The sequence below is a fragment of the Tamandua tetradactyla genome, chromosome 3 (assembly GCF_023851605.1).
Source record: "Tamandua tetradactyla isolate mTamTet1 chromosome 3, mTamTet1.pri, whole genome shotgun sequence".
Classification (NCBI taxonomy): Eukaryota; Metazoa; Chordata; class Mammalia; order Pilosa; family Myrmecophagidae; genus Tamandua; species Tamandua tetradactyla.
Window position 1 is genome coordinate 166834092 of NC_135329.1, and position 143477 is coordinate 166977568.

Sequence of the window (143477 nt, forward strand, 5' to 3'; positions counted from 1 at the left end):
TAATTGGCTGGTGCTTAAATGAGAGAGCTCAACGTAGCACAGCCCAAGCAGCTCGGCACACCTCATCTCAGCACTTGCAGCTCAGCCCAGGCCTCTGGAGATGCAAAAAGGAATCACCCCAGGAAAAGTTGTTGGAACCCAGAGGCCTGTAGAGAAGACCAGCAGAGATTACCCTGAGCCTTCCTACATAAGAAAGAACCTCAGATGAAAGTTAGCTGCCTTTCCCTGAAGAACTAACAAAATAAATCCCCTTTTATCAAAAGCCAATCCATCTCTGGTGTGTTGCATTCTGGAAGCTGGCAAACTAGAACAGAAAGTTGAATATTTCTGATAATTTGGGGAAGTTTAATGTTTGGGTTCATTAGAAAGTCTAGCATGACTGATATTTGTTACTGTTGGAGCAATGATTATACTGAAAGCTTCTATGCAGTATTTTCGTTTGTTTTTGCTGTGTCAGAATTTAGGAAGGCACCTCTTGGGCAGATTAAAGAATGACAATAATTCATTGATGTAATCCAATGCTTGATTTGCTGTGATGCATATTTTAATCTTCCTAATAATGCCAGTAGATAAGCAAAACTATTGCCCCTAATTAACAGCAAATATTTAGGTCAATTATAATCCATTTCCAAGATTAATTTTGAATTACAAATCTTTTTTAAAGATCTGGCAAAATTGACACATATATATATAAAAGCATATAAATCAATAAGCTTTTAGGTACAATTGCAAGCATAATTTTAGCTAAAATTAGAAATTCTACTACTCAAATGAAGAAAAAGTAAGCTACACTATTTTCTTATTAAATGCTTGAACAGATTGTCACCATAGTAGCTAATAGGCACATCAGCAGAAATCATGCAAGTATATATATCCTTGCAGGTGGCTCCCGCTCTCACAGTCTGTCTTTCAGCTGCCTCCAAACTCATTATTAGAATCAAAACAAATATTAATGGAGGAAAAAGTAGTTTATTTTTAAAGCATTTTTTCTAAGGTAGAATTTACCTACTTAATTTTATATAGCCCAAGTGGTAAATATGTATTTAAACTTTAGTCTGTAACATCAGCCCCTTCTTAGTTAAATGGAATGGAACAAAATTCCCTGCTTATCACATTCTTTCTAATATGAGAAGCAGTTCTGGTCTTTCAGAGGTTAACATTAAAACATAGAGGTTTGTCTGAAGGGTTATGTATGGAAGTTCTAAGAGAAATAAATCTAGAAGCTAAGCACTGATTGAGACATCACTTAAACTAATGGACAAAGAATGAAGTATTTTAATGAGGAACAATTTACACTTGCCTCTTGTACCAGTTTGAAAGGATTTACGTATTCTAGAAAAACCATGTTTTTGTCTTAATCAATCTTGTGGGAACAAGGGTTTCTTCTAATCCCTATTCAGTACTATAGGTTGGAAATTTATTTAGGTTTTCTCTACGGAGATGTGACTCAATAAATTGTGGGTATTAAACTTGATTAGGTGGAGACATGTCTGCACCCATTCTACCTGGATATTGATTAGTTTACTGGAATCCTTTAAAAGAGGAAGCATTTTGGAGAAAGCTTGAGAATAACGGGAAAACAACAAAACAGAATGATGAGAACAGCAGAGACACGAGAGCCACAGTGTCCACCAGGCAACGACCTTCGGAGAGAACACCCCTGGGGCAAGAGGCCCGGAGAGGAAGTAAGAAGATGCTGCCATGTTTGCGATGTGCCTTTCCAATTGAGAATGCAACCCTGAACTTCACTGGCCTTTCTTGATTGAAGGTAGCCTCTTGTTGGTGCCTTAATTTGGACATTTTTATGGACTTGTTTTAATTGGGACATCTTCTAAACCTTAGAACTGTAAACTAGCAGCTTATTAAATTCCCCTTTTAAAAAGCCATTCCATTTCTGCTACATTGCATTCTAGCAGCTAGCAAACTAGAACACCTCTTTCATAGTATTGTTTGCTATCATTTATTTTGTCTTTTAATATCTTATATTTCAAAATCATACTAAGCGAACAAAACTCTGAGGTAGATATTTTCATCTACATCCCCTGGATGAGAATGTAACAGCTAAGAAACATTGCTACTTGACAGCTATCTACAGATAGTAATCAGTGAGTCTGGAATTCCAAAGCATGCCTGTGTATTTATGTAGCTAAAGACCATTCACTGCAATGTGTTGCTTTCTTATTGAAAGCAGAAGCCAGATGACAAATTAGAAATACATAGAGCAGAGACGCTAAGGCAGAGATGGCAAATTTATTTCAATGGTTGTTCCCTTCTCCCATATAGAAATGTAATTATTTCCCCACCCAATTTTAGGTAGACGTATGACTGGCTTCTACCATTTACCAGCCTCTCTTGGAGATATGAGTTGGCATGTGGCTAAGATCAGGGCAACGAAAATAAGCAGAAATGATGTGTGCAATTTTTGAGACTTCTCTGTGTAAAGGAAAATACTTTGCCAAGACTTCAAATTTTCCTTCTTTATGTGGGCTCTCAGGCTGAAACCAATTTCAACCATGAAGGATCACAACCAAAGAAATAGTTATTCCATAAGTTGTCAGGAATCTGACTGCCTGAATGGCCATATGGTATAAAGCAAAGAATTGGGGTTTTTTGGATTGTTCAGACTTGGATTTCCTGGAGATAGAAGAATGGATTTCTTTCTCATTTTAGTCAATATATTTCAAGGTCTATTTGTTAAACTAACTTGGATTATACCAGAACTAAAATATATGCTCATTAAAAGCCTGTTCCAGTGTTTCTTAATTGTCTGAAAGCTAGAAAAATTTTCACTTGATATTATATACTGATTAATAAGAGGAAGAAAAAATGTACTAAAGATAAGAATATTATCATGATTTTCAAAATATAAAGGATAAAAGAGGCAACTGTATGTGAAAACAAATTCAGAGCTCCATGAAAGCAAAGCTAAAATTCAACAATATGAATTCCTTATTTCTCACTGCCCAATGAAACTAAGCATAGCCGTATATCAGAAATGACAAACTTTTCCTTAGCTGTTAATTCTGAGAGAATTTTATTACACTGGATTTTATGCCAGAGACACTTAACAGTATAATTGATGATTCCCAATATGGCAAAATGTGGGGGCTTTGAATCTATGACCATTTCTTATTTTGACTTTGAAGGACAAAGTTAAAATGTTAAAATGCACATGAGGAAAGCCAGTTCTACAGTAGTCTACAAAGGTATACATCATATAGCAAATAAATCTATTTGCATGCTTCCATTAAAATCAAATTAATTTGCATTCTTGCAATAATGTATCATTTTTCTTACATGCATAAAAGAAAATGCTTTTATATTTGCAACTTATTCTCAGTAATCACTTGAAAAAGATTAATCTCTGTTAATTCAAAAGATATAGAAAAGCAGATGACATTATTTTAGAATTTAAATACAGCACATGCACTAGAGAAATTAAGAAGTGAAGAGAAAAGCCTACTATAGATGATCTGGTCTTAAAATACAAATTTTAACAAATGCCTCATGCAGATTTTATGTGGGCAGTAAGGTAAAAACTGTGGTAATTAGAATTAAATATAAAGTTCATTATTTTCAGTCAAGAAAAATTCAAATCTAACTTTGAGAAATTCAGCCATATAACTCTTTTTATTACTTTCAGACTCTTTGGTGTAGAGTATTTTTGTTTCACAGTAGAGTTTGACAATAACAAAGGAAGAATGGCAGCTTAGAGTTCCAGTAACCTGCCATCTTTGTGAACTAATTTTTAAAATGTCCATAAATTTCTAACTATGGTCATATTCTTAAGGCTTATGGTGTTTAAATCTCTTTCATATAAGAATTACTAAATTCATTAAGGCCCATTTTCCATCCAATGGAGCTTCATAGCATAGTACTTACGTGGCTCCAAGTAAATGCTTTGTCCTGAGATTCATCAGTTATTCCCCAAATGAGCCATGAAAATACTATTTATTTTTAAATTCGTAAATGCATTTTCACCCCAGTACATATATAATATATATTAAAATAGTCTTTTTCCTTTTTTTTCTAGCTTCAGTAGGATCTTGTTCTATCATTACATGAACAAATATCTCTGTTTCTACCTGATTTTCTATCATGGCTTTCATGATTTTACAGATTTCAAGTGTACTTCATCTTATTCTAGGTCTTTCCACGTTGTTGATATGAATTGTAGTATTGTGTTCACTCCATTTTATTTTTATTTCTTTAGCTCTGATCTGTCTAGTTCTACCTCTATTTTTTTTCTTTTTTATCTTATCTTCTGCTTTTATTTTCTTTAGAGAATTTGGAGTGGATCATAACACTCCTCAAAAGTAAGCCAATATTTCACTTCAGGGTCTTGATGCTTTTCACTAAATATTCTAGTGACTTTTTCATCATAACAACACATTGAGTCAATGTCCAATTCAAATGTCCATAATGCCTTTCAAATCTCTATTACATGTCATAGTAGAGTAGAGTAGATTGTCCCATACATAAATTTAGATTACTTTTTATCTAAATACTTTCCCTGATCCTCACCTTTGTTTAGCTCATTTGTCAATGCATATTATTTCTTTTCTTCCAGTCCTCTTGAGGAACTTACCCCTTATAAGTTTTGAGGACTAAATGAGCAAGTTTTTATTCTCCGCTCCAAAATTCATTCCCTGGAGAACTGTTGTCATTGTCATTAGAAATCAGCAGTTGTCTGAGTCTATTCGTGAGTAAATCTTCCATGAGTAAAACTGAATTGCTGAGCCTGCCTCCCAAATTATGTGAATGAAAGTGGGTTCAAGCACTTGCTGGAACTTTTAATTGAAATATAGTCTATTCTATTATTCAGTTGGTATCCAAATTCTGTCCCATATCCTAGATGTTTGCAATATCTGTTTTAAAGTTTAAGTGATTGCGGCAAATAGGGAGAATACACAGAAATTTGTATTACAGGTTTGCTCAAATTAGTCACTTTTGTCAAACTGTTACACATACATTTTATTGGGAGTTTATTATGTCTTCCATGTAGCTCTCAATTTTCACTATGTATTATTTTCATGGTGTATATTTGACCTTTTAATATTCAAAGCACGTAAGTGTTCACTCTGCAGCTATTAAGAACCGGTATGATATGGTGGAAAGTGCAAGGAATTTGAGGCCATAACACCAAATTAACTTCCTGATGCTAAAAGCTATTAGTTCTTGTTAATTTTAACAAGTTACTAACATCACTGGAGCTTCAATTTCTTCATTTATAAAGTATGGCATTCTTTTTCCACTAGGTTATTTCGAGTATTACAGATTAGGGAAGCATCTGCTCACTGATGACAGTCAATAAATTCTAGATACTATTATTATGATTGCCCCAGTGAAAGTATAGTCAAACAGCTAATAATCCATCTCATAGTCTCTTGATAACATTAATTAGGACTTGCCCTTTAATAATTTTTAAATGACAATGCTTACATTAAAATAATGGGTGTGGATATGTTGACAAGGATACGTCTATCATTTTTAAAAATAAGGAATAAAACATGTTCTTAGCACATGAAACATACAGATGAAAAATGAAAAATAGAACTATCCTGGTATTTTGGTCTGTGTCAATGAGATATGCTCCATGGAGCACTCACAATTAAGTTGTTAATTGCTTTCGTCTTAAAAAAGAATAGAAAGACTCATATTCAAATAATTTGGGGAAATATTTTATGCACCTTTATCCCTCTTGGAGACAGAGATGATTTATTAATACATAAAGATTCTTTTCAGTCTGAAACAGACTCTCAAAAACTTTAGTCTTTAAAAAATATATTATGAAAACCTGTTCTCCACGTGGCACATAATTATTCATCATAGCATTATTATTTTCAATAATAATTGCCCGTCTAAGTCCAATAACTTTCGTAATGGTCATGGGTAAATGGTAAGCTCACAAAATAATTTTGAGTGAATAAATGAATGATATGCATTTTATATATCTGTATCTCTTCATCTTTTTATCTATCTTTTTTAGAGTCCATTACTCAAACCAAACCATGGACCACACACAAAATGAAAAACTGTATTAATTATTTTCATGATTCAACTATTTAATAAAATATCAGAGGAATTTCAGAAAATCGCAACCTATGACTTCCCTTACTTTGCATAATTTAGACATTTTTCTTAATTCACTATTTTGCCTTGGACCTATGGACTTTGTTTAAGTACATATTATGTTGTTGCATGTATTCTGCATTAAGATGGTTATAAAAATACTCTAAGCCCTACTGTTCCATAGAAATATAATTATATTTGAAACCATAAAGATCGCTTGACCTAGCTTGTTGAATTTCTTCATGTTTTAGTAAGTACGTCTGCCTCAATTTGCATTCTAGTTATGGCGACGAAGAGGGAAAAAATTGAGATTTACAGAACATTTAGCAAAACTATGTATCATTACAGAAGCAGTGGAACTGACCTCTGATGTTAGGTTCTCTGTGGAATACTAAGAGTAAGAGAAGCACATTAATATTAAAGACATTTATAGAATTTTCAGGCAGCTGCAAAAGTTCTAAATATCTTTTTCTTTCTTTGTTGAAGGAACAGGATAGTAGATTTGTGACCATTTACAAAAAAAAAAAATCTGTCCTCTACAGCCTACTGAATTTACCATAGGGTTAATAATGAATACTAACCAAGTTTTTATAAGTAAATTATTCACAATTTGATAGATATCAAAGCTAAAATGAATATTTTAGTTAGAAGAAATAAACTGCAATATATAAGGCACATTTAAAGATAGAATTAATAAAAAAGAATGCCTTTCAGAACTCTTTTTTTTCTTTCTTTACCTTATAAACTGCATATTTACTAGAGATTATGATCTCTATTGGTGTGTCAGGTTATAATTTAGAAGCATTTTGGGCAATAGGATGAACAATTTTGGCACAAGAAATATTCCTACTGATTTTAAAGTTTATTTTTCTCCATCAATAGTAAAAAAAATCATAAAAATATTTTGATCTTTCTCATATTGCAGCACAATGCTTTTGAGACACTCATGCCATTTAATTTGCTTTTGGAGTTAGCGTTTTTGACTTTTACATAGCCAAGGCACTATCCATAGAACGATGTAATTGTCTGGAAGTATTCCTTTAATAAAAAATTTAGGCTCTGGCAGAACATACTAATAAGATATAGTTAGGCATGATTGATTCATTCACTGATTATGCTTCCCCTAGGAATTCTCTGTATACACATGTACATATACACATGCTAAATATTCTGTATGCTATTTCTCTTAAATGTTTGTGCTAGTTTTAGACTTTCTAAAATATCTGCATTTCTCCTTGCAATATTCAATACCATAGACTGAACAAATATGCTCATCTATTTTTATATACAACATAAACCCAAAGGGTTATTTTCAGTTTAGCATTCCCAAAATATTAAGCATAAAATCACTGTTTTCTTTAAATGTATATACCTGTAATTTTATCCATTGCTTTTCTAAAGAATAAGTGTGCGAATGGAAACATAGTATAAAATATCTACTCAATTTTTCAAAAAATATAAAAATCAAATTTCCTAGAAAATGACCAAAAAAAGAGATGTAACTGCTTTTTACATAGTAACAAAATTGCATCTTAATGATTTATAAACCAAAAGAGACAATTTTGTTGATATTAACAGAACTTAAAATTGAGCAGGGGACTTATTACAAATGGTGCTTTTGTCACTATAAGAAAATACCAAAATTATTAGCATTTTCAGTAAAATATGCAGAGCTTTTTGGGAGAGAGATCATCAGTTTGTATCAAGATGACCCACAAAATATCCCTAAGGAAGCTGTCCCAAGTGAGAAGGTCCCCAAAAAGAATATTCCAAAGAAAGATGACTCTGGTTTATATAATCAAAATAGAAGTGCTAAGCAAGATTGCGGTTCTAAAGAAAAAGAAAAAAAGAAAAAAAGAAAAAAAAGAAAGCTGGTATGTATTCTAAATGTTTTGTGAGCAAAAGTAGCAGCCTGACTCAAGCAGTTCACGCCTGAGTGAAGAACAAAGAAGTCAGACATTTTCACAGACCGTATTTTATAGAAAGGTAGGCCAACTAAGTTAAGTGACTAAATATCATGCATTTCTAATCATAAGCTTCTTTTTTCTTTTTTAAAGCTGTGTTGCCTCTCTCAGTGCCGCTTTCCCTTGGGATCTTGAGGCATAGTCTCATCAGTTCTTGCCAATACAAGGATCACCTAGAACTATTTTATTTAGAAATATACAATTAGGAAAACTTTCCTACTTCCACCCACCTCTGCCCATCAAGAGAACATAACTTTTATTGTTCAGTTATCTATGTCCTCCAAGCCACACTAATAGCTCACTTTGTTGAGTTTTTTTTTAGCATAATTATATTAAACAAACAAAAACTTATGGAAATTAAGTACTTTAAATAATAGTAAACAAGACAAATATTGTGGAAGTTTTGGCGATTTGAGCATTGATGGGAATAAAAAGATCTTTTGAAGTCCTTCCTAGGTTCCAAATCTACCCTCAAATACTCAGGCTAATGAGATCACTTGTGATTTTTAGCACTATAACCTAACTCATCAACTGTTAAGAGAACATTCTTTCCGTCAGAACACACTTCTAAATGTTTTAGTGGATATTCTTTTCTATTTTTATTCTTTTTTTTATTATTTAGAAAAACAAAGACATTTAGACAATAAAATTAAAACCTAGCTTAAGAAATAAAGCATTATAAAATAATTGATGATCCCTCTTATACATCCTTCATCTTATCCTCTTACCCTGATTCTTACCACCTTCAAGACTTAATCTGTTTGGTAATTTGTAATTTTACTCTATGTACCCAATCAACCAACCAATCAATCAATCAATCAATAGAATCAAACACATGCACATGATTTTTTTACATGATTGTTTTTTATTGGGTGGTATGATGAAATCATAACTCAAAGAATGTCAAACTCTGCAAATGGTGAATAAATATCAAATTGTTTATTGATGATGCTACTACATTATTAAGGGCATCTTAGTAATTAAAAAATCTCTCATTATTAGTGCTTACTTCTGAATTTAGGTGATTGGGTTGATTATTTTTTTCTCTCCTAACGCTGGAGTTGTTTGGCCAGATCTCTAATAGTCATTTATTTCCCAGAAAAAATAAATAAACATGAGATTATAGTAACCATATTTCGGCAGCCCATTTAGGAAATAATAAAAATATGATTTAATTTCAAAGAAATTTATTTTTTGTTTATAACTGAGGGAATCAAAAGAATCGTCCCTTTATGATAGCCACTGGGGACAAAGTAAATGTTCTTAGTTTATCCTAATTATTCTGCAGGAAATGTAGCTTTCTCTTAAGAAGGCGGCTGAGAAGAGGCACTTAGCTCAAAGTGACTGAAGTCATACTTCCCAGGAGGCTTTCCCAGAGGGTGTGAAAAAACAGATGTTTTCCATCTTCATCCATTCCTGAAGTGCTATCATTATCACCCTTAACAATCATGTGCTATAAATTGCAAGCGTACTCCAAATTGCAAAATGCTCCATTTAGCTCATTTTTTTGATAGATATTTCGATTTGAAAACTGATATTCCACATATTTTTAAATTTTATTTCAGCTTTCTGGGAACACTTCCTTTTGTATGTGTATGACCATTTCCCACAAAAATGAATGTAATATAGATATGAATAATCAATGAAAAAATTCAATATAGTGAAATGATTGATAATATATATAGATAGACAATGATAGATTACAGACAGATAATAGATATATATATATATATACAAATTATTTGATAAAATATTGAAAATAATGTATCAGAAAGAAATAAATTCATCAACCACAGTTATTTTTTCCCTTAGTTAGCTAGGCACAACTGAAATCATTACTGTAATATTTCTTAGAATTCAGTTTTTCTTATGATGAAACTTGGCATTCTCACCGAGTACAAAGCTCCAACCATTTGAAAGAAAGATACCTTGGCTTATTACCTTCACTTAATAAATTGTGTAGTATTCCCATGATTCTTAATACAGTAAGGAATAGTCTAGGTATAGTCTAGGTATAGCATAGGTAAGTATAGGTAACTAACCTGCCTATGTTCCTTTGATATGGTGTGTTTTTGAGGCTGTTCTAATAAAACGTGTCTATATAAACATTAATTCCTCAAGATTCTGCTTTAGGGCAGAGAACTTAAAACTAAATTTATTCTACTTAAAAAGAAGAAAAAACGGATAATTAACTCAGGCTGCAAACTAATTGGATGTCCCAAGTGCCAGTGCAGCACAAGTCTTTATGTTTATTTTCTGGGAAGTTACAATGATCAAATAGGCATAATAGTTATAATTTGGGGGAAAATTTTGGAAAATAAGGGATATTTTTGCATTTATATTTTTATTTCCATAAAATTTGACTTTGTTTTGGAGTAATGAATGAAGAAAGGTCAAACTGAGTCATATAAGTTAGGACATAAAACTTTCAAATGTTCAACAACAATTGTGTAAGATTTACATGTCATAGAGTTTCAGAAGAACTGGTATTGATAACCAAATAAGAATGACTTAAAATTGCCCTTTGCAGTCATGAATGAAGTTCTGGATAAAAGAATTTTCTTTATCGTAATATTAATATTTTCTTTAAAAATCCTTATAATTTAACATCACTTGGATGAATCTCTAAGACACCAAAGTATAGTAGGTAGACAAAAACAACATCTTTTAATCTCAATATTTTCCAAGATCTCCTACTATGCAGCTTAATTTCTATATGTGGGAAGAATTTTGTAATAGTACTGATCTGAGCTTCTGGCTTAGCTTCTGAGCCTTTGACATATCTCAGCAACTTGTTTGTCCTAATTTAAATAAGGTATTAGTAATAATTGTCTCTGCCTAATTTGACTATTGATTTCAAATTAATGATCTTAAATGTTTATACTTACAAGTTCGAAATGTGATTGCTGGCTTAAAATATTTCAGGTGTTGGGCACTCTTAAAACACTTCATGCATAATCTAGATGTATTTAGACTACATTTATGCACTGTCATTTTCACATGTTTTTCACTATCTGTTCATTCTTTTAATTATCATCTAAAATTATTCATCTAGGATAACAGGGGTAATTGTGTGACTGGGAACCTAGGATTAATGAACAGTAAGAATGATGTTAAAACAGAAGTTGATTCCGATTCTACATTGCAAAAGCAAATATATATTTTTTTAGTTCAAAATGATTCTTAATAAATGAGTTAATTGTAATGCATTTCTGCTACTTCATCTTTCTCCATTACTGAAATAACTGAAGAATACATATGAAAATTATGGGACTATAAGTTGCTTCCATTACATACTGTAATGTGGTTGGACATTTTCTTCCAGGCTTTAAATTTATTTTTGTTTTAAATATTTCTTGTATAATTTCCTTACCTACTTTTATTAGGTAAGATTAGACAAAAAATTCAGGAGCTTGCTGTTGATCTTTTGTTCTTTTATGTTTGTATACAAAATGATAACTTCTGTGGAAAATAATTTATGCACCTATATGTTCCCAGTGGCTATACTGGGCGGTCACATAAATATATGATGCATTCACAAAAAAATACATAAGTAAGGAATGGACATGAAAGCTTATCCTATAATCAGTTATGCAAATTAATTGTATATCCATATCTTGCTTATGTAGACAACTAAAAGTGTTATGTTAATATCAGGATTAACAATAGACCTCTGGTGTGAGAGGAGTATTTTTAAAAACCACTCTTCTGAGTATACAAAAAGACTTACAAATCTGTATACTTAAATTACTGATGTCTGTCAGCAAGGACTGAGAGTTTCAATTCTGCCCTTCGAATTGATTATTCTGCATCAGCCCTCCTCTTTGGAGGTATATAAGGTGGTAAGTAGAATGCTGAAAAATTGGTGAGTAGAAAACTGAAAAGAACTGTTTAAATCACAAAACAGTGAGTGAGACTCAAGTTATCTGATTCTTAGCCAGGCTTTTTGAATTTAGCTGGGATTAGATAAAAAAAAAAACATGTAAAGCAATGCACAATGCAAAAAGAACAATTTAGAAGAGCATAGAATAAAGGTTAGCAATCAACATGAAAAATGTAATTTAGGTTATTTGTAGAAAAAAAATTACCAGGACCTAATGCCTCTTGAGTACTTGAAAGATTAATGTATGATTTCCTCAGATAAAGCATTAATTGGAACTTCCAAAATGAGATTTTCATTTTATAATAGTAACTTATTAATATAAAAGTGGTTGAGAATTAATAATTTCTTAAAAGTCTGCATTCCACATTGCTGTCCAAGCCTCATGAATGAAGTCTTCTACTTTATGGTGGCTGTTTACTTTTCTTGCCTTCTTCAAATAGTACTTTGGACAAATATTTTTATTTAAACATTCAATTGTAAGTGATAGTGGGAAATGTCATCCCTTCCCTGGCCACATGAACAAGTAATAGAGATGCCAATCATAGTGTTATATTCCTTTACTGCAGTCATTGTTCCAGGGTTATGTTCCAGCCAATCAAAGGGATTTCTTTCTGGTTACATACATTTCATGATATGAGACTGGAAATGTCTAGAGCCTTGGGCTCTATTCTTTGAAAGAGCTAGTCAAAGAGTGTGATGCTGCCAAATTTGAGAGTCTCTGAGATGAAAGCAAAAGAGTGATAGCATTTGGGTCATAGTTTGATTCATCTTTAAGGCTCATAAGATGATTTCCTAAAATCATTTTTCCGTTTAACAACTTCTAGTTAGCTTTCTTTTACTAAGTACAGAGAGTTCTGATTAAAAACATGCATCTCTTATTTGTAGGAAAAACAACAGGAAGGTTTGTTTTTAAGGATTCCTTTCTGCCCTTCAATTGTCCTTCATGCTCTCTCCATGGACCTCAGTCTGATGCTTGGCCTGCTTGGAGACCTCATATATTATGAGATATTTTAAGATTTTGGAATATGACATCACTACATTCCCTACAAGTATAGAATTGATCTTTTAAGGGCTTCAAGCAATTGTTTACTGATTTTAAGGAGATTAGAATAGAATTTAAGCATTGATTCATATAAAATAGTCTTAACTACTATTAGGAGTGATGTGTTACCTGCTTTCTTCAACATTCCTATCAAAACCTCTCTCTCTGTATCTCCCCCTCTCTGTTTTGTTTCTCTATGACCACCCCCATTATATCTCTCTTATTGTTAAAGTCTATATAAATAATAGTCCCTGAATTTTGAGCATCCAATTTGAGGGAATCTTGAAATCAGTTTGACTTAAAATAAGAAAGTAATAGATTGCAACACAAAGTGTGTCTCTCTCAGTGAAATTTGAATTTTTAAATAGCGGACTGAGAACCTAAACTTTAAATACTATATTCTCAAGACAAAATTTCACACTGTGGGTGAGTTGTTTTGAACACTAGAAACACAAAGGCAACTACTTTGTTCCCTTACACCAGGAAAAACAGACTTGAACTTTTGTACACATTTTCAGATAATATCCAAGTAGATCCAAAGAGTGTAAGAGCTAAAAAGAACTCTAGAGTTGATGTGCCCTACACCTCCACCACAGAGATGAACTAATCTGAACAGCACAGAAGATATTTAACAAAGTGATGCAAGAATCCTGAATTCTGGTTCAAAACTTTCCCTGTTACGTGCTGTTGCCTTTGGAAAACTGGCAATAAACCTGGGCTTGCATTTGCCAGCCAAGGAATCTATGGTACATGGATGAGGACTTGCCCCTCATGACCTTTATACACACCTGTGTTTGTGAAATTACTATCCATCTGTGCTACCTCAACTGGTAATAAGTAGCTTAAGTATACATTTTTAATAATTGTATTGGTATTATCATTATTTATATTTCTGATCGAGTTGCAATGTCATTTTTAATTTTCAGTTATCCAAGTCAGCAATTCACATTTTAATATCTTCCAATAGGTGAATTTTATCTGGCAATACTGACACACATTCTTGCTTTCCTATTACCTCTATGCTTGTATTTCACTTTGAGGTCTAAATTGTACCTCAATCAATTAGTGTAAAGAACATTGTTTGCACTTCTAAAATCTCTAACACAATATAAAGAGGTAAGTGCTAGAAAGACATTGATCAGATGATTGAGAAAAGAAATAAAGGACAGAAATAACTTGAGCAACAAATGCCATCACTGAGCAGAAAATAAATTGATGTTACCATTTCAAATGTTAAGCATAGATAAGTGTAATTTTTCTCATTTTAATTTTATAAGAATACATGGAAGCTACAAACCAGAATGTGTTAAAAGAGTCAAATTATGAGGAAATTTTTCCATTATAGTATGAAATAAAAGTAAGATATGATATAAAATAATTCAAAAGAATTATTCTATCCAACTTATTGCTTTTTAAACCCAGAAGTTTAAAATGAGAAAAAAAAAATTACTCATGGAGTTCTGCATCTCCTTAACAGGTATTTTTAGTAGCGTTGTGCTATTAAACTTTATCTTCTAATGTAGGAACAGGAGGAAAAAAATACAACTCACTTCAAGTGATGAGTGATTTAAGATATATTTAGTGACAAAAGAAGATGAAATATACCATAATATTCTAGAAACCAGTGTTTGGGCAATGGGTGCTGCCGTTGCCCTGGCAAGTGCTTGCTGAAAATGAGCAGATGTGCTCAGTGCATGCCATCCGTGATGTGAGAAGCACACCGCTCTAATCATCAGTTTCAAACCTGGGGGAGGAGCAAAAGCACTTGGAGAAATGTTTAGTTTCCTTGACAGGAACTGCTATTTTCATCCACCTATGCTTTTAAGCTACAGGATTGGAAGGCTGGAAAAGCCTCCACACTGTTTATAGGAGAAAGTGACCAGAAGAGAAAGAAAACGCATTGTAAATGCAGACTTAAATCTCAACCTAAGAATAGAAAGTGATCCCAAGTAACTGGTGCTTATTCTGAATATAAATGGGGAAAAATAGTGAATGCTGCTGAAAGCTATTTTATGGTCATACAGTGGACCAGTCTTAGCATGAAGCAGCTATGGTCAATAGAAGGTAGAGATAGAAGGAAGCTGAGTTCCTGAGAACATGTTTGAGCTGTTAAATAAAAAAAATTTGAGGCCTGCATTAATTATGAATTCTCTCCATGAGGTAATAAGTACTTTTACTATTTAAAGTGGTTTGATTTGGATTTCTATATAATATAGTTACTACCATATTTAATGAATAAGTACCATAATTATACCTGTGTGTATTATGATATCTCAGACTGGAGCCTCTTTACTGCTTGCCCTGCCACCTGAGTTTTGCTGGTTTTTCAAGATCCTGCTGGAGTACTCCTTTGGATCTCCTGCATTCCTTGAATCCTCGAACAGACGTGATGGCTCTGGCTGATGTGTTATTAACTCTCCAGTAGACTCCCCTATTTAGACCCTATTCCTGTGTATTGTGATTGTGTATTAGACCTGCCATTCCATGTTACACTGTAAGCACCTAGTGGAAGGGGTCACTTCTTATTCATCAGCATATAAATTTTCAGGAGACTACTTGACTTGAGATGTGAGCTCAGTAAATGAGTAAGCATATGAATTTTGCAATCATAATTAAGTTTGAAATCATCACCTGCAATTCATATTGTTCTTTCTTATGCCAGCATAGAGGCTGAGGCTATGAAAAAATATTTGTCCAACATTTTATGTGAAATAGAATCATGTGAGTGTGCACACCAGTGTTAGCTAACATAATCATGAGAGACTTTATAAAAACCACAAAAGAGCTCAAGGATAAAATATTCCCTAAGATCTACATTTATCATATTCATGGAGCATCAAGTAGCCTTAAAGTCTATCAGGATCTCAATGGCCTCCACTTTCACTTCACTGCTATCCACAAGGCAGAGTGAAGGTAATGCCAGTGAAAGGAATCGTATATGCTTTATAAATATGTCCAGTAACTTATTGCCATACTCAATTCGATTTAAAAATTATTTCTCTCTAGATTTTAAAGTCCTTTCCAGACAATATATAGCCTAATATAACAAGAAAATGTTAAACTTTACTCTAAAAATGATTAACATTCATGAGTGGAATTGGTACAAGTAAACTAATCAATATAAAATAAAAATAAGTGGTATACTAAGGCAAGATTTACAATTAATTTGGAGTGGGGAAGAGATGAACTTATATCTATTTTTTTTTTTGCCATAAGCCAAGTGATATTTCACAAATATTTATTGAATATAGCAGAGCTTACAGCTGATGGGGGAGGTATTGTAGGTTGAATAACGTACTCCGATTTAGTCATGTCATGATACTCATCCATGTTCATTGTGGGTTTAAACTCATTGTACGTTTGAACTTTTGAAGATGTTATTTTTAGTTAAGGTGTGACCCAGCTGAATGGGATTAATCAATATTAAGAGAAAGTCAAGAGGTGAAGCCAGAAGCCAGATATCAGGAGGAAGGCCGAAGAGTAAGGAGAGAACATCACCATGTGATTGGAAATCCAAAGAACCCAAAGATTGCCAGCCAGCAAGAATGCTATTGAAACGGAGAGCAAGTAAGCCTTCTAGCCAACTCTTTGATTTAGACTTCTGGCCTCTGAAATCATGAACCAATAAATTCTTATTACTTATGCCAACCCATTGGGTGGTAGTTGTCATAACCTGGAAAACTGAGACAAGAGGATACCAGAAAAAAAGTTTGTAGAGATAGAGGAGACATTTGAGAAGGCAGAGATAGGCATGAACAGGATAATGGATGCAATACCATCTGTGGCTTGCTCAGGAAATGGTAATTTATTTAGTGTGAGCGAAGTGTTCATATAAAGCCAAAGTGCCAGGTAAAGTTAGACAGATAAATTAAAGTTTTACTGAGGTGTGTGAGAATCAGTGAAGAATTGTAACAGTTTGAAATGGGAGCCATTACAAGTTTTTGAGCATTTAAAAGGTGTAATATGAAAATTCTCTGCAGAATAGATTTTGTCAGGGAAGGAATAGAGTAGGAGAAATTCCATAAAGTATTTATAGCCATAATCTAAGGAAGATGTAGCTGAAGCAATAGAAAAGAAAAGGAAAAACAGAGAACATAGATTCATAAAGCCTTTAACGTCCTGTTTTGGATTTTGTCTGAAAGTATACGTATGTGTTTCTGTCCTTTATATACAAAAATGATGGCTGATTATTTCTTTTTGGTTCTGGTGGGACAATGAAAATGGATATACTAGCAGCTGCCCTTTGTATATTGAACACACATGTTGCCTGCTCTCTGGCAATCTTCCAAATAGTCCTATGTCAGGAAGAAATAAATTATATGTCAAAAATGAGTTTCAGGTTGTACTATAGAAATTATCACATGGCCTTTCCCATCACTGTATAAGACTTCTTTTTTCCCAGTGGAAAAATTTAAATCCATCCTAGTACTGAACAATTTATTGAGAAAGGAGTGATTGCCTCATGATCCATGATAGTGTATTCCACCTGGGACTGGCCAGCTTTTAAAGCACAGCTGCATAAGCATCTGCCTCAACAATGCTGGTATTTACTGTCCCTTGTGCTTCTTATCTTCAAAAAGGAACTCAATATGCAATCAAGGGTCTGTCCAGCGTTCCTAGTTTAGATACACTAGGAACGTAGATTTCCACTTCAGTGCCAAAATTCTTTTAGATTGTTCTGATGTAAAACTTTTATTTCAGGAGCCATTCTTTTGCTTGGACTACTCATGTTAATGCAAGTAATTGATGGGTTAGTAATATTTTAAGGATTTATTAACATTTTTAATACTTTTGGTTCCTAATAACATTTCATAGTAAGAGGAATTTGTCCTAGTCCCATGGATTTCTCTTTCTGAATACTTGGTTGATGAAATCTATTCTTTTTTATGTGCTTTCAAATATCCAGATTTGTCTCATCACTGCTGGGTAGTCCAGTTCAGCTCTTTCCTACCTCTTCTTACCTTTTGGCCTGATATTTCATAGTGTCCTTTCTGTATAATTTCTTTCCAGCTTCCCAATCCCTATGACTAAATGGCTATTCTTATCATTCCAAGGGTATCATTAATTGTTCAAAAGATATAAACCTAATTAATTAATCCAGAATTTGGTGTACACATTCTCAAACCAAAGAAGATGACCAGTTGATTGAAATGCAGTTTTGGTAATGTTTAAAATGGTGGCTATCTTATGGAGCCAAAGAGCAATAAATATTTGATTGCAAACACGTTCTTAATGGCTGACAATTCTCCAAGACTGTCAATCTGAGAAAATAAAAAAAGCAATATTCTACAAAGGAATTGGTCATCGTTGAAACTTGGCTTTTCTGAAAAATTTATTTTTCATTATGGTTCCAATAAGGAAAAAATTTTATACATTTTTTACCTAACCAAACTCCATAGAGTTTTTTTTTTTTTTTGCATGGGCAGGTACCAGGAATCGAACCTGGGTCTCCGGCATGGCAGGTGAGAACTGCTGAGCCACCGTGGCCCGCCCTGTACATAGTTTTAATGCCACAGATATACTGTATATGTATATACATACATATATAATATATGTACAGATATATATTATATGTATATCAGTGCTTTATACAAAAAGGCGTAACAAAATTTCACCCCCCCAAAACACAATTTTTTCCGCATAAGGATGAGATTTCCTCCATGAGAATGCATTATCTATCATACCTTAGGATATGCTATGCCATAAATCTTATCTCCAAATCTAGATATGAGATAGAGTCAGAGAACTGTGTTAGAATGTGCATAATTAGGCTTTGTGAAATTTAGTGAAAGAGGAGATAGTACTGCAAGAACTATCAGGCCGTGGCAATGACACTGTAAAGGATAGAAAAACAACCACAGATCAACAAAATAAACCCGAATATAAATCCTTTTGGACAAGATGAATGAGTAGTTTTATGTCAAAATAGCCCTGTTCATCTTTGTTTTAGTAAAAGAAAGCCATCGGTGAAGGATCTCTGATTCTATTCTATTTATTTAAGCAATGAACAATAATATATGGAAATGAGATCCATAATCTATAAACATGTAAATTATATTCATTATTGCTTTGAACTTTAACGTGCAGAGGGTAAGTGGAGAGTGGATCCTGGCAGAGTGTAATTTTGGTGACCTGTATAAGGACTGGGAATATTGACTGACACACGGGCTGGAAAGTTAACTTGGCCTGAATCTGCTAATATTCATCAGTTCATCTTCACAGTTTTTTTCAGCAGGAACTTTTTCTTTTTCTTTTTTACTTTTGTATGCTGTAAGGCGGGGGTCACATTTCATTCTTTCTCCATGTGAGTATCCCGTAATTGCAGCGTCATTTGTTGACTTTTTGCTGTTGTTTTTTGGTTGGGTTTTGTTTCATTGTTTGTTTTGGGAAGTGCATGGGCCAGGAATAGAACCTGGGTCTCCCACATGGCAGGCTAGAATTCTACCACTGAACTACCCTTACACCTCCAGGAACTTATTTTTGGAAATGTTTAGAGTGAGCTAGATAGTCTAACAACATCTAGGGAGCTACTCTCAGAAATCTAGAGATTTACAGTGAGAGAGCCAAGGAAAGTGATTCCATTTCCAGACAAAAGCCACACTGACTGGAAAGAACATCATGTAGAAAAACTCAGACAAAAAACCTTTCCATGGTGGAATGGAAGTTAAAGGAAATTTCTCAGAAATTTGAAGTCTATTTCAATCATTTCATTACTGCTCATTTAGTATGATAACAGTAATACATTCTTGCTAATGAGAAGTCATTGAATACTTAGTTGATTCCTCTATTTTTTTAAAGAATTAAAATGTTAGATCAGATGCTGTTCAGATGTAGCCACCTGGGAATTAAAGTATTTAGTATATAATTAAAAGGTTTGTGTGTTCTTCCATTAAAAAAGAAAGCATAAGCCTACTTGCCAGTCATTCTTGAATTAGAAAGGAAATGGACCAAAGAAAATAATGCTGCATTTTTCTCATTATGAGAAAGAAAAGTTATTAATATTATATATGTATTAAACACATGTACTAACTAATCTCCTATTTCTTTGAGTGTTTGGGTAAAAAAAGAATCAAGTGAAAGAACCTCACTCATTTGTCAAGATCTTTGAGGTTTTTTTTTTTTCATTGCACGTGTAATCATTGATGTAACCCACATTTTAATGATAATTATTTGTAGTTTGCTCTTTCATTCAGTACAGGAATATCCAAAACAGTAAGGATGTCATAATAAATATAAATGAAGATTGGGTTAACAGAAAAGCTTTATGCTTTTCAAATTAGAAAACTCTGCACATAAAAAGATACAAAATTAAACGATGGAGCGCAACTTGTACTTTCTTTTTTAAAGTTAAAACACACCTCAATTTCTTTATGATCTAAAATATATCTTATTATGTACCACAACATTTTGAAGAATTATCTAGGTTTTCTTTAACACAGAAAAGAAAAAGATAAGTAATGAAAAATTTAAGAGCAATTTACATATACAGAATATTTTGTGACAGAAACCCTTACATCACTTTCTCTGTTTTGTATATGTGTGATTGTGTGTATTCATACAGATATGTATATATTCATATATATGTGAGTACATACATATGGTAGGTTGAACTACATAACCCAAGAAGCATACATTCTTAATCATCAATGTCCCTGTAAGTGTGAACCCATTGTAAATAGGACCTCTTGAAGACATTATTTTCAATGAAGGTGTGGCCCAACTGAACATGGGTCTTAATCTGGATTGTTGGAGGCTTTATGGAGAGAAAGCCAGAGAGGAGGCAGAAACTGGAAATCAATGAACCCTGAAGAGAAAGGAGAGGACATCACCATGTGACATGACAGTCTTGGAACCCAGTGATTGCCAGTCAGCCAAATGCTAGCAACCCTGGGTGGAGGGAAACCTTCCAACCTCTGAAACATGAGCCAATAAACTCCTGTTATTAAGCCAACCCATTATGTGGTATTTGTCTTAAAATCCTGGCAAACTGAGACAAATATACTTACAATATCTAAATATGAGTAGATGAAGGAGTAGAGAAATAGAAGTATAACTCTGTTTGTATCCACAGAGGTAAAGAAATTAAGTTACTATTAATGGCAGTTTAATCATAGAATCCCTTGCCAATCCTTAAACTTTTTATTGATTAAGGCTCTCGTGACTTTGGAAAATTCTGGTGACAAGTTTCAAAAATCAATATATATATATATGTATGTATGTATATATGTATATGCATAGTCTATGTATGGATACTTATGATACAGATAGATTATACATAGTCATATATATAAATACATATGTTACATTTTATATACATTTTACATATGTTATAAAATATAATATTTCATATATCATATTGTGTATATGTGCTATATAATGTATATACATTATATGTACATATATACATAGAGAGAGAGAGAGAGAGAATGTAAGATTTATAAGGCAAACAAAAGCAATTGGCCAATAAAGTAGAAAATTAGTGTTCTAGAAACAGTTTTTAACAAATTCACCAGTTTTAGATATGCTTTCCTCTTCTAAAGATGGTACTTTATACGTCGTCAACCTCCTGGCCATTTTTGGCAGTCTAATCCAATCCTTGATTCTGGATTCTCAGCCTGCTTTCTCCCACTAATGAGAAATATTTTCATTTAATAAGAGTATTAAAGGATATTTCTGATTGTGGTATTAGCTTTTAACTACATGCAGATTGCTTTTAAATTCAGTCAGTGACTTGTACTAGGGACAAAGAGGTGTGGGTTCAGAAAGCGAATGTTTTTGTTGTGGGGTTCTACTGACAGGCGTAAGGTTGCTGAAGCTGCAGGAAAGCAGATATCACTGTTTTGCTTCAGTGAGAACAGGGAACCTCAGGTTTTGAGAAGAACTTTTATTGCAAAATTATAAGTTTTATATATATGTGTCAAATATACTGGATCTAGTTTAAGTTCTTTTAACTACATGCAGATTGCTTTTAAATTCAGTATTCAAATGTGTAATTGTGGTTCTGAATGAAGGGAAATTAACATTTAAAAATACCATTTGAAATGTGACTTAGGCATGCAATTTGCGATGTAGAGGCCTAAAAACAAAACATAAAATAGAGGTAAAAGATAAAAGATTTGGTAAAATATAAATGGTACAGGATAAAAGAGGTGATCTTTGAGGTAACAAATAGTATTTTATAAAATTAAAACTATCATACTGAAATTACCAAATAATTTTAAAAGCATCATTTTCACATTGGAATTGCCTTTTAGACAAGCAAACAAAGCTCCACAATAAGAAATTCATTAGAAATTATCTGATCTCAAGCTTTAATATTCCAATTTTCCTTTTTGTCATTTAAATTATACCCTGGTGTTAAGTGGGATTGCACATAAAATGTGCACAGGAACTTTCAGACCATCTGTTATTGGTATCTGTTTTGTTTCTTTTTTTTGAAAGCATAATAACTGTCATGAATTCTGAAATGGAATAGTCTTCTGAGCCTTCTGGTTAAGATCATTGCTACATCTGCTCCCAGCAAAACTGAAGTGAATGTGGCATAGAATGAGCTCTGTGATCTACTATGGCTCATTTATTTCTAACTGTTATGACTAGAGGTGTGCCTGAAATCTTGGTGACATAAAAATGCTCTAAAGATAGTCCTTCATTTGAATTGCAGTATTAATAACACTCCTCTTTACACATGACTGACCAAGAAAAATTGATTCTCTTCTTTTTTTTTTCTTTCAATGGTCTTAAATCTATGATACCTGTGGTTCATCAATAATAAGTACTAGTAAAAAAAAGTACCCCAACACTCTCTATTCTTTAAAGTCTAGGTTTTTTTGTAATCAGTTACCTCTTTTGGGGCTTACAAGAATATTTCTCTTTTGTCTTTGAGGAGAGAATCAACTGTAAAGGACAAGGATTTGGGTATGTTATGTTCCTTACTATGAACATATATAAGTAAACTAAGAAAATTGTCATAATTCTGATCAATATATCCTATCAGGTGCATGTTTTTTAAGGACTAAGGCACAGGGTTGTGCAGACAGCTTAATCTGGTATAGTGCAAAGTGTCTGGATTTGGAAGTGAATGACACCTGACAAAATGGTTTGACTTGGTCAGTGCTCCAATGCCATAGAACAGAAATAAATTGTAGTATGATTGTAAAAGTGTAGGTTAGGAACTGGGTAGAAAGAACATTGATTCTTCTCAATTCTTTTATTTTTACCTGTAAGACATGTTCTTTGAGCTGGAACACTGGGGCTTGATGACCCTTGTTAATTAAATCAGGATAATACATTCCCCCATTGTTAAGTAGTACAGCACAGTTTCACAACACAGTAATGTGGAAAACATATTAATACAATATAACCTCAATATTGAAAAATATGATCTAGTGCCTCATACACTGAATCAGATCAAGTCAACAGTTGAGATTCCTTGAGGTGTTTTTCTACCAAACACACTTCACTTTCAAGCTTCAATGGATTTGTCTGCCCCTTTTATACTCAAATTTCTTTCCCACACCCAGTAATATACTTATATTCTCAAATTGTTGTTTGGTCATCACTAATTTTGAAAACAGTAGTTAGCATAAAATAACTACATAAACCAATAGGTAATGATCAATCCTCAGCTGATCACAAAACACAAAAATATTTTGTGATCATTCCAATCAGTTCGTATACTGTGCAGCTTACACAATGCAAGCGTATTTTCCAGTCAGCCCCTCTTTATGGACAATAACATTTGAGATACTATAGTATGAGGTGAAGGTCTTGAAACAAATTAACATTTTTTTGGATTACAGATTACAATGTAATCATCTGTAATATCAAAGGAAGTGCTAGTAGGGTTGCTAGGGAATATTAATTGATGTTTAATAAGCGAGTATAAAGTACTATACCATATGAGTCTCATATCTGCTCTCAAGTCATTCCTATTTTTTTTTTTTTTTTTTTAAAGAGAGAGGGAGGAAGGGAAGGAAAGACAGAGAAGGAAGGAAGGATGGAAGAAAGGGAAACATCTTGTTTTATTATATTTTGTTTGTTTGTTTTTTTTTTTTACATGGGCTGGGGCCGGGAATCGAACCGGGGTCCTCCGGCATAGCAGGCAAGCACTCTTGCCCGCTGAGCCACCGCGGCCCGCCACAAGTCATTCCTATTTTTTGATACGTGTTGGGGGTAAGATTTACATACAATTTAATTCATATGATAACTGTGTATGGCTCAAGTTTTGACAAATGTAATGAGCTCCATATCAAGCTATACAACACTTTCTTCACCCCTGGATGTTCACTTGTTTCCCTTTGCAGTCTAACTTTCCCTTTAAGCACACCCTGGTGAAGCATTAATCTGATAATCAGTCTTATAGATGAGTTTTTGCAGCTTCTAGAATATTATAAGCATTGTATTGTACAGTATGTATGTTTTCTTTCCAGCGTGGATATTTCTTTAGCTTCGCATAATATTTTTAAGAGAGTTCCATGTTGTCCTCTGTATCGGTAGCTTGTTTTTTATTGCTGAATAGTATTCCATTTTTTTAGTTTCTATTTCTTTGATGACTAATGATGCTCATATTTTTCTTCTGAAATATCTGTTCTATAGTTTGGCCGGTTTTAATTGGGGTTGTCTGTCTTATTACTGAGTTTTGAGTTCTTTATATATTCTGGCGACAAGTTCCTTGATTGATACTTGCATGGCAAATGTTTTCTCTCAGCTTTATCCTTTTTCATCTTCTTCATGTTATATATAGATTTTTTTGGCATGGGCAGGCTCCGGGAATTGAACCGGGGTCTCCAGCATGGCAGGAGAGAATTCTGCCACTGAGCCACCGTTGCACTGCCCTCATGTTATATTTTGACTTTTAATTTTGATGAAATCCAGTTTATCAATATTATCTTTTATAGATTAGTGTTTTCATGGGTATGTTTGCTTCCTGTGTGAGAAATTATTTGCTTTCTTCTGACGAAATTCTATGTGTTTTTTAGAAATTTTATAACTTTAGATTTTACATTGATATCTGTGAAAAAATTTTGGTGTATGCTGTGATATAGACATAAAGATATATTGTTTTTCTGGATGGGTATTCAGTTTTCTGAAAAAATGATAATTTCTCTAGTGAATTACCTGGGTAATTTTGTAGAAAATTAAATAGTGTATGTGTTTGTGTTTTTTATTTATAGATTTCTATAATTGTCCACTGATTTATATGTCATTTTTTTACCCAAATTACACTTTCTTCATTAATAGCAGTCTTGAAGCCAGATAGTTTATATTCTTTGAATCTATTTCTCTTATCACTTTCTCTCATTTTAGTGCTTCTCTATATATTTGCCTTACAATAAAAAAAAATAGAATCATCTTTTCACTTTATTCCAAAAAGTTTTCAGTGATTTTGTTTTTGGTGATCATAACTCTACAGATAAATTTTGGGAACAATTTAACAATATTTCTTTTTCTGATCAATTAGTACAATACATGCCTATATTTGTTAAAATTATTTATTTTTTTCAGCATATTTACTAATTTTCTATTAGTGGTCTTAGAAATAATTTCTTAAATGTATTTACATATATTTGTGTTTTTATGCTTTTTGATGCTATACTAAATGCTATTTTTAAATACTTTACCTATTTTGGGTTACCACTTTATTAAAAAAGTTAAGTTCTCACTATACTCACTTGATAATTTTAGTAGTTTTCTTTATTTTTGGAAATCCCATTTGATTTTCTAGGCAAAAATATTTGTCCTCTGCAAATAGTGACATTTTTACTTTGCACTCGATAACCTTTTTGCCGGTTTTTGCACTTATATTTTTAATGCAATTTTATTGATATATATTCACATACCATACAATTCACGCATCTGCTCTAACTTTTATGCATTGTTTTTATTGTCATATTACATTGGCTAGAAATCTAGTTCAATATTGGATAAAAGTATTGAAATCAATCATTTGAATCATTGCTATTTTTAGAAGAAAGCATGTAATCTTTGTCATTAGCATTAACTGTGATAGGCACTGTGGTTTTCAGTAGATGTCATGTATAAGTTTTAGCAAGTGTAACACTTCCCCTAGTTGGCTGAGGTTTTTTGCTTTTACAATCATGAATGCATGGTACATTTACCCAAGTGCCCTTTCTGATCATTCTATTGAGATGTTAGAGAGATCAATAACCTGCTATCTCCATAAAGTATGGATTTTGCTATAGTGAATAGTTAAATTACTGGTGGATCATCTTGAAGTTCTGCAGACTTGATTTTACACTTTATATTAGGGCATATCCAAGATGTTTCCCAAACCCCTCAAACTCCATACTCTAAACTCTGCCTCTTATATACATCTTCTCAAGAACTGGTTTTAACTTTCTTTTTGAATGAGTAGGATTTACTTGACAATAGTCTTAATTCCAAGATGAGACATTTCTGGTATCTCAGATGGATCCTCAGGATGTTAAATTTGTCCAAAAATGAAGTAAAACATTTGGAATCAGAGTATTCATAATGTAATCTTCTAATAAATTGTGAAATAATATTTACTCTGATTTAGTTGCCTAAATGGAATAAAAAGATCACAAATTGGTTAACATGTAAAAGGTATATGAGATATTAATTAATTAATTTGACATTATTAGAAGAAATTTAAATTAAAGCAAATTTGTTGGAAAATTGAGAAAAATTGAACACAATTTTAATGTGGCTGAAATTAAAGAGTCACTACTACATTTTAGATGTGAAATGTTTTAAAAGATGTTTTTAGCTTTAAAGATGCATACAAAATATTAGACTTTAAATGACATTAGTTTGGGAGTTTGCTTCCATATAAGTTGTAGGGGCAAAAAGTGAATGAGGGTATAAATCTGGGTGATGGATCCATTGCTGCTTATTACACTATTTTTTTCTTCTGTTATTGCTTTTGATATCTCTAATAAAACAGTCATAAAATTGTATTTGATAGTTAGTTCTGTATCCCATTCAATAGTTTCTTATGTTAAAACTCAGTAGATAAGGCTTTATCATAGCAAGAATACGAAGTGCTAAGTGAAATACAGCCAAAGATCAGGACAGATAGTGATGTGAAGTTAATCAAAGCCAAGCACACATAGGGTAAAAATAGTCATAGAAGTAAGACAAAACTGAGAAACAAAAATAGATCATATAAAATGAAAATTTAAAAAAAATGAATGAAAGGAGAAAATGAAAATAAAATGGTAGAATAGGAATAAGCAAGCATGCTAATGATTTGGAGTAGAACACAAAAAGAATATCATTCTAAAATCCTGCTGAGATCATTTGGTTGCATCTCAAAATCATGAAATCCAGACTGATGGGATTATTTCCTCTTTGAGGCAGGTTGCAGGTGGCGGGGCAGCAAAGTGAGTTTGCCATAACAGATTCATATTTGGACCAAGTAGGGGGTAAAAATAAAGCTCTCTGTTGGAGTGGGCTTTTATCCATTTTATGATAATCTCTGTCACAGTGCATCTCATTCTCTCATTTAATCTCCTGTGTGCCATCATTGCATGCATCTTTGGCATCCAAGACATCCAGATATCTTCTCCCCATTGAATATTCATATTTTGATAATTTCCTGCTTCTGTGCCTTTTTACAAACATTAATTTTTATTAACTCTGTTGAATCTGGTTTTCTTAAACTTTTTATATTTAACTACATGATATGGCTAGGGATTATTCATTGGTCTTTGCTATAATATTCATATCTACTCACCATTTTCTATATTCATATTTTTATATGATATAACTTTGCCCTTCAGAAAGTCAAATGTATTTGGTAATGTCTTTTCTCTCATGAACTGTGGCCAAATCCCAAGGGTTTGAGAGTCACTTGTTCAAGAGAGTAAGTAATAATGTGGAAAATGATTCCACTGTGGCAGAAAAATAGTGCTTTATCAATCAATTCCTCAAAATATGTTTAAAATTAAAATCTGACAGTTATGGTTCTGTAATTAATTTAGTTAACTTTCGTGGCTGAATTACGCAATGTAAACAAGTACTGTCCGTTGCTGTATTTGTTTTCTGTAGTTACTTTTATTTTAAAGTCAAGCAGAAGCTAGGAACTCTTTTTTGAAAGACTGTAGTTTCAGGTATTTTCATAATGATATATTCTAGTGTATAGTTTTAGCTTGCACTTACAAGTTTTTAATATTTTCTCCAAACTGCATTAAAGTGTTAAAATCGCAGACTGTTCATATTCATTCTTTTTTGGTTATTTGATGGGATTTTAGAATCCCTGAACCCTACCTGTTGGGTCGGAAAGAATATATGTGCCTCAACAATTAAGCAAAACCATTTTAGGAATTATATGAACTATAACATTTTTTAAATGTCAGTGCATTTAATAGAATCTATTTTTCCTTTTATTCACTTAAAATTTTATGTCAGGTATAGCGTAAAATACACAGTTCAACAAAAATCTGTTGGAGTCAGAAAAGAACAAGTCTCCAAAACATGACTCCAGCCTATATATTTTTCAATTTCTACATTTCATTAATATTTTAATTTTAGGATTATTTTTGAATAAAGCTTTTATTGGTAGATCATTTTTAAGAGATCAGGTTTTAGAGAAAACCATGAATTTGTATCTTATTTGTTCCATTTAGTATTTTATGACTTTGTATTATTTCTTTACCTTCTCTGAAATCCCATATTCTCATCTGTAATATATAAATAATAGTAATTAATAATAGTAATATCTAACAGATACAAGTTTTGAGGAAAATATACATGAAAATTGATCGAAGCAGTGTTCATACAATCTGGGCACATAACACTTGTTAGCAGTTATTATAATTTTCATGCATACTGATATCCTAAAGAACTTTAAGATAATACTCAAAATCCTAGGTATAGATGTATTCATTTCTGCAGGCATTATTTCCATAAGAAAACACTGCAGTGATTTTGCAGTGGGAACAAATCATAGCAGTTCCCTAGTAATATTTTCAAAGAATTATGTAATAATAGAGTTTTAAAAGCTATTCAACTTTATTTCTGTATCCTCACTTGTGAAGATTTCCTTTGCTTCCCATAGTGGAAAACTCTTGGAGAGGTGACAGCACAGGAAAATGTATCTTTTCCACCGCACTTAAAATATAATTCTCTGAGAGGTGCAAAAATACATAGAAATAAAAGCTTCATAAGACTTTGGAAGCTTTAAATAGCTCTTGATATTAGAAATAATATATTATTAATTGAGTGAAAGATATATATATTGACCATAGGGATGAAATACAGACATACATTATTTTATTATGCTTTGTTTTATTGAATTTCACTAATATTGTGGTGTTTACAAACACAAATTGAAGGTTTTATGGCATCTCTACATCAAAAGAGTCTACTTGTGCCATTTTTTCAGTAACGTGCTCACCTTGTGTCTCCATGTCACATCTTGGTAATTCTCACATTATTTCAAACTTTTTTATTATCATTACTCCTGTTAGGTTGATCTGTGATCTGTGATGTTATTATTGTTAATTTTTGTGGGGGGAGGTGCCACAAATCAACCCACATAAATGGTGAGCTTAATTGATAAATGTTGTATGTTGTGATGGTTCAGCTAATTGGACCAGGCATTTCCGTCTCTCTCCCTCCCTTAGGCCCTCTTATCCCCTGAAACACAACAATATCGAAAGTAGGCCAATTAATGACTGTAAAATGGTCTCTAAGAGCTCAAGTGAAAGGAAGAGTCACATACCCCTCAATTTAAATCAAAAGCTAGCGATGATTATGCTTAATGTGGAAGGAATATCAAAAGCTGAGACAAGTCAAAAGCTAGGCCTCTTGCACCAAAGTTAGCCAAGTTGTGAATTCAGAGGAAAAGTTCTTGAAGGAAATTAAAACTGCTAATTTGGTGAACACATGAATGATGAGAAAGTGAAAGAGCCTTATTGTTAATGGGAGAAAGTCTTAGTGGTCTGGATAGAAGATTAAACAAGCCACAACATTCCCTCAAATCAAAGCCTCATCCAGAGCAAGGGCCTAACTCTCTTCAAGTAGGTCTATGAAGGGTGAGAGAGGTTAAAGAGCTGAAGAAGAAATGTGGAAAGTTAGAAGAGATTGGTTCATGAGTTTAAAGGAAAGGAGTGATATCAGTAACATAAAAGTGCATGATGAAGCCGCAAGTGCTGATGTGAAGTTCCAGCAAGTTATCCAGAAGACACAGTTAAGATCATTGATGAAGATGGCTACAGTAAACAGCATTTTCAATGTAGACAAAAACAGCCTAATATTGAAAGAAGATGCCAAGTAGGACTTTCATGGTGAGGAAGGAAAAGTCAATCCAAGCTGACTTTTCAATTCAATTGAAAGCTTAAAAGTTTCAAAGGAAGGCTGACTCTCTTGTAAGGGCCTAATGCAGCTGGAGACTCTTGCTAGTGGCTAATACAGCTGGTGACTTCATAAGTTGAAGCCAAGTAAGATAAAATCTTACTTACCATTATAAAATCCTAGGGTCCTTAAGAATTATTCTATATTTACTTTGCCTGTGCTGTATAAATGGAAAAAGAATGACTAAATTACAGCAAATCAGTTTACAACATGGTTTACTGAATATTTCAAGACCACTATTGAGGGCTATTGCTCAGAAAAATAAAAGGCTCTTTTCAAAATGTTACTGCTCATTGACAATGTATCTGGTCACTCAAGAGTTCTGATGGAGGTGTATGGTGAGATTAATGTTGTTTTCATGCCTACTAACATAACATCCATTCTATAGCCCATGGATCAAAGAATAATTTTGACTTTCATGAAATACATTGAATAAGGCTATAACTAGCACAGTGCTTCTTCTGATGAAGATCTTTGGGAATAATTCACCATTCTGGATGAATTATTAAGATCATTGGTGATTCATGGGAGGAAGTCAAATATCAATATTAATAGGAGTTTGAAAGAAGTTTATTACAACCCTTGTATAAATTTGAGAGGCTTGAGATGTCAGTGGAGCAGGTGAGTGCAGACGTGGTGGAAATAGCTAGAGAACTAGAATTAGAAGGAGAGCCTGAGGATGTGACTGAATTGCTGCAATCTCATAAAAAAAATTGAATGGGGTAGGAGTTGCTTCTTATGGCTGAGCAAAGAAAGTGGTTTCTTGAGATGGAAACTTTTCCTGGTGAAGATACAGTGAACACTGTTGAAATGACAACAAAGGATTTAGAATGTTTTATAGATTTAGTTACTAAATTAGCAGCAGATTTTGAGAGGGTTGATTCCAATTTTGAAAGAAGTTCTGCTGTAGTAAAATGCTATCAAATAATATCACATGCTATAGAGATTTCTTTCATGAAAGGAACAATCAATTGACAGGATAAATTACTATTATTACCTAATTTTAAGTAATTGTCACAGTCACTCCAATCTTCCAAAACCACGATCCTTATCAGTCAGCAACCATAAGCATTGAAGCAAACCCCCCACCAGTAAAAAGATTAGGATTTGTTGAAAGTTCTAGATGACGGCATGCATTTTTTAGCTAAAAAGTATTTTATAATGAAGGTACGCATTCATTACATGCCTTTTATTTACATCAAAAGCGTAAACTACTTTTATGTGCGCTGGGAAGCCAAAATAATTGTGCAACTCACTTTATTGCAATATTGCAATATTCTGTATTGGAACCTGCAATATTTCTAAAGTATGCAAGTGTGGATAACATATCTTCATTCAAATTCTAAGATTCATTTCCATTAGAATCTTAAGATGAAGAAAGGCACAAAATCCCTCTGATATTATTAAAAATGCAACTTTAAAGGCTAAACTTGTAATAGCAACATTATTTCTTTATTACATCTCTTTTTTGCTCCAAACTTTACCTGTATGTATTCAAATCTGGGTTGCTTTAATACCTCTTTGGATAACATTCTTATTTATCATTATTGAACATAGCATGGAATCAGAAATCAATCTTTTTTATTTTTGGTGAAGAATAAATGGAAAAGAAAATAAAAAGTATGAAAGGAATCTTCTGTTAGTGGATTTTAAGACTAGGGAACTTGAATTTTAGTTGGAAATTTAAAAATAGTTTTATATATTAAAACAAAAATACGTTATAAAATATCAAGCATATTAGGCTTATCAAGCATTTGAGCAGGATACCCTATACTTTGTGTGCTTTTCCTCCTTGTCAGGTAAAGCAAGAATATTCAGGAAATAAAGCAAACAAAACAAAACGGAAGAAAAAATATTGGGAATTTTAATTTCAGTCTTTATAGTTTATTTCTCAGCCTTCTATTTAGAGATTATACAACTGTGAACAAGAAGTAAGTATGAATAGGTACCTAAAGGTAGTTATTTACGAGTGTTGAAATGAGTGATTTGGAGTTTTTAGTATAGGGAGATTTCTATCATGATATGAAAATAAATGAGAGCAAAAGAACTCCTAATGGAGATGCTCTGTGCTTGGTAATGTGAAAGGGACTAGATAAAAAGTGGTCTGATATGAGTATGTGCCTATTTTATGCTGTGTCAGAAGTATGGAGACATAAAGACAGAGAAAATTATTAAGGAAACATTTACTATATATCTACCTATTATCTCAGTCTAAAAGAGAAATATCCTAAGCATTGAAAAAAATGGAAAAATAACCTGGTGAATCAGTACATTACATAAGCACTTGGTATTTTTGAGTTTTATATGCATGATTCTTGGTTTTGTGTCCTTTCATACACTAAAGATAAAGAGAATAAACTCAGGAATAACTCTTGATATTTCAGCTTCAACAGATAGAAAGTGTACAAACAGCCATTGAGAAAATTCTTGGATAGAAGTGACGTATCCTGTAATTTCCTTTCATAAGGACATTCATAAGCATATTTGACCAGAAACCTCCACACATTAGAATTTGCAGATCATTTAAATTAATTTCTCTTTTAAATGGAAAGTTTTCACCAATATAGTACACCTATGAAACTGATCTTTAAAAAACAAATTAATATCCTCCCTTAGTCATCAAAGACTTTATAAATTATTATCTTGCTTTTGTGTTGCATCCTGTTGAGAACCAGATGATAAATAGTCATACATAATCATTTCACTATCAGAACAAAACATCATCTATTAAAAACCTTAACAAGTAACTCATTAGTCTTAACAGCAGATCTCATTTGAAGTGATCAATTACAAATGATTTCAAAATTCAGAAACTCTGGGCTTCCTCTAATTATTAAGGAAATGATTGCATCCTGTTGAAACATCATGCATACATATAAACTTAGTACATCATATCAATTGAATAATGTTTCTAAGTAACTTGCTATTTGAATAATAATAACATGATAGTAGGAAACATTTAAATATTGTCATAGAGATGTTCCTAATATTTTTGTACAAACATTTACTGACAAATATTTTAAAGAAGTTTTAACTTGGGAACTCTGTATCAAGTTAGAACTATAAAGACTTCAAAACAAAATACAAATTTGCCTAAAATTAGTGTGTTTTAGTTTTCCAGAGAAGCAGAACCAACAACAGTTTGTGTATATATACACATATATACATGTATATATGCACATATCTATGTGTCTGCATATATACTTATATATGTATATCAAGAGATTTATTCTTAAGAAATTGATGCACGTGATTGTGGGTGCTGGCAAGTCTGAAATTCATCGGGCAGACTGACAGGCTAGAAATTCCAGTAAGAGTGAAGTTGCAGTCTGGAGTCTGAAATTTGTAGGGAGAGGCAGGCACACTGACAACTCAGAATGTGTGGAGAGCTTATCTTGACGCAGAATTTCTTCTTTTTGGAAACTTCATCTCTTTGCTTCTAAGGCCTCTGACTGATTGGATGAGACCCACCACATTATCAAGGGTTATCTCCTTTAGGCAAACTCAGTTTATTGTGAATGCTCATCACATCTAGAAAATATCTCTGCAGCAACATCTAGTCCAGTGTTTGGCCTAACAACAAGATATTATAGCCTAGTTAAGTTGACACATTAAATTAACCATTATAGCATATTTTTTACCTTTGTAAGAAATAAAAATAGAATTTGCAATTTTTTCACTTCACAAAAAAAAAACACCTTTTGAAAAAAAATTTTTTAATTAAAACGTATTACAGTAGGGGAAAAAATGTTTATTTTACATGATCCTTCTGTCACATACCCAAATTCGTTAGAACAGAATATATTTTGTTAATTTTTGTCACTTCCAGAGTACCAAACATGAGATTACACAGAAAAATATTTACATGATTCCTGCATAATTGAACAAATTTTCATTCTGTAAACCTTTATTTTGGTAACTATGCACAGGAGACACTGAAGATACTGCAAGGAAAGTCATAGCCCCAGCTCCTTAGAGTCCCCATATAAGCAACACTTGGGAGTTCAGATACTCATTTTGACACAATATAATTTTATGTAACACAAGTTTTGGGATCACATCATTTCTTAGTTCAGATTTACATTCTCAATATTCCCTTTCATATCTTCTGCTCTTTTTCCCATTCTAAATTCTTAGTCAATTTATTTGAAATCCTGGTTTTAGTTCCTGTTGATTTTAAGATTACTCTCCACTCTTCCAATTTTACTTTCTCTAAAATTAGACAATACACATGATGAAAAAGCACAGTGCCTGTAACCAAGTTTGTTAGTTCCCTTCGCCCTATTCTCTCCACCAAAGGGGTTATGCACTGCACATTCCACTTTGTCTAATTCCTCAATAATAAAAGTTCTAAATTTTATCTCCCTAATATTGTTCTTCATTTTAACAATAATTAAAATGCCCATAGTCTTATCTTCTCCCCAGAGGATCGTAGATATAAACTTCTGTAAGCTATATATTTGTACAATGCCTGCTAATTAGGGGTGAGATGAAACAATTCCCTTATCTTTGAAGATTACTTTTTAATAATATTATTGCTGCAATCTAAGGAAAAGAAAATCCTATGCAGAGGAGTTAATGCATCCTTAGGAAGAACTAGCCAGTTATCAGAGATTCAATGAAGTTTTAAAATGGTATATATGAGTATTCTCGACAACATCTTAATGTGTCATTACTAAATATCAAGCTAGGTATTAATCTCAATGAATACTTGTTACACCGTGTTGAACATGGTGCTTTTCTAATGATATGATAAAAAGGTTTTGGAGTATAGAAACTTATTTAAGTAATTCTTCTTATAAGGTAATCAGGCATGTGAAAATTCAACTTAATTTAAGCTTGAAGCATAAATAATAACATATCAGGCACAGAAAATGGGCAAAAGATACATATTCTTAATTTGTTCTTTATGCATGCTATATTGATGCTTCTCATGAGAATTTTCTGAGCTACAAACTATTTTCCAGGCTTTACAGATGAGGAAACCAAAATTTCACAGGAGTAATGATCATAACTTGAATGGAAACCAAGGTCAGCTTGAATCTTTGCAAGAAAGAAATGCTAAGAATGCAGATATGAAAGTATAGACATTCTGTCTGCTTGTAAAACTTTGAAAGATTTTATTATGGAGTAATGTGTTACCAAGATCATGATAAGCACCAGAGTCTCATGGCACTTATTCATGGGGCTGACTAACAATAGGTTCATAGATTTAGAAAGCAGACATACTATAACCACAACAGGCCCTCCTGCTCCAAAGTTATCACTAGTTATCACTGAGGTGTTCCTCTTATCAAAATAGATTAAACAATAGTTTCTGAGACTTTGCATGGAGATGTTCTCTTCTCACCCTGGCCAGCTAGATGGCAGAATTTACTACTGTTTGATGTCTTATTTGAGGAGGTGTACCTATTGGAAGCTATTATCTTTTCCAGAAAAGCCTGATCTAGTCTTGTAGGGAAAGTCATGTTTCTTTTAACCCTTTGGATTGTTTCTATGGAGATGTAGCACATCCAATCATGGATGACGGTCTAATGGTCATTTAATGACATTTTGATTAGATGGAAATGTGACTCCATCCATTCAAAGTCAATCTCGATTATTTACTGGAGTTTTTTAAAAGGGAAAACATTTGGAGACACCTCAGAGCTGACAAAGACAGAAACAATTGGAGATGCACGAGGAAAATGTCCCTGGGCAAGCTGCTTGAAACCAGAAACCAGAGGGCCAGCAGATGACATCCCTATGCCTTCCAGCTGACAGAGGTGTTCCACACCCTTCATCCTTTCTTGAGTCAAGGTATCTTTTCTTGGATGCCATAGTTTGGACATTTTATGGCCTTAAAGCTATAAACTTGTAATTTAATAAATTACCTTTCTAAAAGCCAACCCACCTCAGTGGCAGAATTCTAGCCTGCCATGCTGGGTACCCAGGTTTGATTCCCAGGGCCTACCCATGCCGAAAAAAGTCAACCCATTTCTGGTATATTGCATTTCTGGCAGCATTAATAAACAAAAATAGGAGATTAATTAGGAAATAGTTTACACTGGGTGGGGAGGCCACCTTTTTTTCAGAGTTAAGGAGATTATAATGTTAAATGCATCCTGAAATTATCAAATAAAAATCAAGTGGAATATTTTTCCTTTGCATTTTTTGAAATTAGGACAATTCTTCAGGGCATTACAACATTCTTACATTTTTGTTTGTCTGCTGGCTTTTAATTTTCTGGATTTTTAAAATTAATATCACACTGCACAAAATTTGTTTCAAAGCAATTCCTTACTGGCCAAGAAGGACTCTAGTTATTTGGTGCATTATATTATTGAGCTAAAGCTGAAAGTTTGCCGCCCACATGAACTAGTTACCATTAGAGAGAGCATTTCTTTGGTGAGAGGCAGCTTCCCCAATCCTTCTTACCAGTTAGCCTCAAGGAGGACTAGATAGAAACTGGATTGATGAAGCTCCATTTACTGTGGGAAAGATCAGTGAAATGCAAGTTACACTAATGGTGATTAAGTAGCAAAATATTCATAAAGAGAGACTTATTTTACTGTTACACAAAATGGAATTTGCAATAATGACTGCAATCAAATACATTATTTGGCTGCGCCACAGTGAATGCTGAGCAAGAGTGGAAAGAATGTTTAAGGCATTCTATGAGATGGGTATTTAATTCTGTAAATCCAGAAACATAAGGCATAATCTTTTCTTTCACCTGTCAATTTGAATATAAGTGAAAGATTCAGCCAGGCCATTCCTTCCTACTAAAATTTCCAAGTTCCTCTAACTTTAAAAGGGAGAATACAGGAACTGGGAAATTTAAACATGAGAAACAGTAGATATTTGAAATTTATGGGAAATAATAAAAGTGTCATTTTTGCACTCAACATGGTCCTAAACAAGTAAAATTCTTAGTAGAAAAGAATATTTCATGAAAATGCTTATCTGAAAAGTTTGAGAGCATAAGCCACTACTTTTCCATACATCACTAGTTAGCTATTTATAACAACAAAATGATTATTTATTGGGTCCCCTTCTTTTACCCTTGAGTCAACTAATTTTGGAACACTGGATAAGTCATAATTTATTCTTTACAACTTTGCATCTACATATTATATTTTATTATGATATAAGACTCATTATTATTTATGTATAGCAATACTTTACACACTTTTTGTAAGAAACTAAAGGCAAATTAATTTCTTTAAAATAATTAATCTGAGTAGATAGTATAGGAAATACCTCTGCAATATAAACCTGGAATTCATATGAAATCCAAGTATTAGACCCAGGTGCTGAATATATTTGTGGATGATGTGCTAGTTGTAATTATATTATATATTTCCATAACCTTTCCCCATATTATAGTAATTAAAGCATTTAAAGTTATTAGTGCAAAATTTTTTAATCCTATTTCAGTTCCTTGAATAGAGAGACAATATCTATTTTTTCTTATTATTCTCTGTACCTGCCTCGTATTCTGCACACAGTGAACACTTAATAAATGTTAAATGAATAAGTGACTTGAATGAATAAATTAGAGCTTTGCTGACGGTGTTATATATTACTACTTCAGATGCTACAAAGATGATTTTGAAAAAAAGAAAAGAAAACCTCTCCCAAGTATCGTGGAGTTCTTCCTGCTGACTCAGCATGGTATTTCTGTTACAGGTTTGTTGCCCTGACTACAGATAACTATTCTGTGAACTCCCTTCAAATCCACATGTGTACATATATTTAAGTAGGAAGATTGTTTTAATGCACATATATATTATATATATATATATTTAAGTAGGGAGATGTTTTAGAGAAATTATCTACACAGGAAGACTCCTTAAATTAAAACATTTCATGTGCATATATCTATGCCTGACAGCAATCTCAATAGCTTTAATAACGATTGTTCTGTTTTTCAGAGCCACACGTGACAAGTATTTAGTGTATAGGAAGAATCTACTCCCTAGAAAATGACAAGCCTTGCAGAACAGCCAAATAATGCAAGATATATGTATAGCTGAAAAGCATGTAGACTAGTAGAGTGGAAACCTGTCTTTGTGGATTAATTTTAACACTTAAATACCTCAGTCATATTCACCAGCATAGAAATCGATTTAAAATAAAGGGGTTGGCATTTCACAGGATGATTGCAAAATCACACAGGTAGGTACCAAAAAACAGTCACAAAGGTATTGATGGAGAAAAAAGACAAAGAATTCCTCATGAAAGAAGGATTTGAAAATTTTAATAAGCCCATTATAAAGAACTGATGAGCATGCCCCTAAAATTAATGCAATTGGAAGCATAGATATAAATATGAAATACAGTGGTGTAGATTTTGTCTCAGCCTAAGACAGGATACACAGTGTTTCATTATTTTATATATGGTTTATTTCAGTTACTAAATAATTATCATATTTTAGTTACTCAAAGCAATATGATTTTATGTTTTATTCTAAGACCTTTCATTATTTCTATTTTCTGTTAAATGATTTAGTAGGTTTTTTTTTCTTTTGCAGAAATGGTCCCCTATACATTAGTCAGCAACAAAATCCTCTCTCATCCTAGATATCAAAATTGTTATATGTATATGGTGAATTTATCACAGTGCAATTTCAAGAATGCTTGTCTGATCACTCTTCATCAAACAAGAATTGGTGTTTCTCCAATATCTTGTTGGCTTTCTGAAACAAAATATTTGAGAATTATGTTTAATTTGATTTAGTCTTAAGCTTTCAAATATAATTCTCACTCTAGAACTTGAATATAATCATTTAGTGGAATGATTATAGATTTGGAAACATTTAACTGGCATCTGAAAAGCTTTTGAACATTTTATCACTTTACATATTGGAAAAATTCTAATCAGCAGAAGAGATCATTGAAGAATATTATTTTGTACAGCTGTTTTGAATGAATGAATAATTTGAAAATTTCACAAACTTTTTGCATTTGATTTGATTGCAAATAAATATCTTCTTCATGAAAACTTTTTAACTTCACAATTTTATAAACTTTGCAAAGTTGACAAAGCAGCTATACCTTATAAGTGTGTATACATATATATATCCTAGGTGCTAGTTTTAAACTTCGTCTTCAGACTATGGTAAAAAAATATCAGGGGGAAATCAAGAAACAAATTCCATTTACAATTGCAACTAAAAGAACAAAATACTGAGGAATAAATTTAACTAAAGAGACAAAAGACCTATACAAAGAAAACTACAAAAAACTGTTAAAAGAAATCACAGAAGACCTAAATAGATGGAAGGGCATACCATGTTCATGGATTGGAAGACTAAATATAGTTAAGATGTCAATCCTACCTAAATTGATTTACAGATTCAACGCAATACCAATCAAAATCCCAACAACTTATTTTTCAGAAATAGAAAAACCAATAAGCAAATTTATCTGGAAGGGCAGGGTGCCCCGAATTGCTAAAAGTATCTTGAGGAAAAAAAAACGAAGCTGGAGGTCTCACGCTGCCAGACTTTAAGTCATATTATGAAGCCACAGTGGTCAAAACAGCATGGTATTGGCATAAAGATAGATATATCGACTAATGGAATCAAATAGAGTGCTCAGATATAGACCCTCTCATCTATGGACATTTGATCTTTGATAAGGCAGTCAAGCTAATTCACTTGGGACAGAACAGTCTCTTCAATAAATGGTGCCTAGAGAACTGGATATCCATATGCAAAAGAATGAAAGAGGGCCCGTATCTCACACCTTATACAAAAGTCAACTCAAAATGGATCAAAGATCTAAACATTAGGTCTAAGACCATAAAACAGTTAGAGGAAAATGTAGGGAGATATCTTATGAATCTTACAATTGGAGGCGGTTTTATGGATCTTAAACCTAAAGCAAGAGCACTGAAGAAAGAAAGAAATAAATGGGAGCTCCTCAAAATTAAACACTTTTGTGCATCAAAGAACTTCATCAAGAAAGTAGAAAGATAGCCTACACAATGGGAGACAATATTTGGAAATGACATATCGGATAAAGGTCTAGTATCCAGAATTTATAAAGAGATTGTTCAACTCAACAACAAAAAGACAGCCAACCCAATTACAAAATGGGAAAAAGACTTGAACAGACACCTCTCAGAAGAGGAAATACAAATGGCCAAAAGGCACATGAAGAGATGCTCAATGTCCCTGGCCATTAGAGAAATGCAAATCAAAACCACAATTAGATATCATCTCACACCCACCAGAATGGCCATTATCAACAAAACAAAAAAAATGACAAGTGCTGGAGAGGATGCAGAGAAAGAGGCACACTTATCCCCTGTTGGTGGGAATGTCAAATGGTGCAACCACTGTGGAAGGCAGTTTGGCGGTTCCTCAAAAAACTGAATATAGAACTGCCATACGACCCAGCAATACCATTGCTAGGTATCTACTCAAAGGACTTAAGGGCAAAGACACAAACGGACATTTGCACACCAATGTTTATAGCAGCATTATTTACAATTGCAAAGAGATGGAAACAGCCAAAATCTCCATCAACAGAAGAGTGGCTAAACAAACTGTGGTATATACATACGATGGAATATTATGCAGCTTTAAGACAAGATAAACTTATGAACCATGTAATAACATGGATGGACCTAGAGAATATTATGCTGAGTGAATCCAGCCAAAAACTAAAGGACAAATACTGTATGGTCCCACTGATGTGAACGGACATTCGAGAATAAACTTGAAATATGTCATTGGTAACAGAGTCCAGCAGGAGTTAGAAACGGGGTAAGATAATGGGTAATTGGAGCTGAAGGGATACAGACTGTGCAACAGGACTAGATACAAAAACTCAAAAATGGACAGCACAATACTATCTAATTGCAATGTAATTATGTTAAAACACTGAATGAAGCTGCATCTGAGCTATAGTTTTTTTGTTTGTTTGTTTGTTCTGTTTTTTTATATATATATTTTTTGTATTTTTTATGTATATTTTTTCTCTATATTATCATTTTATTTCTTTTTCTGTTGTCTTGCTATTTCTTTTTCTAAATCGATGCAAATGTACTAAGAAATGATGATTATACATCTATATGATGATATTAAGAATTACTAATTACATATGTAGAATGGAATGATTTCTAAATGTTGTGTTAGTTAATTTTTTTAATTAATAAAAAAATGTCAATTATTATGCAACAGTTAACTCTATTGTATTTATAGGCACTATATTTTAAGGACTTTAAGAGATTCTATTAAATACCTGAGCAGCAAAATCCCTGGACCTTTATACAGGAGGTCACAGTGAAAATAAATTTCTAGAAGATATTTCTAATTTAAACTAAGAAAAGTGCACCATTCTATTGTCAATAAATTAGAGATATAAATGGCCAGCACAAGAAAGATTAGGTTATATAGCAGAGTTGCAGCCAGTGTGTGACATTTTTACTATAAGTTACAGTGATATCAACACCCTTTTATTTTCCATCTAGTTCAACTCTGCATCCCCAGAGATCAAATTTCAATTGTTTTTGAATTAGAGAGGAAACATTTTTAATGATGACTAACCTGACTTACTGCTTTGAGGCAAAAATATCTTTATCAAATTTATGTCATAAAATATATCACGATTATAAACCCTGAGGAATGAGTTTCCAAGTGTTCATTATTTTCTAATAATGCGAATAATGTTTGAAGCTTCCATTAATTCTTATAGACCAATAAAACACTGAATAACTCTTCATAAAAAAAAATATATCAGGATAACTTGCTTGAAATTTCACAAGTAAAATATTTAAAATTTAAAATAAATTTGCACAAAGAACTACTTGTCCTAGACTCTGCATCTGAAAACAAATTAGCAAAATGATTTTCTAGTGTACAGAGGAAACTATTTTCTCTAAATATTCTCTGCAGTGCTGTTTTAGCTGAACAGTTACATTGTTCCCAGGTCAGGTGGCAGCTTCCACAGTAGCTTTAGCATTGGGACTACCGGCATAATGGAGGTATCTGCTTAGAAAGAATCTCTGCAATGCTCAACACAGAGCATATGGGTTTCTGCCAGATTCACTCAGTGGTGAGGAGGTGGAGGAAGAGGGAGGAAGCAACTACAACAACCTTCAGTTCAATTTTTTTAAATTTTCTCTAAGACTTATTTTTTGATACAACAATAATTTTAAAATGTGCTATTTAGTTTCAAATCTGTCTTGGTTTGCCAGGGCTGCTTAAACACAGTAACAGCGATTAGTTGTATTAAACAAAAGGAATTTATTGTCTTACTGTTTTGGAGGCTAGATGTAAAAAAATCAAACTGCTGGCCAGTTCATATTTTCTCTGAAGTCTGTAATGTACTGGTGGTGTTTTGCCAGCAAAGCATAATTTAATCTTACCCTAGGTCATATGGCTATCTCTCTGATAGTGTGTCTCCTCTTGACTGGGTCCAAATTTCCTCTAGTCATAGGACTTAAGGCCCACCTTGATTCAGTTTAACCTTACCGAATTAATAACATCTTCAAAGATCCCATTTACAAATAGGTACACATACACATGACCAGAAGTTAGGACTTGGGTATGTCTTGGTGTTACTCAATTCATAACACAAGTGTTTGGGGATCTCTTGTTTTACTTCTGTTATTGATATCTATTTTAATTGCATTAGAGGATACACTTTGTAGGCCTGTGATAACTAAAATTTTTAGTGTTTGTTTTATAGTACAGGTTATGGTATATCTTGGAATATATGTTCTGTGGACACTAGAAAATCATGTATTCTGGTATTACCTGGAGGGTCTTCTATTGGCTTAGAACCTGATGATGGATGGTGCATTAGTCAGGGTTCTATAGAGAAACAGAAACAACATGAGATATATGCAAATATGAGATTTTATAAAAGTGTCTTATGCAATTATGGGAATGCATGAGTCCAAATTCAGTAGGACAGGCCACTAGCTGGCAATTCTACTGAAGGTCATCAATGAACTCTCCAGGAGAGGCTGACTAGCTGAACTAAAAAAGAAAGTTCTCTCTTTCCCCTTAAAAATCTTCAATTGATTTGGGAGAATTGAACTGATCGGATTCTCTCAGTGTGGAAGACACTCCCTCAGTTGATTGTGAATGTAATTAGTCATAGGTGCAATCAAATTACTGATGATTTAATAAGCCAGAATTCTGCATTATTAACCAGCCAGAAAATGTCCTTGAAGCCTTTGTTAGCCAAGTGCTTGTTTGAACAGATAACTGAGAATCATAATTTGGCCAAGTTGACACATGAACCCAACAATCACAGTCCACCCCAGTTATATATATCACCATAAGCGAAACTAAATCTCTTAATAGAACACAGTAACAGACATATGTTGTTTTGCCTATCAATACTCAGCTCTCCTACAACCAGCAATGTACTAAATCACTCCAGAATAGGTGCAAGTCCTTAGGTAACATTCACTCTTAAACTTGATATCCTATAACTTAGAGACTATAACATGAACAACACAACTTTTGTCATATGATGGGAATAAAACAAGATATTTGATTTATGTACAAATACAAACATACTCATAACAAAACAAGGAGAAAATATTCATATATCACAATCTTTGTTTCTCCAACTGTTCATGTATCGTAGTTCTTATTTATCACTATCTTCTGCCACTACCCATTCCATGTTCCCTTTACCCTCAGCTAGCACTTCAGCTGGCCATGATTCTTTGCTTGGTGGGGTGACCCAAACCTTCATTCCTTAAGTTTCTGGGCCATTGATAGTCCTGCCCAGATTGGGTTGTTGTAGTCTTCCATTGACATTAATCACAGGGCATGGTAGTGCCAAGAGATACTCTAGGGGATCTCCTGTATTCCAAGAAAACTCTTTAACTCCATTGTGCAGTTGCAGTCCTACTTCCCTTTGATAGTCGGAATCCATCACCCCAGCCAGTACACCAGTAATCCCCTTCCCTGCCCATTGATTCAGAGGCAGGAAAAGCCTAAAGTGGCCAGGTGGCAGTTTTAACTTCCAGCTCAAAGGAATTTTTGTTGTGTCTTTTGGTAGAAGCACTCCTACTTTTGAAACAAAGACTGGTAGGTCAACAGAGCTTAAGATTGCAGCAAGAGGAATTGAAACATTTTCTAGTGGATGGCTAGTGGTGAAAGTGAGTGGTGCCACTACCATTTCCACCCATTGATTCCTGAACCTGTGAATCCTGGCTATGGAAGAAAGAACACCATAGAGTGGATGCTGATTCAGATATACTCAGCAACCTGGAGAACACTGCCCCAGCCCTGCAAGGTATTGTCACCTAGTTGCTACTGTAATTGGATCTTCAAAATGTCATTCCATCACTCTATCAACCAGCTGCCTATGGATGAGAGGGAACATGGTGAGACCAGAGAATTCCATGAACATATGCCCATTCCCACACTTCATTTGTTGTGAACTGAGCTCCTTGATCAGCAGCAATGCTGTGTGGAATAGCATGATGGTGGATAAGGCATTCCATAAGTCCACAGATGGTAGTTTTGCTGGAAGCATTGCATTCAGGGAAGGCAAACCCATATCTGGAGTGTGTGTTTATTCCAGTTAGAACAAATTGCTGCCCCTTCTATAACAGAAGTGGTCCAATGTAATCAACCTGCCGCCAGGTAGCAGGCTAATCTCCTCTGGGAATGTTGCCATATTAGGAATTGTATATGGGTCTCTGCCACAGATAAATTCGACACTTAGCAGTGGCTGTAGCCAGATCATACTTGATGAGTGGAAATCCATGTTGCGGAGTCCATGCCTATCCTTCATCCCTACCACCATGACCACTTCGTCCATAAGCCCATTGAACAATGTTAGGAGTGCCTGGGGAAAGAGGATGTCTGGAATCCGCAGAACAGGTCACTTTTTCCACTTGAGTAAAACCTTTCTCTTGAGGAGTTACCCTCTGGTGAGCATTCACGTGGAGCACAAATATCTTTATGTTCTTTGCCAACTCAGAAAGGTCTATCCATATAATTCTTCACTCGACCTCTTTGTTGCCAATTTTCCAATCATGTTTATTCTAAGTCCCTGCCCAAATAGCCAAATCATTAGCAACAGCCCATAAGTCAGTTTACAAATGCACCTCTGGTCAGTTCTCTTTCCATGCAAAATGAACAGTCAAGTGCACTGCTCAAAAGGCTGTCCACTGGGAAGATTTTCTCTCAGCACTCTCCTTCAAGGACATGACAGAAGGGGGCTGCAGGGCTGAAGCTGTCCACCTTTGAGTGGTACCTGCATATCATACAGAATGTGAACTAGGCCAGAGTTTTCTCTTCCTCAGTCAACTGATTTTAAGGAACTCCCCAAGATGCCATAGCTCCAGGCTGGAAAGAGAAGGTAATGTGACAGGAGTGGGGTCCATGAGCATGTGGGCCACTTTCTCATATAACTTACTTGTGCCATCAGGACCCGCTTAAGCCCTATCACTATAGGCCATTTCCATTTTATGATGGAATGCTGTTGTGCACACTCAACTTTATGGCTTGGTGGGTTAGACAACACCTAGCTCATGATAGGCAGTTTAGGTCTCATGGTAACTTGATGGGCCATAATTAAAGTTACAGTCTCTTCTAAGGCTAAGTTAGCAAGTCAAATGGTGTTTCTCAAAGGAGAGAGGTTAATTGTAAAGGATAGCAAGGCCTTGTTCCAGAATCCTAAAGGTCTGTATCTCTTACAGGGGCCTGCCAAAGGCTCCAGACAGCATCTCCATTGGCTACCGACACTTCCAACACCCTTGGATATGCTGTATTATATGGTCCAAGTGGTAGAGAAGCTTACAGAGCAGCCTGAGCTGGCTGTAAATCCTGACCATTTGCAAAACCTCCTCTTGTCCTCACTCAAAACTAGCAGCTTTCCTGGTCATTCAGTAAATGGACCAGAGTAGCACATTCAAATGAGGAACATGTTGTCTCTAAATTCTAAAGAAACCAACTAAGCATGTGTCTTTTTTTTCGGTCATAGGAAGGGTCAGATGCAACATCTTACCCTTCACCTTAGAAGAAATATCTCAGCATGTCCACCCCACTGGACACCTAGAAATTTCACTGACATGGAAGATCCCTGTAGTTTTGTTGGATTTATATCACATTGTCTGACACACAAATATCTTACCAGTCTAAGGTAGCCACTGCTTCTTGCTCTCACTATTACTTATATTACATATAATATCATCAGTATAATAGACCAGTGTGATGTCTTGTGGGAGGGAGAAAAGATCAATGTCCCTGTGGACAAGATTATGACATCGAGGTGGAGAGTTGTTATACCTCTGATGTAGGTCAGTGAAGATACACTATTGGCCTTGCTAGCTGAAGGCAAACTGTTTCTGTTGATACTTATTAACAGCTATTGAGTAAAACAACAACAACAACAACAACAAAACAAAACCATATGCCAGGCCAAGGTAATAAGATATGTTGATTTGCTCAAGCAATGATATCACATTTGGCATATCAGCTCCAATGAAGTCATCACTTGGTTAAGCTTATGATATTCTGCTATCATCCTCTAAGACCCATCTGTTTTCTGCACAGGCCAAATAGAAGAGCTGAATGGGGATGTGGTGGAAATCACCAACCCTGCATCATTCAAGTCTTAAGATTGGTACTAATCTCTACAATCCCTCCAGGGATCTAATATTGCTTCTGATTTACTATTTTGCTAGGTAAGGACAGTTCTAGGGGCTTCCACTTGGCCTTTCTTAATATAATAGTCCTCACTCCATGAGTCAGGCAAGCAATGTGAGGATATGCCATTTGCTGAGTATGTCCATTCTAATTATGCATTCCAGAACTGGGGAAATAACCACAGAATGAGCCCAAGGACTCACTGCATCCACTGTAAGATGAGATCTGAGCTAAAAGTCCATTGATCACCAACTTCCATAAGCCCACATTCTGATGAGGGATATGTTTTGGGTCTCCTGACATTAGTGTCAATTCTGAGCCTGTGTCTAGTGATCCATGAAACATCTGATCATTTCTTTTTCCCAATGCAGTTACCCTGGTAAAAGATCTGCTGGGAGCAAAGTTAACAGTGTAAATTTTTTGCAGCGTAACATGGTCCTTCCCAAATTGTACCTCATCTTGCCTCATTAAAGGCAGTCTGGGTCTGTAAACTATGTCAAGTCTGGGAATTGATTAAGGGTCATGACTCTTTATTTTTGTAATTCAAGTTAGACTTTTGTTGACTTGATCTAGAACTCTTCTGCTTATATAGCTCAAACAAGAATTTAGTGGATTGTCCATTTATTTTACTTCTAGGTACCCTGTGGTCTACTAGCCAATGCCATAAGTCTGTAAGTCAGATTATTTTGACTGCTGCTTTGAGTCTACTTCCATTATGGGGTCCATGCCCACCTTGTCTATGGTGATTATTTGTGGCCACATGGCTGCTGCCAACTTGCGATATGATCATCACCTTTCTGTTTAAGGATTCCAGTTCAGTGACAGCAGTTCCCACAGTAATACCTGACCGACAGAGGAGGACGACTACAGAACTCTTCAGGGATGATGAAGCTAGTCTCATGAATTTATTTCTCAAGGTTCTGGTGAAAGATGTGTCCTCTGGACATTTCTTGGGTGTGTGAGAAGGTCTTCTATGATAAATCCAACCTAATATTTCAATCTCTCTAAGCCTCTGGAACCCGCATCTACATTATACAAGGGCAATTCTGGCATTTTGACCTCAGTTAATGTGGGCCACCTTTTGATTCAAGTTAGTCAACCATTCAAGTAAACTGTTATTGCCCTTTCTAACCCCCTGAGCTACAATACTGAATGTAGAATTTTTGCTTAATGGGCCCATATCAATAAATTCAGCTTGATCCAACTTTATATTCCTTCCACCATTTTCCCATATCTTAATATCCATTCCCATATATATTTTCTTGATTTCCTATATAAATTAGAAAACTCATGCAGTCCTTTTAGAATATAGTGTATCTCCTTATGTGTCACATTTGGTATCTCACTTTTTGGGGCCTGTTAGAACTTTAATCTAGTTATAGGTCTTAAAGGAAGGAGGGGTGGAGGTGGTGAGTCATGAAAATAATTAGAACTGTTTTTCAAGCCAATTACCTCAGAGGATTCCATCACAGTTTCATCTGGTGAAAAAGGATTCATCTCCAGAGGGAGGAGTGACGGCTGCTTCCTCAGAGGATGTGCTTAGTTTTAGCAGGCATTGAAGGGTTGATCTGTTTAGCTGGAGTTCAGATGGCAGACACCTCAGGGCAGAGTGGAGGCTGGGAAGCTCTCTCCTCAGGGCAGCTGTATGTCTGATAGCTGTCTCATCAGGACAGGTTGAAGATGGGGTTTCTGTTTCCTCAGGAAGGGCTGGAGATGAGTTTGCTGTTTCCTCAGGACAAGAGCTTTATGTGTCTAGATTCCACAGAATCCTGGGTTTCCATGTCCCTACTGCCATCATTATCAACCCATATGTCCCTATCCCAAGTTTCAGGATTCCATTCTTTTCTAATTGAAGCCTTTACTTTAGTAGCAGGCACCCTGCAAGGTTGAGAATTTAGTTTACATTATAGATCTGCTACTCACACAATGAAACCTTGGGTCTCTGGTTTCCAGAGATCTCAAATCTGCAACCACAGGAAATAAGATTTTCTTCCAGGGCACACAAAGAAATCTTAATGTCTTTCATATACTGTTTAAGTTGAAAATTTGAAGAGTTCAGCTCATCCTTTTCTCTCATACCCACATCCAGCATATATAAGAACAACCAGCCAACATCATTATACTTCTTAACTTCTCAAAATTCTGTTAAGGTGTCAAAAACACTGTCACCCAGAGCCTTGCCTCAAATAAGAGCATGATTAGGAGAATCGAATGGTGATATGTTGTCTCTATATATTGCCAACCCATGGCATGGACTGTCAGTGCCATCTTGATTTTTAGAAATAGAGTCATTAATGCCTTTGAGTCTGATTAGAGTAAAAAATCAGTTGTAAAACTCCATTTTTAAGATGCTGCTTCTCAAGAACCACTCTTGGTTTCAAGCTATATTAGCCAATGTTCTGTAATGAAACAGAACCAATGGGAGATATCTGTAATCATGAGATTTTATAAAAGCGTCTCATGCAACTGAGGGGATTAATGAGTCCAAATTTCACAGGGCAGACCACTAGCTGAAAAATCCAATGCAGGTTGTTGAACTCTCCAGGAAAGGCTGACTGGCTGAAGTAAAAACGAAAGTTCTCTCTTCTCCCTTAAAAGACTTTAAGTGATTGGGTTAAGTACAACTAATTGGATTCCTCATTGTTGAAGACATCACTCGTTGATCATAGAAATAATCGGCCACATATACAATCACTGAGGGTTTAATAAGCCAGCTTTCTGGTTTATTAATCAGCCATGAAATATCCTTGCAGTAATGGTTAAGCCAGTGCTTGCTTGACCAGAAGACTGGGCACCATCATTGGGCCAAGTTGAAACATGAACCCAACCATCACAGATGGTATTGTCAAGTTATTCCATATCCTTGAATCTAGGTATATGGTAATCTGTCAGTTTGGGTATATTTTCAGCCACGATTACTTTGACTACTTTTTCAGCCCCACCCACTGTCTCCTCTTTTTCTTGAACCCAGATGACAGAAATTTTAGATCTTTTGTTACAATCTTCAGTTTCCTGAAGCTTTGTTGTTTTATTTTCATCTACTTTCAGATTGGGTAATTCACATTGTTCTATCTTTAACTTGATTGATTCTTTGTCCATTCCATCCATGCTAATGTTTATGCACAGCAAAAGTGACCATTCATTCTTATTTTGATAACTTTTTAAGTGTTAAGTTCTAATTCTTACCCATAGGGAACAAATCTGTAACAGATCAAAGGTCATGTAGATGGAAACTCCCATATTATCATTGAAGGATGCGGACAAGACCCTCTTTAATTAATCTTTACCTTTCCACATCTAGCACTAACTAGCATAAAAATATAGTTTCATTCCTTTAATCAAAATAGAAATAGTAACATGACCCAGACTTAAAAAGGAAATCAGTATTTTCAAATTATGCCTTTAATTCATTATGACACAATTACCCTGAAGTTAGACTTCATTTACAATGCATTAATTAAGGAGAAAAGATACATAGGCATACCATTAATGGTATTTACATATAAGTTTGTTTCTTAGAACTATTAAATGCACACGCACCCACACACACGTACACACATGTGCTTCAGGGATTGTTAAGGATAAACTTCCCCACATAACAATTCTACTTTAGGGCTAGAATAAAGATGAAATTTTACACTTAAATTTGGAGAACATCTTATCATAATTACTTTAAATTGGGTAAGTAAATCTAAAACAAAATAGAAAAATATTGCCAATGTGCATATATTTGATAGGGCTATATTTATTTCTAAATTTTACTGTAGTTTTATTGTAATTAAAATAGTTAATGCACTTTCCAAAGAAATCCATTTTTAAGTGATATAATAGTTTAAAGATTTGAGGAAATATTCTTCATGATGAATTCTTTGACTTGACTGGAATATATGATCAAAAGTTCTTGAATTCAAACTTTCCAAACATCTCCCTTAAACATATGAATTCAATGTTTAAAGCCTAAAATTTGTAAAGGATGCAATTATTAGATAATTTCAATCTTTGTGGTTAAACCATATCATAGAACTATATATTTTAAAACAAATCTTTCAAAACAGCAAAATAGACAGCAGGTGGAAAGCAGACTTTTGAAATTTAACACATTGACATTGTGACTCCTGTGAACAATAGCTACCTGTAAATAGTACAACTGTTTTTTTCTCTCATTTGCATATTGCCTTACCATTAATAACCTGCCATGCTTTGTGTGACAGTTTGAAAGGATTTATGTACCCTAGCAAAACCATGTTTTTGTTGTTATTGTTGTTGTTTGTTTTTTGCATGGACAGGCACCGGGAATCCAACAAAGACATGTTTTAATCCTAATCAATCTTGTGGGGGCAACGGGTTCTTTTAACCCCTTCTAATTAAAAAAAAAAAAGAAAGGGAACATAACAACTCAGTCATCACTAATAGGGGCTAATAGCGGTACATGGTGCAATGTGATAAGGTCACATGGGGAAAGTAAGTAGTTTCCCATATAAGTGCAGTAAGTAGAACACTTTGCATCTCATAAAATTCTCTTGGGGGTGTTTATTATCAGGTGTTGGATTTTAAGAATGAGAAATATTATTTCCAGTTGAACATATTCTAGTCTGCTACCTACCAGAATGCAATAGAACAGAAATGGAACGGCTTTTAGAAAGGGGAATTTAATAAGTTACAAGTCTACAGTTCTAAGGTCATGAAAATGTCCCAGCTAAAGCAAGCCTGTAGAAATGTCCAATCTAAGGCATCCAGGGAAAGATACCTTGATTCAAGAAAGCTGATGAAGGTCAGGGTTTTTCTCTCAAATGGAAAGGCACATGGAAAACACAGTCAGAGTTTCTCTCTCATCTGGAAAGGCACATGGCGAACACAGTCAGGGTTTCTCTCTTGACTGGAAGGGCACATGGTAAACATGGCAACATCTGCTAGCTTTCTCTCCAGCTCCCCAGGAGGCATGTTCCTTCTTTATCTTCAAAAGTTGCTGACTGGTAGACTCTCTGCTTCGTCATGCTATGGCATTCACTGCTCTCTCAGATTCTCAAGTTTTCTCCAAAATGTTTCCTCTTTTATAGGATTCCAGTAAAGTAATCAAGGCCTACCTGAATGGGTGGAGACACATCTCCACCTAATCCAGTTTAACACTCACTCTTGGTTGAGTCATATACCTAGGGAGAAAAGCTAATCAAAGTCTCCAACATACAGTACTGAATAAGGATTAGAAGAAAAAGCTACCTTTACAAAATGGGATTAGGATTAAAACATGGCTTTTTTAGGGTACATAAATCCTTTCAAACTGGCACATTCCACCCTGTGGACTCTAAAAGAGACATGTTTTCTCCATATAAAAAATACATTCATTCCACAACAATATCAGAGAACCTTAAGCCATCTGAATAGCAATACGAATACAAAGTTAGAAACAGTACAAACTCCTATCAAAGTTAGTTACAGGCATAGTCTGTTCTAAGGAAAAATTATCCTTTGACACTGGACCTGTGGAACTCAGAACAAGTTATTTGTTGTCAACATACACAGGAGGAACAGTCATAGGATACATATACCCATTTCCATAAGGAGGAAGGAACACAGCAGTCACTGGACCCATTAGTTTCAAAACTCACAATTCGGGGTTTTAGAAAGTGGCAGTCCCAACCTTTCCAAGGGTTTATGCAGAGGACTGCCTCTCTCCAAACACAACCTTGGGGGAATTGGGCAGACCACTTTTTCTCGGCTCTACCCTCTCCAAGCAGCAGGGCTGTGCCTGGGCTCTCTGCCATATCCAGGGCATATGCTCAACCCCTCCATGTGGTGGCAGCCAGCCTTTTTCCAAACCCCGAGACATGTGCTTCACCCTGTCCAACACTTTAAAGCACAATACATCAATTGAACCTAGATGCTAATAAATGTTTTTTTTTTTTTTTGAAGGAAGAGATCTTTTCATCTCATTAGGTACAACAAAAAGTTAATTTCCTTAAGCATGGTGGTCATTTTTCAGTCCTATTCAGTCATCAGATTATGTCACTGCTGAATTCTATTAAAATACCAATCTTCAGATATATTGACATTGATAATCTGAGATGGAAATTATTATAAATGGGAAACTACTTACTTTCCCCATGTGACCATATCACATTGCACTATGTACCATTATTAGACCAGATTAGTGATGACTGAGCTGTTATGTTTCCTTTCTTTTTTTAAATAAACTTCTCCAAATCATATGTTTCAGAAAAAAATTGGACAAATTATATACAGATGAATAGAATTAATCCACCTATGAAGACTTAATGACAGAACTTTAAAATGTTTATCTGATTACTGATTTTTAAATAGTTGAAGAATTAAAATTATATAATGGACAATAATAAATCCTCTACAATTTGAGATGTGTGACTCTGCGTTTATATTTTTTATGAAATTAAACTTATTTTTCTAATAATCAACAGGTCTAGAGTGACAAAGTGAAGTAAAGACTCTAAGATCAACTATTTAAAATACATGTTATTATATATTCATAATTACTGAAGTCCAGGGTGAAGGGCAATGGGTCCTCAGCAAGTTTAAAATTCAGCAAGGCAAATTCCATTAGATCTGAAAGTCTGAGAGTAATCTGTAGCTGGATGCTTTGTTTTCCAGGTCTGTTGGAGTGGCAGCCACACTCTCTCCAAGTGTTTGGACAGCAGTTTTACACACTCTAAAAGATCAAAAGTGTCGGCCTCTCCAACAGCCATGGCAGGAGTGCCATCCACTTGGATCATGGAGATCATCTGTGGACCTCTTCTTCCAAGGATTGGCTCTTGAAGTTAGTTTTCTTTCATTTTTGTCCTATCTCTGTTGCTTTTGATCCATGTGCAGTGTTTCTACTCATACGAAATCCTAAAAAACTTTGTTGATCAACTGTACCACTTAATGAGTTCAAGCTAGCAGACAAAAGGATCTTCCAGGGATCTTTTCTCAATAAGCATCTCCATTTCTAACTTCATAAGAGATGGTGATTGGCTCCATGAGTCATATACCTGATCTCTTTTTTTAGCAAAGGTTTGTTCAGCCACAGCCTCATATGTAGCTCCATTCTCCGCGGCTTCACCTCCTGGGAAATCAGGAAAGACCATTTTAGGGTGACTGTAGGCCCTAGTCTCAAAACATACTACCATAAAGGCTGAGAGTTTTCCAAATCATCAAGCAGTGGTTCCTTTTTCTTAACAGTTCACTTCTCAGTATCTCTCTTTCTTCTTACATTTTACTGTAAGCATAAAGGAGAAATTAGACTGCACCCTCTGCAATTTGCTTGGAAATCTCCTCCGCTGAATATCCAAAATCATTGCTTACAAGTTCAGCCTTCTACACAACATCAGAACACAGTTTCTCCAAGTTCTCTGCCACCTTATAACAAAGGTTATTTATCCTCCAGTTTCCAATAACAGATTCATCATTTCCTTATACGGCCTACTTAGAAACAACTTTAACGTTCATATTTATCATATCAACAGTAATTTCGAAACAATTTACACTTTCACTGTCAAGTACCTCAAAAATTCTTCCAACTTTAAGTCATGAATGAATTTCAAAGCCACTTCCACATTTTTAGTTATTTGTTATAGCAGCAACTCACTTCCCAGTTCCAAAAATCTGTTTTAGTTTGCAGGGATGCTCTAACAAATTCCACGCACTGCTTATCTTCAAAGGAATTTATTGTCTGACAGCTTTGGAAGCCAGAAATGCATTCAACATATCAGCAGGCCATGCTATCTCCAAAGCTGGTAGCATTCTGGTGGTGGCTTGCTGGCAATCCATAACTCAATTTCCGTATCTTTTACATGACCATCTGTTTCCTTATGTTACCTACTGATACTCTTGTCTAATTTATTCTGTTTATAAAGTGTCCAGTCATATTGGATTAAGGCCTACCCCATTTCAGCTTAACCTATTTTCATAAAATCTTTGAATGTCCTAATTAAAATGATTTCACATACATAGAAGCCAGGGTTAGGACTTGGGCATGTCTCTGTAGGGGCAATTCATAATGTGTTTGTTTCCTTTGAGTCTTTTTATTGATTTAAATCCCCATTTTATTAATTTTCATTCTGATCCTTATTAGTAGCTTCCTTCTGCTTGCTTTGGACTTAGTTTGCTTCTGTTTTTTTCAGTATATTGGGTGGAAGGTTAGGCTGTTTTAACAGCTTTAATTTTCCTTTATGTGATACTTTCTGCTGCATCTGATAAGGTTTGGTATTCTGTATCTTCATTTTCATTCATATGAAAGTATTTTCCAATTTCTCTAGTGATTTCTTCTTTGACTCAATGGTTATTTAGGAGTGTATCAATTTCCACATATTTGTGAGATTCCTAAATTTCATTATATTATTGACTTCTAATGTTATTAAACTGCATTCAGAAAACACACCGCATGTGTTTTAGTTTACTAAAGCTGCTGGAATGCACTATACCAAAAATGGTTTGACTTTTATAAAGGAGATTTATTAAGTTACAAGTTTGCAGTTCTAAAGCCATAAGCATGTCCAAATTAAGGCACCAACAAGAAGATACCTTCTTAGAGGAAAGATAACTGACATACAGGTCTTCTGTGCATGGGAAGGCACATGGTGATGCAGTTGTCCTTCTCTTTCAGCTTTTGGTTTCAAAGAGCTCTCTTTTTAAACATTTGTGGGTCCTCACTTAGCTTCTCCGGGGAAAACTCTGTTTCACTTAGCTTAACATGTTCAAACATCTGTGTCCTGGTTTGATCTTTCTTCTTTGTTTGTCAACTCTGAGCTCTTTCTCTGTAAGCTCTTTTAAGGACTCCAGCAAATTAATTAAGACCCATCTTGAATGCGCAGAGCCATATTTCCAGGAGCATAATCTAATCAGAAGATCGTACCCACAAATGGGTGAATCATATCTCTATTGAAACATCTAATCAATAGATCCCACCTACAATAAGTCTTCATTACAAGACTGGATTAAAAGAGAATGGGTTTTCTGGGTTACATAATGGTTTCAAAGCAGCTCGATCTATTATGTCAATATTTAAAATTTACTGAGTTTTGTTTTTGGAGAATGTTCGCTTTATACATGATCATAAAGCATATTCCCCAAATTGATATCCATTAGTTCTAGTGGGCCTGTAATGCTCAAGTCTTTTATAGCTTTTGTTTACATGTTGTTTAATAGTTCTATCTTAATTATCAATGGTGTGATTATATCTCTAAGTTACTTATGAATTGTTTATTTCCCACTTAATTTGCCAGTTTTTGTGTTATGTACTTACAGCTATTCTTAGCTTCATTGTCTGTAACTGTTATATGTTCCTGATGGAATCACCCTTTTATTAATATGCAAACACCTTATTTCTAGTTTTTTTTTTTAAACCAATTTCTTCGTATAATTTGTGTATCCACTCAGGATTTCTCATTCTTAATGTCTACATTATGCATCTTTTCTCTTAGTGTTACTTGCCCTCTGTTTTTATTTTTGCATATAAATTATATTTCCTGTAGACACTATGTAGTTGGATCTATCTTGTTTATTTATCCAGTCTTAAAGTCACTGCTTTTGAATCTATTCACATTTTCTGTTATGATTGACATAGTTGGATTTATGTCTGCCCCTTTTCTTTTCCCTTTCTATATGTCTCAGTCCTTCTTGTCCCTCTATCCCTCTTTTATGGCATTCTTTTTCATTAAATGAATATTTTCTAATGTTACATTTTAATTATTTTAATGTACATACTTATAGTTATTTCCTGTGGACTTAGATTACTCTTTGGGGTCACTTGCTTTCAGCCTGAAGAATTCTGTCATGATAGGATGCATGTTATCTGTAAGACAGGTCTATTGGCAATGAATAATTCTCTTAGATGTGTTTATTTGGAAATGTCTTAATTTCCTTCAATTTTCTGAGAGATAATTTTGCTGGTTATAATATTTTTGATTGGCAGGGTTCTCCCTCCCCACTGCTTTCATGCTTCCACTGTTTCTAAGGAGAAATAAGCTGTTCATCTCATTGTGATTATCTCAAAAGGGATGAGTTATTTCTTTTTTAGCTTCTTTCAAGATTTGTCCATGTCTTTGGCTTTCAGCATTAAAGCGTGAAAGATCTGTGATGATCTCTTTCTATTAGTTCATCGGTGTTCACTGAGATTCTTGATGTGCATATTAATATTTTTCTTCAAATTTGGAAAGTTTTCAACTATTATTTCTTCAAATATTTTTTTTGCCCCTTTGTCTCCTCTCTTTCTGATACCAATATGCATATTTCTGTGAGCTGAACGGGGTCCCCACATTTCCCTGAGTCTCATTTTTTTTCCATTCTTTTTCCTCTCTGTTCTTCAAATTGCCTAATCTCTATTGATCTATCTCTGTTTGTTGATTAGTTCTTCACTTGACTCTCTCTAGTAAAATTTTTATTTTAATTATTTTGTATTTCAACTCCAAAATTTTAATTTGATCCTTTAAAAAAAAATAATTTCTAGGGGTCCATGCATAGTTTTCAGTGGTAGAATTCTTGCCTGCCAAAAATTGGCAGGCAAGAATTGTGGGAGACCTGGGTTCAATTCCCAACCCATGCACTCCAAAAAAAAAAAAAAAAAAAATCAACAAATGGTGCTATGATAACAGCATATTCACATGTAAAAGAATGAAATGTGACGCCCACCATATAGCATAAAAAACTTTTTTTCTATCTCTTTATTGATATTCTCTGTTTCATGAGATATTGTCTACATAGCAAACTTTTCTTCCTTATGCATGGCTTCCCTTACTTTTTTGATCAGATTTTTAATGGTTACATTGAAGTTTTTTTTTTTTCTGTTAAATCAGACATCCAGTTACTCTCTTAAGCTGCTTCTGTTGCCTGTTTTATATTTGTTTGTGTGTTTGTTTGCTTGCTTGTTTTATGCTTTCTTCTCTACATATGGGTCACATTTTCTTGCTTCTTTGTAAAATTGTGATTCTTTCTGTATAAAACTGGAATTTTAGATAATAAATAGTAGCAAATCTTGGTACTGCCCACTCCCCACTCTGGCCTTCTTTTTGTTTGTTTATTTGTCATTTCATTGATGACTATTTGGATTATCTTTGAAAACTCTATTTCAATTCAGCAAAGACTCTCATCTGCTTCTCGGGGTGAAGCCGTGTACTAATGTGCAGTCATGTTCAGGGTAGTGGTTTTCGCAGTGCTCTCTTTGACTCTTTTCCTGACCACCTGCAACTTCAGTGTTAAGCCCCACTAATTGTTAGCTGCTTGGTCTATAATTTTTATCCATGTTCTGGAGTATAAATTGATCCACTGACTAATTCAATTAAATTCAGCCTTCGTTGTAGGGATGGTTTTAGGGGGGTTGTTTTTGAGGCTTATCCTGCCCCTAAGATGGCTCTTTTTAGCTTTCTCTTCCTTTGGTTCTCTTTGACGAAATCACTGGTTTCTTGTTTAGCCTGTATCTCTATTGAAGTTGTGCTTTCCTCTTAAATGCTTTCCACCACAATCTCCATTGTTTTTGAGATTCCTTAGGTTTGAACTTCTTCACATACTATTTCTTTGTTTTCACAGTCAGCTTTTTTGGGGACGAACTACAGAACTCTCTGATTTATAGCCTGATTCTTCCTGAACAAAATTTCTCAACAATGGTTTCAGAGCTGGGGATGGAGGTCAGAGCTGGGGATGGAGGTCCTTGAGCGACTCTCTTGCTCTCGGAGATGGGCACTGGGTTGAGAATGATCGTCTCATTTTCTAGACTTCCTTCATCTGGTGTGGAGCCTCCCACATTCAAGCTAATTGGGTAGAAGGCTATCAGGACCTCAGTGTTCTCTGTCTGCCATGGTGGAGGCACAGCCTCTCCTCATAAGTGGATGTTTTGCAGAAAGGATCCCACAGCCTCTCAGCTGAACCTTCCAGGAACTTGGTCTTTGCGGCTGACAGCTGGCAGAAGGGAACAGGATGAGAAATGTATCTTTCTTTCCCCTATGAAGAAGATACTGTATAGTCCATGACTTGGAGTTGGAGAAGAACAATCATTATGTTCTTGATCTCACCAGCCTGAAATGGCGGTTCGATCACATTGGCCTGCGAGGAGGCAGGAAGGAGAATGTAATAATTGACAAGCAACAGAATTTCACTGTTCTAACCAAGTTTTAATATTTTATTGAACAAATGTTTCTTTCCTTTTTGTTATGATTTTAGGACCATTTTTATGCACTTTAAATGATTAATTTTAAAATAATTTTCACCAATTTTGCTTGGGATCTGGTCCACATAACTCCTCACATTGTCATTCATGAAGTAGAACTTGCATGTCCCTAATTTGGCATAAGAAATAAAATAAAATAGAATGCAGAATAAAAGTCAAAATAGATTTTTTTAAAAGAAAATGTATATCCACCAATGATCAAACACTGGTTAAAAGTGTTTCATTGCAGTTCTTCTGTGGCATAGAGTCATTTCTGTTTCTAGTAACCTAAGTATGTATGACATTGCACTACCCTACCATCCCAACTTTTATTATTATTATACACTTATAATGTATATATGTGTGTGCTTGGGTTTCTCTTCCTTTCAAGCTTTGGTGTTCCTTGAAGGCATGGTAGTGCTTATACATTCAATTCGTTCATTTCATTGTCCCACACATATCACCTGTGTACATTGTAGGGTTTTAATATGTTAGTGAATCAATTAATTGATAGATGAAAAATGTCTTCTAGATGTTTCCTATATTTGGGTTTTGTAAACATTGACTATTTTGTTTAACCACTGACTCAATGTAAAATCATTTGGTTGTGACATGAAGTATCCTGTCTTGGTTAACTGTCAGTTGAAACAAAAACATTGTTGCTTACTTTAAAATCCATTCACTAAGTATTCTTGAATCAGATTATTCTGGTAACTGAATAAAAATTGGGGCTAAACGAAGGTACAGGACAGTGACTGATATGACAATTCCAGAGTGCAAGGGACATGGGAGAGTCTTCTGTACCACATAAGGTGGCCCTGGTTGCAAAAAGCAGAGAATTGGAGACTTCCTGCTGCTCCAAATAGCCTAAGGCAGAAGCCTAGAGCCCTCAGGCATGCACAGAGGGGCAGATGTGGACTAGGCAGTAAGCCAAGCTGCATCCTTGAGCATACTACCCTCACCAGGGCAGCCCCATGACCTGTGATTTACTCCACACCCAACACAACAAAACCCTTTCACCTGCCCCATTCACCACACTCCAAGCACCCCTGCTCTGCCAACCCCTGATGTGTGTACCCACCCTCCGCCCCCACCCTGAGAGTCGTCAAACCCACCTCTCCTGCATCCCTCCTGAGCACTGCCTCCCCTTCCTGCTCCCAGAAGGCTGTCATCAGCACATGAAGGCTGTGGGTGCTTACCTCCAAATCCAGGCTACATGTGCCCCCAGCTCAAACAGTCACATAGCCCTACCCCGCCAACCCCTCTGGAGATCTGCCCATAGGTACATCAAAGTTTAAGGCACTCCTAGGCTGTGCATGCACACAGACCCCTGCCATGCACCACAGCTCTGGGAAAACTCTGACATGTGCAGCAGGTTACATCCATCCCCAGCCCATGCAGCATAGCATTAACTTGCTGCCAGAGCCCCATAACCTAGACCAGCACACACCAAGGTCATGCCCTCAAGCCCCGCAACTGCCTTCACAGGCACCAGCATAGCATTCCAACCTGCACCTATACCTGCTTTGCAATGCATCTCTGCACTGTTGTGTCCCTCTCTGTACCCTGCATCCTGCTACTCATCCATCCCACAAACACAAGGCTTTAGTCTACTGAAGGAAATCAACTTCCAAAATAAATCAATTAAGATATTTACATGCAGCAAAAAAACAGAAGATCGCTAAGCATATGACGATGCAGACAGATATAGCCCTGCCTAATGACCAAATTAAAACACCAGAGGAGACACAAACATTGTAATAACTAAACAAAGATGTTCCTACAACTCTACCAGATAAAAGAAATGGGTTGGCTAATGACAAAAAGATGATCAAGAAGACACTAGCAGAGCATAAAGACAAATTTGAAAGAATAAGTAGAAAAATAGCAGTTGTCACAGAGATTAAAATGTTGTAGACCAAATAGAAAACATACTAGAGACACACAATAGCATAATTGAAGAGGCATAAGAAATAGACAAATGAGAGGACAGAACAACTGATTTAAAAAACTCAAAACAGCAAATGGCAAAAAAAAAAAAATTGGAAAAATTTGAATTGAAATTCAGGGAAATGATGGACAAAACAAAGTACACAAAGATAAGAATCACTGGTGTCCCAGAAAGAGAAGAGTAAAGAGCTAGAAAGATTAGTTGAGGATATAATGGGGGGAAAACTACTCAACCTTTATAACAAACATAAATACACAAGCCAAAGAAGCTCAACAAACTCCAAATAGAATAAATCCCAACAGGCCTTTCCTCAAGACACATACTAATCAGTCTATCAAACAGTGAAGAAGAGCAGAAAATTCTGAAGGCAGCAAGAGAAAAACAATTTATTACATGCAAGGATAATCACATAAGACTGAGTTCACACTGCTCAATTGGCACAACAAAGTTAAGAAGGCTGTGGTAGGATATATTTAAGATCCTGAAAGAGTGAGAATTCCAGCCAAGAATTCTGTACCCAGCCAAATGGTCCTTCAAAACTGAGGGAGAGACTAAAATGTTCACACAAACAAATCCTGAAAGAATTTGACAATAAGAGATTGGTCCAACAAGAAATACTAAACAGAGTTCTGCCAGTTGAAAAATAGACAGGAGAAGAGGTCTGGAGGGGGGCATACAATTGAAGAATACCAATGAGAGTAATTTAAAAGTTAAAAAGAGAAAGAGGGAAAAGAGTATATAGATTTGACAAAAAAAAAATCCAAAAAATAAGATGCTGGATTCAAGAAACCCCTTTTTAGGCATAACATTGAATGTTAATTTACTAAACTTAGCAATTAAAAGATACAGATTGACAGAAAGGATTAAGAAATGTAATTCAACTGTATGCTGCTTACAAGAGACTCATCTTAGAAACAAGGATACAAATAAATTGAAAGTGAAAGGATGGAAAAAGATTTTCCATGCAAGTTGTAATCAAAGGAAAGCAGGTGTAGCTATACTAATATCAGACAAAAGAGACTTTAAATGTCAAGGGACAATTTGCCAAGAAGAAATAACAATCATAGATGTTTATGCTCCCAATCAGCTACCTCTGAAGTGCATGAGACAGACATTGACAAAACTGAAGGGAGTGATAGATATTTCAATAATAACAGTTGGAAATTTCAATGCACTACTTTCCTCTATAGATAGAACAACCAAACAGAAGATCAACAAGGAAATAAAGAAGTTAAACAACCTGATAAATGAATTAGACTGAACAGACATAATAGGTTATTGTACCCCAAAACGTCAGGATATATATTATTCTCTAGTGCTCATGGAACATTCTCCAACATAGATCATATGCTGGGGCATAAAACAGATCTTTATAAATTTTAAAACCTTGAAATTATTCAAAGTACTTTTTCTGATCACAGTGGAATGAAGCTGGATCTCAATAACCACCAAAGAACAAGAACATTCACAAATATATGGAGATTAAATAATACACTCTAAAATAACCAGTGGGTCAAGCAAGAAATTGCTAGAGAAACCAGTAGCTATTTGAAGATGAATGAAAATGAGAATACAACATGTCAGAACTTATGGGATTCGGTAAATGCTGTGATGAGAGGGAAATTTATTGCCCTAAATGCCTATATGGAAAAGCAAGAAAAAGTAAAAATCGAGGGTTAACTTCTCATCTGGAGGAACTTGAAAAAGCAGCAAACTAACACCAAAGTAAATAGAAAAAGAGAAATAACAAAGATTAAAGCAGAGTTAAATGAATGGAAGAACAAAAGAAAATGGAAAGAATAAATAAAAGCAAAAGTTGTTTCTTTGAGAAAAATCAATAAAATTGGTGGGGCACTAGCAAGACTGACAAAGAATAAAAGAAAGAGGATGCAAACCAACAAAATCAGAAATGATAAGGGGTGCATTACCACAGATACTTAAGAGATAAAAGAAATCATAAGAGTATGCAATGAACAATAATATGTCAACAAACTAGACAGCTTAGACGAAATGGACAAACTACTGGAAACACACAAACAAACTACACTTACTCAGGAAGAAATAGAAGTTCTCAACAAACCTGTCACAAGTTTGATAAGGAGATTCAATCAGTCATTAAAAATCTTCCTACAAAGAAAAATGCAAGGCCAGATGGCTTCACAGGAGAATTTTATCAAACATTCAAAAAAACTAACACCAATCCTGCTCAAACTTTTCCAAAAATTTGAGGAAAAAGGAACACTACTTAATTCATTTTATGAAGCTAATATTACTTTAATACCAAACCAGTAAAGATACTAGAAGAAAGGAAAAGAAGTGCAGGCCAATTTCCCTAAGGAATATAGATGCAAAAATTCTCATCAAAACATTAGCAAATCAAATCCAACAACACATCAAAAGAATTATAAATCAACTAAGTGGGGTTTATACCAGGAATGCAAGGATAGTTCAACACAAGAAAATCAATTAATGTAATATAGCACATTAACACATCCAAAAGGGAAAAATCACATGATTATCTCAATTGGTGCTGAAAAAGTATTTGACAAAATTCAACATCCTTTTCTGATAAAAACACTTCAAAAGATAGGAATCAAAAGTAACTTCCTCAATAAGATAAAGGGCATATATGAAAAATCAATAGCCAGCAATGTACTCAATGGAGAAGGGCTGAAAGTTTTCACCCTAAAATCATGGATGATGAAAGGATGACAGGATGTCCACTGTCACCACTATTAATCAACATTGTGCTAGAAGTTCTAGCTAGAGCAATCAGGCAGGACAAATAAATAAAAGACACCAGAATTGGAAAGGAAGAAATAAAACTTTCATTATTTGCAGATGACATGATACTTGGAAGATCCTGAGAAATCTACAGCAAAGTTATTTGAGCTAATAAGCTAATTCAGCAATGGGGCAGGATATAAAATTAATGTGCAAAAATCAGTAACGTTTCTATACACAAGCAATGACCTCACTTAGGAGTCAGTTAAGGAAAAAAATCCATTTAAAATAGCATTCAGCAGAATCAAGTACTTAGGAATAAACTTAACTAGGGACATAAAGGACTTGTGCACAGAAAATTACATAACATTGCTAAATGAAATTAATGAAGATATTAATAGGTGGAAAGACATTCCCTGCTTATGGATACGAAGGTTATAGTTTGATCAACAGACTCAATGTATCATCAAACAAAATCCCAGCAACCTACTTTGAAGACTTGGAAAAGTTAGTTACCAAATTCATCTGGAAGGGAAAGAGATGCCAAATAACTAAAATCATCCTAAAAAAGAAGAACAAAGTTGGAGGATTAACACTCCCTGACATTAAAACTTATTATAAAACCACAGTAGTCAAAACAGCATGGTACTGGCACAAAGATAAAAGTATTGACCAATGGAATCAAATCAAGAATTGCAGAAATAATCCACCAAATCTATGGTCAACTGATTTTTGACACGGTCCCCAAATCCACTGAACTGGGACAAAACAGTCTTTACAATGAATGGGCATGGGAGAATTGGATATCAATAGCCAAAAGAATGAAGGAGGACCCTTAACTTATACTCCATACAAACATTAACTCAAATTGGATCAAACACCTAAACATGAGAACTAACACCATAAAGCTTCTAGAAGAATGTATAGAGAAACATCTTCAAGATCTAATAATAGGAGGTAGCTTCCTAAATTATACAAACAAAGCACAAACAACAAAAGAAAAAAGTAGACAAATGGGAACTCCTCAAAATCAAATGCTTCTGTACCTCAAAAGATTTTGTAAAAAAGGTGAAGAGGCAACCACATCAACGGAGGAAATATTTGGAAATCACACCTCAGATAATGGTTTGATATCCTGTATACATAAAGAAATCATACAACTCAACAGCCAAAGAACAAACAACCCAAGAGCAAATACAGATGGCTCAAAAGCTTATGAAGAGATATTCATTTTTGTTGGCTATAAGGGAAATGCAGATCAGTACTAAAATGGATACCACCTCACACCTATAAGAATGGCTGCTGTAAAACAAACAGGAAACTGTAAATGTTGGAGAGGATGTGGAGAAATTGAGACATTATACACTACTGGTAGGAATGTATAATAGTACAGCCACTATGGAAGACAGTTTGGCTGTTCCTCAGGAGTCCAAATATCAAGTTGCCCTATGAACCCCAATGGCACTACCTGGCATATACCCAGAAGAGCTGAAAGCAATGACACAAACAGACACTTGCACACCAATGCTTATAGCAGCATTATACACAATTGCCAAAAGATGAAAACCTGCCCATCAACAGATATGTGAATAAACAAAATGTGGTACATACATACAATGGAATATTATGCAGCAGTAAGATGAAATGACATCCTGAAACACATGACAAGATGTATGAGCCTTGAGGACATAATATTGAGGGAAATAAGCCAGACACAAAAGAATAGATACTATATGACTCCACTTTTATGATCATGATAAAGGCAAAATCAAAGGTTTATAATACAAAATATAAGGAACTTAGAGATACATAGAAGAAAGGTGGGTAAAAAGTTAGCTAATGAGGTTGAACTCAAATGTAAGGGAGTAGATAAAAGTGAAGGTAGTTTTCTAGTGGGTCTATAAATAATATTACCATAATGGATAAACAAGATCGAAAATATTGTATAGAACTATGTATCCCACTGATTAACATCAAAAATATATATTAGTTCTTGCAAGAACTACTTCAAAGGTATGATTCATGTATAAAGAATGTTTAAGTCCAGGGTACAGGGGAAAACTGCCATTGCATGCTATGGACTATGTTTAACAGGAAGACATCAGCACTACCACAGCAACAGCAGAGGTGAATAATCAGGGGAGGGACACAAGTTAAAAAGAAGTTTAGATTTCCCATTTGGTGAGGGTGTGTTTATTGGTTATTTTCTGTTGGGAACAATGAAATCACCTAAAATTAAGAGTGTTGGTGGACTGTGGACTTTAGGCATTATACATGATGCCTAATGAATGCAGGTGGGTTGAAGGATGCACCAACTGAGAAATAGATTTGTGAATGATGGTTACACATATGATCGAATACTGCTGAAAAAGGAACAAAGTTGTGAGGCATTCAATGATGTGAATGAACCTGTGGAACATATGGTGAAACAAAATGAGCCAAAAATGAAAGAACAATTATATTACAGTGTCCTTTAGAAAATGCTTATAAGAAAGCAGGACCCTAGTTTGTAAGCTTTTATAGCAGATACATTTAGTTCTGAGAGGTAATTATTATTTCTGGATTTTGAGAGGCTATTAATATTTATATCCTGGCATTTAGAGTTAAGAATGAAGCCAGTCAGGTCAGGGTTAAAGTAATTCAGAACACAGCAGTAAGGAAGACATTGTCTATATTTTAGAATCACACATACTCTTTGAGACCAAAGGAAGAAAGGTTTATTTTTTCTGGAACCTAAATTTTCTATAGCACATCATCTAACTCAACCTATCTGTGTAGCTCATTTGAACAACTGAAACACAGGGGGCTCAGAATAAGAAAGAGGGCCTTTAATCCTGTATAGCTTAATACAGTGCCTGGGTACATCCTAGAATATATTGAGCAGATAATCAAAAAGTGTTGACAAAGTCCCTCGGAGGATGGGAGAGAAATATGGAGCCATTGTATTTTGCCATCAGGGAATCCCCTGATGCTGTGTCAAACTTAAGGGACATAAAAATCAATAAGCCCAAGCCCTTGATATTGAGGCTTACTCCTGTGAAGCTGATGTAGGTATTGAAGAAGTTTAGCCTACCTATCGGTATGCCTAAGAGTTACTTCTGGAGGACCTCTTTGTTGCTCAGATGTGGCCTCACTGTCTCTAAGCCCAATTCTGCAAATGAAGTTATTGCCCTCCCCTCTACATAGGACATGACATCCATGGATGAAAGTCTCCTTGACTGCATGGGAGATGACCCCCAGGGATGAGTCTGGCTTTGGAACCACGGGATCAACAATTCCATCCTGACCAGAAGGGGGAATAGAAGTGCAACTAATAAAGTATCAATGGGAGAGAGAGTACAAATAGAGTTGAGAGGCTACTCTGGAGGTTGCTCCTATGCAAGTTTCATTTAGACATTGCTACCTATTATAATTTGCCAAATCTCAACCAAAAACATTCCAGCCAATCCTAAAGAACACCTTAGGCAATATATAAGATTCTACAAAGTTTCCACGCACTAGAGTAACTTTCCAGAAACCTTCAACCTCCAGATTGGTCCTCAAACCAGATAAATCCTGAAACATTGAGGGCACAAACTCTCTAGAACATCACCTAGTTCCAGCTTCCTACCTGTGTTAGTTAGATTCAGTTGTCAACTTGGCCAGGTGAGCATACCTAGTTCTGTTGCTGCGGACACAAGCCAATGGTATGTGAACCTCATCTGTTGCTAATTACATCTGCAGTCGGCTAGGAGGCGTGTCTGCTGCAATGAGTGACGTTTGACTTAATTGGCTGGTGCTTAAATGAGAGAACGCAATGTAGCACAGCTAAGCAGCTCGGTATTCCTCATCTCAGCACTCGCAGCTCAGCTCAGGCCTTTGGAGATGCAGAAAGAAGTCACGCCAGGGAAAGTTGTTGGAACCCAGGGGCCTGGAGAGAAGACCAACAGAGACCATCCTGTGCCTTCCACGTAAGAAAGAACCTCAGTGGAAAGTTAGCTGCCTTTCCTCTGAAGAACCAACAAGATAAATCCCCTTTTATTCAAAGCCAATCCGTCTCTGGTGTGTTGCATTCCGGCAGCTAGCAAACTAGAACACTACCCCATATTATCAACAGCCCCTTCCAACATGAAAAAGTTAGAATAGCCATAGCCCAAATATTCCTAAAGAGAGGGCTTGAAAGATCAAAGGTGATGGTGGAGAGTTACATAGAGAAGATAGGATACCATAAATGAATATGATTGCTGAATCATTAAATTGCTATCTCTCTTTTAGTCTCTAGTATCTAGAGCCCCTAGAAGTAAAAACCTAAAATTGTGGAATTGTAACCCATGCCAAACTCTGAAATTTGTTCTGCAACTAATTATGGGGCTGAGCTTTGAAATTTATTGCCTTTTGTATATATGTTATTTTTCACAAAAAGAAAAAAAGACAATTGCGATGATAAAAAATATTTATTCCTTCTAACCTCCTATATTCTGAACAGCTAGAAGGTAAAATCTGAGAAGATTGTATGGTAGTCGATGACAAACTCTGGAATCTGTCCTGTAACTACTTTTTGAAGACTGCTTTGAAAACTATTGTTTTTTTCTTTCTTTACTTTGTATATACACTATATTTTACAATAAAAAAAATATTTTAAAAAAAGTATTGACAAAGTCCCTTGAGGAATGGGAGAAAAAAATGTGGAACTATTAAACTTTACCATTAAGGAATCCCTGATATTGTGTCAAATTTAAGGAACACTGAAATCAATAGGTCAATCTCTTGATCTTGATGCTTACTCTTGTGAAGCTTCTAGAGGTAGTGAAGAAGCTTAGCCTACCTATAGGTATGCCTAAGAGTTACTTCTGAGGACCTCTTTGTTGCTCAGATGTGTCCTTCCTCTCTCTAAGCCCATCTATGCAAGTGAAATCATTGTTCTCCCCTCTATATGGGGGACATGACATCCAAGGTTGAAAGCCTCCCTGGTGGCATGAGAGATGACTCCTAGGGATGAGTCTGGCCCTGGCACCATGGGATCAACTATTCTGTCATGACCAAAAGAGGGAAAAGAAGTGTAACCAATAAAGTAACAGTGACAGAGAGAGTTCAAATAGAGTTGAGAGGCTACTCTGGAGGTTGCTCTTATTCAAGTTTCATTTAGACATTGCTATCTATCATAACTTCCCAAAACCTATCAAAAACCATTCCAGCCAATCTTAACACCTAGGGCAATATATAAGATTCTACAAACTTTCCATATACTAGAGTAACTTTCCAGAAACCTACAACCTCCAGATGGGTCCATAGACCAGATATGTTCTGAAACACAGAGGACCCAGTCTCTCCAGAACATCAGCTATTTCCATCTCCCTACCCCATATTGTTGACAGCTCCTTCCAATGTGAAAAAATTAGAATGGCCATAGCCCAAACACTCATAAAGAGAGGACGAGAAAGATCAAAGGAGATGGTAGAACTATACAGAGGAAGATAGGATATAATAAAGGAATATGATTGCTGAATCACATATCTCTTTCAGTCTCCTGTGTCTTAGAGCAGATAGAAGTAAAAACATATAATTGTGGAATTTTAACCCATGCCAAGTTCTGAAATCTGTTCTACAACTAATTATGGTGCTGTGCTTTGAAATTTATTGCTTTTTTTCATATATGTTATTTTTCACACAAAAATGTCAATTGTGATGATTAAAAAATATTTATTCTTTCTAGCCTCCCATATTCTGGAGCAGCTAGAAGGAAAAATCTGAGGGGATCATAATGTAGCCCATTACAAACACTGGAATCTTTCCTGTAGCTATCTGTTGAAGAATGCTTTGAAACTTACATGTTTTTCTTTCTTTGCTTTGTGTATATATATATATTATATTATACGATAAAAAAGTTTTAAAAAATGGGGCTGAGGTGTAAATACTCACGATCTGTTTCCCTTACAGCTTTTAGAAAAGTACTCTTTAATTGCTAACTAATCTCCCAGAATCTCCATGTAATAGATAAGTGAAAGAGCAATATGCTAATAGGAAAACTAGATTATAATCTAATAGATGTAATGAAAAATTGTTTCATGCTTTAGAATTAAATTTAGCTGAGGGAGAATTTTAGTAACACACCAGAATTGCCAGCAGACTGTTTAGCATTGTAGGAGTTGAATAAATAAAAATACCTGTTTGAATGAATGTCCTTGACCCAAGTTATAAATACTAAATAATGGCTCATCTTTCTTTTATTTTAGGAAAATCCTGGAAATAGTTTGTGGTTTGATGACCTCAGATATATTTTAATTGTCCTAGAAAACCTACAAAACTAGCTCAGGGTTAGTGAGGTGAGAATTTGTGTTGTAATATAAAAATGGGGGACTTTCAGTAATTTCTAGCAAGGTAATTAATCTTTGTGCTCTTTAATATGCTTCATAATGTCTAAATGTTGTAAAAGTGCCATTCAAATCGCAGTATAGCTGAAGTTATTTATTCAATGTTTTGGCAATCATTTAGGATCATATCTGTCAATCAATTACATCCAAATATGATTAGCAAACCACAAAGATTTCTACATCTTCTAGACATAAGCTGTGGGCCTTATATTCATTTTGAATTTTAAATCACAATAAAATGTGAACAATTATTATTTTAAAATTGCATTGAACATAGCCCAACTAAATGCTTTTTACAAAAGACTCATCTTAGATCCAAAGATACAAACTGTTTGGAAGAGAAAGAATTTTAAAACGTTCCTTGAAAATGTTAATTAAAAGAGAGTTGGTCTATAACTAATTGTGGTGCTTTGAAATTTATTGCATTTTTGTATATATATATATGTTATTTTTCATAGAAATGAAATAAAAAGTTGATTGTGATGATAAAAAAAAATATTCTTTCTAGCCTCGAAAGTTCTGGAGAAGCTAGAAGGAAAAATCCTAGAGAATGGTATGGTAGCCCATGACAAAGTCTGAGATCTGTCCTGTAACTACTTGTTGAAGAGTGCTTTGAAAGCTTTTGCTTTTTTCTTTCTTTGCTGTGTTGTATATGTTACATTATATAATAGACAAGCTTAAAAGAAAAGCGAGCCAGGGGGGATGCAAAGGTAGTTCAGTAGTAGAATTCTCACCTGCCATGCAGGAGATCTGGGTTCAATTCCCAGCCCATGCAATTCCTCCCTCAAAAAAATAAAAGAATAAATTAATTAATTTAAAAAAATGCTGCTACAATAACAAGTTACTCACAGGTAAAGGAATGAAATGTGCCTCCGCCATACCCCACCATACAACATACAAAAAAAAAAAAAAAAAGACAGAGAAAGAGAGAGGCTGAAGTAGATATACTGGTTTTAGGGGGAAAAAACTTTAAGTTAAAAAAAAAACCTGTTACACAAGACAAGGGACATTATGTATTTATAAAAGAGTCAATTAATTACAATATTTAGCCATTATAAATATATTTACATCTAAAAACAATGGAATGTTATTTGGTCATAAATAAGAGTAGAAGTGCTGAGATATGTTGCAAAATGAAAGGAACTTGCAGACATTATGTTCATTCAAGTAAGCAAGGCATAAGGAGATATGTACTATTTGATGTTACTTATAAGAGAAATCTAGAACAGCAAATTTTCAGAGACAGAAAGTAGATTTGAGGTTACCAGGAAATGGGGAGGGACAGGAGTGTGCATATTTGGTGGACATGAAGTGTTTGTAAATAAAATATGAACATTAAAATAACCATGACAATTGCAGTGATTATCTTAATATAAATTTGCATATAAATGTAAGTACTTCTTTATATGTATTATAGATATGTGCGTATACATATGTATTTACATGCCTGTGTCTTTATCCAAATTGGCCTCTTTATAAACAATCACTGCAAAATTAGAAAGATACGAAGAAAGATCTGAGAACATTCAAACCTAAATCCTGGCTACATGGCACACAGAAGTCATACATTGATTTTACAACCTTTTGAGTAACCATCCATGCCTCTAAAGTATCATGGAATTGGGGACATCCATATTAAAATGATGTTTTTCTTTGAATTGAACCTGAATGTGAGAAGAATATATCAGTATCTAGGTGTGGTAGTTTGTGTGGTAGTTTGAAGCTGTATGTCCCCAGAAAAGGCCATGTTCTTATGGACCATTCCTGTGGATGCAGAACTATTGTGGGCAGATCATTTTGATTAGAGTATTTCAATTGAGATGTTGTACATCCCAATTCAAGGTGGTCTTAATACTCTTACTGGAGTCCTTTATATGAGAATAAAGAAAACATAGATAAAGTCCAAATGGTTCAGAGAAGCCCCAGTTAAGCTGAGAGACATGGATGTACCCACAGAAGCTAAGAGATGAAGCCCCTGAAGCCAGATGCTGAAGGAACTCCTCCTGGGAGAGGACCAGCAGAAATCAGCCATGAGCCTTCCAATGTGACAGATATTTCGGATGCCAGCAGCCTTTCTTCAAAGAAAGTATCATCCTGTTGATGCCTTAATTTGGACCTTTATAGTCTTAGAACTTTAAATTTGTAAACTAATAAATATCTGTTGTAAAAAGTCAACTGATTTTTGGTATATTGCATTCTGGCAGTTTTAGCAAACCAAAACACCAAGACACCGACACAAGCATGGTATCATACTTAATAAAGAACTTCAGCATGAATAACTTAGGATCGTGTATCTAAAAACAGATTCCTCTACTTATTTTTTTAATTGGAATTATAGTTTAACTTTTCTACTGTGCTTTAATGAGGGGATAGACTTACTTTTGCTGCATTCCTTTGATGCTCCTACTTTAATGAAAATAGCTGTGACCATTGAAAAAATTAAGCTAGACAAATGCTGGCAAATTAAAACGGTCAACTTCTAGAGAAAAAGTTCAGAACTAGATTTGGAAAACAACTGTCTTCTCCCTTTACTAGAAAGACCATACACATTCCAGTTTGCCTAGGGAATTTTCAATTTGCATCCAAAATCTCTGTATAATTATTACAATTGCTGCTTTTATTCTGAAAAGCATCTTTATTTGGACAATAAATTTATACAATTACATGTTCACTGACCATACAGAAATTCTGACATTCTCTCATTCAATTGTTATCTAGGGTTAGATATTAAAGGAGTCTTTAAAGCAAATACTTTACCTGTAAAGATCAAAATATTAATCCATTATATTAACTGATATGAATAGTTTTAATCTTTTTTCTAATATTTTAGCCAGTATTCTTAAAAATATTAAGGTGCTGCATATTTAAAATGCATATTTGTGCTATGGTTTTTAAAGATTTATTGAAGAAAAATTTTAATTTTAATTTATAGAAAATTTAAATATATATTGAAACACACATTTTTAGAGGAAGAATGTTAATATTAGTAATTGTACAGTAGACTAACTTCTACCACCATCAAAGTACAGAACAAGTTCATCACATAAAAAAATTTCATTTTTCCTATTTGTGTTCAGCGCCAGGCAAAAACTGATCTGGCTTCTGTCTCTTCTTTTTCCTTTCATACGAATATTTGATTTCTTTCATTTAGCATGTTTTTGAGATTCCTTGATGTTGTGGATATGATGATTTTTTCTGATTTTCATGTTTTGATTTATTTTGGGTCAATTCATAGTGTGGTATGGGATTGCTAGGCCACATGGTAAGCGTATTTTACATTTTGAGATAACTGTTCTAGTGTTTTCTCCAGTGACTGAACCATGAATCCTGCTAGCAATGTTATGAATGTTGAATTTTCTCCGCTACCTGAGCAACACGTGGTATTCTCAGGCATTTTGACATTAGTTATACTGGTGCATGTGCAGGTGTTATTTTAACCTGCAATCCACTTGTGTCTACAACTGTTGACCATCTTTTCATATTTACCATTTATTTTCTTCATTTGGGAGATCGTTGTTCAAGTAGGTTGCCTATTTTTATGGATTTATTTTGTTTTTGCTTTTTTTCTTAATGGATTGCAAGTGATCTTTAAATATTCAGAATGTAAGCCTTTTGATGATAAATATGTTTTGAAAATATTTTTCATAGTGTTTAGTGTGCCTTTTATTCTCTTAAATGTGTGTTTTGAAGAACAAAATTTTACATTCTTCATAAATTTTCTCTTTTTAAATGTTGTAGAGCATTGTTTTATATTCAGTAAAAGCAAAATGTTGCCTACCTAATATTATTAAGAGTTCTACTCATTTATTCACTAAATAACTAATTAATCCATTCTTTTAATGTAAGATTTACTTTTGTACTTATTTTCTTTAATTTATATAGAGCATTTTAAATTTGTATTCCTTCATAGGACACATTTGGCCATTTGACTCTACTGACAAATTTTCCCAATTCTTTAAGATTGTCAAACTGATTACTAAAAGTTGTTTATAATATTACCTTATTATCCTTAAAATGCCCGTACAGTCTGTAGTGATGCTCCCTCTTTCATTCTTGAAACTGTAATTTATATATTTTCCCTATTTTCTGCTTATTCTAGCTAGAGATTTATTTTTATTGTGATCACTCCAAAAAACAGCTTTAATTTCATTGAAATTCAATACTGCATTCTTATTTTCTATTAATTAATTTATTCTCTTAAACTTCATAGAAATTATTTCATTTATGTAGAATCTAGATTTATAATTTTAAGATGAAACCTGACCTTCTCTCTTCCAAATATTACTAATAAAATATTTGAAACAGAAAGAGAATAACTTGTTTCTAGGTAATTTTATAAAGTTTAACTAATTTTTATAATGTCCATAATGGCATCCTAAATTATTACCTTTATGAATAACAAATATAATGGAACACAACATAAAATATAAGAAAAAATATTAGTTCAATCCTATGTGAACCAGATCACAAATCAAAAGGATTTAAAAGGAGCTATTACAACAACACTTAATGGCATTTTAAAAATAATCTTGGGTACACGGAAAGTTCAGTGGTTAGAATGCCTGCCTTCCATGCAGAAGACCTGGGTTCAAATCCCGGAACATGCACCCCCCCAAAAAAAAAACAAGAAAGAAAGTAAAAGAAACTACCTTAAAAATAGAAATAAGCATTTTAAACCATACAAAAATTCTAGAATGGAAAAATATAGCATATAAAATTTAAAAGTCAATGTACTAGTCACCAAATGAAGACAAAAGAAGAAAGTAAATAACTTTGAGATAGAGCATTAGAAATCATTCAGGCTGAAAAATATAAGAAAAATTTATTGGAACGACACAGAGATTAAAGTGCATGATATGTGATATGAAGTTCTCCAGTATCAGTGGAAAGGGAATCCCAAAAGAAGAGAAGAGAGAGAATGGAGGAAAAGAAAATGTTTGAAAATATTATAGACAAACTTTCTAAATTTATTGAGAGATAGTTATAAGACATTCTGAGGAGAAATTATTTGTATGAGAATAAAGACACTTTCACTAAGACATTAAATTGCTCAAAACCAGAGACAAAGAAAAATTCCTGAAATCAGTAGTAGAAAAATTAAGATACATTATGTACAAAAGAACAAATATCCAATTAATCATTTCTTGCTTATCAAGAACTCATACATTTATGAAAAATCTGGACAATATTATAAATCATTTTCATTTAATTAACATTGATGGGACACTATACACCGCAACAGTGAAAGCACACTCTTCTCAAATGTATATGGCTATGCTGTGGATGGAAAACATTAGCTTGGGAAAATCCTCTCCAGGGTTAACCACATTCCAGAATTCACCTTCCAGGCAAAAACAGCTAAAGGCAATGAAAAGAAGTAAAAAAAAAAATGATAATAGAAGCACAAAAAAAAAAAGAAAAAGAAAAAGAAAACCCAAACAGAACAGATCAAGATACTTGGAGAAGGGAAGAAGAAAAGAAGCTTTCCTTTGGGGGTGGGGGGCGGTGGAACAATTGCACAAGTAATGCATATTAAAAATATTGCTGCATACCTAAGGCAAGAATCAGATGAAGAATTGAATTGACAATCTCTGATCAGTTAAGCACAGGCAATTCTAAATATTTTTAGAACTAGAATATTTTGAACCAAGCGTCAAAGAAGAGCCTTAACACAAAGCCAATAAACAAAGGACAAGAGAGAGAAACTGAACTGCAGCATAAACTCATCAGAATAATCAGATGCCTAGACAGGCCAGACTAAGAAACAGCAAGATATGGCCCACACAAAGGAATAAATTAAAACTCTGGAGGAGACACAGAATTTATAACAACCAATCAAAGATGTTAAAGCGAATCTCCTAAATCAATTCAAGAAGATGAAGGAAAATATGACTAAAGTGATAAAGGATATTAAGAAGAAAATTGTGAGCATAAAGAAAATTTTGAAAATATGAAAAAACAACAGAAATTATGGGGATGAAAAGCACAATAGAAGAGATTAAAAACACACAAGAGCTTCTTTCAGTGTTCTAACATCTGCCCTCCCTTTCTCTACGTGGAACATGACTCCTAGGCGTGTAAATCTCCCTGGGAAAGTGGGACAGAAATCCTAGAATGAGCTGGACTCAGCATCAAGGGATTGAGAAAACCTTCGTGACCAAAAAGGGGTAGAGCAAAATGAGACAAAGTGTCAATGGCTGAGAGATCCCAAACAGACTTGAGAGGTTTTTCTGGAGGTTATTCTTACTCATTAAATAAATACCACCTTTTTTAGTTAAGGTGTATTGGAGAGGCTGGAGGAAAGTGCCTGAAAATATACAGCTGTGTTCCAGTAGCCATGTTTCTTGAAGATGATTGTGTAATGATATAGCTTTCGCAATGTGACTGTGTGATTGTGAAAACCTTGTGTCTGATGCTTCTTTTTATCTATCTTATGGACAGATGAGTAAAACATATGGGTAAAAAATAAATAATAGAAGGGACAAATGTCAAAATAAATTTAGTAGATTGAAATGCTAGTGATCAATGAAAGGGAGGGGTACGGGGTATGGTACGTATGAATTTTTTTCTGTTTTCTTTTTATTTTTTTCAGAATTGATGCAGATGTTCTAAGAAATTATCATGATGATGAATATACAACTATGTGATGATACTGTGAGTTATTGATTATGTAACAAGAATAGAATGATCATATGGTAAGAATGTTTGTGTTTGCATGTGGTTATGTATCATAAATTAAAAAAAGAGGCATACAACAGAAAATTTTAATAGGCAGAAGAATAAACATAAGATAATCAAAATCTTACAGGCAAAAGAACAGCTAGAATAAAAGAACAGAAAAAAAAATCAGTGTCCAAGAAGTGCAACATATTCCAGTAGAATACATCCTAATAGACCTACTCGGAGGCTCATAATGATCAGAGTGTCAAATGATTGAGAATTCTGAAAGTGGCAAAGAGAAAGTGATTCATTATATTCAAGGGAACTGTAAAAATATTAAGTGCCAATTTCTCACCAGAAACCATGGAGAACAGAAGGGCAGTGGTATGATATATTTAAGGTATGAAAGAAAAATACTGCCAGTCATGATTCTTTATCTTGAAAAGCATCCTTTAAAAATAAGGAAGAGTTTAAAATATTCAGAAATAAACAGAAACTGAGAGTTTGTTAACAAGAGACTTACCCTACAAGAAATACTAAAGGAAGTTCTGTGGGCTGAAAGGAAAAGACAGGAGGGACAGTCTTAGAGGAGAGTGTGGAAATGTAGATTTTTCAGTTAGAGTACATAAAGAAGTAAAAAGAGGCAAAAGCAAGATATGATATATAAAACCAAAGGATAAAATAGTTTAAGTAAGTACTGCCTTTATAGCAATAGCATTTAATTTTAATGGATTAAACTCCCTAATCAAAAGGCACAGATTGGTGGAATGGAGAAAACTGTATGATCCAACTATATGCTTGTCTACAGGATACTCCCATTAGACCCAAAAACAAATAGGTTGAAAAACATATCCCATACAAACAGTAACCAAAAAAGAGCTGGGGTAGCTATACTAATCTTGGACAAAATAGACTTTAAATATAAAATTATTATAAAGGTCAAAGGAGGACACTATATTAATAAAAGAGTCAATTCACCAAGAAGAAATAACAACCATAAATATTTATGCATATAACCAAGGTGCCCCTAAATGCATGAGACAAGCACTGGAAAAGCTTAAGTTAGAAATAGATGTCTCCACATTAACAGTTGGAGATTTCAATACACCATTCCCATCACTAGATAGAACATCTAGACAAAAAATCAATAAGGAAGCAGAGAACTTGAATAATATGATAAATGAGCTAGATCTAACAGATATATACAGAAAATTGCAACCCAAAATAGCAAGATATATATTCTTCTCAAGTGCCCATAGATCATTTTCCAGGATCAACCATGTGTTAGGTCAAAATTCAATGTTCAGATAAATAAATAGACTTCCGGAGAAGATGGCGGCTTAGTAAGACGCGCGGATCTTAGTTTCTTCTCCAGGACAGCTACTAGGGGAGTAGAAACGATACAGAACAGCGCCCAAAGCCACAACAGAGATAAAAAAGACAGCGTACCCCATCCTGGAACAGCTGGCTGGCTGAGAGAAGCCGCTTGGGTGAGATCGCCGAGGCGCGCGGGTGGCGCTCCCTTCCCCCTTCCCGGGCTGGAGTAACTCCCTTCCCCCTTCCCGGGCTGGCTGGGAGAATTGGAGAGGTGGTCCCCTGAAACCGCGGCGGCTGGTGGCCACACCACGTGCGGCCCCCCGGACCAACTGAGAGAATTGGATCAGAAATCCCCAGGCCGGGGAGAATGGTGACGGGCGGGGGAGGCCCCTTCCAAACCCGTGACTCCCCGGGAACGTGCACTCTCCCGGGCGGGCCGCTGCCGCTGGCGCCCTCCGGCCATGCTTGTCGCCCAGCCGACTAGGAAATTCAGAGGGCGCTTTCCCGGGCTGCGGCGGCCAGCAACCCTCCCTGCGCTCGGTCCCCGGGCCAGCTAGAGCTCTTCCAAGCCGCTTCGGCTAGCGAACCTCCCGGACAGCGAGAGTTTTCCAAAGTTAAAGGTCCCACAGCACCTTTTACTGGTGGGACCCGCAGACAAACGTGTGCCACGAGCGCCACCTACTGGGCAGGATAAGAAAAACAGAACCCAGAGATTTCACAGAAAAATCTTCCTAACTTTTGGATCCAATACCCAGGGAAATCTGTCTAAATGCGCAGACGCCAACAGAAGATAACGGATCACGCTCAAATAATTGAAAATATGGCCCAGTCAAAGGAACAAACCAATAGTTCAAATGAGATACAGGAGCTGAGACAACTAATGCTGAATATACGAACAGAAATGGAAAACCTCTTCAAAAACGAAATCGATAAATTGAGGGAGGACATGAAGAAGACATGGGCTGAACATAAAGAAGAAATAGAAAAACTGAAAAAACAAATCACAGAACTTATGGAAGTGAAGGACAAAGTAGAAAAGATAGAAAAAACAATGGATACCTACAATGATAGATTCAAAGAGACAGAAGATAGAATTAGTGATTTGGAGGATGGAACATCTGAATTCCAAAAACAAACAGAAACTATCAGGAAAAGAATGGAAAAATTTGAACAGGGTATCAAGGAACTCAAGGACAATATGAACCGCACAAATATACGTGTTGTGGGTGTCCCAGAAGGAGAAGAGAAGGGAAAAGGAGGAGAAAAACTAATGGAAGAAATTTTCACTGAAAATTTCCCAACTCTTATGAAAGACCTAAAATTACAGATCCAAGAAGTGCAGCGCACCCCAAAGAGATTAGACCCAAATAGGCGTTCTCCAAGACACTTACTAGTTAGAATGTCAGAGGTCAAAGAGAAAGAGAGGATCTTGAAAGCAGCAAGAGAAAAACAATCCATCACATACAAGGGAAACCCAATAAGACTATGTGTAGATTTCTCAGCAGAAACCATGGAGGCTAGAAGACAGTGGGATGATATATTTAAATTACTAAAAGAGAAAAACTGCCAACCAAGACTCCTATATCCAGCAAAATTGTCCTTCAAAAATGAGGGAGAATTTAAAACATTTTCAGACAAAAAGTCACTGAGAGAATTTGTGACCAAGAGACCAGCTCTGCAAGAAATACTAAAGGGAGCACTAGAGTCAGAACCGAAAAGACAGAAGAGAGAGGTATGGAGAAGAGTGTAGAAAGAAGGAAAGTCAGATATGATATATATAATACAAAAGGCAAAATGGCAGAGGAAAATATTATCCAAACAATAATAACACTAAATGTTAATGGACTGAATTCCCCAATCAAAAGATATAGAATGGCAGAATGGATTAAAAAACAGGATCCTTTTATATGCTGTCTACAGGAAACACATCTTAGACCCAAAGATAAACATAGGTTGAAAGTGAAAGGTGGGGAAAAGATATTTCATGCAAATAACAACCAGAAAATAGCAGGAGTGGCTATACTAATATCCAACAAATTAGAGTTCAAATGTAAAACAGTTAAAAGAGACAAAGAAGGACACTATATACTAATAAAAGGAACAATTAAACAAGAAGACATAACAATCATAAATATTTACGCACTGAACCAGAATGCCCCAAAATATGTGAGGAATACACTGCAAACACTGAAAAAGGAAAAGGACACAAATACCATAATAGTTGGAGACTTCAATTCACCACTCTCATCAATGGACAGAACATCTAGACAGAGGATCAATAAAGAAATAGAGAATCTGAATATTACTATAAAGGAGCTAGACTTAACAGACATTTATAGGACATTAAATCCCACAACAGCAGGATACACCTTTTTCTCAAGTGCTCATGGATCATTCTCAAAGATAGACCATATGCTGGGTCACAAAGCAAGTCTTAACAAATTTAAAAAGATTGAAATCATACATAACACTTTCTCGGATCATAAAGGAATGAAGTTGGAAATTAATAATAGGCGGAATGCCAGAAAATTCACAAATACGTGGAGGCTCAACAACACACTCTTAAACAACGAGTGGGCCAAAGAAGAAATTGCAAGAGAAATTAGTAAATAACTCGAGGCAAATGAAAATGAAAACACAACATATCAAAACTTATGGGATGCAGCAAAGGCAGTGCTAAGAGGGAAATTTATTGCCCTAAATGCCTTTATCAGAAAAGAAGAAAAGGCAAAAATGCAGGAATTAACTGTTCACTTGGAAGAACTGGAGAAAGAACAGCAAATTAATCCCAAAGCAAGCAAAAGGAAAGAAATAACAAAGATCAGAGCAGAAATAAATGAAATTGAAAACATGAAAACAATAGAAAAAATCAATAAGACCAGAAGTTGGTTCTATGAGAAAATCAATAAGATTGATGGGCCCTTATCAAGATTGACAAAAAGAAGAAGAGAGAGGATGCAAATAAATAAGATCAGAAATGGAAGAGGAGACATAACTACTGACCTCACAGAAATAAAGGAGGTAATAACAGGATACTATGAACAACTTTACGCTAATAAATACAACAATTTAGATGAAATGGACGGGTTTCTGGAAAGACATGAACAACCAACTTTGACTCAAGAAGACATAGATGACCTCAACAAACCAATCACAAGTAAAGAAATTGAATTAGTCATTCAAAAGCTTCCTAAAAAGAAAAGTCCAGGACGAGATGGCTTCACATGTGAATTCTACCAAACGTTCCAGAAAGAATTAGTACCAATTCTCCTCAAACTCTTCAAAAAAATCGAAGTGGAGGGAAAACTACCTAATTCATTCTATGAAGCCAACATCACCCTCATACCAAAACCAGGCAAAGATATTACAAAAAAAGAAAACTACAGACCAATCTCTCTAATGAATATAGATGCAAAAATCCTCAATAAAATTCTAGCAAATCGTATCCAACAACACATTAAAAGAATTATACATCATGACCAAGTAGGATTCATCCCAGGTATGCAAGGATGGTTCAACATAAGAAAATCAATTAATGTAATACACCATATCAACAAATCAAAGCTGAAAAATCACATGATCGTCTCAATTGATGCAGAGAAGGCATTTGACAAGATTAAACATCCTTTCCTGTTGAAAACACTTCAAAAGATAGGAATACAAGGGAACTTCCTTAAAATGATAGAGGGAATATATGAAAAACCCACAGCTAATATCATCCTCAGTGCGGAAAAATTGAAAACTTTCCCCCTAAGATCAGGAACAAGACAAGGATGTCCACTATCACCACTATTATTCAACATTGTGTTGGAGGTTCTAGCCAGAGCAATTAGGCAAGAAAAAGAAATACAAGGCATCAAAATTGGAAAGGAAGAAGTAAAACTATCACTGTTTGCAGAAGATATGATACTATGCGTCGAAAACCCGGAAAAATCCACAACGAAACTACTAGAGCTAATAAAGGAGTACAGCAAAGTAGCAGGTTACAAGATCAACATTCAAAAATCTGTAGCATTTCTATACACTAGTAATGAACAAGCTGAGGGGGAAATCAAGAAACGAATCCCATTTACAATTGCAACTAAAAGAATAAAATACCTAGGAATAAATTTAACTAAAGAGACAAAAAACCTATATAAAGAAAACTACAAAAAACCGTTAAAAGAAATCACAGAAGACCTAAACAGATGGAAGGGCATACCGTGTTCATGGATTGGAAGACTAAATATAGTTAAGATGTCAATCCTACCTAAATTGATTTACAGATTCAATGCAATACCAATCAAAATCCCAACAACTTATTTTTCAGAAATAGAAAAACCAATAAGCAAATTTATCTGGAAGGGCAGGGTGCCCCGAATTGCTAAAAACATCTTGAGGAAAAAAAATGAAGCTGGAGGTCTCGCGCTGCCTGACTTTAAGGCATATTATGAAGCCACAGTGGTCAAAACAGCATGGTATTGGCATAAAGATAGATATATCGACCAATGGAATCGAATAGAGTGCTCAGATATAGACCCTCTCATCTATGGACATTTGATCTTTGATAAGGCAGTCAAGCCAACTCACCTGGGACAGAACAGTCTCTTCAATAAATGGTGCCTAGAGAACTGGATATCCATATGCAAAAGAATGAAAGAGGGCCCGTATCTCACACCCTATACAAAAGTTAACTCAAAATCGATCAAAGATCTAAACATTAGGTCTAAGACCATAAAACAGTTAGAGGAAAATGTTGGGAGATATCTTATGGATCTTACAACTGGAGGCGGTTTTATGGACCTTAAACCTAAAGCAAGAACACTGAAGAAGGAAATAAATAAATGGGAGCTCCTCAAAATTAAACACTTTTGTGCATCAAAGAACTTCATCAAGAAAGTAGAAAGATAGCCTACACAATGGGAGACAATATTTGGAAATGATATATCAGATAAAGGTCTAGTATCCAGAATTTATAAAGAGATTGTTCATCTCAACAACAAAAAGACAGCCAACCCAATTACAAAATGGGAAAAAGATTTGAACAGACACCTATCAGAAGAGGAAATACAAATGGCCAAAAGGCACATGAAGAGATGCTCAATGTCCCTGGCCATTAGAGAAATGCAAATCAAAACCACAATGAGATATCATCTCACACCCACCAGAATGGCCATTATCAACAAAACAGAAAATGACAAGTGCTGGAGAGGATGCGGAGAAAGAGGCACACTTATCCACTGTTGGTGGGAATGTCAAAAGGTGCAACCACTGTGGAAGGCAGTTTGGCGGTTCCTCAAAAAGCTGAATATAGAATTGCCATACGACCCAGCAATACCATTGCTGGGAATCTACTCAAAGGACTTAAGGGCAAAGACACAAACGGACATTTGCACACCAATGTTTATAGCAGCATTATTTACAATTGCAAAGAGATGGAAACAGCCGAAATCTCCATCAACAGAAGAGTGGCTAAACAAACTGTGGTATATACATACGATGGAATACTATGCAGCTTTAAGACAGGATAAACTTATGAAGCATGTAATAACACGGATGGACCTAGAGAACATTATGCTGAGTGAGTCTAGCCAAAAACTAAAGGACAAATACTGTATGGTCCCACTGATGTGAACAGACATTCGAGAATAAATTTGGAATATGTCATTGGTAACAGTGTCCAGCAGGAGGTAGAAACAGGGTAAGATAATGGGCAATTGGAGTTGAAGGGATACAGACTGTGCAACAGGACTAGATACAAAAACTCAAAAATGGACAGCACAATAATACCTAATTGTAAAGTAATCTTGTTAAAACACTGAATGAAGCTGCATCTGAGCTATTGGTTTTTGTTTTGTTTTGTTTTGTTTTGTTTTGACTTTACTATTATTACTTTTATTTTTGTCGCTATATTAACATTCTATATCTTTTTCGGTTATGTTGCTAGTTCTTCTAAACTGATGCAAATGTACTAAGAATTGATGATCATGCATCTATGTGATGATGTTAAGAATTACTGATTGCATATGTAGAATGGTATGATTTCTAAATGTTGGGTTAATTTCTTTTTTTCCGTTAATTAAAAAAAAAAAAAAGAGAGAGAAGGGGTAATTGGAGCTGAAGGGATACAGACTACAACGGGACTGGATATAAAAACTCAGAAATGGACAGCACAATACTATCCAATTGTAATGCAATTATGTTAAAACACTGAATGAAGCTGCATGTGAGGTATAGGGTTTTTTTTTCTTTCTATTAATGTTTTAATTCTTATTCTGTTGTCTTTTTATTTCTTTTTCTAAATCGATGCAAATGTACTAAGAAATGATGAGTATGCAACTATGTGATGTTATTAAGAATTACTGAGTGTACATGTAAAAAATAAATAAATAAATAAATAAATAAATAAATAAATAAATAAATAAATAAATTCAATGTTCAATATATTTGAAGATACTGAAATTTTACTAGTCACTTATAATGACCATAATGAAATGAAGCTGGAAAATGATGATATGTAGTATTGGGAAATTCACATATACATAAATATGTGAACAGCATACTCTTAAACAATCAGTTGGTCAAAGAAGAAATTGCGAGAGAAACCCATAAATATCATGAGAGGAATGGAAATGAGAACACTAACATTTCAAAACTTATAAGATGCAGTGAAGGCAGTGCTGAGAGGGAAATCTATCACCCTAAAAGCCTTCATTAAAAAGAAGAGCTAAAATTAAAAAAAAACACAACAACAACAGCTGCACACCTGGAAGAACTAGAAAAATAACAACAAACTAATCTCAATGGAAGCAAAAGGATAGAAATAACAAAGATTGGAGTGGAAATAAATGAACTTGAGAATAAAAAAATCAATAGATAGAACTCACAAAACCAAAACTTTTTTTTCTGAGAGGATCAATAAAATTGACAAACCCTTAGCTAGACTGACAAGGAAAAAAAAAAAAGAAATATGCAAGTAAATAAAATTAGAAATTAGAGGAGAACATTACTATTGACCCCACAGAAATAAAAAGGATCATAAGAAGATACTGTGAACAACTGAAGGACAACAAATTGGAAAACCTATGAAAAAATTCCTCGCAACACACAAACTACACTGACTCTAGAAGAACTAGAGGACCTCAACAGACCAATTACAACTAAAGAGATTGAATCAGTCATCAAAAACCTCCCGACAAAGAAAAGCCCAGCACAAGATGGCATCACTGGAGAAGTCTACCAATTATTCAAGGAGAGTGAATTACAATCCTGCTCAAACCCTTCCAAAAAATTAAAGAGAAGGGAACATTACCTAATTCGTTCTTTGAAGTCAACATCACCCTAATACCAAAGCCAGTTAATGATACCACAAGAAAGAAATTACAGACCAGTTTGTCTAAGGAATATCAATGCAAATATCCTCAACAAAATACTTGTAAATAAAATCCAACAGCACATAAAAATGATTAAGTATATACCACTACAAGTTGGGGTTTATTCTATTTATGCAAGGGTGGTTCACCACAAGAAAACCAATCAATGTAATAGAACACATTAACAAATTGAAAGGTAGTCACATGGTCATCTTGATTGATTCAGAAAAGGCATTCGACAAAATTCAGCATCCTTTCTTTTCATTAAAAAATATTTTTATCGAGAAATCTTCAAACACAGACAGTCTATACATGGTATACAATCAATGGCCTACAATATCATCACATAGTTGTGTATTCATCACCATGATCATTTTTAGAACATTTGCATCTCTCCAGAAAAAGAAATAAAAAGAAAAAAGAAAAACTAATATATCCTATACCATTTACCTCTCCTTCTCATTGGCCACTAGTATTTCAATCTACCCATTTTTCACCCTTTATCCCCCCTATTATTTATTTATTTATTATCTTTATTTTTTTTTACTTATCAATCCATACCCTGGATAAAAGGAGCATCTGACCCAAGGTTTTCACAATCACACAGTTCCATTGTAAAAGCTATATAGTTATACAGTCCTCTTCAAGAATCAAAGCTACTGGAACACAGTTCAACAGTTTCAGGTATTTCCCTCTAGCCACTCTAATACACTATAAATTAAAAAGTGATATCTATATTATGCACATGAATAACCTCCAGTATAACCTCTTGACTCTGTTTGAAATCTCTCAATCGCTGAAATGTTATTTTATCTCACTTCTCTCTTCTCCCTTTTGGCTAGAAGGCTTTCTCAATCCCATGATGCTTTCTTTTTATCCAATGTATTTCTTGATAAAAATACTTCAAAAGTAGGAATTGAAGGAAACTTCCTCAGTATGATAAAGGGAATATATGAAAAACCCACAGCCAGCATCATGCTTAATGGTGAGAGACAGAAAGAAAGCCTTTCCCCTAAGATCAGGAAAAAGAAAAGTATGCCCACTGTCATCACTATTATTCAACATTGTGCTATATATTCTAGCTAGAGCAGTTAGGCAAGAAAAAGAAAAAGGCATTAGAAAAGACGAAATAAGATTTTCACTATTTGAAGATCATATGATACAATATGTAGAAAGTCCCTCCAAATCTACAACAAAGACATTACAGCAAATAAATTAGTTCAGCAATGTGGCAGGATACATGATCATCACTCAAAAATCTGTATCATTTTTATATATTAGCAATGAGCTATCTTAGGAGGAAATTAAGAAAAAAGTCCATATATAATAGCAAATAACAGAGTCAAATACCTAGGAAAAAATCTAACCTAAATGTAAATGGCTTGAGCATAGAAAACTCAAAACGTTGCCAAAAATAATCAATGAAAACCTAAAAAAATGGAAGGACTTTCTGCATTCATGCATTGGAAGACTAAATATCACTAAGATGTCAGTTCTACTCAAATTGATTTACAGATTCAATGCAATCCCCAAACATTCCAACACCCTACTTTGCAGAAATGGAAAAGACAATTTTCAAATTTATTTGGAAGGGTAATTGGCCCCAAATGGCTGAAAACATCTTGGAAAAGAACTATTTGATGATTTCTCAGGGAGCTAACTAGAGAATTGCCATATGATCCAGCAATCCTGCTACTAGAACTGAAGGCAAGGACTTCCACAGACATTTGCACACCAATGTTCATAGTAGCATTAGTCACAATTGCTACTAAAGGCAAGAAACCCATATGCCCATCAACCAATGAACGGGTAAATAAAATGTGATATATACATACAGTGGATTATTCAACTGTAAGGAATAAAGTCCTCATGTATATTGAAACATGAATGAACCTTGAGGACATTATGTTGAGTGAAATAAGCCAGAAACAAAAGGACAAATATTATATCCCTTTATGTCACCAACATAACCTAATTATAATAAGCAAGCTCACAGAATTATAAACCAGAATGTAAGTTGCCAGGAGATAGGATAGGAATAGCATATGGGAGCTTTGGCTTAATTTGTACACTATTTCTAATTAGGTTGATTGTAAATGGTTGGAAACAGTCAGTGGTGATGGTAGAACACTATTGTGAGTGTAATTAACAGCACTGAATTATGTCGGTGAACGTGGTTGAAAGTGGAAGTTTTCTGTCATGTATGCAGGAAAGTTAAAGGATAAAACATAAGACTATGTAGTACAATGGACCTCGTTGTGGATGATGACTGTGGTTAATTGCACAAATAAAAGAATGCTCTTTTATGAATGTTTTTTAAAAAAAATCAATTGTTGGTTAAATTGTCACTTACAGAATGCAAACTCACTTTTTTCTCAGCCTGCTCTTTTGTGCTTCTCAATTTTAATGGTATTTGTCTTAATTAGCATTCTGCTTGAAATTTGTGTTGTTGAAGCTGATGATCCTGGATTTTCTTCAAATTTTGAAATATGCTCAGCTTTTATCACTTCTAAAATTGTCTCTTTTTTATTTTCTATCATTTTCTAAGTCACTGATTAGGGGTACAGTATTTTTCTTCTTTCTCTATTGCCCTTTTTTCCATCATCGCAGTTATCTGTTTACCTACCTTTGTCGGCCAAAGATATTACATTTGAAGTTGAAGTCTACAGATGTTTCTTTTTATCTAATACCTTTCATAGTGATCACAATTTTGACTTTAAAAATGGAAATAACATATCCAGAAATGTATATGCTAAATCAAAACAGACTCAAAATAATGTTTTGAAAACAATATATATTATCCTTCATATTGTCATTGTTTTTGGATGGTGTTTGTTTCTATACCATTTTATTTGTCTTATATCAGTGTGTTTTTTTTTCTTAGCATTTTTTTTCTTCATGAATAAGCATGGATTCCTTTTCGAACTTTCATATTGGTACCATTGAAAATTAACACCTTTTGGCACTTATTACCCAGGCCATAAATACCCCCTAATTCCTGAGCCCTCCCTTGTTTTTTAACCAGTTATTCACATGAGAAATGGAAAGTTGGCAAAATACTGGCAAAAAAAGTGGTAAAAAAAAAATGTTTATTAAATGAATGGATGTATAATTGGATATAATAAACCTAACATGCAGAGAACAAAGCTCTTCACTGTTGGTGAAGATAATTTCCACATTTCAAATAAGTTTCCTGATCTTCCTACCAAAGGCAGACAAATGTCCATTCTTATATGTGCACACATGTGTACTCCCACTCACATCTACAGGTAAAAAAGAACAGAAAAATACACATGCATAGAGATGAGAGATCCCATTAGCCCTCATTGCACCTTTCTCACAGGTTTTGTGCCCAGTAAGAATAAGTATAGAGTCAGTGCTCCAACATTTGTCAAGATTTCTGTGCCATAACTTCAAAGAATCAGTCACGTGCGAAGGATGGATGATCAAACATATTGGAAGTGTTGCTGTTTGTGATATGGAATATACTTCAGCACAATGAATGGGTAAAAATTATAAGGACATTCTGAAAAAAGATTTGACAGAATATTACTCTCTGCTGGTTTCTATTGAGAATTATGTAGAGTTCTTCCATGGAATATTCACTGTGGGCTTAGTTAATTTAGGACACAGAAATTAAAGATGAACCATACACAGCTGTCTCTGCAAAGAACGGTAGGAATCATAGGCAGAAGACAGAAGCCATGCATATTCATTTAAATTTGCAGAATTACTAACCCAAATAATTTTTAAAAACCATATAACTTCCATCTTTGTATATTACATTTCCAAATATATTTTGCTTGGAATTTTTTATTACAGGCCATTGTAATCAGTGGTCCTGAATTATGGGACTTAGTGTGATCTTTTAAGACTAAAGAGGAAGCCTAGTTGTACTATTAGTGATTGGACTAATGGTGATGTTATCATTACTTAATAGTAATGATAAGGTTTTAAACATATCAGGTATTTTAGGAAATATGATTTGAACAATTAAAAGGAAGTATGTAAGATTCTTTTATCAACTAAAACAATAAATACATTGTTCTGATTATTTTTTATGAAAAAGGGCTGAATCAAAAATATATTTTAAAATATGCCTGACTTTTTTCTATTATACATTTATATTCAGTTTCCATCTTGAACAATTTACTATCATAAAGATAATTGTACCTTTATTGAAGAACAGGCCCATTTGCGGTGCTTTAATTGTCATTCTGAACCGAAATAACCATGGAATGTCGCCATAGTTTTTGCTGTAGAAAGACAATAACCTTGTCTTTAACGTGAATTGGAGCACAAGGCATGGTTTAGAGCATTAGACAAAGTGTATGAAGTTACTGCACCCATAGTGTCTCATTTTTAACATCTAGTGTATTTATACAAACTACCTTCTCCCCAGCAGTGTATAAACAGACCAAATAAGTGTTCCGAGGCTGAGTATATATTTTTTCTATTTACAGTCTAAATTCATTCCCTCTTGATAGTATCCTCTACCATTACACAAACCGTCAACTCCTTCACCAGCTCCTTCCCATGATGACAGCTAGATCATGAACTACTTGGTTCTTACTGTTTAATTCATTTGTAATTGGATTTTTAACATACTATCATTAGTGCAAGGAGACTTCATTTTTACTATGGGGCTGGCATAATTCAGTCTCAACCAGCTGTCTTCTCCCCTCCAGTATTTTATTATGGCTCACACCTTCTGTGACCATAAGAATTTAAATTCTGCAACTTTCTGCTCACGATGTTGTGCATTTGTCCCGAAGTCTGCCACGGAGTTGTTTATTAACATACTTTATTTTTAATTATCTACTTCAATAAAATGTATTTCTTTTCTGAGTAACATTACTAAAACTAAACATATTCCTTTCCAAATGCTATTCTAAATTTAGTTTTCGGATCTTGGACCGCTCACAAATTCTCTTTATGCTTTAGTTTACTTGTAAAATGAGAGTTTTGCATTAGGTTTGAAAAATACAAAATAGTAACAAAGCGTCCTTATGAACACTGAGAAGGAAATATAACAATTATATAGGAAAACTCTACATGAAGGATTTGACAAAGAAAATATTTTTTCCTGTTTATCATTTCTCTAGGCCATTAACAATTAAATTACGGAATTTTGTATAGAATCACCTGCAGATTATTTCAAAGCTGAATATAAAAAAGATAAGTTAATATAGGTTATCATTTGGAGTTTACATATATATCCATGGCTCTTTAGCATTTTCTTATGTTTTGCTTTTATTTACCTTAGTGATATGCTTACCCAACATATATAGTGCTGGAAGTTTACTACTCAGGAAAGTAATTGGTATGCTATGTATGTTCAAATAAATTTGACAACTCTAAGTTGAGAAATTTAAATAAGTATTAAAGAATTTCACAAACTTTCTATTCCAATATACTACATAAATATTCATATGGACATTATATTTTTGAATATTTTCAAAGTAGAAAACTGATTTTATAGACACTGAAAGTTGTACATTTTTACCAAAAGTAGTGTTCGGTCTCTCTCCTTTTGTCTTTTTTCTCATACACACGTCAATATCATGTATATAAAAATCCATTTGACGATATCATTTAATTTCATACAATAAACTGCCCTATCTTTTGTTTTTCATCCCTTCTTACATTTTTGTGCTACAAGGAGATCACACTCTTTTAAATTAATGAATTCTTTTTAGTATTTATTTATTTATTTATTATTATTTTTTTTTATTTTGCATGGGCAGGCCCCAGGAATTGAACTCGGGTCTCCGGCATGGCAGGTAAGAATTCTGCCTGCTGAGCAGAATTCTGCCCTAGTATTCCTTTTAGAACTATTCTGATGGTGACACATCATATAGTCTCTGAATGCTTTGAAGTTTGAAAATTATTTTAATTTATTTTCACTTTTGGAATAAAATTTCACAGATTAACACATTCTAGGTTGGCAGTTATTTCCTACATACTAAAGATATTATTCCATTGTCTTTTGGCAACCATACTTTGCTGTTTAGAATTTACCTGTCAATCATACTGTTGATCCTTTTCTACGTTTACACCTGTTTTATCTGGATTTTAAGATTTTTCTCTGGTTTTTGTCATTAACCATTTTACTATGATGTGCAACGGCATATTAATTTTTTGTCTTTATCCTGCTTAGTGTCTGCACTGTTTCTTGATTCCATGCCTTGATGACTTGGTCTTGCTCTTTAAAATGTTTTCATTTCTAGAGTTTTCATTAGATTCACTTGTTATACATTCTTGTTTTCTGATGAAATGCTCAATTCTGTTATCTGTGTGCTTGAACAGAGTAATCACAATAATTTTAAAGCCAGTGCAGGATAAATGCAATATCTGTTTCACCTATGTATCTCTTATGTAATTTATTTCTCTTGGAACTGCTTATTAGCAAGTTCTGATTGGATGCATGATATTTGGAATGAAAAATTGTACAGACGTTTGATGATGCTATCTTCCTTCAGAGAATATTCCCTTTACCTTTTGGCAGGAATAAGGCCACATTTCCAATTAGATTTGAATTGATTACATATCATGTCCTTTAAAGGTCATTTCATTGACTTTATATGTTTACTTTTACTATTTAAGTATCCGGGAGTTACAACTGAAATCTATTTGGTTTTCTAAGGCCCTTCAATCATCTGGAATCATGACACGGTATGTACTGGATGCCTTGGTATCCAGGAATTTTCATTTTGTCTTACAATTCCTGTGAGATATCAGACAGCACTTTTATACTCTCTGACTTGTATCAAAAACTTTTGTTGAACATCTAAGGCTCATCCATGCTATTTGTGAACTGGAAATCCTAAAGTGGGTTATGAATCAGGCCTATCTCAATGACTGTTTTCCTCTTTACCAGCAGCTTGGCTTACTGTGTTTAGGCTGCCTTGTAACTGCACAATACCTTGGAACAGATTACACAAAAATTATCCAAAATTCTCACTGTTGTTACAAAAAGTAGTAGTAGTCTGAAGCAAGATAGTGTAGCATGGCCAGAAGCAGAAATTGGCCTAGCATTTTAGCTTACCTCTGTGCTTCTCAAAATTCCTGCCTAAAATGGCTTTGACTTCTTCTCAATTTAAGTCCCTGTATTCTGTTAAATGCTGTTTACTCATTTATAATAGACTTGCTTTTACAACTATAAATTTTGCTTTATTTGAAATAACATTTTGACATATTTAAGAGAATGGGATCAAGAATGAGAGACTCAAGTTAAAATCCTGATTTAGCCACTTCTTTTCTTTAGGAGTTTTAAATTATTTAACCTATTTAATATTTCTGATTCTTTTAACTGCCAAATGGAGGTTATAACTACATCAATGCCCTGACTATTTTGGATGTTAAATGATTGAATGTATACAACTTTTTCTGGCTCTTAGTAGGTATTATATATATATTTTTAGCTAATATTATTCATATATTTCATGACTTTTGCATTCATCCTAGGAAACAAAGATCAGATGTGTAATGTTTAATGTGGTTTCCCAATTATTTGCTATAAATAGTCATTTAGAAATATTAAAAATTTCTGATAACACTCTAGTTAGAGAAGTATGGACAACTATTTTTTTCATCCTATTTTATCTTTTTTCCAAAAAGTGTTATATCGTAGTGCTATCAGAAGTATGTGTAAAAGGACATTACTCTTTATTAGCATTATTATTATCAGTATCTATCTTTATACACATATCAAAAGGGTAAAATAATTGACATCCTTGTATTGTAAATTTCTCAGAGGATGCGTAGGTTCCAGATATTGCAATCAAAATGACTATGCGCTTTACAACATTCTTTGTTTTATGAAATTGCAATATTCATTAATGACAATGTACAAAAATTAACCAGCTTAAAGGTTTTAGTTGTAATATGTTTAGAAAATAATTTCTGTTCTTTCTTCTACAAGCTTCTAATTTATTTGAGATTTTTCTCTTACAAGGTTCTGTGATTCTCTTTTCACGACCAAACAATGTAGATCAAACGTATGATTTTATACATGATAGTATTTCATGTAGACATGTCCCTTAGTTATTTAACTCACTTGTTATTTAGTCCATTACCTGTTTTTTAATTTGTTATTTAAAACAAAACTGTAGAAGATGTTGAATATTACAACTTTGCATATTTGTGAGACAGTTTGTTTGTTTTACCCGCAAGAAAAGACTGGGTAAAATGGTACACTAATTTTAATGGCTTAATACAATGGCAAATTGTATTAAGAATTGCCTAGAATGCTTATAAAGAATGCTTATAAAGTATACATTTTTCTCAATTAGTGCATGTGGGCCTATTTCTCCATGCCTCTCCCAACACTGAAGATTATTTTCTCTCTAACTTTCCTTCTCTTGATTGATAAAATTGAAATCTCAGTGCTTTAATATCCATTTATATAAAAATGAATTAGATAAGAAATGTTTTCATTTGTTGATTGGTTACTTAATTCCTTCTTTAGTTTTGTTTTAAAGCTTATTTATGTACTTTGTCCATTTTTTTATTGGGGAACTTTTAATTTTCTTTTGGTTTTAAAAAATGTGCTTGTGCATCAAAGAAAGCACTTTGCCATGAAAAGGCTGCAAATATTTTCCTAGTCTGCCATTTAGCTATTTACAACATATAGAAATATTACATTTTTTTATAAAGGTGACTCTATGAATCTATTTTTTTTGCTTCTGAATTTTCTGCAATGACGTAAGTTTATTCTATATTTATATTATGCATTTTAGTGTTTTTCAGGCAAACTTGAATATTGATGTTAGAGCTTAAGACATGCTGCAGAAATGTGATTAAGGTCCTAAATTTTCTCACTAGTAGAGGTGTAGACAATTTATGTATATACAGTTTAAGAAGAATTGATAGTGAAAAAACAGTATTCTATGAAAAGACTCTTGTGTAATTTCTTACACAAGTTTGATTCTGTTAGTGTCCTTTATCTGTATGCTGAACAATAATGTGTGTGAATGACATTATCAAGAGAGTTAAGGAAATGTTCTATAAGTAATTTTACATGATCATATTATAGTAATTGCCGATTTGAGGTTATTACATAAGCTTAATATGGCATTTATGCTTTTATTATGACTTTTGGGTGTTAGTTTGTTAGAGAAGAAGTCTATGTCAGACCACATTAAAACAAAATATTATAAGATGCAAATCTTTGTACGTTATTAAGTTTAGAATTACTAAATTACTTCTGCTAGTATCTTAAGAATTTCCATTTCAATGCTCAACACTGAAAACAAAAACATATAGATGTATACTATATGCATAATTGGAGTATAAATCATTTTATATATAAAATAATTTTCACTTTGCAAGTATCAAAATCATTACACATTACGAAGATTTAACACAATTATTTTTAGAAAACACCTGCTTTTTATATTAAGATCTACAAACATCATGCATATATGATTTAGAATATATCAAAAACAAGAGCATGATAAAAATAAATCAAGAGACGTTGTTTTGAAAGGAAACTATGCAGTTTTTTGTATATATACACAAATATATTTCTTTATATGATATATGTACAAAATATGTACATATGTATGTATGATGTAATTATATAATTGTAAAAGCAATTATATCCTTTATACTTAAAATTCTTTCACCCTTGGCCTAGTGTACGTTTGTTCTGTGACTTCCCTTAAGCCATCATAAAATCGCTCTCCCTGAATGATTCAAAAGTTATTTTTCTTTTATTTTAAACATCTTAGTTTAATTTATATCCTATTTAACGTAAAATGGAAATCTAAAAATGCATAAACCATAATAAATGCAGCTTCATGGGTTCTATAAAATGATTATCACAACCCACTCAGGTTGAGGTAAAAAATAAATAAAAAACACCTTCAGCATATCATAAACCCATAGTCTTCCACTTTCCGATCAACAACTCTCTTCTGGAAAGGTCATCACTCACTTGACTTCCATGATAATCACTTTCTTATGTTTACATAAGTAGGCGTTTGATGGCAAAGAAATGCAGTTTACCTTGAGTGAAAGGAGGGAATCCCTCAAAGTCAGATGTCCCTTAAAGTCAATTTTTTAAAAAGATAAAGTGGAAAAAAAGAGTGATCAAAATTAATAGTCAGCCCAAGAACATCTCACAGAAAAAGATCCAGAGGAAGAACAATCTGTTGCCAGTGTTGCTTGTTGGTAAAATCCATCCTGAAGCAAGAGGGTACAGGAACCATTGAAGTATTCCTGGACCTTAGAATAAAGTTGGTGAATGATGGAGAGAGGATCTGGAAGGGAAAACAAAATATTGATTTTTTTTCCCCAAGCTTCAATTTATGTGCTCAGCTATGGATGACCATTTAGGTTGATTCTATTTGGGGACTATTTTGAAGCATGTTATTATACACAATAGATTCAGGTTTTGGGTCATCTGTAGCTTATATGATTTGGGGGGAAAGACATCTTTTAGAAAAAGAATGACCTATAATGAACACAAAATCAAGCATAATAAATACTTACATAGAATGAAAAAAAAGACACACTCAAATATCACAAAATCCAGGAAAAATAATGGTTTTTAAATTTACTATATTCATGGAACACCATTGTAGTATCTTCCCACATATTTTGGATACACAATCTTTAATTGCCTTTTTATTTGATGCCGTGTTATTTAGTCAATTTCTTTAAAGAAAAAAAAGAAATATAATAACAGTCTTTCCTCTAGCATGTGTGCTCAAAATTTTTTTAAATTATTGACAATTTCAATAATTCCTTTATTACTCACAGCTCATTTTTAATAATGTTAGGATATTATTCGAATTTTAGAAAACCTATATTAATTTACTTTACTTCATGTATTAGTTGTAAAATTAGGAAGAATTTTCCACAGATTATCTTCTGATGTCTTGTTTTTCAAATCTTGTTTTTCCTTGCACACTCAAATACTTTCTGATATTCATATTACCATGTGACCTTTAGCCTGGCACATCTTTGCCATGAGGCCAGGTGAATTGACAAAGTTGTTACTAGGAGTATCAGACAAAAAACAATAGGATTATTATTTATGGAACTGGCTGCAAACCACACAACTATACCCTACTGAGCCCAAGTTAATATATACGTAAATCACATTTCTTTCAGTTCAACATGAAAATTACCCATGCCCCTACAAAGCTACCCAGAAAAAGAGGTGTGATGAAAAACATCAAAATGAAAAGGATCAGACATTTTAAATAATAATAATATATATATTTTTAATTGAATACGTTTCTGGGGTGCTTCCCAGAGCTTTGGATGGAGCATGTGCAAGGAATAAGTGCTGAAGCTTAAGCACATATAATTTCAAAGAAAATCCAAGTCCACTGCTGTGAATGCACTTGTCAAGATCTCCTGGTGCACATGATAGAATTTCCATAGGGAAGTAGTTCTCAAAGTTTAACCTAAATAAAGTTAAAGTTGCATGAAGTTAGCTAGCACAGCTTGATAAAATAATAGATTGCAGGGTTCTATCCTCAGAATTCAGTGTGGGCCTCTCAAATTTGCATTTCTAACAAATTCCTTGTTGATGCTACTGAGGCTTAGCCCCTTTCTGGGAGACACTAGTCCTCTGATGGTAAATTTGCTTCCAGGACTCTACAAACTTGGCCAAAATTTCCTTCTTACTTACTACAGTTTGCTTCTCTGCCTATCTAATCCTTTATTCTTCCCTCTCTTCTTTACAAGAGCCAATCTGCATTGTGTTTTAGGGTTCTTTGTCTCTTCCTGCTTACTCTTTTTTCTCTCAAGACATTTTCCTTAATAGTTAAATAACTTGATCTAATGTAGCAATCTAGAAAATTACCATTTTCCTATACTTGCTTTATCACATCTGTAATCTATTCATTGTTCTATCTATTTTTCAAGCTACCATTTATTTGATGATTTTCAAAAGAAGTTTCAGAAATCAGTACTCTTAGCTTGCATATAATTAATTAGGGTAGAATATTTGCTTACCTCATGTTTTTATTGAAATTTTTATATTCCTTTAGGTGCAAAAATCTTAGATGAACTTCTGATGAGTTTCTACAACTGCTTACATCTGTGCAAACCAAACCGTATCAAAACACACCATATTAACATTACCCTTGGAAGTTCCATCATGTTCTTATCAAGTAAATCTCTATCTTCATTCCCTGAGGCAATGAGTTTTCTGATGTTTTCCAACATGTATGAGTTTTTCCTTTGGTAGTACTGCATACAAATGCAATTGCATAGTAGGAACTCTCTTGTGGAAGGTAATTTTACTCAGAATCATGTATTAAAGATTCATCCATATATCAATTGTTCATTTCATTTTATTGCTAAAGAGTACTCCCCTATATATTGTCATATTGAGTCAACACTTATGTTGTCTCTACCCTTTGGCTACTTTGAATAAAAATTTCATATATATTTTATTCTAATTTATAGATGAGCATATATTTTCCTTTCTCTTGTGATATACCTAGTAGTCAAGCTGCTAAGTCACAGGATAGGCTTATGCTTAATTTTATGAGAAACCACCACAATGCTTTCTGAGTGATTGTATAATTTTACAGTCAGACCATGATTTATGGGAGGTACAGTTGTTCTACATCTTTGTCAATATTTGGTGGCTCAAAGGGAAATTTACCACAACCCAATTAGCCTTGCCTTCGGCATAATTGACAACTAGCAGAATCTGTATGTATATCCTTGTGGTTTGTATGATAAAGTCATTCTTAGCTTCCCTCAGTGGCTCCTGCAGCTTTTTCTCTATACGGCTTGGATAGTAGAAAGCTGCTCTCAGCTTCTCCAGATGGTGCATGTCCCCTTCTACTTTTTGCACTGTATAGACCGAAACTTCCAATCCCCAGTACCTATTGAAAAGTCCTACCCCACTATTTTGAGTCAAGATAAGGTAAGAATCGGGGCCTCACATGGACTGCTTTCCCTCCTCCTTGATGGACTTTCACAGGAGCACACAATAATTAAGCCCAGGGGTCTCTTCCTTAGCCCCAACTCTCTCTTTTCCTTCTAAAGGACTTTGATCTGAGAATGCTGTCCTTTCTCCACTGGCTGGCTAGCTCTGTTTGCACCTCATCACCCAAAGAACTCTTCCACATAACATCCAAAACAAATATGCCTCTGGAAATTCAAGGCAACATGCACTGTTTTCCTGGAAAATGTCATTCTCCAGGGCCAAATCAATGAGCTTTTGTTGTAAAGCAGGCTCACCAAAATGCTTGATTTTGTGGAGAGACAGAACGGTTGCCAAATGGACAAGTATACAAAAATACAGTTCTCAATTAATTTGAACGAGTGAATTTTCCAAATGGCATTTCCATGACAGTTTGACAAATGAGTTCAGCAAGAATTTCATGTTTGCCAAATCCACACAATTTAAATAAGAACGTGTTTGTTTTAATTGTTTATGAAGTTTACACACAAGTGTATTGGATATAAAGTAAATTTATCTGAGGATCGTGAGTACTCACACTCCTTCCCCACTTCTGGTGCCCCCTCTTGTGTTCCTCCAAAACTCTCTCCCTGGCTTTCTGTCTTCCTCTCTCTCTAGCTTGTGATCTCTCCCTTTTCCAATCTTCGCCTTCCAAAGTCTCAATTTGAAGGTGCAAAATAAAGGGCTCTTCTGTTCCTAGTTTCACTTCATCTTTCTCAGTCTCTCAGAATCCACATTTCCTGTCCATCAGAATCCCCTTTTGGGGAAGAGGCAGCCAAGGATCAGGTATATCCTGACTCACCATCCTATTTTTTTGGAACCAAATAAACACTACTCTTTCTCTTTGCCAATAAAATGGGAGAGAAGAAAGCTAAACCTTCACAAACATCTTCAAAATTGTTAAAGGAATCCCATCTATTGCAATTTGCTAAGTTATCCCAGAACCTATAGTTAAAGAAGTTTCAGAGTTTTTAAAGGAAACATGTAAATTTGGAAAATTAGACAAATTAATCATTCAGCCAAGTTAATTATTCAACAAAGTATTGTGTAGCCAAACTTTTCTATGGAGTTAGACTGCTTTTTAGAACATACCAAATTTTCTGGAAGCGAGCTCTACTTTGGGGATGTGTAGAAGATAAACTATGGTTGGCAAGCAGTGTTACAGCTGCTGGTCTTGGCCACTGAGGAGAATAAGATCTAAATCAACAGAGACACAAACACAGAAAAATCACTGGCAAGTTGAATTCATAGTGGATAAAATAGAAATTATTGAATTAGGAGTAGAACTGAGAAACAAATCCCAGAGTTGGTTCGTTGAAAACAGTAATAAGCAGCCATAAAATAAAATTAGTTAATAAACTCAAAATAGAGAAAGGCAAAGTTGTACACAACTGCAAATGAAGTTATCAATATGCTCTTAAACACAAAGGGTCAAAAAGAACGACTTTATGGAAATGAATTTCAGTTCCTAACAATAAACATTTTTTTAACAAATATATATTTACCAAACAGATTCCATGAGAGGAAGACAACATAAAGACAAATGTTCAAAAAGGAAAATAGAAAAGTATCACATTGATTTTCCTCCTTAAAGAATCTAGTTTCACAGGTATGTTCAATAATATTTAAGATAGTAGTAATTCCAATGTTGTTTAAATTCTTAAAGAGAATATAAAAAGAAGGAAAGACTACACATTATTTTGGAGGAAAGAGTCCAGATTATTTCACCATTAACAGAATAACAGTAATAAATCTTTACAAAATAACACAAAGAAAACTACAGACAAGATTGACTTTTAATTTTGCAAAATATCTTAAATAAAATTTAATCTAGCAATAGAGGAGTGACATTTTCCCTAAATGACCAAGTGAATTTTAGATCAAGAATAGGAAAATTACCTGAAATTAGGAAGCATATTAATATAATTCATCAAATTAATAGGTCAGAGAAAATGTAGTTGTCTACAGAGTTTTTAAAATGTGATGAAATCCCTAATTCTTTCTGGATTTCAAAACACCCTCTGAATAAAAATAAAACAAAAATTGGAAGCTATTCCTTTAATATAGGAAAAAAGAAGGTAACCCAGCAAATATGTTCCTCTCAGCAAAATATATTGATATCTTATGCTATTCTCCAACTCTTCAGTCTCAAGTGGTATTATAAGGATCAACATAATATTACTACTATTTATAAATACACACTTTCTAATAAACCTATTACTCCTTTCTCCATTTTCTATCAGTCTTTCCCATTTGGAATTTACTGAAAATTCATCTTCATACGTGACTCAGGAGATCTGAGAAGGAGATTATTCTAAGTGAATTAAATAACTACAATTGATTTTACTTTATCATTAAAATATAAGAATAAATAGACATTTTAAAATTGTATTTATTGGATATAAAACTGAAAATCAATTCTGGTCTTTCTAGAACTTTTATTCTAGTAGTAAAAGTATATATATTCCCAGATAGTGGTAAAGATAGAAAGGAAGCATGGGGTGAGACGGAGAGCTATTGCAATTGTAGATGAGATCAAGATGGTCTGGAATGGCCTTTCTAAAGAGGTAACTGTTGACAAAAAGACCATTGTAAAGTAGAGTGATCTGAACATTCCATTAAAAAAACCATTTGGGAAAGATGAAAGAACAAGTACAAAAACTCTAAAGCAGAATCGTGCTTGGCACTTTTAACAAATTGCAGGAAGGCTAATGTGCTTTGACAAATGAGAAAAGGGGAAGTTCTAAGTAATTAAGTCACCTATGTCCAGGGACCAAATCATGTAGGTCCATCAGTCCATAGTTAAAGGTCTTTGGATTCATTCCAAATATATTGGATCCAAATGCGCTGAAGGTGTCCAAAGATGAAAATGACATGAACTGATTTATATTTTTAAAAAGATCATTCTGAATAATTGACTCTGAGGGGCAAAATTAGAAATGGGAGTAACAGGCAGTTGATTTGGAATTTCTTGTGAGAAATAATAATGGCTAACATGGGGCAGAAGGATGGAAGTGATGAGAAGTGGTTAATTTGGGTTTTGTCTTGAAGTTGAGACTAAAAGATACACTTGTAGAATGGTAGCTGTGTGAGAAAGAGATAGAGGAGTAAAGGTTAATTCCAAGGACTCAGACAACTCAGGATGCATGAATGATGATGTTATTTACTGAAAGAGGGTCAAAAAGAAAGAAAGAGTTTTCTGCAGGAAATTAAACATTTGGTTTTGAGCATATTCTCTTTGAGATGCTTAATTGCAGATGAAAATATGAAGCTTGATAACTGAGCCTAGGCTTCAGGGGTATTCAGATCTGGTTATATTATAGCATAATTAATACCTATTGAAAGAAGTTACCACAATATTGTTTTGGCTTGCTAAATTCTGGAGGTAAGATTTCTGAATGTCATTTAAGCATTTCCTACAAAAAAATGAATCTATTCTAATATTTCTTTTATTGGAATTTTAGTTCATTAATTATTATTGTTAGTTTTTGAAGAAGTCTTGACTTCTTAGACCTTCCACCCAAAGCACAGGAAATGAAAGAAAAAAGTAGATAAATGAGAACTCCTCATGACTGAACACTTCTGTTCTTCAAATGATTTTTTCAAAAAGGTAAAGAGGCAGCCAAATCAATGGGAGAGAATATTTGGTAATCATATATCTGATAAGGGTTTGATATCCACTCTATATAAAGAAAGCCTACAACTCAACAATATAAGGACAAGCAACCCAATTTTCCAAAAAATAAATGTGAACGGCTAAAAAGTACATGAAAAGATGTTCATTTTCATTAGCTATTAGGGAAATGCAAACCCAAACCACAATGAGATATCATCTCACACTTACTAGAATAGCTGCTGTTAATCAAATAGGAAACTGAAAATGTTGGAAAGTATGTGGTGAAATAGGAACACTTACACACTGCTGGTGGGAATGTAACATGGTACAGCCACTGTGGAAGACAGTTTGGCAGTTCCTCAGAAAAATAAATACTGAGTTGCCCTATGACCCAGCAATTTCACTGCTCAGTCTCTACCCAGAATATTCGAAAGCAAGGAAATGAACAAACATGTGCACAATGATGCTCATAGTGGCATTATTCACAATTGCTAAAGAATGAAAGAATCCAAGAGTCCATCAACAGGTGAATGGATAAACAAAATGTGGTATACACACATGATGGAATATTATGCAGCAGTTAGAAGGAATGAGGTCCTGAAACATGTGACAACATGGATGAACCTTGGGGACAAAATGCTGAGTGAAACAAGCCAGATACAAAAGAGCAGATATTGTATGATTTCACTAATATGAAATTAACTATAACATGTAAAGTCAGAGTCTAAAAATGTAGATTATAAGGAATTTAGAGATAAAGAGAAGCTAAAGCAGTGGAAGTGGTTACCTAATATGTACAGAACTGTTAACATGATTGAACTTAAATGTTGGGAACAGAGGAGATGGTAGCTGGTTATTGGGATTATAAGTAATAGTAATATATTGTAGGTGAATTTAATTGAAAGTGGCTGTTGAAAGTCATATATCTAAATACGTTCTTGCACGAACCACTACAAATACACACACAAAAAAGTAGGAGTTATATGGGAAAAAAAGCATAGCTATAGCAAACTATGGGGTCTATCTAACAGTAATGTTTTAATATTCTTTCATCAACAGTAACACATTTACTACACCAATACTAAGGGCCAACAATAGGGTGTGATAAGGTGTATGGGAGGATTTGGTTTTTATTTCTTTATTCCTATTTCTGTTCTTGAGAAATGAACATATCCTAAAATCAATCATGGGGATGTATGTCTAACTATGTGATGATATTATGAGCCAGTGACTGTATACTTTGGATGGTTTGTGAATATATATCAATAAAATTAAAAAAGAAAAAAGAAAAACAGAATGATACAAGTGCTGGAGAAGAAGTGGAGAGAGAGATAAACCCATGCACTGTTACTAAGGAGGGCAGCATAGTGTTTCCACAGGAAACTAAGTATGGGGTTCCCATATGATCCTGCAATCTACATACTAGGAATATACTCGGAAGAAAGTATTTTATTCTTTCAATATCCCTGAAAGCAGGGATACAAACAGATATTTGCATACTGGTGTTTATGGCAGCATTATTTATGATTGCCATGGATGAAGGTGTCCCAAGGACACATCGAAGGATAAGTGGAAGGGCAAACTGAAGTATGTACATATGACAGAGTATGGTACGGCTGTAGAAAGTAATGAAGTCGTGAGACATGCAATGAGGTGAATGAAATTTGAGGACAATATGTTGAGTGAAATAATCTAGAAATGAAAGGATAAATATTGTACAGTCTCAGAAATAAATTAACTATAATGAGCAAATTCTGAGAATTAAATTTGAGAGCATAGGTTATTAGGAGATAGAAAGTGAGCAGAGTTTAAGCGATCAATGATTAAGGAGTATAGAATGTTCAATGAGGCTGATTGTAAAGGGTCCTAGATTGTAAGCTCTTACAGCCTTCGCATTATTTCTGAGTTTTAACTGTTATTTCTAAATTCTGAGATATTGTGCTTTTTCTGTATAATCTGGTAGTTCCTGGAAATTTGAGTATATCTGTGTGATATCTGAGACTCAGAGTTAGAGTTAGGTTTTAAAAAATGATTATGACTATTGACTCAATACACAGATATTTCTTTTTAGTTTCTAGTGTACTAGAACAGTCAGAAGGGAGTACCTGAAATTGTTAAATTGTAATACAGTAGTTTGATTTTTGATAATGATTGTATAACTATATAGCTTTCATCTTGTGACTGTGTGATTATAACGCTTTTGACTGTCATTGCCATTATCCAAGATATAGACAGATGAGTAATAAATAAAATAAAGATATGCATTAAAAATAGGTTGTGAATATGGGAGGAAATATCCCTACATAAACTATGGACAATAACTAATGTACTACTTTAGTAATCTTTCACCAATTGAACAAGTGCAACTACTGCTAAAAATATAGTAGAATTATGAAAAAAAGAAAGTGCAATCTCCAATTGTAACAAATTTTCCTCACTATTGACATGGTGGTGGGGGGGGCATGTATAGGAATCCTGTATTTTATGCATGATTGTTCTATAAATGCACAACTTCTCTAATTAAAACATAATAATAAAAAAGAAGTCTTTATTTATTTCAGTCAATATGCTAACAACAGAATTAACATTACAAGTATTAACCATGTAGTTAGGGAATAACAAATTTATATAATGTCATTATCCTGCATAAGTCTTAGGTTTTTTATTTCCAAAATGAGCTTGAGCTATTTAATATTCTAATTCCTTACCAGTACAGATCTCTTTGATTTTTAAAGGTAGATATAAAGGTGTAATTGATGTCTACTGATAGTTTATATCAGACATGTATTTAACTTCTCAGATCATACAACATATCATTATTTAAGAAAGCATTTCTTTTTATCACTATAACAGTATTTCTCAGAAGTTCCAAAGGTCTTTAATTTTGTAGTGCTTTCTGTGAGTCAAATAAGTTTGAGAAGTAAGTAGGGTTATAATGCCTATTAACATTTTATAGATTCAGATCTAAGTTCTGAAAAATGCAAAGTTTAACTTTTTTCAATGTCTTATTATCCAAATATTCGGGGGAAATCATAATCCTGGTGCCAAAGACCCTATGTCCCTTGAGACAAATTTTATGACTCACTGTTATTTCCAGGACCCAACAGCTTAGCTCTGTCTCAGTGATTATATTAAATTTTCAAGATATTGAAATTCTATTTTTCCCAATTTATTGTTTCACTTACTCATTTAATAATAACACTGGTGATATTTAAAAAAATTACAAAATCAAAAAGAAAATAATATCTAAAACCAAGAGTATACTAATAAGAAAAGTCTAAATTCTAGCCATAGACATGCTTGTATCTCTAAAATCAGCTGTAAATTTGGAGGTATATAATGTTTCTGGCAAAATGCTGAATTTACCAGACTAGTAATTCAGAAATATGATCAATGCAATGCTTTTTGAATTAAGCAAAAATGCCCAAATTTTATAGTCATTGAAGATGCCACACTTATTAAATTCATTTAATCTTTGAAATCGTATGCCATTATACTCAAAATCTCTCATTCTCTTTTCAAAGTTTTTTCCACTTGCTTTTGATTACATAAATAGAATATTCACCACAAATGCAACTCATTTTCTCCTGAATGTGTTTTTCAACTCATTTTTACCAATTTAGACAAATGGAACTTTCTTCCTTTTCCCATAATGTAGCACATTGTATGGTGTAATAGAAGAACCCACGAAATATTTGATAAGTTAATCAATCTTCTTGAACAAGATTATATAATTGAATTCTACAGGTGCCTATTCAAAAATTTCAAGGAATTAACAGATTCCAATATTTGACTCAATATTTCTTTCCATCTGTTAAGTTTCTAAATTATTTGAGTTCTAGGTCAAGGGCAGTCATATTCTTCTTCTCCCTCTGGGAAGCCTCACAAAAAATTATGTTTAGCCATACTAATATTGATCAACATTGTTGGTTTTCTTAAACAGTGAGGCAATGTGGAAAGAATATTCCTCATGTGTTTCAAATTTCTAAAAGTTTAAAATTGTACTGTTTCAGTCACGATAATGATGTAAAAGGGAAAAGTTCACTAGAACTTTCTATATAACCTTAATAAAATATATTATTCTTTGCTTGGCATTTTATCATTGGTGGGGAGTTGGGTACAAATAAATTAATTTATTTTTCTTGTGAGTCAGTAACAAGGACTGAAACTACAACGTATCCAAGGAGTTAAAAATATTTAAACATTTCAAAAGGATTTTAACTCATTTAGGTCTAGTAAGAATTTAGCAAAATGAATGGAATAAGTAATGCTTTACTTAATAAACAGCAGTAAATACACTCCTTTGGAGAGCCATTTGCAAAACTCAAAGGAAACTTCATATTTGACTGAAAAAGCACATAAAATCATCCCGCTAGGATACTGTTTAACTTCTGGCAGAAAACAAAGGCATAACAGTGATATTTTTAGTAGTAGTTACTATTATTATTTAAAAGGACAACTTCTCCTCACCCCTAGGTATTCTAACATGGTTACAGTCTAGCTAGTAAGAATTATGTTGCATGTTAAATAAATTTTAAAAAAGATAAATGAAAGGATGAGCAAATAACTTTGAGTTTTAATTATCTTGGAATCTGGGACTATAAAGAGACCTGAATTATACAACATAAAATTATGGGAGAATAAAATGGCACAATGTGCAATAATTCATAATCAATTTAGTATATGTCAAGCCACAAATCTGTTTTTCAAATAGATTTCTCACTGTTTGGATGAGTGTTTAATTTAATGTCTGTTTTTCCCTAGTCCATTAGGTATAGCTTTAATAAAATTTCACAATACTTAAAGGTATTTTTGACCTGGTCAAAGTAAAGCACTTTAAATATGTGGAAAATTTCACAACTTGTCAATATTTTCAGGTTGAGATTTTCAAAACCTGGCATCTAAAACATGTATATAAATAGCACATTTGAGTTCCCTGGTTGACACTTAGCTAAGTAAACACCCATTTTCATGCCTAAGTGCCTAGTGAAGCAAAAAATGGTGCGTTTATATGCCAAATTTCAGAATCTGAGTTGAAAGTGTGGGCTTCTCATTCAGAAAAGGTTATGTTTTCTATAATGTCTTTATTGCTTTTCAAGGTCATCTGAAGAACAGAAAGAAGCCATCAGTGAAATAAGGCGTATATATTTTTGTGCTAGAACATTAGCTAGAATACAGTATTCAGTGTGATGTGTATTGGCAAATTAGCCTATATATTTAACATGATGTATATCCTTAGAGTACAGATTATTTCTACATTGTAAATGATTTTCCTCAGTAAGGATATTCCAGAAATGTTTGAAGCATTTTCAAGCAACGTGCTGAACAGAGTCCACGCAATTAGGTATTTATGGCAGGTAGAAAAAAAAAATTGTGAAACTGTGAAATGTTCTACCTTTACTGAAAAGAATACTTGCTCTAGGTGAATAGTATATAAATTCAGCAAAGAAGTATTTCTGGTTGATAGTGTGAAAAGCTCCATAGGGACATTTTAAAGAAGTAAAATCAAGTGAAAATATCTTTTGCTCCAGGGAAGGATTTAGTTGCCTGAAAACTTCACAGGTAGTGCTTAAAATGCACGTTTTTTTTTTCTTTTAACTATATAGAATACATATTTTCATAGAACAAAGAGTTTATGAAAATCCTTCCATAGAAATTGGCCAATGCTCAGTCCTACTATTTGGATTCTATATGAAAATTTGGAGGTGATTTAAAATAGAGGCCAAAAAGAGCACTTAGGGTTAGAAACAAAACAAAACAAAACATATTTTCCATTTAAATGGAAATATTTTAACTTATAGATAAGAAGAAAACATAAGTACTTACGTGTGTATGTGTGTATAAAGAGTTGCCCATGCATATATACTTGCCAAACAATTTCTGTGGGTTAGTTTTTTTTTTTCTATTCTTCATTTTTTAAAATACCTTTTTTCTGGTGTGATACGATTAACATAAAATATCTTACCCTTGATTTATTCTTTAATATTTAAAGAGATTTCTCAGGGGAAGTAAAATATCACTATTTGTACCTTGACTAATGTCCAGTTTATTAATGATTAAATGATTAACGTTGTTCTCATTATTCGAACACTATTAAAATTACTAATAAAAGTAATCATGAATTTGAAAAATTCAATTTCACCACATTTGTAAATGTTGATTTACTTAAACAAACAAATGCTTCTGAATATTTGATGGTAATTTCAATTGTATTATATTAGACATTTTAATATTTTCAACACCTTGAAAGTAACATAAAACAAAACGATGGTTACAGTTGTAAAAGGATATTTACACAAAAGCCTTTTACAAACGTGATAATGTTAGGGATTTAAAATGGGTTCTTCATTGTCCCTGTTTTTGATTTCATTTCCATTTACATTATTATATTTCAAATTTTTACTTTTATTGCTTTAACAAAATTTTATTCTTAGTTAGTTGGGAGAGTTATACTTAAGATTATCTATCTAACTGATAGATTTGGAAATGATTGAAAATTTGTAACCAGAGCTAGAGAATTTTGAAAATCATTAACAATTATTCTATCTGAGGCTTTTATGGCAGGTGGAGAGTTCCTTTTTGTAGTCAAACATTATCCATTGTTGGTAAAATTATTTAAATGATTTACCCTGAATCAACATTTAAAAGGGTTTAATAAACATTTTTAAAAATTTTTTTAACAGATTTAGAATTACAGAAAAGTTGAAAAGACAGTACAGAGAGTTCCCATATTTCTCTGTTCTAGTTTGCTAGCTGCCGGAATGCAATATACCAGAAACAAAATGACTTTTAAAAAGAGGAATTTAATAAATTGCTAGTTTACAGTTCTAAGGCCAAGAAAATGTCCCAATTAAAACAAGTCTATAGAAATGTCCAATCACAGGCATCCAGGGAAAGACACCTTGATTCAAGAAGGCCGATGGAGTTCAGGGTTTCTCTCTCAAGTGAGAAAGCACATGGTGAACACGGTCAGGGTTCCTCTCTCAGCTGGAAAGTCACATGGTGAGCACAGCATCATCTGCTAGCTTCTTCTCCTGGCTTCCTGTTTCATGAAGCTCCCCGGGAGGCATTTTCCTTCTTCATCTCCAAAGGTCTCTGACTGGTGGACACTCTGCTACATGATGCTACAGCATTCTCTGCTCTCTCTGAATCTCCCATTCTCCAAAACGTTTCCTCTTTTATAGGACTCCAATAAACCAATCAAGACCCATCCAATTGGGTGGAGACATGAAGTCACCTAATCCAGTTTAACAACCACTCTTGACTAAATCACATCATCCACGGAGATGATCTGATTACAGTTTCAAACATCCAGTATTGAATAGAGATTATTCTACCTTTATGAAATGGGATTTAGATTAAAACATGGCTTTTCTAGGGGACATACATCCTTTCAAACCAGCACAGTCTCATACCCAGTTTCCCCTTATATAAACATTGTGCATTAGTGTGATACTTTGTAACACCTAATAAACCAATAGTGATAGATTGTTAGATTGTTATTAATTAACCTCCATACATTATTTGAATGTCTTTAGTTTTTACCTAGTGTTCCTTCTCTTTTCCAAGACTCCATTCAGGATACCACAATTCATTTAGTCACCATGTCTCCTTAGGCTCCCCAGAGCTGTGATAATTTCTCAAACTTGTCTTGTTTTTGATAACCTTGACAGTTTTAAGGAGTACTAGTCAGATATTTCATGTAATTTTTCAATTAGGGCTTGTCAGATGTTTTCTCCCATTTAGACTGTCGCTATGGGTAATTGGGAGGAAGAACATAGAGGTGAAGCGCCGGCCTCATCACATCACATCAAAGACACATGCTCAACGTGAATTATACTTATGGCATCAACTTGGTCACCTGGCTAGGGTAGTGCCTGCCTGGTTTCTCCAATGTTAGATTTCATCTCCTCCCTCTTTTGATATGTTACTCCTTGGAAGCAAGTCATTAAGCCTGGCCTGCATGTAACAGGTAGAGAGCGAAGTTCCATCTCCTTGGGAGGAATCTCTAGAAATCATTTGGAATTATTCTACTCCCCTAATTTAATCATTAATTTTTCCCACCATTTATATAATATGGACACATTGATATTTATTTAATTCTTTGGGTTGTAATCCAATACAATGGTGTTTATTTTGTTGCTCAAATAATTACAGCTTTGGCCATGGGTTTCTCTCTGCTTGACTCCGATGCCCCTTTGAGACACTTATTTATTTATTTATTTATTTATTTATTTATTTATTTATTTATTTATTTATTTGTGCATGGTCTGGGAATTGAACTCAGGTCTCCCGCATGAAAGGCAGGAGAACTACCAGTTCAGAAAGGCATTGAACTACCCATGCACCTTCATATTTATTTTTTTTATGAACATCTCCTTACTTTCTGACACTGCAAAGTGCTCCTGCTTCATTTATATATCTCCTGCCCCAGCCCTAGAATCAGTCATTTTCCACAGAGCCCTGTTCCCTTTTATTGGAGAAAGGCATTAGAAACGGGATCCTCTCACTGGAACATGGTATTAGAAACCATGTGCTTGCTGCTGGCATGCCATTAATTTTAGGTTTTCCATAGATAGAGCAAGGAAATCTATGTAAGGAAATCTGTGCATGCATTCACAGATATCTCTAATGATTTCCATATCTATCCACCAGTATCTGTCTTAAGCAAAATAAGAGTTCATACTGATTTTATACCAATCCTTTGGCACTCAGATCATTTTAACTTTCTTCCTTTTTCTTCTCATTGAAATGGTGATAATGGCTCCTACCATCATTCATTCATTTATTTATTCAATCATAGTATATCTATACAAAATCACTAACTATACTTGCTTGAGAAATAACTTTACCGACAAGAGTACAGTTTTTATGTCCAGTTCCTTCCCTCTTTAGTCTTACAGTTTCTCATGTTTTTTAAAATTATTTAGGTCAGTATGTTGTCTCATCTTTTCTAAAGTTATTTAGGTCAGTATGTTGTTTTACTTGTCAAGTCTGTGGTTTTGTCATGTATTTGTAATATTGTTGTTTTTAAAATAATAGTCTGCATTCCATCCTTGAATACCTTACCTTCCTAGTTAATTTTTTTCCAATTCAAATACATTAAATTTCACTATTTGTGTTATAAAGTTTTCTAGGTTTTTAAAAAATAGTTTGTTGTATATAGCCATTCTAATATATGTGTAGTGGTATTGCATTGATGTTTTAATTAGCAACTTTCTATTGACAAGTGATATTAGATATTTTCATGCTTTATTTGATGACTGTATATCTTTTTTGGTGAAATGTCTTCAGTTATATTTTAATTTGGTGATCATACTCGTTCCATTGATTTTGACAGTCTTGTCTTTAGAGTTTAGTCTCCTTTGAGTTATATACAGCTACTATAAATCTAATTAAATTGTGTTTGTTCCAACAGGGTTAGGTTCAGTTAAACCATTAAGTCCTTATTCAATTGGGAATTCAGTAACTAAAACTTTACTTTCTTTTCAAAAGACATCAAAGTCTACACTTATGTTTCACATTCTTTCTCCTCACATTAGGTATATTCTCTTGGCATATTGTTAAATTAAGATGGTAACATCACCATAAAGAAAAAAAAAAACACTTTGCAGTCATAGCATACCTTTAATTTGCATTTGTTAAGGAAACTTTTCTCCAATAGAGACAGTAGGCTCAGAAATGCAACTCTGTTGTCTGAAGTGTATGTCTGGCCACAAGCACACTGTAATCTAGAGCAATCGTGTTACTTTGGAATCTTTACTTCTATTGTGACCTCATTCAATTCAGAGTCTGCTGTATAATAGTCAGCTAAATAACATTTTCCCATGACCTTACCAGTTGAGAAAGTAGAGTAAAGTTAACAATGTATTTAAGTCCCTCGATTTGCAAAGAGGAAACTTTTTACATAATTGAAATGATTTTTCCAAAGAAATTACAGGAAGCAATTTTTTTAAGAACTATCTTAGCAAAAATATTTCAAGTTGAGAAAATTTAATATACACCAATCTCCATACACTAAGTTTCTGAGAACTGAGAAGGAGCAGAATTTCTGGTCCCTAGTCTAACTGCACTTTGATATTTGCAAGAAATGGCCAAGTTGTTGTATAAAGTTTTATAACATTTCACATATCTAGCAATAACAAATGACATTTCCTCACTAGCACTTGTTATTTTTCAATGTTTGATCAATTTTAGTGACTCTGGGGCTTGTGCAGAGGTGCTTCATTATGGTCTTGATGTACATTTTCCTAGAAATTAATAATTTTCAACTTCTTATTTATTTATTCATTTTTTGGGCATTAGGGGAATCTTTTTTTTTTATTTTTTTTTTCACATGAGCAGGCACTGGGAATCCAACCTGGATCTCCGGCATAGCAGGTAAGAACTCTGCCACTGAGCCACTGTGGCCTGTCACATTAGAGGAATCTTAATGAATACTTTTGTATCCCTGAATGATATAAAAATCAATGCTTTTGAGTATTTACTAGATTTTTTTTTTAAGGATCATGGAAAACGATTTTAATTTGATACATTAACAAGGTAAACATATCATATAAAAATCCTCTAATTGATTGCTGAAATTCAAAGAACAGATCAGAAAACAAAGATTTATTTAGAAATATAACCACTGGATTTTTTGTCTAGTCTGAAATGAATGCAGTGTAAAGTAGTGCTAATTCTCTTATACTCTCATTCTGAAATACTTTGCCATTTAGTATTCATCAAAGTAAGAATTGTGCTTTAGACTTATGATGAAGTAACTATTTTAGAACAGATTAATTGCACATATTGACACTTTCAATACCCATTTAACACATTCCAATTTGATACAGTACTTACCAGGATTTGTATAATTAGCTATTTATTTTAAACCCAAGTCAAATCAGTATATATTTATAGTCTTTTACATACTTAGCTTAATAATTAAGCTTTTGACCTAACCATGCAAACATTCAAATACTTCTAATATCTAATTTCCAGTGGGGCCAAAGGGAGGAAATGAGGGAATCTATTTTCTTGAGGAAGATCATCTTGAACATTTAAGTTTGAGAGAGACGTTATTAGATACTCTGGGTTTCTAAAGGTGATCACAAGTTTCCAGAGCTTTTAGTGAAAAGAGATTAGAAGCAAAATGACAATCTAATCTATAACTATTCCTGGATCACAAAACAGTTTGGCTATTCTCCACTCCAGGCAAAAGAGAATCCAAATTTTTATTTTCCTAGTTGCACAACTTCTTTGAAAATAAGTAGAGATTATCATCTTTCTTCAGACCGCTGTAACAAAGGTCCACACACTGGGTGGTTTAAGACAACAGAAATTATTGTCTTGCAGTTCTGAAGGTGAGAAGTCTGAAGTCAAGTTGTTTCAACAAAGCTATACTTCCTCTGACTTTTCTAAGGAAAAATCTATTCCATGCTTTTCTCTTGATACATAGATGTATCTGCCTCTGTTCTCATATCATCATCTTCTCTGTGTATCCTCTTCCCTTTTTAAAAGACTTCAAGTCACATCTGGTTAAGAGTTCCCCCTACTTCAGTATAATTATATTTTACCTTGCCTAATTTCATCTACAATGTCCTTATTTCCAAATGAGGGCACCTTCTGAGGTACTGAACTAGGGTTTCAAGATATCTATAGGGGGAGGGTGTCACAGTCCAGTCAATAGCACATACTCAAATTCTGTAAAGTTCACTAGAAAAACCCATGGAGATAATTTGTATACTTACACCTCAAAAGTTTCTTTGTTTTTTTTTTTATGAGACTTTTATATAACAAGAATTAAAAATTATTATCCATCAATACATTGCAATTAAGTGGTCTTCTATGTTAAGCTTTTCGAAATATGGAGAAAACATCAAGTCGAATTTTATGAGTTATATTACTGTAACAACATATATTAATCAATAATGCAAATTTCACAAGCCACTTTGATTTTCCTTTTTTACAGGAAGTTATTGTCATTTTAGACTCATAATTTTCATAAAGATTTTATGACACTAACTTTCATTCAGGCTATGTATTATATAAAGTTTAGAAGGTTTAGTGGAAATCAGTAAAAACATTAAATTCTATTGTTAGAAATGCTCACTGAGAGTTTCTAAAAGCTAATGGCAAACCATAATATAACTATCTGACAGAATATTCAAAGATAATATACTAAATTATGCAAGCAGCACTTTTCTTAAAAAGTATATAAAAAGTAATTTTATAATATAAAACATAAAAATTATTATTAAATATCATGTTTGTTTCTTAATAAATCAAATATTTTCTCCCTTAAATATATTAATGATACACTTATACCTTTGCTTTAATCATATTCGTAGTTCAAAGAATGAATGGCATGATATACTAAGCTGAATTTTTTCCTTAATTTCCTGAATATAGTTTCATGGTTTAGGCCTTCATGGTGATATTTACACCATTCAAGCATTATTTTCATTTTTATTTACATTGTTTCAAAGATGAAAAGGGAGTAAATAGTGAAAATAGATGCTATCAATATGCAATAAAAACTCTCGCTGACCTCCAAAAATGTAATATTTGATATTCAGAACAAGAACTAAACTATAAGGAATATTTTTTAATAAATATAATCATTTTGTTCAAACAATTCAGTATAGAAACAATAAAAAATCAGCAAACATTAGAATCGTTGAAGTCTTACAATGATACACAAGCTGAGATATAGCTTGAATTTGTTTCAAACACATTTCTTTCAAGAACTCAGTGGATATCTTCCTTCAACTCCATTCCCCCAGGTAGCATTTCATCCTTTTGTGAAACAATTTTGACAGTTTCACTTCCTATGAAAGTATCAGACTATTATATTGAAAATACTCATCTCTGAAATTCTCTATAATGTCACCTGCATTACTTAGATATAATTCTTTGAGATATCATATAAACAGAACCCATTGATTTTTCTTAGAATGTTTGACATCATTTCATGCTAAAATTATTTTGGAAGGTCATTTGTAAACATAAGCTGTGTTAAAGAAAAAGGAATTGATAAACATGAGTAGAGTAAAATTTTAAAAAGAAAAGGCAATGAAGGAAAGAAGAAAAAAAACAAGAAGGCAATGATTAATGAACCAGACCATGATCTTAAGATCCAAAATAATAATTATAAAAGATGAATATCAAAATTATTAACATTTTTAAATAATAGTTGAACTAACACTTTAAAAATGTTTTTATTTATAGGCGGGCTCCGGATTTCGAATCCGGGTCTCCGGCTTGACAGGCGAGAATTCTTGTCACTTAGCCGCATTGCACTGCCCAAAAATGCTTTCTAAAGAAGAATTTGATATAACCGCACCAGGCCTCTGCGAAAAAACGGTGAACTCTCTTGCTTGCTTTCCAAACAGGGGCATTATTATTTCAAATATCCTCTAAGGCTTTTGAAAATTTAGCTATAGGTGATTGAAATTATATGTGGATAAAACTTCTAATATTAGAAGTCCTCATCCTTATAGATAATTACAGTCTATCAAACTGAACAAATACTAGAATGCCTTGTTTCTGGTTCATAGTAAGCTATATATAATTTCTCATTATTTTCTAGCAGTTATCATAAGGTATATTTTATAATTGAGGAATCTGTGTTGTATCAAGGTTAATTCCTTAATGATTATACAGACAGATGTAGTGGAGGAGGGACACAAATCTGGATATAGCAAACTAAAAACTCATTAATCATTATGTTATTATATCCCTTCATAATTGGTAAAATTCCTGGATGAAAAAATAATTAATTACAAATTCTTTCTAACCTTTTTGCATTTATAGTTAAACATGAATTTCTATTATTAATATTTCTGTCATCTGTTTTTTGGTTTTTAAATATGCCTCCAATTTTATGTTCTTGCTTTTTAATAGTACTCTTCTTGAGATGTTATTGACAAATACCCTTTCCCAATCATCCCCATTGCCAGTTCTGGCTTACACAATTTGCTCCAGAACTTCTCCCCATTATTCAAGCATATCTTTCAGTACTTGCTGTCTTGGAAATTCTATTCCCTCTAGCTATGTTGCCTTTCTTTTTTCTACCTCTTGGAAAACCACCTAAATTCCCTTTTCTCTCTTAATGATTTTCCCCCATTTTCTTCCAGGCAGTTTTAATTGTTCCCTCTTCTTAATAGCTCCTCTTTGCATCTAGTCTGTTATGCTATTTACCACATTGTAATTCAAATAAACTGTTTACAGCCCTTTATCCCTTCACAAAACAGATCTGAAGTAGTATCTCTTGTTCACCATGTCTCTCCAGAGCATTGCCTTTTTTCTTTAAAGTCTAGTTTATTGTGAGATAATTTAGAATAAATTGCAAACTTTTTAGTGTGTAGCTCTATGCATTTTCACAAATACACTCTTGTACCATGACCACAATCATGTATAGAATATTTCCACCAACTGTTAAGTTCCCCTGTACCCCTTGGCATTTCAGCTCCTCTCCTGATATTTCTACCTATTCCAAATATCCTATAAATGGACTCATACAGCACAGGTTTTTATTCTGGCTTCCTTTCATTTACATAATATTTTTTTGTTTCAACCTTCGGTTGTATCAGTCATACATCTGTTTATATTGTTGAGTAGTATTCCATAATATGGATGTACTGCACTTTTTTTGTACATTCACAGGCTGCAGGAAATCTAGGTTGTTTTTGTGCTTAGAGATTATAAATAAAACTGCTATAAATATCATTGCAAAGTTGTTGGTGTGAACATGGGTTTTCATTTATCTTGGTCAAATATCTAAAAGTGAGATACCTGCTCCTATATTAAGTATGCGCCTAAATCTATAAAAAAGTGTCAAACCATTTTTCCAAGCGGCTATACCATTTTGAATTCCTAATAGCAATGTGTGAATGTTCAGATTGTTCCCATATTCGTTTTATAATACATTTTTTTTAGCTGGTCTATTGTGTATCATGGTATCTCATTAAAGATTTAACTTCCTTAGTGATGATTGATGCTGAGCATTTTTCCATATGCTTATTTCCTATCCACATATGTTCTTTGATAAAATGTCTATTCAAATTGGCAGCCATTTGAAATAATTGGTTTGTTATTATTATTGAGTTTTGAGAGATCTTTATATATTCTGGATATAAGTCCTTGTGCTGGTTTGAAAAGAAGTATGCCCCCTAAGAAAAGCCATGTTTTAATATAAATCTCATTTCTTAAATGTAGAATAATCCCTATTCAATACTGTAGATTTGAAACTGTAATGAGATCATCTCCCCGGTCGATGTGATTTAGTTAAGAATGGTTGTTAAACTGGATTAGGGGATGACATGTCTCCACCCATTTGAGTGGGGCTTGATTAGTTTCTGAAGCCCTATAAAAAAGGAAACATTTTGGAGAGAGAGATTCAGAGAGAGCAGAGAATGCTGCAGCACCACTAAGCAGAGAGTCCACCAGCCAGCGACCTTTGGAGATGAAGAAGGAAAACGCCCCCCGGGGAGCTTCATGAAACAGGAAGCCAGGAGACAAAGCTAGAAGATGACACCATATTCACCAAGTGCCCTTCCAGCTGAGAGAGAAGCCCTGACTGTGTTCACCATGTGCCTTTCCAGATGCGAGAGGAACCCTGAACTTCATCGGCCTTCTTGAACCAAGTTATCTTTTCCCTGGATGCCTTTGATTGGACATTTCTATAGACTTGTTTTAATTGGGACATTTTCTCAGCCTTAGAACTGTAAACCAGCAACTCATTAAATTCTCCCTTTTAAAAGCCATTCCGTTTCTGGTATATTGCCTTCCAGCAGCTAGCAAACTAGAACAGTCCTTTAGCTGACATAGGTTTGGAAATGCTTTTCCTTGTGGCTTGCACTTTAATTGTTCATAGAGTCTTTGGAAGTATAGAAGTTTTATTTTGATAAAATGAATATTTTAATGGACTGTGCTTTCTGTGCCATATCTAAGAAACATTTGCATAACCAAAATCTCAACGATTTGCATATGTGGTAGATGGCATAGTACTTGATGGTATGTGAATCCAGTCACTGGGAATTGAAGTGGATTGTGATGAATCTATAAGGGCCTAATTTCTATAACTATTCCCTCTTTACTATCACTATGATGAGGTCCTGCCTTCTACAGATAGTAACAAAGAGGGTAACATGGTTGTAGTTAATGGTGATAACCTTGCCATGCCTCGGTCTGGACATGTACAAGCCCAAATTATAATATTGGACATGTAGGAATAATGGTTGCTCTTAGAAAATTTTAGATACTGAGGCTAGAGGAAAAGTGAATGCACACTGGGCAACAATAACGATAACAAATTTCCCATGAGTTAAATAATTGTTTATCTCATAAAATAGACATTTTCCCCAATGTACAAAATGTATTCCCCTTTTTACAGATTAACTTTAATTTGGAATAGTTAAATGACTGTGAATGTAGAATCGGATAAATACAGTTGGGAGAGTAGACAAATGTATTAGTCAATACCACAATATCATAAACTGTAGACATATTTTTGAAAAGAAATACAATGGCTTGCCTTTTTTCTTTTTTTAAGGGCAACCTGAAATGTCTTTCCATATCTTAGTTAGGCAATCTAAAATTATTACTGATGACTTGTTTCCTAAGCTAACAGGATGCAATCTCCCAGTAGTTTCAAATCGCTGTCGTTTGTAATTGCTTTTAGCTGTTTACTTTCATGCCATCAATTTTATGTACCTTCTGGAGCCTGTAGCACTTTGTGATTATTTAGTTTTCTTAAGTGGTCCTTCATTTACAAATGATTTGACATCTCTTCTTTAAAGAGAATATTAAGCTAATATTTTAAATTAATTTATGCTAAAAAATGGTGCTTCACAGGGGAATATTATAAACTTATTATTATTCAACACTACGACAAACTTTTGAATATTACCAATAAATATTTTCATGAGCAAAAAAGAATAATAATGAGAAACTCTCAGAAGCAGACTAATTGTAATAAAAAAACGTGATAAAATAATTCTATATTGGAAAGAGAACATGTTTTGCTCAAAAATGTAATTAAAATATTTTTCTCCAAACACATCAATATCAGCTGTATTTATGAGGTAGAGATTCTTACAGAAAACAATTGTTATGTAGATTCCTGTTTGGAGAAAAAACTAAACCACTATATAGGTACAGTTCTTTAGGAGAGACCATCTTTTTGCCCTTCTATAGTCAATTGTAGCTGAACTGACTTTTCATCACCTAATACCGATAGGCTTCAGAAACAAGTTATATCAATCTCCTGGTCCTTTAGACAGAGTGACTGTATCTCTTAGATTTCAAGACATATAGACTTGAAAAAAGCTGATTCTTGGAATCGTGTGAAGAAATCCTTTGGATAGTGGCTGAATAGTCCAATTTTATCACATGTTTAGGGACTTGAGTGCATGAATACTGGGAAAAGATTCATAGATAAACCTGGTTTCAGGTATTCCCCCTTCTCCATTCAGCGCAAATAAGCAAATAAACAATCACAAACAATTAAAAAAATACACTACACAACAATCTATCATCTATAGTGAGCTGCTTTATTCACATTAGATTTATTTCTTCTAATAACAAACCTTGTAAGAGGGATTAAGAGCTCTTACCTTAATTTTTCTCTTACTTTATGCCAAATTTAACAGTACATCCCCTTTAATGGCTCACATGTATTCATTTTGTTTTTCTGAACCCTTTCTTCAAACAAGTCTAAGATGAAGTATTTTACATTTCTAAGTAGAAGTTTTAAATGCCATCATGCCATATGTCAATTTTTTTTTAAATCATCATGGTATCTACAATCTTTTTTTCGTGATGTCCTTGCACATACTTTTAATCAACTTTAGGCTAATGTGCTCTTTTTATTTTTGTTTTAAACCCATGCTACTGATTCATTAAAGATGACATAGGCTTTCAAATATTTGAAACTAGTGGTGATTTGTGTAATATATTTACTTACCTTTTTGTACCTGTCTACGTTTTATGGTTCAGTTATGTTCCTTGAAGAAGGATATTTAATTAAATATTGCTTGTTTATTATTTTGAAACAGTATATTAACCATAGCAATTAATATTTACTATTTTATTGTATCATATAACGTGAAATAACTATAATAAAAGAAGAGCTCAAATAACAAATGACTGCAAGGTAGGTTTTTTTCCTGGAAGACTGAATATTAAGCAGTATTTTCTACAGTACTAGAAGTCAGTTCAACAAAGCTCAATTATGACATTGAAGACTGTATTCAAATAGGATACCTTGGAATAAAAAGAGAACTACATCCCCCATCCAAATCACACCCAAAGCAGGACTATCATACTGAAGTCCTATTATATTTTCAAACCATTAGCCATAGTAGAAGATTATTTATTGTGGAATAACAAAAGTGATGACATTTTTATTATTTAGGATATAGCCATCAAAACAGTGACACTTAAACTCATAAATATGTGTGAACTTAATTACAAGTCATAGAATATTTACAGCACTGTTTGAAGTATTGTGATGGAAAGGATTACTTCTAAAATTAGCTCCTTTTAATATCTCAAAATTGGATTGAGTCCTTCTGGGAGGATGGCAGAATAAGATAGGTCAAGTTCACGCCTGCTCCAAGAAACAGCTAAAGAAGTGACAGAAAAAGACTTGGACAACTATTCCAGGATGCAGGTGACATGAGAGTGTCTTCTCTACCACATAGGGAGGCACTGGCTGAAAGAGCAGAGGAGCTGAGACACAGAGAACCAGAGACCAGCCAGCTAGTGCCAACAACCTAACATGCCCCTCTCCAAATGAAGACCAGAGCATCAGGAGAGCATCGACAGGGAAGTGAGGGTCAGAAAGTAAGTCAAGCCAGATTCCTTGAATGTACCACACACACAAGCACTGCACACCCCCATAACCCACAACCCCCTCAGCACCCCATGCACACCAGCAACAGCCCCCATCCTGCACCCATCTCTCCCCAGGCCCCCACAATCCAAGTTCCAGCCCCACCCCTGGGATCCACACATTCTTGCTCAGCACCCCCCATCCCATGCATGTGTGCATCCCTGCTACACCCTGTAACCCCACCCTGACTCCTTCTGCCATACTCCACACATGCTCATACTAACAACCCTAACCCCAGCACCTGTCCTGTGGCAGGCTGCCCCCTTGACCCACACCTTACTCTTGTGAATGCTCACATCCTCATCCTGAGCCCACCATCACTGGCACTGTACACAAGTAAACATTTGCTCTGGCCCCGACCCCGTGAACCTGATGCATGCACACTCTCATGCCCCACCCCCACACCTGTGCCCTATATATCCTATCCCAGCACCCTCACTCTCTGCCCTTACACAGGCATGCTCCACCCCACTGCGCCCCACCTCTGTGCCCCAATACCAATGACCCCCATGCTTCATGCATGCACCTGCACACTTGTCCCCATGCAACCACACAGCCCCCTCAATTCACCTCCCAACATAGCTCGCCTCTGTGTTCCCAATGCCGCACCCTGCCTATGTGCTTTGAGGCCTGCCTGAGCTGCACCCCACCCCTACAGCCCCTGCACTAAGCCCACAAGCCTGCAACCTTCACCCCATGCTCTCAGGCACCAGTGTAGCATACCCACCCCACACCTTACCCTGCACTGCAACCTACCACTGCACCTCTGTGACCCCCCCAAGCACTGCATCAGGCCAGACACCCACAACCCAAATACAAAACTTTAAGACACCTGAAGGAAATCAACTCCCCAAGTAGCCCTATCAGTATAATCACATGCCTCAAAGGCAACATAAAATCACAAAGCATATGAAGATGCAGGCAGATAAAGCCAGCCTAATGAACAAATTAAAACACTGAAAGAGACACAGTTTTTAAAACAACTAATCAAAGATGTTCTACTAAATAAATTCAACATGTTAGCTACTGACATAAAGTAGATCAAGAAGACACTAGAAGAGCATAAAAAAAGAATGTGAAAGAAAAAGTAGAAAGATAGCAGATATCACAAAGATTAAAGACGCTGTAGACCAAATAAAAAATATACTAGAAACACACAACAACAGATTTGAAGAAGCAAAAGAAAGAATAAGTGAACTAGAGGACAGTTCAATTGATTTCAAACACACAAGAGAACAAATGGCAAAAAAGATGGAAAAATTTGAATTAGATTCCAGGGAAATGATGGACAAAACAAAGAGCACAAATAAAAGAATTATCAGTGTTCCAAAAGGAGAAGAATGAAGGAATAGCAAGATTAGTTGAGGAGATAATGGTGGAAAACTTTCTAACCTTTATAAAAGACCTTATAAAACCCCTATAAAGGGAAATCAAGGAGGCTCAATGAATCTGAAGAAGAATAAATCCAAATAGGCCTACTCCAAGGCACATACTAATCAGTCTGTCAAATGTTGAAGAGAAACAGAAAAACGTGGAAGTGGTAAAAGAAGAGTGATCTACTGCATACAAGAGAAATCACATAAGACTGAGTTTGGAGTATAGAACAGGCACCATGGAGGTGAGAAGGCAGTGGTATGATGTATTTAAGATCCTAAAAGAGAAAGACTTCCAGCCAAGAATTCTGAATCCAGTCAAATTATCCTTCAAAAGTGAGGGAGAGAGGGTGCACCAGTAGTTTTAATGGTAAAATGCTTGCCTTCTATGCAGGAGCCCTGGGTTCATTTCTGGACCATGCACCCAAAAGGAAAAAAAAAAAAAAAAGGGAGGAAGTGATTAAAATTTTCATACACAAACAAATACTGAAAGAATGTGTCAACAAGATACCGGCCGTACATGAACTACTAAAGGGAGTTCTTTTGGCTGAAAAGAAAAAAGTCAGGAGGAGAAGGTCTGAAGGAGGAAACATAATTGAAGACTACCGTTAAAGGTAACTTAAAGGATAAAAAAGAGAAAGGGTGAAGAATATATAGATCTGACAAATAAAATCTAAAAGATAAGATGGTAGATTTAAGAAATGCCTTTAGTGTAATAACTTTGTATGTTAAAAGACTAAACTCAACAGTTAAAAGATACCGATTGACAGGATGGATCAAAAGATATGTGCCTCTTGCCCTCCAGTCACCGTCGCTTCAGGCGCTGCAGCTCCTGTCGGAGCTCCCGGCTCCGGAATGGGGTCTCGGGCCTCTACGTTACTGCGGGATGAAGAGCTTGAAGAGATCAAGAAGGAGACCGGCTTTTCCCACAGTCAGATTACTCGCCTCTACAGCCGGTTCACCAGTCTGGACAAAGGAGAGAATGGAACTCTCAGTCGGGAAGATTTTCAGCGGATTCCAGAACTTGCCATCAACCCATTGGGGGACCGGATCATCAATGCCTTCTTTCCAGAGGGAGAGGACCAGGTAAACTTCCGTGGATTCATGAGAACTTTGGCTCATTTCCTACCCATTAAGGATAATGAAAAAAGCAAAGATGTGAATGGACCAGAACCACTAAACAGCCGGAGCAACAAACTACACTTTGCTTTTCGACTATATGATTTGGATAAAGATGACAAGATCTCCCGGGATGAGCTGCTACAGGTGCTACGCATGATGGTGGGAGTGAATATCTCAGATGAGCAGCTGGGCAGCATTGCAGACAGGACCATTCAGGAGGCCGATCAGGATGGGGACAGCGCCATATCTTTCACAGAATTTGTTAAGGTTTTGGAGAAGGTGGACGTAGAACAGAAAATGAGCATTCGCTTTCTTCACTAAAGGACTGAGGCCAAAATCTTCCTTGCTTTCTAGTATTTAAGAACTGGGACTTGAGAGTCCTCCTGTCCACCAGCCCCATCTCCACCCCAGTCTCCCCCTTCTCCCAAAATACTACTGCTGTTGCATGACAACCCCAGATATGTTCTGTCAACACAAACCTGCCTTTGGTGTAAACAGGGCATTACAGAATGGTACACCCAGTCTATTTCTTTTCAGTATCCATTCACTGGTTCTCCTTTTATAAATATTATCTTCCCCTGTTCTACTACTGAATGCCACATGCCCATTCAGTGTGAGAAAGTGCAAGAGGAAATCATGCCAAGAACCAGCCAGCCAAGGTCTTCACTGGATGTAGACTGTAGCCATGCTGCCTTCCCTCCAGCTAGGCTTCAGCATGCTCCTTCAACTTTTTAATATGCCCTTTGCTTCCTATTTCTCTGTCACCCAACATGCCAATCACTTTATCTTTCAATCTCTTTCTTTTTTTTAAGCCTCAAAATCCCCCTCTGCTCTACTTGGTTATACCAAGCTATGCCTATTAAATGTATTTCCAATTTGGCAGGATAGTTCAATGATCTGGCAGTTTTTATCTACCTTCATTCATAAATGGGTCTCTGGAATGTTGCCTTTCCAGGAGCTTTTCGGTAACCAACACTCCTCTCAGAAGAATGTGACTGTCTCTTGGTCCCCTGTGCACTGCTCCATCATTAAAGAGCTGCTAGATGGAGATGTTCTTGAAAGGTGGTGGCCCTGGTGAGAGATATAGAGCTGAATCTTTCAGGTGGCTTGCCCTGGTCACTCTACCTCTGACCTCTGATTCTCAACATATGTTCTTATGTGGTTACTCTTGTTAGTGCAGTGTTGGCTCTTCAGAAAATAGCCATATGCCTAGAGATTTGCTTAGTCTGGGGACACCTTCACCGCCAAAATGGCTGCTGTGACAATATGCTTGGGGAATTTCTCATGGCTTGCTCAAGGAGGCTGGACAAACTATAAAGCATCCTATAGTCACACCTCCATAGCATGGTTTATGCCTCAGTGTTACATGCACTGGAATGTTTCTCACTTCACTTTTCCAAGTAGAAAGATTAGTGTTATGAAACTGCCTAACCTATCCGAGCCCAAGAGATTTAAATATTGTTCTTGGTGTCTTCAAGTTTTGCACAAAATTCTCTATGAATTATCCTTGGCAAATGATTATACTGGAAGCCATAGTCAGCTCTACTGCAGGTCCAAAGCATTGAATGTATTGTAACATTAGCTACCTGGTTATGTTGGCTTCCTAGCTCCTTTTGTAGACCCCCCTGCTAATCCCTTAGAACAAGGGGTCTGCCATTGGTGGCACAATCTGAGTGGCATTATAGGCCTTTGAGCAAGGCAGAGCAATTTCTCTGCCAAAGTCAGCTAAGTTTAAACCTCACTGAATCAAGCTGTTGCCATCTTAACATCTATCCATGAGTCCATTCATATATCTGGCCTTGGCTAACTTCCTTTGACTTGTTGCTTGCTTCGTTGCTTGCCTCCTCTCTTCCTCACTTGCTCCCTTGCTTTGGAAGGTTATCCAAGAGGTGCAAACAATTTTTTAGGAAGGAAATTACTCAAGAATATCTCTGCAAAGGGATAGGGAAGAAGGTAGGGAACAGCAGAGTGGCCAAGCTGGACAGCTCAAGTATAAATGAATGATGAATTATTTATGAAGTATCAGTCTGACTTGGTGATCAAGTGATGTAATATAGGAATTATATAAAAGAGGAGAATTGTCTGATACTGATCTGTTAGAGAGGTACTTAAGAGGCTCCTTGACTTGCATATTTAAAGTTCCTAAGATTATGGCTTTCCCCCCCTTTTGGCTGTATAGCAAACTTTTAATCCACAGTTATGCCTTATTGTTCCATTAAAATTGTATTCTTCGATCCATCAATAAATACTATGGTTAAAATAAAAAAAAAATTAAAAAAAAGATATGTGCTTCTTTCAGGAGAATCATCTTAGACCCAAGGATGCAAATAAATTGAAGGTAAAAGAATGGAAAAAGATGTTCCATGCAAGCTGTAACCAAAAGAAAGCAGGAGTAGCTATACTAATATCAGAGAAAATAAACTTTAATGTAATTACATCATAAAAGACAAAGAAGGACACTACATGTTAATAAAAGTGACAATTCACCAAGAAGAAATAATAATCATAAATGTTTATGCTCCCAGTCAAGGAGCTCAAAAGCATATGAGACAAATATTAGCAAAACTGAAGGGAGTGATAGATATTTCAAAAATAACAGTGGGAAATTTCAATATACCACACTACTCTCTCTATAAAATATTCAGGTGAGCATTAGTTTGATAGATGAATTAGCCCTAACAGATATGCATATGTAGATAGACTGTTAAATCCCAAAATAGCAGGATATACATTTTTCTTTAATGCACATGGAATGTTCTCCAAAACAGGTCATATGCTGGGGGCACAAAACAGATCTTTATAAATTTAAAATACTGAAATTATTCAAAGCATTTTATCTTATCACAATGGAATGAAGCTGGAAATCAATGATCACCAAAGAAACAGAACTTTCACAAATGTATGGTGATTAAATAATGCACTTTTAAACAACCAGTGGATTAAAGAAGACATTGCTGGAGAAATCGGTAATGATTTGGAGACAAATGAAAATGCAAATACAACATATCAGAACTTATGGGACTGAGAAAAGGCAGTCTGAGGGGGAACTTTATTGCCCTATATATCGATATTAAAAAAGAAGTAAAAGCAAAATTTGAGGACTTGCCTGTTCAGCTGGAGGTACTAGAGAAAGAACAGCAAAGTAGCCCCAAAGCAGTGGAAGAAGAGAAAGAAAAAATTAAAGCTGAATTAAATGCATTGGAGAACAAAAGAATAATAGAAGGAATCAATAAAAGAAAAGTTGGTTCTTTGAGAAAATCAATAAAATTGATGCACTTCTAGCTAGGCAGACAAAGTAAAAAAAAAGAGAGAATACAAATAAACAAAATCAGCATTGAGAGAAGAATCATTTCGGTGGATGCTGAAGAAATTTTAAAAAAAAATCATAAAAGGATACTATAAACAACTATACACCAACAAAATAGACAACTTAGATGAAATGGACAAATTCCTAGAAACACACGGACAAGCTACACTGACTCAAGAAGAGCTAGATGATCTCAACAAACCAATCACAATTAAAGAGATTCAATCAGTTGTCAAAATCTTGCTATATAAAAAAAACTCAAAAGCAGATGGCGTCACAAGGGAATTTTATCAATCATTCCAAAAACAATTAATGCTAATTCTGCTCAAACTTTTCCAAAGAAACTTAGGAAAAAATAATACTGCCTAACTCATTTTATGAAGCTAACATCACTCTAATACGAAAACCGGGCAAAAGGCTATAAGAAAAGAAAACTATAGGCCAATCTCCCTAATGACTATAGATCCAAAAATTCCAACAAAATACTAGCAAATTGAGTCCAATGAAACATTAAAAAAATTATGCACCATGACCAAATGAGATTTTATACCAGGAATGCAAGGTTGGTTCAAAACAAATAAGTCAATCTATGTAATACAGCACAGTAACAAATCAAAAGGGATAAATCACATGGCTATCTTTATTGAAGCTGAAAAAGCATTTGACAAAATTCAGCATCCTTTTCTGAACAAAAAACCTTCAAAAGATAGGAATCAAAGGGAACTTCCTCAATATGACAAACAGTATATATGTAAAACCCATAGCCACCATTGTACTCAATGGTGAGAGGCTGAAAGCTTTCCCTCTAAGATCGGGAATGAGACAAGGATGCTGTCCATCACCATTATTATTCAACATTGTACTAAAAGTTCTAGTTAGAGCAATCAGGCAGGAAAAAGTGATATAAGGCATCCGAATCAGAAAGGAATAAAGTAACTTTCATTATTTGCATGTGATATGACACTACTTAGAAAATCATGAGAAATCTATGACAAAGCATCTTGAGCTAATAAACTAATTCAGCAAGATGGCAGCATATAAGATTAATGTGCAAAAATCAGTGATATTTCCATACACAAACAACGAACTCACTGAGGAGTCAATTAAGAAAAAAATCCATTCAGAATAGCAACTAAAAGAGTTAAGTAACTAGGAATAAGCTTAATCAAGGATATAAAGATTCTGCATACAAAAAACTACATAACATTGCTGAAAGAGAGCAGATAAGATCTAGATAGGTGGAAAGACATTCCCTGCTCATGGATAGGAAGGTTTAATGTTGTTAATTTGCCAATTTTACCCAAATTGTCTATATATTCAATGCAATACCAGTCAAAATTCCAATTTTGAAGACTGGAAAAGCTAGTTACCAAATTCATTTGGAAGGGAAAAAGACCTCAAATAGCTAAAAGATATCCTAAAAAAAGAAAAATGAAGTGGGAGAATTAATACTTTCTAATTTCAAAGCTTTCTAATTTTAGATCCACAGTGGTCAAAACAACATGGTACTGACACAAAAATAGAAGTATTGACTAATAGAATAGAATTGAGAGTGCAGATATAGGCCACCAAATCTATGGTCAACTGATCTTTGATAAGGCTCCTAAATCCACTGAACTGGGACAAAACAGTCTTTTCAATAAATGGACATGAGAGAACTAGATATCAATAACCAAAAGAATGAAAGAGGACCCTTACCTTACACCATATACAAAAATTAACTCAAATTGGATCAAACACGTATAAGCACCAGTACCATAAAACTCCTAGGAGAAAATAGACGGAAACATCTTCAAGACCTACTAATAGGAAGTAGCTTCCTAAACTTTATCCCCAAAGCACAAGCAACAAAAGATAAAACAGATAAATGGGAACTCCTCAAAATCAAATGCTTTTGTGCCTCAAAAGATTTTGTCAAAAGATGAAGAGGCAATCAATTCAATGGAAGAAAATATTTGGAAACCATGCATTGAGCAAAGGTTTATTTACTGTATACATGAAGAAATCATACAATTCAACAACAAAAGAAGAAACAACCCAATTATAAAATGTACTAAAGACATGAGTAGGAATTTTTACAAAGAGCAAATATAGATGGCTAAAAGCACATGAAGAGATGCTCATCTTCATTAACTATAAGGAAAATGCAGATCAAGACTCCTATGAAATATCAACTGACCTATAAGAATGACTGCAATTAAACAAACTACAAAATTGGACAGAATGTGGAGAAAGTGGGATACATATGCACTGCTGGTGAGAATGTATAATGACACAGCTGCAATGAAGATAGTTTGGCATTTCCTTAGAAAAGTAAATATCCAGTTACCCTATTCCCTGGCAATAGCACTACTCAGTATATACCCAGAAGAGCTGAAAACACTGACACAAACAGACATTTGCGAACCGATGTTCATAGTAGCATTATTTACAATTGCCAAAAGACACAAACAACCCAAATGCCCATGAGCAGACAAGTGGACAAACAAAATGTGGTATATACATATGATGGAATATACGCAGCAGTAAGACGAAATGACATCCTGAAGTACATACAAGATAGATGAACCTTGAGTACGTTATGCTGAGAGAAATAAGCCAGACACAAAAAGATACTGTATGATTTTGTTTTTATAACCATGGTAAATGTAAACTCAGAGGCTTATAATATAGAATATAGGGGACCTAGAGATATATGGAAGCTAGAGATGGGTAAAGGGTTAGTTAATGAGGTTGAACTTATATGTAAGGGAATGGATAGAAGTGAAGGCAGTTCATTAGTAGCTCTATAAGTAGTATTGCCATATTGAAGGTGAACATGATTGAAAGGGGTTGTTTCATCTGCTGGCAGAAGACAAGACATTCTTGTGTCAGAAAGAAAAATTTGTAGATAATCACAGCACAGCGTGTAACATGGAAAGCAGCACGTTTTTATCAATTCCCTTGACCCACATTCCCACCGAGTTGAAGTAATATTGTCCCAGCAGTGGGTTTGTATTGCAGATGAAGAATACTGGGACTTGGGAAACCACCATTTAAGTTGTGAAAAGGCTTGCTCTGTGTTCCAGAGGGAGATGTTACAATATTCCTCAAGTCTGTTCACTGAAAATTCATCCTGAGAAATGTCCTAGGGAAAGAATGGGCACATTCTAAAGGTGTTCAGAAGCATGAGAGATCCATGGAGGAATGTATCTCCCAACATATGTTTGTGTGTGTGCGTGTGTGTATTTTAGTGATTCCAGAAATTAATCACATAAATTAAATAAATACTTTTATGTTCCTCCCAGTGAACAGGTGGTACAAAATGATCACTGCTAAGCTATTATCAAATCCTCACTCATTTACTGGTTTCACGTTTTGCTCTAAAATAGGCATAACAAAGAGGGATGAAATTGGTTCCTTCACTTTAATTAGGGAGTGAGAATGTGCTTACCTTTTAACATTGTTACTTTTCACAGATAAACCAGTGTTTTATTGAAATTAATCATGTTTTTTTTTTTTTACCATTTTTAAAAAATGATCTTTTGGAATTGGTTTTAGAAACATACATCAGCTACACCCACAGAAACACACACACATATGATTTTTTTTGTCATTTTTCAGCACACATTATTTTTAATTAGATAATTCCAATCTCCTTGATTACATACATTGTTTGCCATCTGTGTCTTAGAATGGCTCTCTGTTAGTTAGGTTCAGGTGTCCACTTGGCCAGGTGATGGTGCCTTAGTTCTAGTGCTATGGACTTGAATCATTAGCATGTGAAATTCATCTATGACTGATTACATCTGTAGTCAGCCAAGGGGAGTGCCTTCTGCAATGAGTGATATTTAATTTAATTTGCTGGAGGCTTAAAAGAGAGGTCAGAAGAGAGCTGAATACAGCACAGCCCAAGTAGCTCAGCATACCTCATCTCAGCACTAGCAGCTCAGCCCAGACTTTCTGAGATGCGGAAAGGGACAATTTGGGGAAAGCTGTTGGAACCCAGAAGCCAGGAGAGAAGGCCAGCTGATATCACTGGGTGCCTTCCCAGGCAACAGAGACCTCAGATGAAAGTTAGCTACCTTTCTTCTGAAGAACTATAAGGTTTTGGCTAAATAAATCTCCTTTAATTAAAATCCAATACATTCCTGGTGTGTTGCATTCTGGGATCTTTGGCATAATAGAACAGTCTGCAAAAGAATAAATTTCACCATGAGATAAATTATTTTACCCCACCATTGAATGTAATTTTAAAGCAATTCAAAATCAAATTCTAAATTCTCAAAGCATTTTGAGGAGGAATCATCACCAAAGATCTTTGCCTTTGATGTGTCTATAGGATGTGGTAATATTCAAGACAATTTGAGGAACCTATAATGTTTTAAAAATGTCATCCATTTTATATTCAGATATTTTCAAATATTAAAAAGTGACAGGATTTCAGGGTGCAAATTAAGAAGGTGCTGGGCATATTATTTCAGAAGAGGATATATGAATGTAGATTTTAGTCAGTTTGGAAATATTCAAAACTCTGGTCAGTTTTAACTTAAAGTAAAACCTCTGACTTGTAGAGTTTTAGACTTGCAAGGATTTATGAGAACCACAGTCTCTGCTCATATATTTTCAGAAAAGTAAACTAAGGCCTAGAGAGGTTAAAGTGGCTTTTTATGATCAAGTAGTAAATTAAAAGCAAAACTAGAGACCAGTTCTTTTGTTTTTCAATCTGGAGTTTCAATGGGGCATGAAATTTGGATAATTTGTAAAATCTTAAATAGATGGAGCAGAAAATAATAGCAATTTAATATGATTAAATTAATTAAAATCATAATAATAGCTGATAGTAATGGCTAATATTTATTAAGAGCTTACTATATGTGAAACACTTCTAAATAATTTATATAAAAATCCTTGTTTAATCCACACAAGAAACATATATACCTCTTCTTATTATAGTTTTCAAATGAGGAACAAGCAGTAGAGAGGATTTAGTTAATTTTCTGAAAGTTACCAATCTAAGAAGTGATGGAACCATGTTTTTAAGCAATTAGTGTGACTTCTCAGTCAATAATCTCATTACTAAAGCATGAGTTTCGGCATAAGCTAAGACACAGGCACAATTTCAAAAAAATACAGAATATTGGAATGAAATAAAAATTAATTTTAGACTTCATATGCAGATTATGTGTGTCTAATTTATTCTAACTTAAGAGGGGAGGTAGGTTGGAAGTTGGTGCCAACACTGGCCCCCTGAAAAAACTTCTACATGCTGCAACTGTCCTTATATCTTAGAGACAGAATTAAAATGTGTCCATTGAAAAATATTGAGGCAAACCAAAAAAGTGTTCCCCGAATACATCATTTGTCTTTGGGTGTCCCTAAGAAATTATTAGGAATCATAACGTAAAGGTAAATGGATGATAAAAAACTAGAATCATAAAATAGGCTATGACTGCAAACCAATTCCTATTTTCTTAAGTATCCAAGTCTAGGTGATTACAAGTGCCTCTTTGACAAGAATCAGAGAAAAATCACTAAATGCTTATGCCAGTGAAAAATACAATTTGTCTCTACCAGGCACAATCAACTGACTTTTCATCTCTTGATAGGATCATGTGCCCACCTCCCAATTTCCAACCATTTTTATTGATTATAGACAAGAAGCATGATGAAATGTTACTGAAAAATGATATATCACTTCTCATGATCAGGTATAGTGTTTTTTTTTTGAACCTTCTTCTACCTCTAAGACCCTTTCCCTTAGCTTCCATTAGCAGCTCCCTTGGGTCATAATTTTGGGAAACACAAGTCTGGTCATCTAAATCATTTCATAGCCATCAGATGCTTCTAGTTTTGCCTTATGCTGACTTAAACGATGCCAGCTTGAGAAAACCACTTACCCTCTTTCTTTTAGTTGTGTAAAAAGGGATAAAAACTTTAGTTATTGAGTGTAATGATTAGTTAATGCCTCTAAAGCACTAAAGAAATTCTACAATGTACAGGATGATGGAGGATTAGAAATTTGTGGATGCAGCAGTTCAATTCTCCTCCAGCACTTTAGGCAATAAATACAATATTAGAGATCTCATTCCTTCCTAGCATTTGGTGTTCCCAGGAGATAATACTTTACTTACATGAAAGCTATTAAGATTAAGTCATGCATTTACACTTCTGTCAATAGTTTTATTGGAAGATTCTTTAAATTGTATTTGCATTTGGGGGATATTACAAGTTTTGATTTTGCTATAAAGTTATATGGCATAATCTTTGTAGAACAGTGTTTAATGAGAAAAGACAGCTAAAATTAGAACTGCACATGGCTATGAGATTTTCCACTTTATTATTATTTTAAAAGAAGAGATGTAGAAGCTCTAAAATATTTCTTTAAAATCTGTTTTACAAAACTTACAAGCTTTGCTTAGGTCATATGGAAAGTATTTTTAATTTAGATTCATTTGGTGAGTGGGAAATGGATGCTAGTCAATGGGGATGCAAGTTTATTACACATTTGAAAATTGGAGTACTTTATTTAAGGATTATTATTCATGTACAAACATTGGATTGCTCATAACACAGAATGTGGTCACTTTTAGATGGCTGAAAATAAAATATATTTCTATTTTACCCTAAAGAGTTATAAACATTATGATGTACATTTATTGCAGTATACCCTACAATATGTTGTGCAAAAGCGCAGAATTTTTTTAAAGAAGTAAATTACTTTTTAAATGCCACTTATTTTATGTTCTTGTGGCTAGAGAATGTAGTGTATATTGAGTTGCTGGGTTAATTCTTTTCTTATTTCACCACATGCTCTCAAGCTTATTTTTTCCTTTAATATGTTTCTTGAATTATTTTTTTTTGCACAAAGAAAACATGCCCAAAGAGCATAAAGTTCTTCAAATCATATGCTAATAATTCTTAACTGAAAACTTTACTTCTTTAAAACCTTAGTTTCATCATCTATAAATAAGGATAATAACAATAATATACCAACAGCTACTGTAAACTTTATTGTAATGTTACATGAGATAATGTCCATAAAGCAAAGCATACTACTGACATTCAGAGATGGTCTGCAGTTGAGAGTATAATATCTCATATAGCTACACATTCATTCATTTAACAAATATTTGGGAAGTCTTCTTGTATACCAGGCACCATTCCATGTACTGAAAAAATGAGTGAAAAAAAGACATGAAATCCCTGCCTTCATAGTAATTATAGATTTCATGCTCAGAAGTCTTCAGTAATCTTTTGTGAGTTTTGACTTGCTGCTATCTAAAATGGGGATTATAACATCTGTTCTATTCTCACAAAGCTTTAGGCTCATTTGTAAACTATAATCTATATAAAGCCATGACATTTTATCATAACTTTATAAGTATTATATTGTTTACTTTGTCCACTGCTCTGATAGAGGAATTATATATATATATATATATATACATATATATATATATATATACATACACACAGCACACACACATTGATAGAGAGCATACACATATATATGCTCAAGTATCAAACAATAAGATATATAGAAATATATTGGTTATTTAAAAATAAATTAAAAAACTAAGGAATGTATTAGTTATTATAAGCTCATATTGAAAGTTATGGGTTATCATAAGCTCACCCAGTGTTCCTCGTTAATTTTTAGATTTGTAGAGATTTCTAGCAGATATTTCATATAATGAAATCTGGGGAATATTATCAGAGACTGAGATTTTATGAAAAATACAGAACTAAAAAAATTAAATTTTTAATTAAATTAAAAATAAGTATCTTACAGGAGGCCAAAAGTAAAGACCAGACTTCAAATCTCCAAGATTCAAAGAGAGTATTCTTTTGTGTTGCTGAAATATAGAATGAGATATAGCAAGAATTAGACACAATATCGGCAGTGAGACTTGAAATAGGGACTACTTATGCAGATCAACTACTATCTCTATTAAGGAAATATACAATATCAAATGAGTGGTTTAATACAGAGTTAAAAAATAGAAGTGATAAAAATCCTCACATATTTTATGGGTATATGCCTATGTATATATATATAAAATGATATATGTATATATTTTATATTCAGATTTACATATCTTGTGTATATAACATACGAAGTATCTCCTCTAATCAGAGGACTCTTGTCTGTGTCACTGTCTAATATTCTTGGGACATAACCCTTATGCCTTGGACTTGACAATAAAAATCTGCAAGTGTACAGGATTTAAAGGAGATATGCAACTGCATCCACTAAATATTTTCAAATTATTTCTAAGGTCTCTGAATTGTCTATGGAAGCATTTAATGAGTGGGTACCATAACTTTCAGGGATAATACTCTTTAGTATTTAGTAATTCTGAATTCAGAATACTTTTGAAGTAGGAGCGTGGGTTGCAACATCTCTACACACAAGGGAGAATAAGAATAGTCATTTTATAAGTGAGAGGCTGCTTACCTTTTCCTGATATGTGTCACTGTGTTCTGTTGTTATGAGTCTTCGTGATTGGGATTCCTTACCTCATAAGTGTGACCATACATATACTAGAAGAGCTTGAATTTTCATCCAAAAGTTAATATCCATGCTTATTTGCAATGTTCTTCCACATTTTACTCTTGTTCTTAAATGCACATTAGTTATGGAAACAGATTCAAAACAATGAAACAATGATTAAGTAATGATGATGTTGAAACGATAGCTGTTTTGGCTTTCTAATGCTGCTGGAAATGCAATATACCAGAAATGGGTTGGCTTTTATAAAAGGAATTTATTAAGTTACAAGTTTAGAGTTTCAAAGCCATAAAAATGTCCAAACTAAGACATCCAAAGAAAAGTTACCTTGACTCAAGAAAGGGCAGGTGACATTCATGATTTCCCTGTCAGCTGGGAAGGTACATGGGAACATCTGCGAACTTTTTCTCCTGGCTTCTCCTTTCAAACAGCTTCTCTGGGGGCATTTTCTTTCTGCATTTCCATACATCTCTTTGTGTGTCAGCTCTCTTTGTCAGAACTCCAAGCATCTGTTTCCTTCAAAATGGTTTACCTTTTAAAGGACTCCCATAAACTAATCAAGTCCCACCTTGAATGGACAGAGTCACATCTTCATGGAAACTGCCTAATCAAAAAGATCTCATCTAACAATATTAAATCAGGATTAAAGAAAATGACTTTGCTGGGAGTACATAAAAGTTGGAAAGCAGCACACTATGCTATAATTAAAATAGCAGTATAATAGCATAAAGAAAATTACTGGGTTTGAATTACTGTTCTACTTTGATTAACTCTGTGACCTTAGATGTGTTACTTTTTTCTAAGTTTCAGTTTCAAAACTGGAAAAGTGGAGATAAAATTGCCAACCTCATAGTGTTGTTGTAAGAATGGTGACTGTGAAAACATTGGAACAGTGCTCATCAAATGTTATTATCATTCTTTCAGTTGTAATCATGGGCAATATCACAGAATGAAAAAGAAGAGACTGAGTAGGGTCATGGTGATAATATTAGAATGGACTCTCTCTGTTAATCAAAATCTTATAGAGAAAAATGTAGAATAATTGCTTAGGCCCAGTTTTATGCTTGTCTAAGTTTGCATTTCAAGATAGTGGGTTGCTAACCAGACATTTAAGAAGAGCACTGACATCAGCTGGAAATCAGCATAACTGCATTTCATTAGAGAGACAAGAGCTTTGGAAATAAAAGACTTAAACCTATAGGCACTAGTGATTGACTAGTTAGATATGGGATCAAAAGGCTGGAAGTAAAAAGCAATGGCTTTGAGAGGCATAGCACTATATATGGTGATTATCCAACTCTAAGTAAGTCAAAGAGAATTGAGATGATAGACTTAGTTCTTCATCATATCAAGCTGAGCAGCTGAATTGTAATTTGGTTTCTACGTTGGGGAGTTTCTTAGTCTTTTCCCTTCCTACCTTCCTGCCATCCTGCCATTTGTTAATTTCTATCTGAATAGTTCCATGGGAGATGAAAGAAATATTACTTATATTTTTACAATGTTTCACATCTTGAATTTTTCAAATATTTATATTAGATGAGAATGAAAATTTTGAATTAAAAATATATAATGTCAATTTTTATTTCTATATACTGTTTCATGGGGAAAATTGGACTACTTTTGAACAGTATGCTTGTTAAAGAAATATGTGAGGTGATATTTCACCTTAAAATTTTACTGTCTATGGTGGGCCGTGGTGGCTTAGCAGGCAGAGTTCTCACCTGCCATGCCAGAGACCTAGGTTATATTCCTGGTGCCTGCACATGCAAAAAAAAAAAAAAAAAAAAGAAAAAAATTACTGTCTAGATATTGAAAACTAAGAAGTTCATCAGGGATATAGCTAAAGAAAAAAATGTAGCTATTGACAGAAGTACACATCCCAAATTTATCAAAATATGAGAAACAATTTGAGATTAATGTTTCTCTGGAAAAAATATGTTCTTTTAACTGATAACCATACCAAGGAAAGTCTTTCATTTAGATTGAAATTCAAAGCTTGAGTATTTCTTATTAGTCTACTTAATTGTATTCGTATCTATTTACTATTGGTTATAAATGAGCAATAATAAAATTTTTTCTTCTAATGTTTCTGAGAACTGGTTGCTATTGAATATCCTTTTGCTAAGTGTAACTTTTTGCTATGTGTAATTGTAGCTCAAATCTCATATCATCACTCAGTTAATAAACTAGACATGATAAATATTATGTTAATTTTATTTGAATAAGTCCATCTACTCCTCTTCTTGGTTTATGATTATAAGGTATTATTTAGCATGGTTTGTTTCTTAAAAGTATAGAAACCAGGAAGTTAAACCAAACATTCTGTTTGATTTTATCTGTAGAACCCTGATGTCGATACTCCACTTAATAACTACATAGAAGTATCATTCTGATAATCACAATTACTATGAAACATGGTATTATGTAAAATGGAAAAAACTAAGATATAAGATACAGCATAAGACATAAGTAGTAATCTAGACTGAAGATATTTGACATGCACTTAAAACTAAAGCTTTTTGAAGTGATGAAAATAAAGAAATTAATTAATACTCATTCTCTACAATAGATGGGAAGTGACCTCTTCTGTTTACATACAAGATGCTTTCTAATTAAAATACAGTATTTCAGGTTATTTGATAATATAGAGAGAACTATCACTTTTCTCTTAGCTTTTCCTTTTCAAAAATAAATTTGATGTTGTAGGTTATGAAATCCAGACTTTCAAGAAGTGTAAGTGTACTTTGTTTAAAGTATATTAAACAAGATAAATATTGACTGAAATAGCACCTCTTAAAATAACTAATAACTGCAATAACACTTCTTTAATAACACTTAAAACTGAATATTTTAATTTTGATATGTGCTAGTCTATCCAATTTTAAATGAATATGGGTAAGACATTATTAAATAAAAGAGTATCATATTGCATACACTAAATTGTCACTTGCTCTTTCATTTAAAATATGTTCTAGATATGTATCATGGCAATAAATAGAAACCATCTTCAGAGGTTGGACTTATAGTTATACATAATAAAACCACTTTTTCTCTATGTCTAAAAGTTTGCATAATAAAATATTGAAAAAATATAATAAGCATGGATTAAATTGACTTTAACTGCAATAATATGCCATTCAGCAGATAATACACAAGAGTGCTGCTTAGAACTGACAAGTAGATCTGTATAAAATTTCTTCTTTTGAATTAAAATACTTGCACATGACTTACTATATAGAGGCACAACTTAAAGAATGTAATTTTTCATTTTTTAACTAAAAAATAAAACTTAATTTCAGAGTAACTCTACCAAAGAGAAATTAGATAGGTTTTTCTCTTTACAGTGATTCAGTGCTTTTCTCAAAATTACATTAAACTGCATGTACCCTGTCATACAGTTCAACTTATTTTTAACAATTTTTCCATAGATAATTTGATCTTTTTATCACCCTGTCATCAAAATATTTTAATTTTTAATTTAGCTGGAGAATTATTAACACTATTTGTTCATTTTTCTTAATTGTTTTTAGCTATTCTAATTTAACTATGAATTTCATTCTATGTTAACCTATGGTACATGGAATTATCCTTTCTTAAATATAACCATGAGTTCTCATCATACTTTCTCATAGAGCAAATTGTATTTAAAGATGGGTTATTAAAGGTAAACTATATGTTTTAAATATTACATATCCTGATTCATCAGTTTTAAGCCACTGAATTCTAAAATAGTCATAAGCTATATTCTGCTTCAAAGGCACACAAAGTTATTAAATGATCCCCCCAAAAGGTACATTTTATTTTATGAAGTCTAAATATCTTACTTATTAGGGTAAAGACAAATTATTCAGAGAAAACAGTCACACATAGAGAGAATGAATATTCTTTAATATTAACATACTCTATTTTCTGTCTCTCTAAAAGCATATTCATTTACCAAATCAATTAAGTTGTTTGCTTGCTTTGAAGTATATTTAAATATATAGCACAATCTACTCAGTAAACAGCTAATCTACCTTCTCAAATTATTGCATTATGGAAATGCAAAATACCCTTTAATTTCTTTAATACATTTTTTGTTATGTGTACTGCAGTCAAGAAATAACAATTTATCGCCAATGTGGAGGGTGATCCTAAACTAATAATTAGGTATATGCATCTCTTCTCTGAAGGACTGTGTGAGTTAGGTAACTAAAAAAGCATTCCTTTCTCATTAGCACAAAACCCTCATGATCTGTACAGACTTGTGGGGAATAAGAGTTTCGCTTGGTTTTCCATTCCTTTAATTAAAAGTTTATATCTGTTAAAGGTGGGAGATAGTACAGAGGATTGATTTTTTTTTTATTTTGTGCTACTTGAAAGATAATCTTTAAACAAACATTTTGTTTCTTTTACATTGAGTGAGTATGTCACCATTTAACCTAGAATATTAAGATTGCTGCCCTCATAGGTAATTATTCAATCAACCGTTCTTCTAAACATGTGTTCACAAGGATTAAGATAACAAATTACACTTTACACAAGGTTTATATCTGCTATATATTCAAACATAAAAGTTATGACTTCTTAGTTACCAGAAATCTCACTCAAACAAACTTATGTTTCAAAATAATCAAAAGTTTTAAAAGCATAATTTATTTTCAGTATGCCACAGAAAAATAGGGCGAGGTGGGGCATTGTTTTCAAGCAAAACTAGATCCATAAAAAATGTTACTGGGACAACTTGTTCTGTCTTTACTTGAGCTCCTCCTTTCTTTTGCTGTGCTCATTATTTGACATTCCAGACAGACATCCTGTAAGGCAAAAATAACCAAACAGGCGAAGAGTACCCGGATATATATTGTCTCAGTAACATAAATCCCAGAGTCCAGAGGGTTATTCTCGCTAGTTTTAGCAGAGAATTATTTTGTGGTAGGGTGTTGCACTCACCTTTTTTTTCATATAAATATCCCTCCTACATGGTGATGACAATAGGGAAGAAGCTGGTGTGTTGAGTTCTGTTATGTGAAATGGGGTAAGGGCGCTGTAATGTAAGTCAATCTCTGCAGGAAAAAAAAAAATATATATATATATATGAATATGTCACAAACACATACATACAGAAACAAATATACTTAGGTCAAAGTATGTTATGGTCTTTCTTTTCCAATTGACATGATAATATAGTATTTAAAAGTTTGTAAGAAAGTGCATGAGACAAATATTGGCAAAAGTGAAGGGAGTGATAGATGTTTCAACAATAGTAATAGGAGACTGCAGTACACCACTGTCCTCTATAGACAGAAACCAGACAGAGGATCAACAAAGAAATAGAAAACTTGAAAAATTTGATAAGTGAATTAGATCTAACATACATATATGTTATTTTATTATTACACCCCCCAAAATCCCAGGATATACATTCTTCTCTAGTGCTTATGGAACATTCTCTAGAATAGATCATATGCTGGGGGGGAGGGGCACAAAACAGGTCTTTTTAAATTTAAAAATAATGAAATTATTCAAAACACTTTCTATGACCACAATGGAGTAAATCTGGAAATCAACAACCACCAAAGAACAAGAATTTTCACAATATATAAATATTAAATAACACACTTTTAATTGAGTGGTTCAATGAAGAAATTGCTAGAGAAATCAGCAGCAATCTGGAGACTAATGAAAATGAGAATACAACATATCAGAACTTATAGGATGTGGCAAAGGTTGTGCTGAGAAGAAAATATATTCCCCTAAATGCCTATAATAAAGAAGAAAAGAAGAGCAAAAAATGAGTACTCAACTGCCCACCTGGAGGAACTTGAGAAGGAACAGCAAATTAACCCCAAAGCAAATAGAAAAAGATACATAACAAAGATTAAAGCAGAGATAAATGAATGGAGAACAAAAAACAATAGAAAGAATCAATAAAACCAAAAGATGGTTCTTTGAGAAAATCAATAATATCTATAGGACACTAGCAAGGCTGACAAAGAAAAAAGAGAGAATGCAAATAAACAAAATCAGAAACGAGAGGGGGTTCATTACCATAGATTCTGAAGAAACAAAAAATGTCATTAGAGGATACTATGAAAGCTGTATGCCATCAAAGTGGACAACTTAGATGAAATGGACAAATTCCTGGAAACACACAAAGAAGCTACACTGACTCAAGAAGAAATAGAAGATCTCAACAAACCAATCACAAGTAAAGAGAAACAATCATCAAAAATCTTCCTACAAAGAAAAGTCCAAGGCCAAATGGCTTAATAGAAAATTTTATCAAAAATTCCAAAAAGAATTAACACCAATCCTACTCAAACTTTTCCAAAAAATTAAGGAAAAGGAAACACTACCTACCTAATTTTATGACACAAACATCACTTGAATACCAAAATCGGGTAAAGATGCTACAAGAAAAGTAACCACAGGCCAATCTCCCTAATGAACATAGATGCAAAAATTCTCAACAAAATATTATCAAATTGAATCCAACAGCACATTAAAAAACTTATACACCACAATCAAGTGGGCTTCATGCCAGGAATGCAAGTATGGTTCAACACAAGACAATCAGCTAATTAATACTGTACATTAACAAATCTAAAGGGAAAAATCACATAATCTTCTCAATTGATGCTGAAAAAGCATTCGACAAAATTCACAACCTTTTCTGACAAGAACTCTTCAAAAGGTAGGAATCAAAAGTTTCTTCCTCAACATGATGAAAGGCATATATGAAAAACACATAGCCAGCATTGTATTCAATGGTGAGAGGCTGAACGCTTTCTCCCTAAGATTGGAAACAAGACAAGGATGCCCTCTGTCACTGCTATATTCAACATTATACTAGAAATTCTAGCAAGAGCAATAGACAGGAAAAAGAAATAAAAGGCATCCAAATAGGAAAGGAAGACATAAAACTTTCATTATTTACAGATGACAGGATATTATACTTGGAAAAGCCTGAGAAATCTACAACACAGTTATTTGAGTTAATAAACAAAGTAGCAGTTTATAACGTTAACATGCAAAAATCACACATGTTTTTATACACAAGCAATGACCTAACTGAAGAACTGAAGAGTAAATTAAGGAAAAAATTCCATTCAAAATAGCAGCTATTTCTTTTAGCTATTTTGAATGGAATTTTTTCCTAAAGCAAGAGCACTGAAGAAGGAAATAAATAAATGGGAGCTCCTCAAAATTAAACACTTTTGTGCATCAAAGAACTTCATCAAGAAAGTAGAAAGACAGCCTACACAATGGGAGACAATATTTGGAAATGACATATCAGATAAAGGTCTAGTATCCAGAATTTATAAAGAGATTGTCCAACTCAACAACAAAAAGACAGCCAACCCAATTACAAATGGAAAAAAGACTTGAACAGACACCTATCAGAAGAGGAAATACAAATGGCCAAAAGGCACATGAAGAGATGCTCAATGTCCCTGGCCATTAGAGAAATGCAAATCAAAACCACAATGAGATATCATCTCACACCCACCAGAATGGCCATTATCAACAAAACAGAAAATGACAAGTGCTGGAGAGGATGCGGAGAAAGAGGCACACTTATCCACTGTTGGTGGGAATGTCAAAAGGTGCAACCACTGTGGAAGGCAGTTTGGCGGTTCCTCAAAAGCTGAATATAGAATTGCCATACGACCCAGCAATACCATTGCTAGGTATCTACTCAAAGGACTTAAGGGCAAAGACATAAACGGACATTTGCACACCAATGTTTATAGCAGCATTATTTACAATTGCAAAGAGATGGAAACAGCCAAAATGTCCGGCAACAGATGAGTGGCTAAACAAACTGTGGTATATACATACGATGGAATATTATGCAGCTTTAAGACAGAATAAACTTATGAAGCATGTAATAACATGGATGGACCTAGAGAACATTATGCTGAGTGAGTCTAGCCAAAAACTAAAGGACAAATACTGTATGGTCCCACTAATGTGAACTGACATTCGAGAATAAACTTGGAATATGTCATTGGTAACAGAGTCCAGCAGGAGTTAGAAACAGGGTAAGATAATGGGTAATTGGAGCTGAAGGGATACAGACTGTGCAACAGGACTAGATACAAAAACTCAAAAATGGACAGCACAATAATACCTAATTGTAAAGTAATCATGTTAAAACACTGAATGAAGCTGCATCTGAGCTATAGGGTTTTTTTTTACTATTATTATTATTTTTATTTTTTTCTCTATGTTAACATTCTATATCTTTTTCTGTTGTTTTACTAGTTCTTTTCCTAAATCGATGCAAATGTACTAATAAATGATGAATATGCATCTATGTGATGATGTTAAGAATTACTGATTGCAT

General features: G+C 34.2%; 1 long non-coding RNA gene and 1 pseudogene across 3 annotated transcripts; one reads left to right on the forward strand and one right to left on the reverse strand.

Annotated features, from left to right (window-relative positions):
• Positions 1-36615: 36615 nt before the first annotated feature.
• On the reverse strand, positions 36616-111716 carry LOC143676472 (uncharacterized). 3 transcript variants are annotated; one of them, XR_013172110.1, is made up of 5 exons: positions 111598-111716; positions 99449-99553; positions 97393-97477; positions 43054-43110; positions 36616-36771 (listed from the first exon to the last, which is right to left on the reverse strand). It is a non-coding gene; the product is annotated as an uncharacterized LOC143676472 (long non-coding RNA). The 3 variants fall into 3 exon arrangements; XR_013172109.1 differs by lacking the exons at positions 36616-36771; positions 43054-43110 and adding an exon at positions 95171-95684; XR_013172108.1 differs by lacking the exons at positions 36616-36771; positions 43054-43110 and adding an exon at positions 96676-96839.
• An 11308-nt stretch (positions 111717-123024) lies between these two features.
• Positions 123025-124646, forward strand: LOC143676473 (calcineurin B homologous protein 1 pseudogene; annotated as a pseudogene).
• The last annotated feature ends 18831 nt before the right edge of the window (positions 124647-143477 follow it).